Genomic DNA, 144,179 nt, shown 5'->3' with positions numbered 1-144,179 from the left:
GAATCACGGCCGCAGCTGAGATTTAAAGGGCTCAGGGCTCCCCGCAGCTGCGGGCAGTCCAGAGCCCTTTGACTCCCGGCCGCGGCTGGGATTTAAAGGTCTCTGGGCTCCCCACGGCTGTGGATAGCGCAGAGCCCTTTGACTCCCAGCCACAGCTGGGATTTAAAGGGCTCTGGGCTCCCCACCGCTGTGGGCAGCGCAGAGCCCTTTGATTCCCGGCCACAGCTGGGATTTAAAGGGCTCTGGGCTCCCCGCCTCTAGCTATTATCTTTGAAAAATCATAGGAGATGGGAGAGATTCCAGAAGACTGGAAAAGGGAAATATAATGCCCATCTATAAAAAGGGAAATAAAAACAACCTAGGAAACTACAGACCAATTAGTTTAACTTCTGTGCCAGGGAAGATAATGGAGCAAGTAATTAAGGAAATCATCTGCAAACACTTGAAAGGTGGTAAGGTGACAGAGAATAGCCAGCATGGATTTGTAAAGAACAAATTGTGCCAAATCAATCTGATAGCTTTCTTTGATAGGATAATGAGTCTTGTGGATAAGGGAGAAGCGGTGGATGTGGTATACCTAGACTTTAGTAAGGCATTTGATATGGTCTCGCATGATAGTCTTATCGATAAACTAGGCAATTACAATTTAGATGGGGCTACTATAAGGTGGGTGCATAACTGGCTGGATAACTGTACTCAGAAAATAGTTATTAATGGTTCCCAATCCTGCTGGAAAGGTATAACAAGTGGGGTTCCGCAAGGGTCTGTTTTGGGACTGACTCTGTTCAATATTTTCATCAATGACTTAGATATTGGCATAGACAGTATGCTTAATAAGTTTGCAGATGATACCAAACTGGGAGGGACTGCAACTGCTTTGGAGGGCAGGGTCAAAATTCAAAATGATCTGAACAAATTGGAGAAATGGTTTGAGGTAAACAGGATGAAGTTTAACAAAGACAAATGCAAAGTGCTCCACTTAGGAAGGAAAAATCAGTTTCACACATACAAAATGGGAAGAGATGGTCTAGGAAGGAATACAGCAGAAAGGGATCTAGGGGTTATAGTGGACCACAAGCTAAATATAAGTCAACAGTGTGATGGTGTTGCAAAAAAAGCAAACGTGATTCTGGGATGCATTAACAGTTGTGTTGTGAGCAAGACACGAGAAGTCATTCTTCCGCTCTACTCTGCACTGGTTAGGCCTCAACTGGAGTATTGTGTCCAGTTCTGGGCACCACATTTCAAGAAAGATGTGGAGAAATTGGAGGGGTCCAGAGAAGAGCAACAAGAATGATTAAAGGTCTTGAGAACATGACCTATGAAGGAAGGCTGAAAGAATTGGGCTTGTTTAGTTTGGAAAAGAGGAGACTGAGAGAGCACATGGTAGCAGTTTTCAGGTATCTAAACGAGTGTCATAAAGAGGAGGGAGAAAACTTGTTCACCTTAGCCTCTAAGGATAGAACAAAAAGCAATGGGCTTAAACTGCAGCAAGGGAGGTTTAGGTTGGACATTAGGAAAAAGTTCCTAACTGTCAGGGTGGTTAAACACTGGAATAAATTGCCTAGGGAGGTTGTGGAATCTCCATCTCTGGAGATATTTAAGAGTAGGCTAGATAAATGTCTATCAGGGATGTTCTAGACAGTATTTGCCATGAGGGCAGGGGACTGGTCTCAATGACCTCTCAAGGTCCCTTCCAGTCCTAGAATCTATTAATCTAGCCATACCAGTGTTAATGCATCATGATGTTTTCCAGCTGAAAACCTAATTGATTTGGTTTCTAATATTTTTCAAGTGACCCTCCACCCACCACCATGCAGCAGTTCTTGCTACTCTCACCTTGCTTTCTAACACCACGTTCCAACTAATCAAGAATGAAAGGTGATATTAGGAAGAAATGAACTGAATTAAATACCAGCCAATAGCCAGCAGTCTGAATATTCACTTCTGTCATAACATGGCTGATGTTACCGGTAGCTTTCATCAGCAGAGCATAGAGTTAGGAACATATTCTTTAGGGTACTTCTGCCAGCGCCTGGGCTAGTCTCAATACTAGGCAGAGCTAGAAGACAGCTGAGCAATATTTTCCTAGATCTCTGTGTAGTGATTGTGACAGCTATTGGAACCACATGCAATATCCCTGGGGACCATATTCTATTAAGTTTATGTATCACTGTGGGCCAGGGACTGCATTCAACTTCGTGGGGGTGGCTTACCATAGCTCTTCCAGGAACCAAAAACACTGGGAGGTGATTAAACTGACTCTCTTCCCACCCCCTTGCCCCTGCTTGCCTGGAGCAGATAAAAAAAAAAAAGGCAGCTACAAGCCAAAAACTAGCCAATAAGCAACTCCCAAGCCAACTAAGCCAAAAACAAGCCCAATTTCTGTTTTTGTTTGGTTTTTTTCCCCTTGAGTTTGGCATGTCTGCTAGAAACCTGAGACCTGACTTGGGAACTCCTGGAGTTGATCATGGAGAGTGGGAGAGAGGTGCAGTTACTGTAAAACTGTGACAGTGATGTACATAGTTGGTCTATAACAGAGGAAACATGTAAGGTGAAGATCTGAGTTTTGGTGATAGTTACCCTGCTCTGAGTTGAATTTTTAGGGCTTAGATAATTTGTAAAATCTTATGCTATGGCTTCTCATGGAAGTGAGAGAGCTTTCTTCTCCTCGACTGCAGTGCCTGTGAAATCTTGTCCAACACAGCTGTTCTGGATGGTGATAAATCTTGATTCTATCAGCTGGAAATAGCCAAGTGCTTCTCATTGTTACAAATTTTCTTACTCTTTTGGGGAAAAAATCACATGTTTGGATGGGATTAGTTGCTTCTATGGGGGCAGATCCATGTCTGGAAGGAGAACCTAATGTAGGCAAGACCTCTGCCCCTCACAAAATCAAGTTGAAGAGGTATCGGGTCTTGTGTGATGGTGTTGCAAAAAAAGCAAACGTGATTCTGGGATGCATTAACAGTTGTGTTGTGAGCAAGACACGAGAAGTCATTCTTCCGTGTTGGTGGACGTGGTTAGTGCTGCTCTGATGGATAGCAAGAGGCCAGATTCCATCTAAATAAGCAGGTATTCTTCTCTTTCTCAAACTATTTCTTGGTATCATATCTGCCCTCTGTGATCTACTATAACTCTCAGATCCTTTTCAGCAGTGCTACCACCAAGCCAGTTATTCCCCATTTCATATTTATGCATTTGATTTTTTTCCCTTCCTAAATGTAGTACTTTGTACTTGTCTTCATTGAATTTCATCTTGTTGATTTCAGACCAATTGTCCAATTTGTGAAGGTCCTTTTGAATTCTAATCCTGTCCTCCAAAGTGCTTGCAATGTTCCCAGTTTGGTGTTGGTCACAAATTTTATATGCATATTCTTCACTCTATTATCTAAGTTATAAATGAAAATATTAAATAGTACTGGATCCGGGACTGATGCTCTGCGGAAACCTGTTTGTTACGTACTCACAGTTCGACGCTGTTTTAAACCAGTTGTGCACTCACATAATAGTAATTTCATCTAGACCACATTTCCCTAGTTTGCTTATGAGAATGTCACATAGGACAGTATCAAAAGCCTTAGTAAAATCTAGATCTATCACATCTACTACTTCCATCCTATCCAGTAGGCCAGGATGGGCAAGATATTCATGCTGATTTTGTTAGATCTGTTGGCAGCCTTTAATACTGCTGTTCTTGAGGTTTTAGTGACCTGACTCAGGACCCTGGCAGGTGTGGCTGTACTCATTCTTAAGTGGTTTAGTTTTACATTTCAGAGGCCTCTGAATGGTTTGGGTGGGTGCTCTTCAGGCCCAAAGCACACTCAAGGGTAGGATTCCACAGGATTATTTGCTGTCATCCCTCCTGTCCAACGTCCATGTGTAGCCACAGAATGAGATGCCAGGTGCTTTGGGCTGCAGCGTTATCTGTATGTGGATGACACAGATTTCTGTATAGCTTTTTACTTACACCTAGACCATGTGATGTCTATACTTTCCCAGAGCCTGGCCAATGTAGAGGGCTGGAAGAGGATGAGCTGATGGAGATTCAATCCAGATAAGACTGAAGTGTTGCTGGTTGCTGAGAGGACCCAGCTGGAGAACATGACTCAGTTGGAATCTGCCTCCTCTGTATTGAAAGAGTCATATCCATTCTTTGCTAACCTGTGGGTACTTTTGAACTAATTCTTCCTTGATTTTGAGATGGCATCAGTGGCCAGGGTGGTTGCAACACGCAACCATTTCTCTCAAACATGGAACTTGCCATGGTCTGCAGCGCTGTTATTGTTCCTCATTTGGTTCACTGCAGTATGCTGTGGTACAATACATGCGCTTATGGCTAAGGACTGCTCACAAGTTGCAGCAGGTGCAGAATATGGAGGCTACTTGCTTAGCATTTTACTACATCAGTGCTCCAGAGAACACATTGACTCCCTCTTCGTTTCCAGGCAATTCAAGCTCTAAAATTGAAGTTCAGGCATTGAAATTGAGCAACAAAGCCCTGTATGCTTTAGGTACTAGGTATCTGAGAAGATACTTCATCCCTAAATGCTCAGCCATAGCAACTGAAGTCAGCTGAGGCACTTGAGCTGCTGTCATAGACTGAAATGTTTATTATAGGAGTAGGTGGGCACTTTCAGTAGAGGCCCTTGACTCTGGAATTTGCTCCTCCCATTGTCCAATAGAACCTAAGTCTGTTGACCTTGAGGTCACTACAGCAAACCTTAACGTTGACAAGGGCTTTTTTCTGAGAGGGCTAAAGGGGTGGAATCATCTTTTAAACTGATAGCTTGGTCCTATTGTTTCCAGTCTGCTTTAGTATTTACATTAAATGTTTGCACTTGCAACTTGAGATACAATTAGGGCGTATTTTTTAAAAAAATCAGTTTTATATATGTATATGAAATATACAGTATCTCAATATATAAACCCAAGTCATATGCATCAATGATACACACATATGGATAGAGAAATGATTTTCAGCAGATCATAACCTTTCCCCGATACCTAACAAGGCATGCTTTATATGTGAGATCATGATTATATGAAAATGAAGAATATGGGGGTTACAGTACACTCCCCCAAGATATAGAGTGTTACAGTTATCAAAGAATAAGTATGCATTACTAGCATCCACACTAACCAATGAGTGACCATAAGACTCAGTAGGTTGGGCTTGCATGCATACAAGTGAGAGCAGAATTTATTCATTCATTGCATGCAGTTATCTGTGACACAAACTTATTTTGAGCATTTTGTGTTTAAAAAAAAAAAAAGGCCTCTCATAGACATACTGTCATTCAGAGGTAATTGAAGCAGTATCTTTTCCTTGGCCATATAGTATAAGAGCACATTCAAAGATGCAACAAATTAAAATGACAAGCAAACAAGTCAATAAAACCACACAGCAAATTCATTTTGTAAATGCCCCAGTGGTTATGATACAGATGCCACAACACAGCTAGCCAAGAAGCCATGCAGCATCAACCAAAACTATATGCTAGGGTCTGGCACTTGAGCTTTGAAGTTGCCTAACTGTTTCTCTGTGTGAAGCTGCAGCTGTTGGCTTCACCATTGGAAGTGACAGAGGATCTCACCAAGTTAAAAATCCTCAAGACAATCTACAGTAAGATGCATTTCCCAGTTAAGTTTTGAAGTTACATGAAATTTACCAATATGCTTCGGATTTGCACTGCTATTTTTAAAGATATAAAGTATGCCCAAGCCTCCTCTCTCCTCCCCTCCCTGCTATATTTGTGTATTTATTGTGGTTGTCCTCTGTCTGAGGCAGAAGATCAATCAGGAAGTTAACCAGGGGACCAGATGTTGCTGTTGGAAAAATACATTCCAGAGCTTGGCTTCTGTGACTTACAGCTGCCAACTTCCCCCCACAAATGGCCACGGTCTGGCTCTCTTACTGGGTAGGTAGAGGAAAAGTCTGAAGAAGTACATGTTCTACTCCACAATTAACAGGAAGGGACCATGCCAAGTGAGTAGTACGGCTGCCATGAGCTTGCATGCTTTTCAATTGTGTTGTTTCTTTTAGCCATTAGGTCTAGAGAAAGTTCATCTGTACATGCATATGCTGAGATTTGCACTCTCAGTAGGTTAGGAATTGCATCTGATTGGCTAGGCATTCAGGAACAGAATGATCTTCTGCTTTGCAGGTAGCACTGATATGTTTTAGAGAAACATTGCACCAACCCAGAGCAAAAACCCAAAGATATTAATCTTACCAGAACCATTTATGACCCACATGATAGTAGTTGATACCAGCCTCAGCTAATTTTTTCTTCAGGTTCTTGCATCTTGGGAAATTTACTACTGAATCTCAGGTTCTGTATGACATGGTATCTCACACTGCCATAGGTGCTGGAGTTAGGGGTGCTGGGGATGCAGAAGCAGCACCCCTTGGTTTGAAGTGGTTTCCATCATATACAGGGTTTACAGTTTTGTTTAATGGCTTTCAGCAACCCCACTATAAGATTTCAGTTCAATGGAATAACCATCATTTTTTGTCCATTTTGATTGTATTGTTGCTAGAATCCCTGATTCTTTTGGGTAATATCAGCAAGCTTCAGGTTCTGAGAATGATTATTCAGAAGAGGTCCATTCCAACACACCCTCTGCGTGTGAAACTCCTACTGGGCCTAGCTAAAATCTCTCTAGTCTGGTGCATTTCTTTCTTTTTGATCTCATCATTCTTCTGCAGGTGCCAGAGGGAATTTAATTCAGCCACAGTGCTTGAACCTCAGGGGCACCAGTGTTCAGCAAACTCTACTTCAGGGGTTCTCAAACTGGGGGTTGGGACCCCTCAAGGGGTCACGAGGTTATTGCATGGGGGGTGTGAGCTGTCAGCCCCCACCCCAGACCCTGCTTTGCCTCCAGCATTTATAATGGTGTTAAATATATTAACAAGTGTTTTTAATTTATGGGGTGGGGGGTTGCACTCAGAGGCTTGCTATGTGAGAGGGGTAACCAGTACAATTATTCTGTACCAGTACAAAAGTTTGAGAATCGCTGCTCTACTTTATCCTTGATTTGCTGACGTGCCATTGTACATTAGACATTTTAGATGCTAATTTTAGAGGTTGAGTAGTTTTAACTTTTCTGAACTGGTTTTCTTCAGATTTAGTTTGGTCCATGAGATCAACAATACAAATGCGGGCCCTGGTCCTACCGTAAGATTCTATGTGACCAAGTGACCTCCTCAGGTTCAGCTGTGAGTCTGAAGTCTATGTTTGTTTTGGAGATCTCACTTAGCTAAATGTGGCATTTCTAACTTGTCATTTCTGAATTGTGTGAGTGCTAAATTTCTGATTACAGCTCATGGAGAAGGGTATTTTTTTGTTAATGTCTGAATAGCTCAAATATGGGTGTCATAAACGGATAGTTAAGAGTTAATAGAACAGAAGTACTTCATGTCTCTTTTGCCTGTAAAGGGTTAACAAGATCAGTAAGCCTGGCTATCACCTGACCAGAGGACCAATCAGGGGACAGGATACTTTCAAATCCTGAGGGAGGGAAGTTTGTGTGTGCTGTTAGTTTTTGGTGGTTGTTCTCTCTGGGTTCTCAGAGGGACCAGATGTGCGACCAGGTTTCTCTCCAATCTCCCCAATACAGGCTCTTATAAGTTCAGACTAGTGAGTACTAGGTAGATAAAGCGAGTTAGATTTATGTTTGTTTTCTTTATTTGCAAATGTGTATTTGGCTGGAAGGAGTTCAAATTTGTATTTTGCTGAAAGGATTTTAATTTATACTTAGGCTGGGAGGGTATTCCCAGTGTCTATAGCTGAAAGACCCTGTAATATATTCCATCTTAAATTTACAAAGATAATTTTTACTGTTTTTTCTTTCTTTAATTAAAAGCTTTTCTTGTTTAAGAATCTGATTGTTTTTTTTATTCTGGTGAGACCCCAGGGGACTGGGTCTGGATCCAGCAGGGAATTGGTGGGAAGAAAGGAGGGAAAGGGGAGAGAGAGGTTAATTTTCTCTCTGTGTTAGGATTGCTTTCTCTCTCAAGGAGAGTCTGGGAGGGGGAGAGAGAAGGAGGGGGGAAGGTGGATTTTTCTCTCTGTTTGTGATTCAAACTCTTTGAATCTTAAGTGATCTTCCAGGGTAACCCAGGGAGGGGAAGTCTGGGAGAGGCTACGGTGAGGGAAAGGGTTTACTTTCCTTGTGTTAAGATCCAGAGGGACTGGGTCTTGGGGGTCCCCGGGCAAGGTTTTGGGGGGACAGGAGTGTACCAGGCACTGGAATTCCTGGTTGGTGGCAGCGCTACAAGTACTAAGCTGGTAATTGAGCTTAGAGGAATTCATGCTGGTACCCCATCTTTTGGACACTAAGGTTCAGAGTGGGGAATTATACCATGACAATGGGCTTACTCAGATTTGCTCAAAAATAACCCCAAATCACTTTTGTGATGAGACCAAACATGCAAATTTTCAGCCCCCAAAGGATTTGTTTGAGAAGGTTTATGAGACTTTGAAAAGGGTGGTAATGGGGACAGTGGTGGGGGTTACCAAAGAAGTTGGAATTTAACCTTAAATATAGCAGTTGCTATCTGCAGTCACTGTAATAAAGTTTTTTCCCCCATTAGGTATGTATTCATAAGTGATGCAAAATTAGAGTATGCAGGAAATACTATCATGCCCCTCGCTGTGACATTTTTCACACTTAGGACGTGCTCTTCAGTCACTTGGTGTGAAAACCATGAGGGCAGGGGACTGGACTCGATGACCTCTCGAGGTCTCTTCCAGTCCTAGAGTCTATGAGTCTATGAATCTATAAGACAGTGAATGAAATCAGGGGCAGTTCCAGATATAAGGAAGGGACAAGCAGGAACAAGATCATTTCCTACTTTTCTGTTACTATTTCCATGTTTAGTTTTGAGGCTCTCCGCAAAGTGCCCACAGACATAAGCATTTAATCCAACCTAATTATTATTTTTTTTTTGGTTTTGCTATTGTATGCAAGTGAGGAATCATAGGGATTTCAAGTGTTTTTCTTGCTTTTAAAACAGCTCCTTATTCGTTAAGATTTGTATTTATAGTACTCCAAAAAGTAAATGCCCGAGTTTCCAAATGTGAAAATCATCTATAGATATTTTGAGCAAAGAGCTTTGCAGGCTAAACACCGAGGGCTGTAAAAATGCTATTTTTTATGATAGCAGGACTATTTTTATTGCCAATAATAAACATTCATTCCTCTTGCTGAGAGCAAAATGAAAAGAATCAGACTTGGTCTAGTAAAATGATGAATTTGTTATTAAAACAAATGTAAAAAATCATTTTCAAGTCCTAAGTTTATGTAAGATCTGCTCTTGAAGAATTTGTGCAATTTATTGTATAAAATGTATTAATGCTTGAGTGATGTTAGGTGTTTTACTGCTGTTTCAAAAATGCCAAGTGATATAGCCAGTGCTGGGAAGTGAATGAATGTTATCTGAATTTGGCCTACCGAGCTAATTAAAATAAAGAAGTGATATAGTCAGTGTTACAAATTCTCAAGATTTTATTTAGTCTCAAGATATTTGGTGTTTTTCTTAACGCCCAGCTCCTGGAGTCAAGTGAATATGTGAGAACATCAGTTTTCATTCAAAAAGTAAGATTCGAGCGCTCAAAGTACAAAGAAGGGCTTGAAATGTGGATCTGAAAGGCTCAAAACCAGAAGGCAAATGAAAAGAACCCCAAATTTATTATTTTTTAAAATGCCCCATGGTTATTAAGCCAATCCACATTTTTAGTGGGCCTGACCCATGAGTTTTGGACTCTTGCAGCTGGCAGTACTATAATTCACCCTCCTTCATGTTCACTTAGGCCTTATCTACATCCAGGAACAGCCCTGATTCAGCAGTCGCTGGCCAGCAATCAGTGTAGCTGGACTGGCGCTGACCTATAAGTGTAGACAAGGGCAAGCAGGGTTTTCATTAGCAAAAAACAGCTTGTTTTTGCCAACAGTTGGGGTCAGCACAGGGGCCGCTACACTTATTATTAAGGCTATGATTTTTATCACAGATATTTTTAGTAAAAGTCACGGACAGGTCACGGGCAATAAACAAAAATTCATGGAAGCCTGTGACCTGCCTGTAACTTTTAGTAAAAATATCCATGATAAAAGGAGTAGGGAGAAGGGTCCCACATGCATTGCAGCTGGGGCTCTGGGCTCCCCTGCTGCCTGCAGCTGCGTAGGCCCGAGCTTGGAGCTCTGGGGGCTCCCACCACCCATGGTGGCTCAGAGCTCTAGGGTTCCCCCGCCCACTGGGAGCTCTGCAGCTTGGAGTTCCAAAGACCCTCTGCTGTCTGTGGTGGCCAGGAGCTGCGGTTAGGTCAGAGCATCCCCCTGCTGCCTGTGGTGGCTGGGAGCTGCTGGAGTCCCACCACCCTGGGGCTGAAGTCACAGAGGTCTCTGGAAGTCACACATCCCATGACTTCTGCAACCTCTGTGACAAAATCGTAGCCTTACTTATTAGTGGCCACTAATTGCTGAATCAGGACTGTTTCTGAGTGTGGACAAAGCCTCACTTTCACTTGGTTAGACTCCCATAGACCTACTTATGCCCAGAGTTTAAAGGTCAGAGGGAATAGGGAACCTATACAAAGAGAGAAAAGCAGAGGGTTAGCTCCCCCTCCCTTCCCTGGCTTGGGTGAACCATGCTCTATCACAGCTCCCCTTCCTCCTGGATTAGGGGAGTGAGACCTCTCCCTGTTTCAGTCTTCTTTAGCTCCTTCAAATACGGATTCTGTTGCTGTATAAGGAATCAAAGATTGCGTCAGCCTCATGACGAGGAACTGGTCACCAGAGAGTACTTTAACCTACACTGTCTTTTGATTCTTTTTCATGCAAGTTAAACCAGCTGAGACTCCCTTACACCTGCTTTGTCACAGGGTAAGTACATCTAAGGGAGACTAAGTTAGTGTGTGTGGGACTCTAACTGTTGACTACATTAAGATTGCTATGGCACAGTAGTTATACTGCTGTAAACCTGTAACATAGATACAGTCTACAGCATTGGGAGGGGCTTTTCCATTGCTGTAGGAACTTCACCACCCTAACTAGGACAGCAGAAGGATTCTTCCATCGACCTAATTGCATCTGCACCAGAGGGTTTGGTTGGCAGAGCTACAAAACTCATGAGGTGTGGCTTCTTCATGCCCCTGAGTGCTGTAGCTATGTCAGCCTACATTTTAAGAGTAGATTAGCTCTGATACTAACTTACATGGAGCTGAATTTGACCCAGTGTGTCATTTCACAGAATTGAATGCACTAATTTGTCTTCATGTCTCTTAGGCTTGGTCTACATTTAAAATGCCAATCAACATATCTGTGTTGGTCAAGGGTGTGAAAAATCCACACCCTACAGCACCAGCGCTATGCTGACCTCCAGTGTAATTGCAGCTCAGTTGAATGCTTCTGTTGTCCTATCTACCATTGATTGAGGAGAGGGTGTTCCTGCACTGATGGAAAAACCCCTTCCATTGCTGTAGGGGGCGTCTTCACTACAGAGTTGTGCCAACATTACTACAGAGCCGTAGCTATGTGTGTACTCTCTGGAATGTAGAGACGCCCTTGCTGTGTGTATCTCCTACTGATGGGATGGCATTGTTAGATGAGGGCAAGTTCATGGAATGCTTAAATTACATGGGGTGCTTGTGTATTTTGAGATCCAAGCCATTGTTTATGAGTTGCACTATAACTGTGCTGCCACTAGTATAAGCATATTTTACATCCTTTTCAAGCAAACAAAATAGGTCGATAGGCACTAGCTTATTTCCTGGTTTGCCACCAGTGACTCCTTTTCCCACTGTGTGTCATGGTCAGCAAAAGTTCTCTGCTCCCAAATACAGAAAGGGAACATGCATCCTATAGAAAGTCTGGCTTTACTTTATATGCAGTTTTAGCTTATCAAGAGACTAGAAACTTAGCTCCCACATGACCAAGAATGAAGATAGTATCAGAGGGGTAGCCGTGTTAGTCTGGATCTGTAAAAGCAGCAAAGAATCCTGTGGCACCTTATAGACTAACAGACGTTTTGGAGCATGAGCTTTCGTGGGTGAATACCCACTTCTTCAGATGCATGTGGTGGAAATTTCCAGGGGCAGGTATATATATGCTAGCAAGCAAGCTAGAGATAATGAGGTCAGTTCAATCAGGGAGGATGAGGCCCTGTTCTAGCAGTTGAGGTGTGAAAACCAAGAGAGGAGAAACTGGTTTTGTAGTTGGCAAGCCATTCACAGTCTTTGTTCAATCCTGAGCTGATGGTGTCAAATTTGCAGATGAACTGAAGCTCAGCAGTTTCTCTTTGAAGTCTGGTCCTGAAGTTTTTTTGCTGCAGGATGGCCACCTTAAGGTCTGCAATAGTGTGGCCAGGGAGGTTGAAGTGTTCTCCTACAGGTTTTTGTATATTGCCATTCCTAATGTCTGATTTGTGTCCATTTATCCTTTTCCGTAGAGACTGTCCAGTCTGGCCGATGTACATAGCAGAGGGGCATTGCTGGCATATGATGGCGTATATTACATTGGTGGATGTGCAGGTGAATGAACCAGTGATGGTGTGGCTGATCTGGTTAGGTCCTGTGATGGTGTCGCTGGTGTAGATATGTGGGCAGAGTTGGCATCGAGGTTTGTTGCATGGATTGGTTCCTGAGCTAGAGTTATTATGGTGCGGTGTGCAGTTACTGGTGAGAATATGTTTCAGGTTGGCAGGTAGTCTGTGGGCAAGGACTGGCCTGCCACCTAAGGCCTGTGAAAGTGTGGGATCATTGTCCAGGATGGGTTGTAGATCCTTGATGATGCGTTGGAGGGGTTTTAGCTGGGGGCTGTATGTGATGGCCAGTGGAGTCCTGTTCGTTTCTTTCTTGGGTTTGTCTTGCAGTAGGAGGCTTCTGGGTACACGTCTGGCTCTGTTGATCTGTTTCCTTATTTCCTCGTGCTGGTATTGTAGTTTTGAGAATGCTTGGTGGAGATTTTGTAGGTGTTGGTCTCTGTCTGAGGGGTTAGAGCAGATGCGGTTGTACCTCAGTGCTTGGCTGTAGACAATGGATCGTGTGATGTGTCCAGGATGGAAGCTGGAGGCATGAAAGTAGGCATAGCGGTCGGTAGATTTTCGATATAGGGTGGTGTTAATGTGAATGAAGATGGCGGTGATGAATGGATTTTATTCATCTGTACAAAATATAAACAGCCCTCCACCTCTGCTTTGGGTGCCTTAATTTAAAGGTATTTTTTCACAGTACATATCTTCAGAAACTGCTCGTTCTGATCTAACAATAAATATACAAATATGCCTCAGCAGATGTAATCTTATTGAAAGTCCTCCTCCACAGGCATAACAAAATAAAATCATTCCCTCAGCCTACCCCCTTGTGAGGTGCTGGGGAGAAAAGGAAAGCCTTGCAGCATGCCTGCAATAGGTTAAGAGATCAGGACTGTGGTTGACCAAGAAGGCAGTGAATTGCAAAGTTGAGGGCTCCACACAGAGGACACCCTGCCAGCAGATCCCTCTCTCATCTATCAGAAAGGCTCCAGCTCGAGTGTCTCTGCTGATCTCCATTGTTGCAGAATGGCATGTGGGGTGAGCCAGTAATTCAAATAACCAGATCCTAAACCAGTGAGGGTGTTATGGATTTGCTAAAACAAACATTTTAAATGTACTCTGAAATGTACCAGCAGCCAATAAAGAACTTACTCAAAACTGCCATGATCTGTCTGAGATAATTTTTTTCCAAAAAAAAAAAAAAAAAAAATGTGTATAATGATTAAATAATCCATCTTCCCTCTAGAGAGTGGTATAGTGTATTAATATATAAACAGCATAATTGAAACAAACATGAATGTATCGTTCTGTCATGTGAATGTCAAGCAAGTCATTGAGCCAAATTCTCTGCTGGTGTAAATAGGCACAGTTCTACCGCCATCAGTGGAGCTGTGCCAGTTCACACCAGTAGAGAATTTGGCCCACCATTCCCTTGCCCCCCCTCCCCCGCCCACTGCAGTAACTCTCTGTTAATTCGTCAATTACAATACTTTTTTTTCTATGCTGTGGGGTTTGCCAATTTATTGCCGTAACAAGTGCTGGGATATAGCATGAAAAGCATTTCTCCTGTACTTCTGGTGCATTTTCTAATTTTATTTTATTTTTTTTTTTTACAAATGTACATCAAATTATCTTCCTTTGTAAATACTTCTATTGAGCTCTCTCTCACCCTGGGTCTCCCTTGTCTGTCCTATTTCTTGTTCTTTAGCGGTGTGTAATCTGAGCTTTTTATATCTACAGTCTTCACTCAGACACAAGCAGCTCACTGGAAAAGTCACAGTTAAACCAAACTTTAGAACTGCCCAAGAACTGACTTCCTCGACAGCTCTGATTCAGGCTCCCAAAAATGCTCTGCATAGTGATTCATGCTTCCTTCTGGAAATGACAGAACTTCCTCATCATGCTGTTCTCCCTTGTCCTCTCCTCATCTCCTGTCCAATCAGGAAAGGATTGAATTTCATGTTACATTTTTTCCTGTGCTCGGCAGGGAGATGCACCCTTTTTGCAGGGGAAGAGTTTCTATGAGTCAAGGGTTGACAAACTGAGAATTAGTACCAGACTTAGAAATAAATTACAAACAACGACAACATAAAACCCGGAGCGGTGGACAGTGGGTGTATATTGGATTGATGCCCCTCTCGCAACTTGAGTTGCAGAACTGTCCTAAGAAGAACTTGCTTTCCAGGGCTGAAATTAGTGGCAAAGTTAAAGCTGTTGTCCCTTTCTTTTGTATGTTTGGTTTTCTAAGGCTTGTATGTTTTCTATCAGGTAAGCTAATGCTATGTGTACAAGACAAGGAACCATAGCAGCCAATCCTATTCGGAAAGAAGATTGTGTTTACCAGAGAACTATCCATGAGGGGGAAAAAGGACAGTGCCAAAAATATTTTGTTCCAGTGAAATCTATGCTGGCGACTGTTCCATAACAGTTACAATGACAGCAATGCACAGAGACATTTTGCTACATAGAACTTAAAAAAAAAAAATTCCTCTGATTTACTGAACAACATGTATTTGGGATAAATATCTTACCATATGGGGAGTGATGACTTGCACTGGAAGGAGAATTTTAAACAGCCCTTTTCATTTTGTTGTATACAGATCTTTAACTCCTTCATAGCCAGGGCAAGCAAAAGCTCCAGGTGCACAGATTATTTAATAATCAGTATTTAACAGGATTTGGGAGTGTTCTAGGCATGAGATCCTGGCCCTATAGAAGTCAATGACAAAATAACCTGTGTGTGTGTGTACGCATGCATCAGTAATAATAAAATTGATTTCATTTGTTCAGCACCTTACAGAGTTGAGTTCATAGCAGGCTAGATGCTTTGCAGGTGAGGATGAAGACAAGGAGGTGGCTGATCAGCCCTGATAAGGCTGCTTTAGGTTTTTCTAGCAGCACAAAAGAGCCTGCAAGCTCTGGTGTAGGAGAATTCCCAGGGGGTGTAGAACTGGCATCGCTGGCTCTGTACCATACCCCAGTGGGTTTGTAAGGGGAGGAAGGCATGGTCAGAGGGCAGTATGCTCCAGCAGTCCCCGGCTGCCACAGCTACCTCTTGGAAGTCATTGCACATGGAGGCAAGTTGGAGAGGTTGCCTAGCCCCAGGAACTGCAGGGGTTGTGAGAGTGTAGAGGACGTATTCAGCCTCCTTTGCCCTTCTCCAACGTCTCTTGGGACCCTCAGCAGGAGAGATCAGAATCTGCTGAGAAAAAGTGCCACTCTACCATACCTTGACTTTAAACAAAGAAGCTGAATTACTCAGCTTGGATGTTCAGCAGAACTGATCTGGAGTGGCAAGGCAGGGATAGGTATTGATTCCTAATGACTGATAATGCTCAATAATTACAGTAGGAAAGGATCTTGCCAAATTGCTGACTTATTCCCATTGTTCTCTACTGGCTCTAGAAAGCCTATATAAATGTTAGAAAGCTAATTCCCACCATTACACATTTGTTACCCATGTCCAGCTTCAGCACAGGCAAAAACCTAATTGCACAGTAATCTGAATCTCATGGGAAAACCCACACATTAAAAGCATGCGCACACGTGAAAATGTAACCAAAACTATTTATCCATGGAAACACGCAGTTGCAGGTGTTCTGAAATATATAAGCCTAATGGTCAAATGACTATTTAAAATCCCAAATAGATATCTGTGCCTATTGAAAGTGATTTACTTTTGACCATCCGTGACTGACATATTTGATTCAGGTGTCTTGTATGAACAACTGATCTTCATTTAGGGCCAAATCCAAACTCTTCGGAAGTTAGCGGCAAAGTGCTCATTGACTTAATTGAGATGAGAATATGGCAGCTAGTTCATTCATAATTTTGGTTTATTTCTGGCAAACACTCAGAACATGTGTATATAAGATAGTGCCTGTCTGGGTCCCAGGCCACTGGCTTCTATTCTGCAGGTAGAAGAATTGGTCCCCAGGACACACGTGTTGGCCATATCAGAAGTGTCCTTTGTGTCTTATGGAACCCAAGAGGCAGTGTGTTGCCTATATTGTAATTATGAAATAGGACACATGTTAATGCAGTCACATACAATGATTGCATGTATCGAATCTGTTCTCTCCCATGCCCGTGCCTCCCTGTGAACCCCACAGCTAGTCAAAAAATACAGAAAACACCAAAAAAAAAAATTAACTTTTCAGAGCCTGCCAATCACTCTGTCAACTGGTTGAGAAACAGCAAAATAGTTTCATCAAAAATCTTTGATATTTACAAATTTTCCACCAGCTCTAGTGAACACTTGGGTTCCTGCAGCCTCTCCCCTCTCTCACCTGCACAAAAGATAGGCAGATGTAATGGAAGTCAAATTGGAGGGCCAAACTGGACCCACAGTGTCCTCCTGACTGCTGCCCCTGCTGCTTCCTAAGGGGCAGTTGAGCGGGACTGCTGCTACTTAGAGGGCTCTATTGGCTGTCATTGGGTTTCTGTTCAGTAGGAGGACCTGCTGAGCTGAGGCTCCTCTTAGCTACCACAAATGTGCTGCTGTGGAATTTTTTGTTGTGATCCCATGAGATCCCACAAGTTAACTAGGAATGGGTTGGGTCAACACATGGATAGGATGCTTTCCGGGGGTTGCAGAAAGTGCTTGTGGTGAGTCAGTAGGTGTTGGTCTTTTTCTTTGTCAGTACTGACCCAATTTCTCAGCATAATGTATCCAATAATTACATTACACAGTGCATTAGGGAAGGAAAGTGAAAGGACATAGCACATAAACATAAGACAATTAAAAATAAAAGCAAATATGTTGACTACTGGTAGTCTGAAGTGAAAGCAAACTGCTGGGCCTCCAAGAAGAGGAAGAGAAGAGAGATATGATCATTAGAGGTAAAGGACTCTAGAGATGGGATTTAAAATGATGAAGCCAGTCAGGGAGCTAGAGATAGAAGGGACAAAGTGTGATATTGAGAAGGGTGAACTGTGGGAAGAAGACAGTGAGAAGATCAGTGAAGGGTGTGAACAGGAAGGTAGGAGTGATAGCAAGAAAGGTAGGAAGGAATGGCAGGGGTGATAGTATGAAATGTAAGAAGCAAGAATTTTAATAGCAATAGAGGTCTAGGAAACCAGTGAGGTGAAGAAAGAGAAGGGAGACATGTGAATAGTGAAGCAAAGTAAAAATGACAGGTGCTTTTGGAATGGCTAAAGCAGCTGGAGATAGAGTCTTGGCAGACCAGTGTCTACAGCTGTCATGGTATAATTCCCCACTCTGAACTTTAGCATCCAAAAGATGGGGTACTAGCATGAATTCCTCTAAGCTCAATTACCAGCTTAGTACTTGTAGCGCTGCCACCAACCAGGAATTCCAGTGCCTGGTACACTCCGGTCCCCCCAAAACCTGGCCCGGGGACCCCCAAGACCCAGTCCCGCTGGATCTTAACACAAGGAAAGTAAACCCTTTCCCTCACCGTTGCCTCTCCCAGGCTTCCCCTCCCTGGGTTACCCTGGAACATCACTGTGATTCAAACTCCTTGAATCTTAAAACAGAGAGGAAAATTCACCTTCCCCCCTCCTTCTCTCTCCCCCTCCCAGACTCTCCCTAAGAGAGAAAGTAATCCTAACACAGAGAGAAAATTAACCTCTCTCTCCCCCTTCCCTCCTTTCTCCCCACCAGTTCCCTGGTGGATCCAGACCCAGTCCCCTGGGGTCTCACCAGAATAAAAAAAACAATCAGGTTCTTAAACAAGAAAAACTTTTAATTAAAGAAAGAAAAAACAGTAAAAATTATCTTTGTAAATTTAAGATGGAATATGTTACAGGGTCTTTCAGCTATAGACACAGGGAACACCCTCCCAGCCTAAGTATACAAGTACAAATTAAAATCCTTTCAGCAAAATACAAATTTGAACTCCTTCCAGCCAAATACACATTTGCAAATAAAGAAAACAAACATAAGCCTAACTCGCTTTATCTACCTAGTACTTACTATTCTGGACATATAAGAGACTGTATCAGAGAGACTGGGGAGAAACCTGGTTGCACGTCTGGTCACTCTCAGAACCCAGAGAGAACAACCACCAAATTCTAACAGAACACACAAAGCCTTCTCTCCCTCAAGATTTGAAAGTATCCTGTCCCCTGATTGGTTCTCTGGTCAGGTGACAGCCAGGCTCACTGATCTTGTTAACCCTTTACAGGCAAAAGAGATATGAAGTATTTCTGTTCTATTAACTCTTAACTATCCGTTTATGACAACAGCATTGCAGAAACCCGGGTGTGAGATCGTATGTGCATGGACCAGGATTTTTACTGCAGCTAAAACCAAGAAATTTGTGGAAGTATGAGGGGGGAAATCCTGACCTCAGTGATGTCCATTGGAGGTTAGCTATTGATTTCAATGGGGCCAGAGTTTCACCCAATAAGTTTCAAAGGTCGTACTCACAAGTATAAAAACACGAGAATACTGAAATATTCAACTTTAAAGTGGGTGGTAATTTGTGTAATATAAAGGCAGGGCTCAGATCCTGCACTCAATTTTTAAATCAGAATTGATCGTTTTTCTAAAAGAGATTCTCTAGGAATTATTTTCGGAAGTTCTATGGCCTGTGTTATACAGGAGGGCAGACTAGATGATCAAAATGGTCCCTTCTGGCCTTGGAATCTAGAAACACTGATTTCTGACCAGTAATGAGGAAATTGGTCAAAGAATCATTTAAAATAATAATTTGCATAGCATTTTAAAACATTTAATTGGAACTATCCTCTTGGAGCCAGACTAAGCTTATTTCTAGATAGTCCCAGCCTTTAGGAGCAGAACAATATTTTCTGCCAACTTGAAAACCTCCACCCCGAACTGGGCATTGTAGCATTTTCTGCAGAGGTTTTCCAAATAGCAGTTGTGACGGGTTCAGTCACAGGGACCCCCTTGGGATTGTCACCTGATGTGCTGAAACTACCTTGGAGCCTATTTTCCTTGATGGCTTGGGACTCCAGAACCCTGCCTTGTTGAGCCAAACAACGCTAGTCTGCTGCAACACACATTCAGGTCTGAACCACACCCACAAAGCTGCAGGCTTTAACTGAAAACCACTCAGCAGGTTTCCAATCTCCGGCACACAGATACCCAGTTCACAATGGGATCCAAACCCCAAATAAATCTGTTTTACCCTGTATAAAGCTTATACAGGGTAAACTCATGAATTGTCTGCCCTCTGTAACACTGATAGAGAGAGATGCACAGTTGTTTGCTCTCCCAGGTATTAATCACTTACTCTGGGTTTGTTAATAAATAATAGTGATTTTATTAAGTGTAAAAAATAGGAGATTTCAAGTGGTTTCAAGTGATAACAGACAGAACAAAGTAAGTTACCAAGCAAAATAAAACAAAACACACAAGTCTAAGCCTAATACATTAAGAAACTGAATACAGGTAAATCTCACCCTCAGAGATGTTCCAATAAGCTTCTTTCACAGACTAGACTCCTTCCTAGTCTGGGTCCAATCCTTGCCCCTGATACAGTCCTTGTCAGTTCCAGCTCAGGTGGTAAGTAGGGGATTTCTTATGATTGGTTGTCCCTTTTGTCTTGCTTCACACCCTTTTATAGCTTTGGCCCAAAGTGGGAACCCTTTGTCTCTCTGGATCCCCACCCCTCCTTCTAAATGGAAAAGCATCAGGTTTAAAATGGGTTCCAGTATCATGTGACATGGTCACATGTTCTATGAGACTCCAGCCTACATTCTTTAGGGCTTGCCTGAAGGTCCCCAAGAAGGTTTTCAAGTACACAAAGCTATTCACAACCAATTGTCCTAGTCAATGATAGCCATCAAGATTCCAAGCCACCATTAATGGCCCACCTTTTGCGTAATTACAATAGGACCTCAGAGTTATATTTCATATTTCTAGTTTCAGATACAAGAATTATACATGCATACAAATAGGATGAACAAACTCAGTAGATTATAAGCTTTGTAATGATACCTTACAAGAGACCTTTTGCATAAAGCATATTCCAGTTACCTTATATTCACACTCATAAGCATATTTCCATAAAACATTATGGAGTGCGATGTCACACCCTTCTCCTGAACTTACTGCCAGAGTCTTGGACACTGTCCATGGCAAAGCTCTCCCAGTCAATTTTGCAACAAAGTGGTCATCTTTTGATCTTCAGGAATTGCATGGAGAGTGCACAGTCTCTCAAAGGTGGTGAAATATTCAGCAATATCACTGGATTAAACATACTGTGGGAACAACTGCTCCCGTTTGTGGATTTTTGGGTAAATGGAGCCAGCTGCTGAAGGGTTTTGTCTCTTCCACTCCATTACAGCCAGTTCATGCCCTCAAGTTCCTGCTGGGGAGTGGGGTCCAGGGCTTGCCTTGCTCCATGCAGCTCCTAGAAGCAGCAGCATGTCCCACCTCTGGCTCCAATGCGTAGTGGCAGCCAGGGGGCTCCACACACTGCCCCCATCCCAAGTGCTGCCCCAGCAACTCCCATCAGCCAGGAACTGTGGCTGATGGGAGCTGCAGGGACGGTGCCTGCGGATGGGGCAGCACACAAAGCCACCTGGCTGCACTTCTGCGTAGAAGCTGGATGAGGGACATGCCACTGCTTCCTGGAGCTGCTTGAGGTAAGCGCCACCTGGAGCCTGCATCCCTGACCCCCTCCAGCACCCCAACCCCCTGCTCCAGCCCTGATCCCACTCCTGCCCTCCAAACTCCTTGGTCCCACCCTCCTGCACCCCAGATCCTGCACCCCCAGCCAGAACCCTCACCCCAACCCCCAATGTCATGAGCATTCATGGCCTGCCATACAATTTCCATACCCAGATGTGGCCCTCAGGCCAAAAAGTTTGCCCACCCCTGGTTTAAGGAGAAGAGAATCTTTGTCTTCCAGAATTTTGTCACTCGAGGGTTCCCTTGTGCTAACATCAATGGCCCATCTATTTACCCCACACCAGGATTGGCTAAGATTGATAGCTATTTGTAATATTGTGGGTACTTTCATTAATATTTGAAGTTAATTCTGTGTGGGCCAGATCCCCAGGTTTGGCCAAGCTGCACTTGGCTCAGAACTCAGGGGTAAGGTTGGGGTTGGGGGAAGGTAAACTGTTTTAAGTCATCTGGGACTGACTGAAGGCTGAACTGGCCCCTTAGTGCAGCTTAGAACAGCCCAGGTAATGCTCTAAACTGTGCCAGCAGGAGCCTGGTCAGAGATTGCCAAACCATGCTGCAATCTGGCCCTCTCCTGCCTGTTCCACACAATAATGCCCCTGCTTGGAAGGGGTTCGGGGAAAAGGGGGTGACATAGGGCATGCTGCCGCAGCTTTCCACCACCCGGAGTTTCCTGTAAATCAGGGAAATCCCCAGCTGCCTCTTTAGGCCTCTGGCCACTGCTTTGCATTCCCTAAACAGTGCAAAGCAGGCTGCACAGGGGTCCAAAGATCTGATTCAGTGTGTTCCCTGCTTTCTGTGGCATACGTATGTCTGTGAGTGCAGTTTAATGATTGTTCGGTGTAGGCACAATTGCATTCCAGGTCAGCCATGTCCTGGAAGTGAGGCTGAGGCTTTGCATTCTGGGTCGTTATCTATTGCCTCTGTTGCACTAGTAGCTCAGCAGGGAAGAGAGTTCTTCAGGATGTATTTTAAGTGTTTAAAAGTAGAAAGGTACTAAAGACCAGATCCTCAGCTGGTGCAAATTGGTGCAGCTGCATTGATTTGACTGAAGCTATGCCAACTTACACCAGCTGAGGATCTGGCCCTTGATTTCCTATGGTTTCATTCTCAAGACTTTACTTTCTAGACTAAATTCATTTAGCTGGTTGAAGAGGCCCTATAGTTTGTCAGCTCCACCTTAATGGAAAGCTGTGAGCAGGGGTGCCAGAACAGGGGAAGGCCATGGGGCCATGGCCCCATCACTTTTAAAAGTGAGAGGGCAGCTGTAAGGGCGAGTGACAGCAGGGAGGGGGTGGAGAGGAATGAGCGGGGGTGGGGTCTTGGAGGGAAGCGGCAGCGTGATGGTGGGGTCTCGGGATAAGGGGCGGCATGAGGCGGGGGCCTCGGGGGAGGGGCAGTGTTGGGGCAGGGCTGTGGTTTGGATGCCGGTGGCCCCTCCACTTTTATGGAGCTTCTGATGCTCCTGGCTGTAAGGATAAATGGAAGAAGCCCAAGCACTCCCTCTGATTCTCTTACATTAACATATTTTAGAGAGACAATGAGAGCATTGGTATGCATGTTAGTTAAACACTGGAACAGGTTACCTCAGGAGGTTGTGGTTATTAGGGAGATGGAGGTTGGAGACTTTTAAGAACAGGTTAGACAAACATATCTCAGGAATGGCAAGATTTACTTGGTCCTGCCTCAGTGCAGGGACGGAGTAGATCACCCCTTGAGGGCACTTACATATCTACGATTCTATAAATAGTGCTGAGCATGGTAAAAATGTTTATTTTAATGCAACGGGGCTGGCTACATATTGCCATTAAGTTATTTTCATGCTTCTGACCAGCATCTGTTGAGGAGAGACAGCCCTTGCCTGATGCTATAAATAATCTGTGAACATTAATTTCCATGCATTTTTTATATCCACTAATATAGCACAACCTATATTATATTTTCAGTCTGACACATGTTGCTCAAAGGGAAGAAAACAGGGAGTTGCTATTAAAACAACAACTGTCTAGTTTTCTTACTCACAGAAGGCTTCAGTTTAACATTAGTTATTTAGAGGTTACTAATGAGTGTCTGGGTCTGGGGATTATGACTGCTTTGATTTATACTTCCGTGCAATGTACTGTTAATTACTCAGCTTATATATTTTTTACAGTTGTTTCACTGATCAGTATAAGAATGTAAGTTGATAAATCTATCCTAATATCACAGAGTAGGAAATTTTGGTGACTGATTGTCCAATCCATATGTGCTAGAACATGAGCCTGAAATTAAACCTCATCATGAAATGTATCCTTGCTAAGAATATCTTTGTATGTATGTATATATTATGACAGCCCTACTCATGATTCCACAGGCTGAGATGGATTTTGTACCTAAAGTAGGCATTACTTTGTTAGATCTGAGGAAGATCTCCCCAAAACTACAGCATGTTCTCTTTGGGCAGAGAATGAATTTTCAGAGTATTTATCAGCAAATAAAATAATTAGTTTGAATTAAAATTTATTAATAAATGGGTCCTTTAATAAATTTAGCACCCTGTGTCAGACCATTTTAATATCCAATGTGACCTTAATAATTGAATGATGCAGACCCTTCAGGCTTCTCACATAGTTACAAGTCACTGAAATCTCATGCACTGGCTTAATTTAAGATAGTTTTTTAATTATTATTATTTTTAGAATTAATGGTCATTTTTTGGCCAACATTCTTCATAACTGAAAGTTTCTCTGTCGGGTGAGTAACATTCTACTACAGAGAATTCCACGAAGAACTGCTCTTTCAAAATACCTGCTACTCCTATTGTTACCAAGGAGAGCAAGGCTACAGAGCTGCCATTAGAAAAATGCCCATTCAAAATGGCCATCATTTCTCACTATTCCTAATCAAAGTGAGGCCATTCTTCCTGCAGGGAAGATGGTGGCACTATATTCTGTCAGGGGCCACCATCTTCCTCAAATATGAATGAGAAAGTTTTTCCAGAACTGTGCAGAATGGATAATAGCAGAGTATTGGGGTGCGAGGAAGAGGATGATGTCTAGGCTGTTTATGGTAGTAGGGAGTTTGGAAAACAGGGTGCTGGAAAGCTAGCCCTCTTACTAGAGTAGAGTTAAGGTTATAGTGTATTATGGTGTATGGTGGTTGTCCTAATGATGAGGTGTGTGTCTGGGTGCAGGAACTGTACATATGTACTGTTAGATGCCTCAACTTTTCATTTACTTGTTTTTGTAATTTTGTGTCAGATATGGTCTGTGTGGAATGTGTTTAACTTTTACGCAATGTGGAGTGTATGTGTTCATGTAAAATATATATACCATAAATGAATGAGCTTTGAATGTATTTTTTTCAAGGAGAACTTTTATTATTTATATAGCAGTAATGCCTAGGGTCGGGGCCCTGTTGTGCTAGCCATTACATGTACATGTAGTAAACACTCTGCCCTGAGAAATGTCTAGCCTAAATAGATGAGACAGACAAAAGTCAGGAGGGGAAACAGAGGTGGAGAGAGCTGAAGCAATTTGTCCAAAGTCAGTAACAGAGCTGAGTACAGAACCCAGGTTTCCTGAGTCCTAGGCCAGGGCCCAATCCATTGAAACATGTTAATTAGTTAATATTTGTAAAGCTCTTTGAAATCAAGTGCTGTATTATGTGTGCTAAGTATAATTAATGGAAAATGGATATCACATTCACACCAAGCCTTATGACCAGAATAGTCCATATGTTTGTGGACTATCCACAAACACTTCTATTTGTTTTCCATTCATTTCAAGATCCAGCTAAAATGTGCTCTTGGTCATTAGAAGTCCCATGGGATTTGCTCCAGCTCTGTCTTTTCCCTGCCCAGCCTGCAGCCCCATTTTATCTAGCCCTTTGGGTATGTCTGCACCGGAGCTGATTGAACTACTCTGGGTACGTCTCCTCGAGCTGGAAATTACACATCGAGCTCCAGTGTAGACAAACTACAGGACATTTCATCCAGTAACAACCGACTCTCTTCTGTCTCCTGACCTGGTGTCCCTAGCACTGTGAGCTCCTTTGATCCACTCTCAGGAGCTGTAGGGCAGCCCTGGGAGCAGAGATCCCTGAGAAAGTAGGCAAGGTGCTCATGCCTTGGCTACACTTGGAGGTCTGCAGCGCTGGGAGTTACAGCTATCTTCATACAGCTGTGTAGGGAAAGCGCTGGAGTGCGGCCTCACTGACAGCTACCAGTGCTGCAGTGTGACCACATTTGCAGCATTTGCAGCGCTGTTGGGAGTGGTGCATTATGGGCAGCTATCCCACAGAGCACCTCGTCCCATTTTGGCGCCGTGGGTTGTGGGAAGGGGACGGAAGGGTGCTGGTCATTCTGCTTCCTGTCCCAACGCCCCGTGATGCATCGCTTTGCATCCCAGCAGTCCCTGTTTTTCCGTCCATGTTTGGCGCCATTGTGACTCTCCCAACTTCTGTGCAGCGTGATTTCTGTGGGAAATGGAGCCCAAACTGCTGAGAACTTTGCTGACGAGTGTTGCCAGCACATCACGTTTGGCAGCTGAGCTATTCCTTAAGCTCCAAAGCGATGAGGAGTCCAACGATGATTGTGAGTCGCCTGATGCGTACGACATGACACTGCTTGTGGCTTTCACGGAACTGCTCGGCACCATGGAATGCTGCTTTTGGGCTTGGGAAACAAGCACTGAGTGATGGGATCACATCGTCATGGAAGTCTGGGATGACGAGCAGTGGCTGCAGAACTTTCGGATGAGAAAAGCCACTTTCATGGCACTGTGTGCTGAGCTCGCCCCCACCCTGCGGCGCAAGGACATGAGATTGAGAGCTGCCCTGCCAGTGGAGAAGCGGGTGGCTATTGCAATCTGGAAGCTGGCAACTCCAGACAGCTACCGATCGGTCGGGAACCAGTTTGGAGTGGGAAAGTCGACCGTTGGAGTCGTTTTGATGCAAGTTTGCAGGGCCATTAATCGCATCCTGCTAAGAAGAACCATGACTCTGGGGAACGTGCAGGACATTGTGGATGGCTTTGCACAAATGGGTTTCCCTAACTGTGGAGTGGCAACAGATGGGACGCATATTCCTATTCTAGCACCACCCCACCTAGCATCTGAGTACGTTAATCGGAAGGGGTATTTCTCTATGGTTCTCCAGGTGCTTGTGGATCACGTGGGCATTTCATTGACATTAACACGGGCTGGCCTGGAAACGTGCATGATGCACACATCTTTCGGAACACTGGCCTGCTCAGGAAGCTGCAGGCAGGGCCTTTTTCCCAGACCGGAAGATCACAGTAGGGGACGTTGAAATGCCCATTGTGATCCTTGGAGACCCCGCTTACCCATTAATGCCTTGGTTTATGAAACCGTATACAGGGAAGTTGATAGGAGCAAGGACCGGTTCAACTACAGGCTGAGCCAGTGCCGAATGACTGTGGAGTGTGCTTTTGGCTGTTTAAAAGGGCGCTGGCGATCTCTGTATGGGAAGCTAGACTTGGGGGAAAGCAGCATCCCTGCGGTTATATCTGCGTGCTGTACCCTCCATAATATTTGTGAAGGGAAGGGTGAAACATTCAGTGAGAAATGGACCTCCGAGGTTCAACTCCTGGAGGCTGAATTTGCACAGCCAGAGAGCAGGGCTACTAGAGAGGCCCAGCACAGGGCTTCAAGAATCAGGGATGCCTTGAGGGAGGAATCTAAGGCTGAAAACCAACAGTAATGTTTGGTGCCTTGCACGGGAGTGAAGTGCAGTGGTTACAATGTTAGTAGGAATCTGTTTTTCCTAAGCTGATTTGCAGTGCCTGTTTCTTTCCTGGGCTAAGGCATGTTTGAATTTCTGCAATAATAAGGACTGTTTTCAAAGCCAAGAATTCATTTATTGAAAAGAAAATAACTTTCTTGACAGACACACAACATTTTGGAAACCTAAAAGGGCAGGGGGGTGTAGTGGGGAACTGTACAGTCACAGATTTGAATATGTCCTATCTGGAGTGCTGTGCAATGACTGCTGCACTTCAAGATGCCTATACTGCATGGTGATGGGGGTTGAGTGCAGAGGGTAAGGGTCGTAGTTCTCAGGGCTGGTTGGTGAACATACAGATGTTGGAGGCAGCTGGTGGAGGTAAGAACCTGGATGCTGGGGAAGGGGGTTTGGAGCTGACATTGGGGCACAAGGGAAAGAGCTTTGGGATGGGGGTGGGAGGGCGGGGAGGTAGTGCTCTGCCTGCATGGCTATGAGCGCCTGGTTAGAGTCCGCTTGGTGCGCCAGGATGCTTATCAGCTGCTTTGTGCTTTTCTTCCTGGCTGCTGCATTTCTCTGGCAGATCCTGCTTTCCCTTTCCCTCCAGTCCTGCAGTTTTTTATTCTTTCTGCAGAGTGATCCATAACTGTTTGCAGTAGGTTGTCTGGAAGCAGGCAGTGCTCCACCCCTGCTGCGAACCCTCCTGCTGTGGTAATAGATAACCGTTATGCTCTTCTTGATACAGGAGAGAAGGAATCACCCCCAACAGTTAAGGAGGGGAAGCCTCGTACCCCTAAGGCTGGGAGGTCTGCTGCCACCACTGATAATAAGAAATGTAGGGTAGTGGTGGTTGGAGACTCTCTGCTGAGGGGGACGGAGACACCCATCTGTCGCCCTGACCGTTCATCCCGGGAGGTATGCTGCCTGCCAGGGGCCCATATCCGAGATGTTATAGAGGCATTGTCGAGGATTATCCAGCCTTCTGACTACTACCCCATGCTACTCATCCATGTGGGCACAGATGATACTGTGAGGTGTGACACTGAGCAGATCAAGAGTGACTATAGGGCTCTGGGAGTACGGGTTAAGGAGTTTGGAGCGCAGGTGGTATTCTCTTCGATTCTTCCTGTCAAAGGTAGGGGCCAGGGCAGAGACAGATGCATCGTGGAGGTGAATACCTGGCTGCAAAGATGGTGTCGCCAGGAGGGCTTTGGCTTCCTCGACCACGGGATGCTATTCGAGGAAGAACTGCTAGGCAGAGATGGCCTTCACCTTTCGAGGAGGGGAAAGGCCTTATTTGCGCACAGACTGGCTAACCTAGTAAGGAGGGCTTTAAACTAGGTTCGACGGGGACAGGTGAGCAAACCCCACAGGTAAGTGGGGAACAAGACCTGGGAGATGGGTCGGAAACAGGAGGGAGCATGGGCTATAATGGCAGAGAGAAAGGAGGGTCAGGGCAAAGCTGGGAGGCAAGATCAAACCAGTATCTTAGATGCCTATATACAAATGCAAGAAGTATGGGTAATAAGCAAGAAGAACTGGAAGTGCTAATAAATAAATACAACTATGACATTGTTGGCATTACTGAAACTTGGTGGAATAATACACACAACTGGAATGTTGGTGTGGATGGGTATGGTTTGCTCAGGAAGGATAGACAGAGGAAAAAGAGAGGAGGTGTTGCCTTATATATTAAAAATGTACACACTTGGACTGAGGTGGAGATGGACATAGGAGATGGAAGTGTTGAGAGTCTCTGGGTTAGGCTAAAAGGGGTAAAAAAACATGGGTGATGTCGTGCTGGGAGTCTACTACAGGCCACCTAATCAGGTGGAAGAGGTGGACGAGGCTTTTTTCAAACAACTAACAAAATCATCCAAAGCCCAAGATTTGGTGGTGATGGGGGACTTTAACTATCCAGATATATGTTGGGAAATTAACACCGTGGGGCACAGACTATCCAATAAGTTCCTGGACTGCATTGCAGACAACTTTTTATTTCAGAAAGTTGGAAAAGCTACTAGGGGGGAAGCTGTTCTAGACTTGATTTTAACAAATAGGGAGGAACTTGTTGAGAATTTGAAAGTAGAAGGAAGCTTGGGTGAAAGTGATCATGAAATCATAGCGTTTGCAATTCTAAGGAAGGGTAGAAGGGAGTACAGCAAAATAGAGACAATGGATTTCAGGAAGGCGGATTTTGGTAAGCTCAGAGAGCTGATAGGTAAGGTTCCATGGGAATCAAGACTGAGGGGAAAAACAACTGAGGAGAGTTGGCAGTTTTTCAAAGGGACGCTATTAAGGGCCCAAAAGCAAGCTATTCCGATGGTTAGGAAAGATAGAAAATGTGGCAAAAGACCACCTTGGCTTAACCACGAGATCCTGCGTGACCTACGAAATAAAAAGGCATCATATAAAAAATGGAAACTAGGTCAGATTACGAAGGATGAATATAGGCAAATAACACAGGAATGCAGAAGCAAGATTAGAAAGGCAAAGGCACAAAATGAGCTCAAACTAGTTACGGGAATAAAGGGAAACAAGAAGACTTTTTATCAATACATTAGAAGCAAGAGGAAGACCAAGGACAGGGTAGGCCCACTGCTCAGTGAGGAGGGGGAAACAGTAATGGGAGACTTGGAAATGGCAGAGATGCTTAATGACTTCTTTGTTTCGGTCTTCACTGAGAAGTCTGAAGGAATGTCCAATATAGTGAATTCTTACGGGAAGAGGGTAGGTTTAGAAGATAAAATAAAAAAAGAGCAAGTAAGAAATCACTTAGAAAAGTTAGATGCCTGCAAGTCACCAGGGCCTGATGAAATGCATCCTAGAATACTCAAGGAGTTAATAGAGGAGGTATCTGAGCCTCTAGCTATTATTTTTGGGAAATCATGGGAGACGGGGGAGATTCCAGAAGACTGGAAAAGGGCAAATATAGTGCCCATCTATAAAAAGGGAAATAAAAACAACCCAGGAAACTACAGACCAGTTAGTTTAACTTCTGTGCCAGGGAAGATAATGGAGCAAGTAATTAAAGAAATCATCTGCAAACACTTGGAAGGTGGTAAGGTGATAGGGAATAGCCAGCATGGATTTGTAAAGAACAAATCATGTCAAACTAATCTGATAGCATTCTTTGATAGGATAACGAGCCTTGTGGATAAGGGAGAAGCAGTGGATGTGATATACCTAGACTTTAGTAAGGCATTTGATATGGTCTTGCATGATATTCTTATAGATAAACTAGGAGAGTACAATTTAGATGGGGCTACTATAAGGTGGGTGCATAACTGGCTGGATAACCGTACTCAGAGAGTAGTTATTAATGGCTCCCAATCCTGCTGGCAAGGTATAACAAGTGGGGTTCCGCAGGGGTTTGTTTTGGGACCGGCTCTGTTCAATATCTTCATCAACGATTTAGATGTTGGCATAGAAAGTATGCTTATTAAGTTTGCGGACGATACCAAACTGGGAGGGATTGCAACTGCTTTGGAGGACAGGGTCAAAATTCAAAATGATCTGAACAAATTGGAGAAATGGTTTGAGGTAAACAGGATGAAGTTTAACAAAGACAAATGCAAAGTGCTCCACTTAGGAAGGAACAATCAGTTTCACACATACAGAATGGGAAGAAACTGTCTAGGAAGGAGTATGGCAGAAAGAGATCTAGGGGTCATAGTGGACCACAAGCTTAATATGAGTCAACAGTGTGATACTGTTGCAAAAAAAGCAAACGTGATTCTGGGATGCATTAACAGGTGTGTTGTAAACAATACACGAGAAGTCATTCTTCCGCTTTACTCTGCGCTGGTTAGGCCTCAACTGGAGTATTGTGTCCAGTTCTGGGCACGGCATTTCAAGAAAGAGGTGGAGAAATTGGAGAGGGTCCAGAGAAGAGCAACAAGAATGATTAAAGGTCTTGAGAACATGACCTATGAAGGAAGGCTGAAGGAATTGGGTTTGTTTAGTTTGGAAAAGAGAAGACTGAGAGGGGACATGATAGCAGTTTTCAGGTATCTAAAAGGATGTCATCAGGAGGAGGGAGAAACCTTGTTCACCTTAGCCTCCAATGATAGAACAAGAAGCAATGGGCTTAAACTGCAGCAAGGGAGATTTAGGTTGGACATTAAGAAAAAGTTCCTAACTGTCAGGGTAGTTAAACACTGGAATAGATTGCCTAGGGAAGTTGTGGAATCTCCATCTCTGGAGATATTTAAGAGTAGGTTAGATAAATGTCTATTAGGGATGGTCTAGACGGTATTTGGTCCTGCCATGAGGGCAGGGGACTGGACTCGATGACCTCTCAAGGTCCCTTCGAGTCCTAGAGTCTATGAGTCTATGAGTCTTTGCTTTCTCGCGGCTTCTTCCGCAGGTTTTGGAGTCTTTGAGCTGCTGTTAACACGGGCAGCTGAGAACTCAAGGTCACTTGTGGAGGGAAAAAAAGGCAACAGTTAACAGAGGCAGCATTGTTTATATCTCAGACAGTTATTCCCACACAGTGAAGGAGTTTACAGCATAATTTTCCCATACCAAATAAAGCGCACATAACCCACAGGAGCCCTGAAATGGTGAGTAAGGGGGACTGATTGCTTCAGGACTGTGCTGGGGTTTCTGTGCATTGGGGAAAGCAAACAGCTGCGGGGGGCACCTACACTGAACACTCTCCCGATATTTCCCACAGGAGTTAATCCTGGAAGATATCTCGCTGCTGTGGATCACCTGGAAAGAACGGGAGGGTCTTCTACAGCAATGTGGATTCCGCCCTGGCCCCTATGCAGGTTGCCTGTGTGCAGCAATGGTCCCCCCACCCCTCGCGGCACAGTGGCGTGGACGCGTTAGCCTGACTGGGACAAGGACCACAGTGGATCTCCCTATAAACTTGTGGAAGCGCATTGCCCACGGTCTGGCTGAAACTTTTGAAGAGATTACCGAGGCCGATTACCACGACGTGATAAGACCACATCAAAGAGCTATTCCACATCTAGGCATGCATGCATGCAGCCCTAACGCTCCCTCCTCTCCCAAAACATTTCCATCTTGAAAATAAAAGCCGCTTACCGGGAACCCACTCCTCTGCTTGTCCTTCACCAAGTACCGGCTCCTGCGACTGGCTGCCTTCCTCTTGGCTTGAGAAGAGCTCCTGGCTGCATGCCTCCTGGGACTCCGGGGTGTCTCCCCCCACCACAGTACCCTCACTCTCGGTTTCCTCCTCCCCCCCTCGTCCTCCGCCTTCACCTCCCCCCCCCCGCTCTGAAGTGTCCATCGTGGTCGTTGGATTGGCAGTGGGGTCACCCTCAAGTATTGCATCCAGCTCCTTGTAAAAACGGCAGGTCGTGGGGGCAGCACCAGAGCGGCGGTTTCCCTTATGGGCTTTGCAATAAGCACTCCGCAGCTCCTTCGCTTTAATCCTGCACTGCACCACGTCCCGGTCATGGCCCCTTTCCAGCATGGCCTTTGATATCTGCCCATAGGTATCGTAATTCCTACGGCTGGAGCGCAGCTGTGATTGCACAGCTTCCTCCCCCCAAACACTGATGAGGTCCAGCAACTCGCCATTGCTCCATGCTGGGGCTCGTTTGGTGCATGGAGGTTTGGTCACCTGGAAAGATTCACTGATTGCACTCTACACCTGGCTGAGCAAACAGGAAGGAGATTTTTTAAATTCCCAGGGCATTTGAAGGGCGGGTCACCTGAGGCCAGGGCAGTAGAGTTTGAACTGATGAGCAGAGTGGCTGAGCAGGCGTTCTGGGATACCTCCGAATACCTCTGGAGGCCAATAACAGCTCTTTTGGTGGCCACACTGGCGGAGCAGCGCTGCATCACCAGCGCTGCAGTCCTTATTCCCCAGTCAGAGGAGGAGTACAGCCAGCGCTGTATCCAGGGAGATACAGCGCTGTATGTGCCTTGCAAGTGTGGACGGTGAGTAAGTTGAAGTGCTGTAAAGCCACCACCAGCGCTGCAACTCTCCAGTGTAGCCAATGCCTCAAGTCTGCCTATTCAGCCTGTGTTACAGCAGCCCTTGGCAGTCAGACGGAGGAGCTGTAGGGAGAATCCTGGCTGTCCTGCCCCCGGTGGTGGTGACAGTGCAGCAGGACTAGTGGTGGGCACGATAGGACTGCCAAACATGCTAGTGTACAGCACCTAGTATAACGGCGCCCTGGCCCATGACTGGGGCTTCTAAGCACTACAGTAACACAAAACAATAGTGTCTCCTACCATGCTGGGCACTGGCCAGCCTTGGCAGGGGCTGGATGTAGTGGAGGAGGGTTTGCCAGCAGCTCCGGCCCTGGAGACCAGCACTTTGAAAGAAGAAATGGAGGGTGGGGATCCAAACTTTCTATAGAGGATGACAGAGACCTAGAGCCATTGGGAGGAAGAGAGACACAAATAGGCCAGGAATTGGAGAGTGGGAAGGAGGAGGAGGATTTTCTAGAACAGGCTTTTTTCTGAGTGGAGACTAAGTTTGGTTCAGGGGCAAAAGTTCAAGACCATCCCCGTCCCCCCCTGTTTCTTAGTCACTTCTCTTTAGAACTGTGGCTAGACCCAGCAATGGGGCCTAGTGTTCTCGGCATTACACAAGCTATATTTTTAGACTGATTCCCTCTTCCCTGCCCATTTCTTTAGCTCTGTTTCATAAACCATTTTTTTTTTAAATTTCTTTTATTTGTGGTAAGAAGGTAAGTCTTACAGCACTGGGTCAACTTGCTGCTGTGAGCCCCATTCCTTCTCCTCTAATTAGACTGACAATTGGCATCTACTAAGGCAACAGAGGAGCTTTAGGATATTAAAGGAGCATTTAGGGACAATTTACGTGCAGGCCAGTTAGGGAAAAATAGAACCTAGGCACCATATGGATTTCACTGTGATCCTAAACCATAGCTGGCTAACATAGGTACTTTGGTATCTTAGCTTTCCCTTTCTCTTTCTTTTTTCTTCCTTTTTTGGGGGGAGGGATGCCTCAATTATTGCAAATACTTTTAAATATAAAATGTCTGTTTCCCATTGAAACTAAGGCCCTTTTCACCTATGAGGCAGTGTAAAGAGACCATAATTGTATTTTATACACACTTTAAGGTCCGTTTATACTGCCAGAGTGGGATAAAGGGGATAAATTAGAGTGAGGCACAAAGTAGCCTTTATTTTATTCTCTATAATGTTAAACATTATAACATTTAACCCTCCCCCAACATCTACACGCACAGTTAAGTTCAAGCCAGCTGGAATGCAAGCAATGGAATTTTCAGACTCCGTGCACTCATCATAATCACAGTGGCACTGTTTGCTAAGTTTCTCTTTCTTCTAAAATAAAAACTAGCACTGAGAAACAGAAACTTAGTGTTGCTGCGACCTGAAAATAATTATGTCATTTCATGGGGGAGGGGGAGAAGTTTCGCGTCAATATACTTTTCTTGTCATCTGTATTTATCCCCCTTCAACACACAAGCCACTGAGCAGGAACATGTAAAAGTGCAGCAGGTATCGTACCTTCTCCACTCAGTATATTTATAACTTGCCTTTGTCATAACATATTCCCAGATTTGGACCTTAGCGTCCAAAATATGGGGGTTAGCATGAAAACCTCCAAGCTTAGTTACCAGCTTGGACCTGGTAAAGCTGCCACCACTCAAAAAATTAGTGTGTTTTGGGACACTCTGGTCCCCCCAAAAACCTTCCCTGGGGACCCCAAGACCCAAATTCCTTGAGTCTCACAACAAAGGGGAATAAACCATTTCCCTTCCCTTCTCCCTTCCAGGTGTTCCCTCCCTGGGTTCCTGGAGAGATACACAGAAGCAAGCTCCGTGAATCTAAACAGAGGGATTCCACCCTCTCTATTTCCAGTCCTGGAAAACACAAGCACCGAGAGAGAGCCAAGCTCCCCCTCCACCCCCTTCCTTCACCCAGAGGGAATGTAAAGTCAGGCTAGTAAATCTAACACACACAGATTTCCCCCTGACTTCTTCCTCCCACCAATTCCCTGGTGAGCTACAGACTCAATTCCCTGGAGTTCCCCACCAAAGAAAAACTCCAACAGCTCTTAAAAAGAAAGCTTTATATAAAAAGAAAGAAAAAATACATAAAATTGTCTCTCTGTATTAAGGTGACAAATACAGGGTCAATTGCTTAAAAGAAATATGAATAAACAGCCTTATTCAAAAAGAATACAATTCAAAACACTCCAGCAACTACACACATGTAAATACAAAAAAAACCATATAAACCACTGTCCTTTCTGTACTTACAACTGGGAAACAGAAGATTAGAAAGCAGGAGACAGAAATCCTCTCATAGCCAAGAGAGAGTACAGGCACAAGACAAAGAACAAAGAACTCAGACACAAACTTCCCTCCACTCAGATTTGAAAAGGTCTTGTTTCCTGATTGGTCCTCTGGTCAGGTGTTTCAGGTTACTCCTTTCCAGGTAAAAGAACATTAACCCTTAGCTATCTGTTTATGACAGCCTTAGAGACTTATTCTCCATCAGCACATAGCTTACAGTTGCAATTTGATCAGATTATTTGGGGGTCTACCAGCTGACAGGGCAGCACACCAGCAGCGTGCCACCAGACTGATTTATTAGTGACTATCTTAGACCAGTCCCATGGAGGGGTGTTTCAGGAGTAATAAATCATGTAAGCAGTCAGTAATTCCTAAATGCCTGCTTTGGAGTCTTCCATTCAAAGCTTCTCTAAATCCCTTTCTTTGTCACTCATCAGGGCTTTGTACAAATTCTGAGCTGGAAAAGATGCTTTTGAATCTGGCGTTCCAACTTTACAAAGAGCAACAAGAGAAAAGTGCCTGGAACTCTCTTGAGGAGCAAACAGGATAGATCATGCTTTTAAGGAGTCCTTTCATCCACTTGAGAGCTCTGCTCTCTCATCTCATGGACTATTTTATTTATATATTAATATTGTTTGAGAACTTAACATCTGTTTCGGGGTTTGCCATTCTTTGGGCTTGAGTGTTTGCAATGTCCTCTAAAAGGATCCTGGTTTATACGTTAATTGTTGTGTATCTAGGATGTTGTTTTTCAAGAGAAAGCTATACAAAGTTGAGAGAAGGAATAACAATTACTAATTTATTTAAGATGAGGCATTTTGTTTATGTGAGTAAAGACTTAGTCATATACCTGGATTGGAGTTTTGCATTTGACTGAAAATTGATGGGGAGGAAACATCCCTAATTCTGGCAGGGGTGGAAGTTTTCAGTGCATTTTTTAGGGATGAAGCTCAAAAGAACAGAGAAGGTCAATTTAACCTTGTGGTTGTGGTTATGAATGAGCAAGGAAGTTTAAATTACACTGGAGGACAGCTCTTTTAGTCATAGAAGGCTGTAGTGTATTTCAGATCTTTATATAAATAAATAAATAAAAGCATGTTTTTATAGCAATATGCATGCCATAAAATGCAAACATTTGGTTTTTATTGTTTTGGTTTTGTGAAGATAATGTTTTGTATGATCATTTAAGGTCACATACATGGTCTCTAAAAACACAATGAGCATTTTTCACATGTTGAATACGGTAGCTTTTCATTAAAAAGCTCACTTGATGTTTGTCATTTAAATAACGAGAACACAGGGAACAAAGAGCTAATTACTTTGTGTATTTAACCAATCTGACAGCTCATTCCAAGTTGGAGTATTTTGCACCATCGTTTGGATGCAGCAAAAGGCTTAGTCTGTGAAAAACTGGTGCATCTTGCACAGGATCGTTTGAGCTTTTTATTTCTTGAATTCTTTGATTTTATTTCTTTAAGCACTTCTTCATTTCAGACATTTGAGCTTCGAGGCAGTGGCTGAGATAGCTTGGTACAAACACAGCTTCCAGTTGACTCATTGGTCCCTCCCCTGCATTTTTTTTCTCTCGCTTCCTTATTAGAATAATATTCTTTTGGGAAGTAACCCTTTGGCACTATGATCTGTTTAGCATACAGCCATCATGGAAACAGCTTTACTCAGTAATCCCCAAACATGTTTTACAGCTCTTCCTCTCGCTCCATTTGCTCACATAACAATACGGTAGCATATTTACTAAACTATGCCAATTGGCCAGGAGGATAGTATAGATTCCAGTTATGGATTGCAGTGTCTCCTGAGTATCCTGAGAAGCGACCTTTTCTGGGTCACTCCTTGTTCCATCTCCTTAGGGTAGACTATTGCAGAGACACTAAAATATTTACTGAATACTTCCAAACTGCTTTACCAGTTACTGTCCCTGGTGCATGAACTATTTTCTTTAGGCAATATCATTGGAAGAAAACAAGGGCTTGAAGCCAATGGGGGTAACTACTGATTAATACCAGTGTAAGTGAGATCCGAATCCTTAATCTTTATTAGTTATGTGATTAAAAAGCAAGAGATTACCTTGAGGGAGTGTGAAAGTAGGCTGAAGATTTACTTATTAAAGTCCTAGTAGAAAATATATTTGCAGGGCCAACGATACCTCATATGAAATATCATTTATAAATAGCTAAATGTACACTACTTAAGTGGTCTATGACATATTTGAAAGCTGTAGTAAATTGCATAATTGTTAAAAGGCTTTTCTGTAAAAAGGGACTGTAGCTTACACAGTCTTCTACTTATTCCCTGAACCTGGGACTATTCCCTGAATCCATCAGCAAGGAAAGCTCCCATTGGCCTGCCTATGAAGTGCAGCATTTACTCCTAAATGTGGGTTATTATTTTGTGTGTGTGTGTGTGTGTGTGTGTGTGTGTGTGTGTGTGTGTGTGAGGGGAGGGGGGTATTGGTATAGACACAAGTGCAGCATTTACTCCTAAATGTGGGTTATTATTTTGTGTGTGTGTGTGTGTGAGGGGAGGGGGGTATTGGTATAGACACAAGCCAGCAAAAGTGCACTTCCTTTTCCCATCTTCCCTACATGTCTCCTCACTGCACAAAGTTTAACATTGTAGCACTTTAGCTCTCTTTGTATGGCACATTATTATACATTTGCCGTGTTGTTGAAATCATATTGGTTCCAGGATATGAGAGAGACAAGGTGGGTGAGCTAATACCTTTGATTGGACCAACTTCTGTTGGTGGACGGAACAAGCTTTCAAGGCCCTGAGGAAGAGCTCTCTGAAGCCTGAAAGCTTGTCCCTTCCAATAAAAGACATTGCTCCACCTACCTTGTTTCTCACTTTATTTTATGAAATTCAGTTCCCAGTACTGCTTTCAAATAATCGTCATTCATTTCCAATAACATCCTATTTGAAGAGCTTTCAGAACATTATAGCAGTTAGTTTTCACAGGGATCCTTAATAAGCCCGCAGAGCAGAACTTTGGAAAGGACAGTATTTCTGAACTACAGAGGGACAAATGTGTTGATTAAAATAAGGTTTAGATTCTTATGACTGTACTGTAGCTGTCTGCATCTGACTTCAAGGCACCTTGGGTTTCTTTGTATGTCCGTTGAAGTCAATGGGAGCTTTGCAACTGAGGCCTGGTCTACACTAGAGAGTTAGCTTGACAAAAGGCAGCTTACATTGACCTGACGATGTAAGTGACTATACTAAAATTTCACTCCTGTCAATGTAACTTCCTTGCTATGCCGAATTAATAACTGCACCTCCACAAGAGGCGGAGAGTCAGTGTTGATGCAGTTAGGTCGATGCAGTGTCAGTGTAGACATTGCATTGCTTATATTGACTGTTACTGGCTTTCAGAAGCCATCTCATAATGCCCCACACTGACAGTACAATTGGTACAAGTGCTGTGGTGAGGATGCATGCCGTCGACACAAAGAGCACAGTATGGATACTCAGAGCAATTTAATTACTGTAGTGGCTCTATGCTGATGTAATTTAAGTCGACATAATTTTGTAATGTAGATGTGCCCTGAGTTCAGGAGGACCTGAAATTGGCCCTGTATCTTTAACTGCTTCACCAATTCCTCTCCTTTGTAAAGACTGACAATGTTTTGCTGTCAAGAAAATCCATTTAGGAAAGAAGTAAACATAAAATATGTAGCAGCAGTGTTTAAAATAGTCAATAAAGAAATGATTTAAATTATGCTTTTAAAGGCAAATGTAAGATCATGTGTGATTGGTCTGAGTTGAAGTTATCGGTACTCAGAGCTCACAGATTTGTTAATCCGATATCACTGTAGTAGGATAGAGAAGCTGAAACATTTGTTTTAACCTCTCCAGTGGGAAGGGCAAACTGCCAAGTTTTAATTGTCAGACAGCCTTATATAGTCCCAAATGTTCCTTATCTTCTCCAAACAAGAGGATGTATTCTCCCCTGTCAGAGACATATTAACTTCCCATTAAAGAACAGTTCAAAAAAATCCCACCCCAAACTGCACAGCAATAGACTGCACTGGATTATATGGAAATGAAATGGTAATAAAATAACAAATGTGTATTAGAAATTGGACTTGCTGTTGTTATTAATATCACAAAGGAAAGTTCTTATTGAGGGGTTCTTCAGAGGCAGTCTTCCAAAATCCCAAATACCCTCCCCTTCTTCTGCCCTTGCATAAACAATAAATGCAGCCTCCTCAAAAAGGTTTTCACTTGCACATGCTCATGAAACTGTAGGTGCCTGCTGCTTGTTCAGGCAAGCTATGGGTGTAGCCTGACTCATCGTTTCCCTACTTTGTTTTGCCTGTTAGCCTGCATTACCATTTACATCACAATTGATCTTAAAAGAGCTAATAATCTGCAGTGGTGCCAGCCTCAGCCCTTGTGTGTTACTACAGGCACCTTGTGTTACTACAGGCACCTTGCAGTTTTACAACTATCTAAGGGCTAGTCTACACTGGCAGCAGCGTGGCTTGTGTAGTCACGGCAGAGCGGCTGGCTCCCAGCACTGGTGCACTGTCTACACTGGCACTTTACAGTACTGAAACTTGCTGCACTCGGGGGCGTGGGGTGTGTGTGTGTGTTACTAAAGAAAGTTGCAGCACTGTAAAGTGCCAGTGTAGACAATGCACTCTTCCACCTTGTTGCTTCAGCTCTGCATATGTAACAGAGAAAATCATTGGCAGGATCATATTTTTACACACAGTGTCTTAACTCTGGTACAATTAATTCCTCCTCCTCCCCTGAGATTTTCCTGCAGCGCATGCCTTCCACACCTTGCACCTCACTCTAGTGAAAATGGATATCTATTTTATTGTAACTCAAATACCTCATGGTAGGAGATAATAGGGACTCAGGGCAACAGCTAGCCACTCAGAGAAGGCAGAAGCCATGCTGCAACCAGACATTCAGACAGTAATATGCCTTCCATCACCTAAGCACCTATGCAGAGAAATGGATGGTGTAGGAAGATTGGGGTTGAAAGAAAAGTAAGGGAAAAGCCCAAGGGCCTGCTTCAAAGCCCATTTAAGTAAGTGGAAAAACTCCTGTGAACCCAATGGGCTCTGGATCAGGCACTACATAATTCCCTCCCATTTTTAAGCCTCTTCATTTCCCTCCCACAGTAGTTTTCTGCACTATTTTTAAAGACTTACAAAACCTGTGACAGTTTTGGCCCAGTACTTTCTCTGACAGCTTTTGTGGGAACACTGAACATGGTACTAAAACCCCATACGACGGGCAGGTTAGCAGCAGCAGCATGAGCAGTAGGAAGGGCCTTTATCTAATAACTACAAAAGCATCTGGGCATCCACAAGGGACAATAGTATTGGTATGGAACCAGCCACCGCTCTGGGACAAAGTTCCTATAGCCGGTGCTGCCAAAAGTAGCCTTTAAGCTGCAGCAGGATTTCCCCAGGTTAGCTGGGTAATCATGAATGCATTTCACCTTGTTTGGACTCAGCATAGGCAAGCAATCTGGTTCCATGCAGGTGAAGTTGCAGATACAGAACACCACAAACACATTAGCTATTAAGGCTGAAATCAGGGCAGGCCTTTCACAATCCTGGCTTGCATAACAAAGGTGAAAGCTGAAAGTTTTGGCTCTGCCGGTGAGTACAGACTCTCTGAACAAGAACTGGGAGGAGGTGGTATTGCCAGTCTATGAGTCAAGTTTCCCCCAGTCGCCCTCTGCCCCCAAATCATGAGATTATCTTTAAAAAATCATGTGATTTTTTTAACATACATTTTGGGTTCTTTTGATATACCTTCTGTATTTTGAAACTTTGGGGTGAATTGGGGGTCATGTTTTCATTCTTTCCTTCACAACCATGATGGCTAGAAACTTACTTTTTAAAAAATGAAAGCTGAAATGTTCACCTAGTCACATGACTCTCGAAGTTGGGGCTTTAATACAGCGGGTCTCTTGAGATTTGTGATAGAAACAGGAGAGCTGGCACTACTGGGAAGGTATTCCTTAGTGTCAGCTTGTATCACTTAGAATACATGCAATAAAATAGAGAGAGATTTGGACTTGATTCTTCTCCTAAAAGAACCCAGGAAGCTCTAATTTGTTAAGATGGTTGTGGGGAGGCAGCAATGTCCTTCCGTGAACATCAGTGGGAGAGGGGAGGGGAAGAGAAACTATAATTGCTAATGAGACGTCCCAGCAGTATCTTAGCTATCCCACCTATGTCAAGCTGTCCCTCACAGTTGTCTACACTGCAACAACCATAAGCCTATGCTTGCCTGGACTGAAGCCTAACCCCCCTTGTATCTGCATGTGTGTTAACCAGGGCTTAGACACAGGGTCCAAGGATCCTACAGGGAAAGGCTTCAGGACCAGACTGTATTTACATGAACACACCTACTCTGCCTAGGTATCCAGCAGACAGAGCTTTGCTGCCTGACTGATCAATTGTGGCTGGTGTTGGGTTACAAATCGCTGAAGTATTAAATGTGGGGGTCATGAAATGTTGTTATCCTTATTGTATCAGTAAAAGGGCAGCAGAACTGTACTTAGCCTGACTGAGGGGGGTCTCCCTAAGTGCTTAATTTGTGCTAGGGCTTGCAGGGCTGAGCCTTGGCACCTCTAGGCTTGGCAGTTCATAGCCCTGGACATGTGGGCTTACCAAATCAGTTATGAAAGTAACAAACTTGCACCTCTTTTATTACAACTTAAGCAGTGGTCACCCTCAACTGAACTGCACTCCCTAAGCAAGAGGTTTGGATGCCATATCCTAGTGAAGAGAGAGAGGGTGGGGCACATGTTTTGCTTGGTGGTGTGGGCTCTGCCTAAGAGTCAGAGGCACTATTTGACCTGCCACACTCTCCCGCTTACAGAGAGAGCTGATTAGGCTTCATAGAGAGTCTTTTGGTTTGTTAAGTGACCACTAAAGCTGAAATCACTGATAATCGGATCTAAGTGCTTAGACAGCATTTCTGTGGAAGAGATGACTCAACCTGCACTAGCAGCGAGGTTTCCCCACTGAGAGCTGAAATCACTGACAGCTGGTGGAACCGACCTCACAGAGGTCACAGTGGCAGGTGGCAGCAGAAGGTGACAGTGAAGGGCCATTGGGGTGGAGCAATAGAGTGAAAGGTGACATGACATTATCATCAAAGAGGCTGATAAAGGAGATGCTGTTGTCATCATGAATAGGTCTGACTACCAAAAGGAGGCCGCCAGACAACTCTCCAATACCAAATTCTACAGGCCACTTCCCTCAGATCCCACTGATGAATACACTAAGAAACTGCACCATCTACTCAGGACACTCCCTACACTAACACCGGAACAAATCAACCTACCCTTAGAGCTCCGACCAGGGTTATTCTATCTACTACCCAAGATCCACAAACCCGGAAATCCTGGACGCCCCATCATCTCAGGCATTGGCACTCTCACTGAAGGACTGTCTGGATATGTGGACTCTCTACTCAGACCCTATGCCACCAGCACTCCCAGCTATCTCTGTGACACCATTGATTTCCTGAGGAAACTACAGAGCATTGGTGACCTTCCAGAAAACACCATCCTAGCCACCATGGATGTAGAGGCTCTCTACACAAACATCCCACACACAGATGGAATACAAGCTGTCAGGAACAGTATCCCTGATGATGCCACAGCACAACTGGCTGCTGAGCTCTGTATCTTTATCCTCACACACAACTATTTCAAATTTGATGACAATATATATCTCCAGATCAGTGGCACCACTATGGGCACCCGCATGGTCCCACAATATGCCAATATTTTTATGGCCGATCTGGAACAACGCTTCCTCAGCTCTCATCCACTCATGCCCTTTCTCTACCTACGCTACATTGATGACATCTTCATCATCTGGACCCATGGGAAGGAGACTCTGGAAAAATTCCACCACAATTTCAACAGCTTCCACCCCACCATCAACTTCAGCCTGGACCAATCTACACGGGAGGTCCACTTCCTAGACACCACAGTGCAAATAAGTGACGGTCACATTAACACCACCTTATACTGAAAACCTACCAACCGCTATGCCTGCCTCCAGCTTCCATCCTGGGCACATCACACGATCCATTGTCTACAGCCAAGCACTGAGGTATAACCGCATCTGCTCTAACCCCTCAGACAGAGACCAACACCTACAAAATCTGCACCAAGCATTCTCAAAACTACAATACCCGCATGGGGAAATAAGGAAACAGATCAACAGAGCCAGACGTGTACCCAGAAGCCTCCTACTGCAAGACAAACCCAAGAAAGAAACGAACAGGACTCCACTGGCCATCAAATACAGTCCCCAGCTAAAACCCCTCCAATGCATCATCAGAGATCTACAACCCATCCTGGACAATGATCCCTCACTTTCACAGGCCTTGGGTTGCAGGCCAGTCCTCGCCCACAGACAACCTGCCAGCCTGAAACATTATTCTCACCAGTAACTGTACACCACACTATAGTAACTGTAGCTCAGGAACCAATCCATGCAACAAACCTCGATGCCAACGCTGCCCACATATCTACACCAGTGACACCATCACAGGACCTAACCAGATCAGCCACACCATCACTGGTTCATTCACCTGCACATCCACCAATGTAATATACGCCATCATATGCCAGCAATGCCCCTCTGCTATGTACATCAGCCAAACTGGACAGTCTCTACAGAAAAGGATACATGGACACAAATCAGATATTAGGAGAGGCAATATACAAAAACCTGAAGGAGAACACTTCAACCTCCCTGGCCACACTATTGCAGACCTTAAGGTGGCCATCCTGCAGCAAAAAAACTTCAGGACCAGACTTCAAAGAGAAACTGCTGAGCTTCAGTTCATCTGCAAATTTGACACTATCAGCTCAGGATTAAACAAAGACTGTGAATGGCTTGCCAACTACAAAAGCAGTTTCTCCTCCCTTGGTTTTCACACCTCAACTGCTAGAACAGGGCCTCATCCTCCCTGAATGAACTAACCTCGTTATCTCTAGCTTGCTTGCACATATATACCTGCCCCTGGAAATTTCCACTACATGCATCTGACGAAGTGGGTATTCACCCATGAAAGCTCATGCTCCAAAACATCTGTTAGTCTATAAGGTGCCACAGGATTCTTTGCTGCTTTTACAGATCCAGACTAACACGGCTACCCCTCTGATAGGTGACATGACAAACAACAGTGGCCAAAGCATTGGACTATGTTTTAGTGACTTTGCTCCAGAATGTTAGATTTGTGACTGGGAAACTTTATATAAACATACATTTCCTAGTAGGCCAAGATTTTTAAAAAGGATTATTTGCCAAGGTCATTATCTCACATAGTCGCTATCTCAAGAGGTCGTTATCTTGGGGAGTTTGTGTACTAAACTTTTTGATTATTATAATTATTTTTATGTAAGAATGGCATATTGGGTCAGATCAATGGTCCATCTATCCCAGTATCCCATCTTCCAGCAGTGACTATTCCAGGTGCTTCAGAGGAAATGAACAGAACAGTGAATCATTGAGTGATCCATCCTCTGCATTGATGGACCTGTCCTTCATGAACTTATCTAGTTCTTTTCTGAACCCTCCTATAATTTTGGCCTTCACAACATCCCTGTCAAAAAGTTCCATGGGTGACTGTGCATGTGAAGAAATACTTCCTTTTGTTTGTTTTAAATTTGCTGCCTATTAATTTCATTGGGTGATCTCCGGTTCTTGTGTTAAGTGAAGGGGTAAATAACACTTCCTTATTCATTTTCTCCACACCAGTCAAGATTTTACAAGCCTCTATCATATCCCCCCTTAGTCATCTCTTTTCAAAGCTGAAAAGTCCCAATCTTTTTAATCTCTACTCATATGGAATCTGTTCCATACCCCTAATCATTTTTGTTGCCCTTCTCTGAACCTTTTCCAATTCCAATATATCTTTTTTGAAACAGGATGACCAGAACTGCATGCAGTATTCAAGATGTGGGCATATCATGGATTTATATAGCAAAAGTGGAGGAGCTTGATTTGCCAGACTGATCAGCTAAGCCAATACTGACAAGTTATATGAAAAGGCTTCAAAACACCATGCCTCTGGACTGCATCAACATGCAGAAAGCCTTATAAGCCAGTCACTGTCAATGCCAATTTTAGAAGAACTTAATGAGGCTGTTAAGAACGCTGGAGACAAAACTCAGTTTACGTGAAGCAACATGACTGTTGCATCATACTTTCTATTTAAGCAAGAGATACCACACACTACAAACTGGACTCCAATGTTAAGTGCATTGTCACTTGTTAATCCTGAAGTTGGACACTGATTTCGAACAAGACTGGCAAATGCTTACTATCTTTCTGAAAAAACTCAGCTGACTCTCTAGAAGCATGAGCTGTAACAGTGAAAGACTCAGCAGTTGAAAAAGTGAAGAACTCTCTCACCATATTCAAAATATGTGCATACATGGCTGATGAATGCACCAATGCAAATAGGCATCAAGTATTAAGTCATTATTAAGTCATAGCATATGTTATCTTGATGTCCATGGCAGGCCAGTAGATGCATTTTAGATGTTCAGGTTATAGAAGACACATCAGCTGCATCTGTGACATCTTAAAAGAGTTAAATGCTTGTAAATTGAACCCCAAACAGATGGCTGCTTGTGCGTTTGATGGAGTTACAAACTTCTCTGGAAGTCACAGTGGAGTACAAGCTTTTCTCAGAGAAAAGTGTAACTGTAATACACACTACAGAGGCTATGTACTCCAGCTAGCGCTAATACAACTTGAAGAATCTTCAAAAGACATTAAAACATCATAAATTTAATGGCTTTTTAATACACTTTTTTTCAGCAAGAATCCAAAAGGACTGAACATCTTGGAAACAAATAGATGATACACTGGGATTGAAGTTCAAATTAGTCCAACCTGGGAAAACCTGCTGGCTTTCTCATGAGGGATTCTTGACTGTTGTCTTAAAATTACTGCAGCCATTATTACTGGCTTTGTAAAGTATCCACCAAGATAGGACAGATCTAAGTAGTGAGGCTGGTGGACTACTTTTGTTACTAAGTTCAAAGAAGATTATTGCCATTCTCTCTCTTGTAACTCTATTATTGAAACCACTTGGGTCATTAAGCAATGTCATCCAGGCATCTGCTACAATAGTAGTAAATTTTTGTCCAGCAATAGAAGCTACCCTTGGATCTATCAGAGATATCCATTGAAAATGTATTGGAAGAAGCAAAGACTTCATTCCAGAAGCTGACTAATGAAGGAACTTATATTGACTCCTTAAGTGAAGAGGACAAGGAGTGTTTGTTAAGCCAGCTGAAAAAATACACAGACTTGATTCTTAGAAATCTACAATAGCGATTTCTGGATTCTACTCAACCTCCACGTAGCTTTTACAGATGCCTGTCTTATAAACACCTATAGTTGAGTGGAGTGAGGCACTACCAGCAATAGGGCTGCTATATGATCAGGACATAATAGAGAATTTTGAACGCAAAGTGGAATAGCACATGATGAACGAATGAAGATTTAACTTCAACTTCTTTATCATCACTAGTGGTTTGACTCAATCTTTGTGCTATGTTTCCTGGGATGAAAGAAGGAGGAATTAATCCCTTGCTACTCTCCCCAGTCACAACAGCTACAGCTGAGTGTTCTTTTTCCTCATTGAATAGAATTTTGTGTTCTGAAAGAAGTCACCTTCTGCCTGATCATGAGTATATCAAGAAGGACTGGAAGTATCGGGCACACAAGGAGACACCAAAGAGTGCAAAATTACAACAAGAAACCAAGAAGGATGTAGATATTGTGCCTCATAGTAGGCTTAAGTAGCCAACTTTAATTTGTGTGATGATTTTAAAACATGAGTTAAATCTGATAAAGCGGTTGATAAATAAAATGAAACATTTTTCAGTTTTTACTCTGTTGCCATACAGCCCACCTTTCCCCTAACAGTCTCAACCCTTGTCGGCCCTCACCCCTCCCGAATATTCCAATACCCCTCCAATTTAAATTCCTGGGAAAAACACTACAGAGTCCTAGGACTGGGCATGGGTTAAAGAAGTCTTAACATAGGGTTAAAACACAATATAGATGCTCAAGCCCAGGATTCCCTAACACAGGTCAGCTGACTCGAGTCCCACTAACCCTGGGCTTACACTGCAGTGTAGACATACCCCAAAAGCATTTCTCCATAGTAAAGGAGGTTGGAAATGGCACAGATCAATATATTTTAAGCCTGGAGAAATAGGTGTATTTAAACAGCCTCAAATGATGATGTAATGGAAGGGAAGAACAAAATTAAATACCAACAGCCTGCATTGACTTCAGTGGGAATTTTGGAGTATGCCAGCACTGCACTAGCAAGCAACAAAAGTATGGGTTAAGTATAGTTAATATTTGTAGCTTGACGAATCCTTGTCCCAATGGATGAAAATAATGAGGAGTCATTCATGTAAGTGGAAATAATGTAACTCCAGGCACTAAAACCATTATAACATTATTGGTGGGATAAATTTCTATTCATGTGCTGTAGTAAGTTGGGTTTTTTAATTAAACAAGTAATTTATTTTTATATATATTCAAAGGAAGAAACATACTAACTCCAAATTATAGACTAATTAGCACACTCTTCTTTTATTCAAACATATCCTTTGAATGAAGGCAGAGAAAAGGAGTTTTAATGTGTAACTTGTGTTTGGTTTTTGCATTTTTTTAACTGCAGAGATTTGTCATTTTTAAAAAACCTTTCTCACCGTTGTGATGACTCTCTCTTATGGCCAATTTTTTCTTAGAGAGAATATTCACTGCAATTATAAACACCCACTTCAGAGGATTTATAATAGAAACATCAACAAACTGTAGTGAACTATAGTTTGAGCAACATGAGGCAAACACACTAAATCTAAAGCTGTTGTACTAGCCTCTGGTTTAAATCCCTATGAGCTGGTGGTGATACCACCATTCTTTTGTTTTTTGCTCCACAAACTCCTTTCTTTGAAAAACCTCCTCTTTCTTGTAACTTCCTTGAAAGTAGAACTCACATAAATATTTTACAGCCCAATTGTGAGTTCCTTGCATGTCCAAAACTCCGTGCAAAGATAATTGGAACTGTGAGTGTGCAGATTGTGCAGGAAACAGGCCTTCTTAATCTGTATTTTTGAGTTTTGATGTGCACAGTGATACCATGGTGAAATTCTGGCCTTGCTATTGTCAAAATCAAAACTTCCATTTCTGTGGGGCCAGAATTTCACCCCTTGTACTAGCTTCCTTCTAACAGTTCTTTAATCTGATACTTTGGAAACAGATCTGGCATTATGGATTAAGTCAATTAAATTTTAGAATCATGCAGCAGAATTTTTTTTTTAAATAAAGACTTAAACTGAAATCTCCAGACAGATTATCATTATCTTACAAGAGCTCTGGTACTACCATGCCATGAGCACTGTGCTAGCAAAAGAAAGAATATTAGTGACAGATCTTTATCAGACTAGCTAGTGACTTCAAATGCTTGAGCCTTTCCAATTACAAAATTTGGAATTGCCATGTTGCACCTAAATAGTTGCCATCTCTCACTACTATTGGACCTTGGTCTACTATTCCCCTTGAATGACATGCCTAACTCTCCCATGTTAAAAGAACAACAGATCCTACAGGCCTGATTCTGGTCCGTCTTATCTGGGTGCAAGTGAAGAGTAATGCCACTGAAGTTAATGGTGTACAAACATGTGAAACTTCTCAGTATCGAAGTATTACATCTAAGCAGCTGGTGGGGAGAATGAAAACAAAATCAGAAATAATGCATGGTTACATGTAGTGTTGGAGGGGAAGGTGTAGCAAAAAAATCCTCTTTGTAAAGAAGACAGTCCTCAGCCAAAGGAGTTGTCATGGCTTGCATTCTCACAAATTTGAACAGAATTGTCTTTATTGTGAAATCTTGTTTGTAAGCTTTCTTGCTCCTGGGAAAAGTCATATGTCAGAATGGAACAGTATTTCCAAATATGACTAGTCTAAACAGATAAACACAACAGTAAGTGTCAACATGGCTGCTCAAGGAAATCTATATCCGTGATGGATCCAAGGTAGCATTGTCTAAAACGTGATTTTTATTGTAGTTGTTCATTTGTCTTAGCCTTTCTCCTCCTTATATCAGTGTGGATCTCCCATACATGTACCCAGGTCAGAGTAAAGCCTGAGAGCACATGACTGGGGCAATGGCTCAAATGGCACCTTTGAATGCCTCATAGCGTTAGTAACATGATCAGTTTGGAACTGTCTCCATATTATGGACACATACCTATAACTACTTAATCCATGCAGCCTATTGTAACTGGCAACTGTGCCCATGGGGACTAGTGACACCTTTAACATTTCTTTTTCATTCATATCTATTGCCTTCAGCCTCCCTCACTCCTTCCACTATTTTTTGTTACTCCCACTTGCTGAATTCTCATCTTGCATTAGAAGTGTAAGTACTCTGGGGCAGTGGTTGTCTCTTCCTATGAGTTTCATAGAATCATAGAAGATTAGGGTTGGAAGAGACCTCAGAAGGTCACCTAGTCCAACCTGCTGCTCAAAGCAGGACCAACACCAACTAAATCATCCCAGCCAGGGCTTTGTCAAGCCGGGCCTTAAAAACCTCCAAGGATGGAAATTCCACCACATCCCTAGGTAACCCATTCCAGTGCTTCACCACCCTCCTAGTGAAATAGTTTTTCCTAATATCCAACCTAGAGCAGCTTGAGACAATTGCTCCTTTGTGTCTTGTTTGTAGAGTTCCTAACATAATGGGGGGCCTAATCCTGACTGGGGACTCCGGATGCTACCCTGTTGTTACTACTACTGAAATCAAGACTCTTCCCAGACTTCTACAGGCCCATGCTATCATCACTGCATACAGTCTGCATGTTGAACTTCGCAGGGGAAACAACATTGTAACATGAAGTGCTCAGTGGATGACATTTTCTTTGAGAATATCAGCATCATTCTGCGCTCATGTGTGTAGTAGTGCAAGTCTTATTGAGAGACTCTGCTTTGGGCACCTAGAGAATACCAAAAGGGCAATCTTCTTGTTTCTGAGGGCAGAAGTGCCCTCTAGAACCTTTAGATAAAAAACTTGTTTTCATGTGTAATCTGACTAGGCGCTAGTATACTCACAGAGGTAACATCCAGGTTTCCTCTTAAACTGGCTCGTTAATTAGATTAAAAATGAAAACCACCATGGTACTAGTATGAACAGTGTATTCCACTCTGTAGGGTGACCAGATGTCCTGATTTTTATAGGGACAGTCCTGGTTTTTGGGTCTTTTTCTTATATATGCGCCTATTACCCCCCACCTCCTGTCCCAATTTTTCACATTTGCTGTCTGATCACTCTACCACTCTGCTACTACAAATCATTGGAGTTCAGTCTTGTTTCTTCAACAGTGGGATCCCTTGTATGGAAAGTTACACCTCCTCCACACTCCAGTGTAGAAAACAAATGTTTTTTTTTCTATTAAGATGAAAGTTTTGTGGTTAGGGCACTGAACAGGGCCACAGGAGTTCACATCCCAGCTCTGCCAAAGACTGCCAGTGTGACGTTAGAGAAGGCACTTAATCGCTCTGTGCCTCAGTTCCCCATCTGTAAAATGGAGATTAACATACTCTCTTTGTCTGTCTACTTAGAATGCAAGATCTTCAGGTCAGAGCCTGTCTCTCAACACAATGGCGGTGCGGGGGGAGACTTGGGTGGTACTGTAATACAAATAAATAGTGTAGTTATTCTTAGAAGCGATAGGTTACATACCACAATTAGTAGTTCTGCAATTTCATATTTGAGTTCCTTCAGAACTCTTGGGAGAATACCATCTGGTCCTGGTGACTTACTACTGTTAAATCAATTTGTTCCAAAACCACCTATATTGATAACTAAATCTGGGACAGTTCCTCAGATTTGCAGTGAAGACTGATGCTAAGAATTCATTTAGTTGCTCCGCAACTACCTTGTCTTCCTGGTTCCTTTAGAACCTTGATCATCCAGTGGCCCCACTGATTGTTGGACAGGCTTCCTGCTTCTGATGGATTTAAAAAAAAATGCTGTTAGTTTTTGTGTCTTTTGCTAGTTGTTCTTCAAATTAATTCTTGGCCTGTCTTCTTATAGTTTTACACTTGATCTGCCAGAATTTATGCTCCTTTCTGTTTTCCTCAGTAGGATTTGACTTCCAATTTTTAAAGGATATCTTTTTTGCTTCTACCTATCTCTTTTACTCTACTGCTTAGCCATGGTAACATTTTTTGGTCCTCTTGTTTTTTTGTTTTTAATTTGGGGGTATACATTGAGTTTGAAAATCTATTATGGGCTTTTAAAATAGTCTCCCATGCAGTATGCAGAGATTTCACCCTTGTGACTATACCTTTTAATTTCTACTTAACTGGCTGCTTCCTTTTCATGTCATTCCCCTTTTTGAAGAGAATGCTACTGTAGTGAGTTTCTTTGGCATTTTCTCCTCTGAAAATATGTTAAATATAATTACATTATGGTTGCTATTACAGAGAGGTTCAGCTATATTCAGCTCTTAGACCAGATCTTGTGCTCCTCTTAGGACTAAATCAAAAATTGCCTCTTGCCTTGTAGGTTCCAAGACAAGCTGCTCCAAGAAGTAGTCATTTATGGTGTCTAGAAATTTTATCTCGGCATCCCTTCCTGAGATGGCATATTTCTGATCAGTGTGAGGATACTTGGAATCCCCTATTATTATTGCATTTTTTGCTTTTGTAGCCTCTCTAATCTCCCTGAGCATTTCACAATCTCTGTCTCCAACTAGGTGAGGTCATTGGTACTATATTCCTGCTGCTATACTCACATTGTTCAAGCAGGGCCCATTTCGAAAGAGCTGCCGCTGAAAACAGCAGTGAGACTTCGGCGGCAGCTCAATTGACTGCCGGTGCCTTTGGCGGCGCATCGGTGGAGGATCCTTAGGGACGTTGTGGGGGTCCTTTTAGGGGCACGGGGCCTAATTCGGGGGAATCAGGTGAATTGCCCTAAAGTCAGCCCTGATGGCATTTCTATCCATAGAGTTTCAATGGCACAGTTTGATTCATTTAATATTTTTACTTTATTTTACTCTATGCTTTCTTTCACCTATAGTGCCACTTCCCCACCTGTGGGACCTACTTGGTCATTCCTATGTATTTTGTACCCTGGTATTATCATGTTCCTTGTGATTATCCTCATTCCGCCAAGTTTCCATGACGCTTTATTATATCAATATCCTCATTTATTGCCAGGCACTCTAGTTTAGCTATCTAAGTATGTAGACATCTAGCATTTGTATATAAGCACTTGTACATTTTGTCAATATTTACTTGTTTGCCTTCTTGTGTTCTATTTTAAATGGGAATCTCTTATATTTGACTGTTCCTCACTAGCTCCTACTTGTACTTTACCAACTTATTTCCTATCCTCTTTTTTAGGATATAGTTTCCCCTACAATAAATTCATCCTTAAGGGATGTCTCCACCCAAAGAACATGCTCCTCCATCTCCCTTAGCTCCTCCATTTCAGCTACTCCGCCTTCAAGAGCCTGTACTGTCTCTGTGATGGCCAGGAGTTGCTTGCACCACATGCCCACGAGGCAGGTAATTGTACATGCTGCATTCATTGCAACAGAGGTGCAAGAGAAAGCCAGAGCTTTTGACATTTTAAAACACAGGACTGTAGCTGTTCAGCAGACAAGAATATAAACATGATGCAGTATGCTTGACACCTGCAGTTCAGTATGTACTTCTTCCTTTCATGGTATTTCTTATGACAACTCTTCAGAAATGATCTCTTTTTATGTCTCCTAGTCCAGTGCTTAATGACTTAATTCTCTAGTGTAACCCATGCCCATCAAATGCCACTCTATTGCAGCTGGCATCCTAGGATCACAGAGGTGGAAATGTTCAAAAAACAACCTGCTCTTGTTTACAAGAAAGGCTACAAAGTAGAGGCACTATTTGGCAAAACCTTCATGGTTTTGATGGCTTTTTTGTGGCTCTTTTGGCAAAAGCTCAACCAATCTGAGCTGCCTCAGTACTTCATATAAGCTGAAGAAAAAGTGAACGAGTTATGAACTCCTCTGTGCATGAGTAGATTGTCTAAGTGAATTTCATGGAATAGACACAGTACACTTAAGGGAGCAGCAGCTCATATTTCCTGGTCTCAGCAGAGCTATCCTTTTTAGCTGCTGTTGCTGCTTTCATAACGGTCACAAATGATCTTCCTGGCCTGTATGAACCACTCGGAGAAACATATACACAGTGGAGGGCTTTCTTTTTCTTAAAGAAAAACTGCCATAGCCAAGTGTTTTTAGTGAGATGCTTATTAAATTCTTACAGGAGCTGGTGGGGAGGGGAGGAGGGGGAGAACCAATGCTTGTTTTGAGACAAAGTAGATTTAAGGACAGACAGGACCGGCGCTAGGGGTTTTAGCACCCTAGGTGCACGGCAATTTCGCCACCCCGCGTGCTGGTCCTGCGGCTCTGGTGGAGCTGTTGCAGTCGTGCCTGCGGGAGGTCCATCGGAGCCGCGCGAGCAGCCAACCGTCTGCAGCCACGACTGCGACAGCTCCACCGGAGCCGCCTGCCGCCCCCTCCAGCAAAACACCACCCACCAATAATCCTGGCGCCCTAGGCGACTGCCTAGGCCGCCTAAATGCAAGCACCAGCCCTGAGAACAGAGGTTTTGGTCATACATTTAACTGAACATGCTATAGTGCATATTTGATCCTGTTTCTAAGAAGTGGAAGCCTGTAAAACAAAAAATCTCAGATCCAAACTCATTCATTTCTATAGTGTTTACAGTGTGGTTGGTTTTGGTACATGGGAAAAACTACTGTCTCAGGACTCAGTCCAGTTTACTGTTTGGAATTCTCCACTGTCACATAAATAACTGCTAATAAAGTCAATGAGAATATTACTTTATGATGTGCAAATTAGTGAGGTAGATGGATAGCACCGCAATTTTCTTCCTTTTCCACACACTGTGCTTTCAAAATTTTTCTTAAAGGAAATTGTGTTCTTGTAGCTAAAAGGAATTAAGAAATTCATCATAGTAAAGCACCTGAAAATGTTTTCTATGGGGGGAAACAGCAGCAACTGTAGGCAACATGACTGAATTGAATTACAGCAACACTACCTTTCACTAGTTTGACAGACACTAATTTTGGAAAGGTTTTTGCATTGACGACTGGTGTTCAAAGTCAAATTGCTTTTTTGCTGTGATTGGGAAGGCTTAGCATCTGTGTGTTACTAGGCAACTTAAAGAACAAACTTTGAGTAGCTAAAAAAAATTACTAACTTATATAAAAAAGTTATTTGTTAATGTGCAGAAGCAGCAATTATTCAAAGCCACCTGAAATGATACTCGCTATTGTATAGCAGAGAGATGGGTTTTGTTGAATTGTATTAGTCATGCAAGTGTGCTGCTTTTGTTATATTAAGAACAATCATTCTTTATCTGGCCTCTCTTTTTAAGTGACAGACATTAAGTCAACTTCTTCATGTTATCACTAGAAAGCTCAGGCCAGTGAGGAGGAGCAGTAGCCAAATGGATCTTGCTTGAACTGTGGTTTAATAAGGATTTTTAAGCAATAATTAAACTATCTTTTATAATAATGCCTGCCAATTAAGCCAAGTGTAACTCACCTCATTGTCAAGGACATACACAAGGTCCTGTCTACCACTTGAGCCCCATGTCAAAGTCTTAAGTCGTGCATAGGTCATTCACTCATACCAAATAGCTTGTCCAAAAGAATGAAGCCTCTTTCCCCTAATTTATTATTAGTAGTAAGATGGAGCAAACTGTACAACCCTGAATCACACTGGTGAGCACTCAGGCCTTTTGAGTTCAATGGCGCTGCGTGTATAAATGCAATCAGTGTAAGGGCCCTATCTGAGCAGCATCTGTAGAGGCACACTGTACAGACTCTCAAAGGACTTTCCACGTAGTCTGAAAATAATTTCAAAAAGGAATTTTCACTTCTAGTTCTGCAGTATATTTGCAGACTACAGTGGAGCTCTATAAATACATCAGAAGGACAAATACCAGGGAGGGAGAGGAGTTATTTAAATTCAGGGCCAATGGTGGCACAAGAACAAATAGATACAAATTGGCAATCAACAAGTTTAGGCTTGAAATTAGATGAAGGTTTTTAATCACAGAGAAGTTAAGCTCTGGAGTAGGGGGGTAAAAACCCTAACATGTTTCAAGACTGAGCTTGATAAGTTTATGGCTAGCATGGTACAATGACAGGGTACCTACAATGGCATGTGGCTCATCGGCGACTGGTAGTAGCAAATACCTCCAATGGCTGGAGATGGGACGGTAGCTGGGGAGGACTCTGAGTTACTCTGGTAAATTCTGTCCCCAGTGTCTGGCTGTTGGGTCTTGCTGACATGCTCCAGGTCTAACTGATTGCCATATTTGAGGCTGGGAAGGGATTTTCATTTAGGTCAGATTGGCAGAGACCGTAGAGGTTTTTCACATTCATCTGCAGCATGGGTCACAGGTCACTTGCTGGTTTGAACCAGAGAAAATGGTGGAGTTTCTGTAACCTGTGGTCTTTCAATCAAGATCAGTAATTCAGCCAGAGGTTAGGGGTCTATTACAGGAGTGGGTGGGGTGAGATTCTGTGGCCTGCAATGTGCCAGAGGTCAGATTAGGTCAGGGGTCTCAAACACACTGCCCGGGGAGTTATTTGCTGCGGCCCGCCAAGCTCCCCGGAGTTATTTCCTGCGGCCACCAAGGTCCCGCCACACCCCCTCACACCCAGTATGCCGCGTCCTAGCTCCTTTGCCTACCTCCAGGTGCTTCCCGCAGCCAAACAGCTGTTTGGTGGTGCTTAGTGCTTTCCAGGGGGGAAGAGGTGGGGATTTAGGGAAGAGGTTGGAATAGGGGCAGGGAGGGAGTGGAGTTGAGGTGTGGACTTTAGAGAAGGGGTGGGGAAGCAGTGGGAAGAGGTATGGCAGGGCCAGGGTCTCATGGAAGGGGTGGAGTGGGGGCAGGGGATTTTTGTACCTTTACATGAAAAGGTGTCAGTGATGTGGCCTTGAGGCAATGTACTAGTCCACATGTGGCCCTGGTGGTGATTTGAGTTTGAGATCCCTGGACTAGATGATCACGATGGTCCTTTCTGACCTTAAAGTCTCTGAGTCTGAGTGACATCAACATAGGGAATACATGAAACAGGTCAAAACATACAATTGTCATGGTACTTTGTAAAAAGATGGTAGAGTTCTTTGGCTGACCCATCCTGTGAGCAGGTTTGGAGAGATGCTGTTCATTGTAGCAGGAGCGATTCACTGGCTCCACTCTGGAGCTAAGGGGGTTGGACTGGCTCTTTGCGAAGGTGGGACTGGGGTCTGCAATAGAGATGCTGCTGCTGCAGGGAAACCCTAGGCACAGCCAGGCTTGTGTTTATGTTGAGTTAACAATAATTCCAACAGCCAGGAAGAGGGCAAGGTTGTACTAAATACAGAACATCATGTCCATACTGGGTGAGACCAAAGGTCCATCTAGCACAGTATCCTGTCTTCCAACTGTGGCCAGTGTCAGATGCTTCGGAGGGAATGAACAGAACAGGCAATTGTCTAGTGACCCAGATCTAAAATGTCTGTACAGATTCTGTTCAAACAGGATGGCCGCGAGAGGCCTTTACAGTACCAATATCTTTTAAAATTATACAAGATTTTTCTTAAAATTAATCCGTTTGCTTACATACTGAATGTAGGCCTCCAGTTAAATGCAGGTAAGACCATGTTATATATATTTGAGAGTGAAGTCAACTGGTTCAGCTACTGATTCAGCTGTTGCCATATGGATTTTTGTGTGTGTAAAAAATGTTCATCCCTATAATGAATTGGCCTCTACACCATGGAATTTTTCTTGAGTGATGAAGCTGTTAACACTGCAATAAAGACTCTCTAGGAAAATTATATAATACTGTTTTATTACTAATGCCAAAATTATAAATTATACCCAATATGTCCTGCAAATGCATCAAGGTAGATATGGCAAGGGAAAATAGTGCCCAGAACTCAGAATACAGCCAGTAAACTACTGAATATTTGGGAAAATATAGCTCATTGAATACAGAAACACATTGTTCATAGTGCACAGAAGTAGCAAATTGTAAGCATCAAGAAATTCCGGTTGGCTGTCTGGAGCCAGAAAACAAAAGCAGGATAACTAAACTATGAAGGAAGATTGCCTATTTAATGCACAGGGTAACAAGTTAATACTGCGGGGGGAGTGAGTGTGTGAAGGGTACAGAAAGGTGCTACTTGGGCACGAGGATGCTAGAAAAACTGAGCATGAGGGAAAGAGGGCGGGATTTACACAGTGCATGGAGTAGCAGGATGTGCAGTCATAACTGACTTAATTCCGGTCTGATGTATTGTTTATTGGTGTGGATTGAGAACAAAATGGGGAACTAGTAACTTTTGTTTAATTCTCGTTCAGCCCAACTCACTTAGGGTACGTCTACAATACAGGATTATTCTGATTTTACATAAACCGGTTTTGTAAAACAGATTGTATAAAGTCGAGTGCACGCGGCCACACAAAGCACAATAATTTGGTGGTGTGCGTCCATGTACCGAGGCTAGCATCGATTTCTGGAGTGTTGTACTGTGGGTGGCTATCCCATAGTTCCCGCAGTTGCACCCGCCCATTGGAATTCTGGGTTGAGATCCCAATGCCTGATGGTGCAAAAACAGTGTCGTGGGTGATTCTGGGTAAATGTCATCACTCATTCCTTCCTCCGTGAAAGCAACGGCAGACAATCATTTCGCGCCCTTTTTCCCTGGCAGATGCCATAGCATGGCAACCATGGAGCCCGTTGTGCCTTTTGTCACTGTCACAGTATGTGTACTGGATGCCGCTGACAGAGGCGGTACTGCAGCGCTACACAGCAGCATTCATTTGCCTTTGCAAGGTAGCAGAGATGGTTACCAGTCGTTCTGTACCGTCTGCTGTGCCATTGTAAATTGGTGATGAGATGATGGTTATCAGTCGTTCTGTAGCGTCTGCTGCTGTCATGGGTGCTCCTGGCTGACCTTCATTGAGGTTGGCTGGGGGCACAAAGACAAAAATGGGAATGACCCCAGGGTCATTCCCTCCTTTATGTTGTATCTAAAAATAGAGTCAGTCCTGCCTAGAATATGGGGCAAGTGTATCAGAGAGCACAGCCGCTCTGTGTCAGATCCCACAGAAATGATGAGCTGCACCACCCGTTGCTTCCCTCCTCCCCCAACCCTTCTAGACTACCGTTGCAGGCTCCCCCCATTTGTGTGATGAAGTAATAAAGAATGCAGGAATAAGAAACACTGACTTTTTAGTGAGATAAAATGAGGGGGAGGCAGCCTCCAGCTGCTATGATTGTCCAGGCAGTATAGAATCTTTTCTTTAGACATGAAGGGGGGGGGGGGCTGATGGAGTTCAGCCCTCAGTTGCTATGATGAGGACAGTTCCCAGCCGTTCTGTACCATCTGTTGGGAATAACCGGGAGTCATTCCTATTTTTACCCAGGCGCCCCCGGCCGACCTCACCTGAGGCCAGCCAGGAGCACTCATGGGATGATGACGAGGATGGCTACCAGTCCTACTGCACTGTACCGTCTGCCACCGGGATAGGGAGGGGAGAGGATGCTGCTGTTCGGTGCCCCAGCACCGTGTCTACCAGTAGCATGCAGTAGACATACAGTGACATTGAAAAAAGTCAAGAAACGATTTTTTTCCCTTTTCTTTCATGGGGGGAAGGAGGGGGAGTAAATTGACGAGATATACCATGAACCACCCCGGACAATGTGTTTGACGCTACAGGCATTGGGAGCTCAGCCAAGAATGCAAATGCTTTTTGGAGACTGCGGGGACTGTGGGATAGCTGGAGTCCTCAGTCCCCCCTCTCTTCCTCCATGAGCGTCCATTTGATTCTTTGGCTTTCCATTATGCTTGTCACACAGCACTGTGCTGTGGACTCTGTATCATAGCCTGGAGATTTTTTTCAAATGCTTTGGCATTTCATCTTCTGTAACAGAGCTCTGATAGAACAGATTTGTCTCCCCATACAGCTATCAGATCCAGTATCTCCCGTACGGTCCATGCTGGAGCTCTTTTTGGATTTGGGACTGCATCGCCACCCGTGCTGATCAGAGCTCCACGCTGGGCAAACAGGAAATGCAATTCAAAAGTTCACGGGGATTTTCCTGTCTACATGGCTAGTGCATCCGAGTTCAGATTGCTTTCCAGAGCGGTCACAGTGGTGCACTGTGGGATACCGCCCAGAGGCCAATATCGTCGATTTGCAGCCACACTAACCCTAATCCGATATGGTAATACCGATTTCAGCGCTACTCCTCTCGTCGGGGAGGAGTACAGAAACCGGTTTAAAGAGCCCTTTATCGATATGAAGGGCCTCGTGTGGACGGGTGCAGCGTTAAATCGGTTTAATGCTGCTAAAAATCGGTATAAACGCGTAGTGTAGACCAGGCCTTAGTGGTCCTTAGCAACTCAGTCAGTGGATACTTTTGGAAAACATGGGCTGAATTGTGGGTTTAAGCAATTTTCTTTAACATCACTGGTGGAATCCCATTTCCACTGAAGTCAATGACAAAACTCCTATTAGCTTCAATGGAGTCAGGCTTGCACCCTATCATTTTGATAGTTTTAAGCAGAAATAATAATAGTTCATCATGGGGGGATAAGGCACAGGCACTCCTGATAGTCCATACGGATGTTGTCAATGAATGAACAGTGGAAGGAACATAGAACTAAAATAAGTAGATAGGTGGGTAAATGTTATGAAGGGCTAACATACATGCCTAAGGCATCTGACGAAGCTTAAGACAAACACTGAAAATAAAGCAAGCAACTTACAAGGTAACTAAGGGGGAGTTTTTAAGGTATCTGTACACAAATGTAAGTAGCATGACAAAGAAAAATAGGGGAACCAGAAGTACCTGCCCACAAAGGGGATTTCAACACCATGAGTTTAACTGAAACATGGTGGGGAAGTGAAACTGAATAGAGGAGAGGGCTCAGTGTTGAATCCTGCATTGATGTGAATTTATCTGGTGCTTACTGTACAACATGTTTAGACTTACTTTACCCTGATCATTTTCTTATTCCAATTGTATGAACAGTGGAGAAACTCACAATTAAAGGGATAATGTTTCTATGTTGGTAAGACTTGGCAACAGTGTGTTTTTAAAAAAGCTGATAGTCTGGGTTCAACAGAAGTGTCAGAATGTCAGTAGTCTGGGTTCAACAGAAGTGTCAGAATGTCAGAGTAAACTGACAAAACATTGTTTAAAGAAACAATATTGCCATTACTAGAGTACGATGCATAAGTCAAGTCAATTTTTCATAAAGATGATTTCAAGAAGGGGAAAAGGTAGGGTAACCACAATTATACAAGGATGTTCAATTAGTTAAATAAAGAGAAACAACTGCTGGTGTTTAACAACATCCAAAAGTCAGATGAATAAACACTATTTCTAAAGATATGAATTGGGGACAATAATTTTCCAAGGGACATAAACAAGTCCATAGGAGGAAAAATAATGCTGTACAGGTGCTAACTCAAGAAAGAGGGGAATGACTTTCATTATGACTATTGGGTACATGCATTTTCTAGAGTCTTTTCATCTATTCATCTGGTGCTTAGAATGTAAAGAATTGTAAGTCATCTATGTCGTACGTGGTGTTATACATTTTCTGTAGAAAGTCCATATTTACTTAGCTTAATGAGCAGGTGCTTTAATTTAGCTATGAAATCTAGAATTACTCAGTTTCAAAACAGCAAATATGAAGTCTCACACAGCATTTTCAATTAGCAGCTTTATTTGAACTTTAAGAAAGAGCAGATTTGCATGGTAAGATCATACTTGTCTCTTAGAGTACGGCATTCAAATAGCTCTGTATTCCTGCATTATTAATTTAGACCTGTCTCATCACACAAATAAGATTCTTGACCAAAGGGTGTACCTCACAAATAAAATGTCATCTTCCTATAATTTTTTAGAGTGATCTTTATTCATCATTCACCAAGATGCAAGTGAACTTGAAGTCTGACAGTAAGCAGTTAACAGCAGAGACGGGAAACAGGTATAGACTACTGAGCACATGCTGTGCAAGCTTCCCCACACAGCTTTGCCTTTGCCCTTTCAAGCCTGATCTACAATAGCCCTCTGCTATTCCAATCTTGGGTCTCTCATTCTGAAACTGCCAGATCTGTTGCGCGGTGTGGCTCTATGATATGCACAAATGCAGCAGGTCAAGTTCATTTTCACTTATGACACAATTTTGAACAGCAGTTGAGTCTCTTGCAGCAAAAGGCTAGCGCACCAACCCATTATGATAACTAACCCTTTCCCTCCCCACCAGTACAAACATCTTCAGTGGGTTGCTTACACAGTATGTAATAATGGTTTAATGTGAATCCAGAGGTAGATTTTTCATATGTTTATTGATCTTTTCTTACTCTATCTTAAAAAAAGGGACAGCATTAATATCAGGAACTATCATGTTTTAAACTGGAAAGCATAACTCATCTCCAATCTCCTTGAAAATAAACTCACAAAACAAACAAGATATCAACATTTAAACACATACGATGCATCAGTGCCTTGAAACTTAGATTTTCAGTTTGAGTCAAGTGCTGATGGCCTCATTCCAAGCGAGCAGAGTGCTGCTGACTCCAGGATGATCACTTGTTTGATGATGATCAGCTTATTTTCCTTGTTAAGCACCTAGGACAGGCTCACACAGAAAACATGGGCACTAAGACTGGAATTCGTTTTGTATTTCCAGGCAGCTTGAAACCCAGCAGACAATGTAGCTGTTGCTTAACAAACACAGAATTCTACATTGTATGCCAGGTTCATGCCCCAACCCTGGGTAATCTTCCAGTATTTTGATCATTACACCTCTTCCAATGGCTGGACACACTACCATCTATGGTGCTTATTCTCCCCATCACATGCTACAGTGAAATGAATGGTAGGATCACAAAGACTGGGTTTGGCTTAAGATCTGAACGTTGGGTTTTAGCAAGCATAAGCAATAATCAAAAACTAAAACTCTAGATTACATTTTTCATCATAGGGAACTATATTTACATTACTAAAAAAATTTAGATACAAGCTATGTGTGTAGATGAGAAAATATACTGAAGCATTCTAACAGAAAAACAAAGAGATGCACTTAATCCACTCCATTCTATAAAGTAAATCAGACAAATATTTCATTCCTTATTAGACATTTATGATTTCCAAACCCCGAATGATATCAAATAACTTAGTAGCAATGTTTTGCATCTAGGAGCCATGACGAAGTTTGCATTATCATAAAGAATGCCAAATAATCCGTTACAAAATGCATGGAAAGAAGCTACAAGATGTCATCAGAGACCCAGTAGCCAGATGTAGCTGCTGATTGTAAAGACAGAATCTACACTGACTACTGAGCGACTGATAGGCAACTACAAGTTCCAGACTGATTGATGCCCAGCATTATTCTGACATGACCTGTAGAAATAAAATAAAAAAAGAACAGTATAAATAATTCTGTAGCTAAAGTTTCAACCACAAGTAATATTACAAATAGGTGTCCCACTTTGCACAGTAAACAGATTGAGTGTGTCTTGCCAAGTTATTTGCTAGTCCCAAGAGACTCATTTAAAAAACACAATTGTTTAAGTTTTTATGACTGATAGATAACACTTTTTTGTCTTAATTGGCTTTCTGAAACAGCCTGCAGCATTTTAAGTAAAATCCTCTAGAAAAAAGCTTAATATCAGAACAAAAAGGTCTTGCAAAACGAAGTACAAGCATAGTGTAACTGAAGGCAAATTAAGTTTAGCCAACTGGATGCCTTAAAACCCCATATACAATAATACATTTCCTCACTTTGTCTGAAAAGTGCATATGGCAAATAAACACAACTGCTGTGTAATACTGAAAAAAAAAGGAGTTAGAGAAGCACATGTGGCCTGCAGTGTTTGGCTCACAATAAAAGATTGCAAATAAAGATCCTGCAGTTCACTCTGTAGAGCAGGGATGGGCAAACTTTTTGGCCTGCGAGCCACATCTGGGTATGGAAATTGCATGGTGGGCCATGAATGCTCATGAAATTGGGGTCGGGGTGTGGGAGGGGGTGCAGATTCTGGGGTAGGACCAGAAATGAGGGGTTCAGGGTGTGGGAGGCCACAGCATGCACAGAACGGGGCAAGCCCCCGACCCCACTCCCCGGTGGGAGCTTGAAGGCCGGATTAGAACATCTGAAGGACCAGATGCGTCCCCTGGGCCGTAGTTTGCCCACCACTGCTGTAGAGGTTTATAGAACCCAGCCCAAAGTGGCATTTGTACAGTTGCTAGTACCAGTGCAGCTACACCAGTGCTGGAAAATGGCTATACAGCTTTTCTAGTGTTAGACTGCCTTCGAATTCAATGAACGTGGATTGCCAAGAGGAATACCCCACTCCCTTTTACTTCGTCAGCCAGGCTAGCCCACCCTTTGCTACATCAGCTACCCCTTCCCTCTTCACGCAGAGTCTGTGGGGATTCCTTCATGCTCCATCCTCAGGCAGGTTGATTCATTCCCCAGAGAGGGGAAGTGGTGCTGTTGGCTCTCCATTCAATTAACTGGCATGGAGGTTGGGTGGAGGACGCAAGATAAAACCCATCCCATAGTGTAGAGCAGGGTTGGCAACCTTTCAGAAGTGGTGTGCCGAGTCTTCATTTATTCACTTTAGGGTTTCGCGTGCCAGTCATACATTTTAATGTTTTTAAGTCTCTTTCTATAAATCTAAAATATATAACTAAACTATTGTTGTATGTCAAGTAAATAAGGTTTTTAAATTCTTAAAATTAAATTAAAATGCAGAGTCCCCTGGATCGGTGGCAAGGACCCGGGCAGTGTGCCACTGAAAATCAGCTTGCGTGCCACCTTTGGCACGCGTGCCATAGGTTTTCTACCCCTGGTGTAGAGGAAGAGGGGGTTGTTTAACTACAGGCACCTCTCTGGGTCACTGCTTGTTGCCAGTAAGAGTGTGTCTCTCCTTCTGCTCTGTGAAGTAGGAGCTGGCATGGCTGGATGGTGGAATTCAATCTTGTTCTACATTTGCCTCGCAGGAGACTTTTGTAAATATAGCTGGGCATGAAGCTTAGAGAAAAATGGAGCGTTTTTTTAATTTTTATGCTGCCAGTTTAATTATTATTATGTGTTATGGGGTTCCTGCTTCTGTCTTTGATTTACTTTATTTTTTAAGCAATTCTTAGTGTTTCCAAGAATGTTCAGATAGGTACTTCATGATTATTTTTATATAAAGACTACAGAGTGTGAAACAAGCTGATAACTGGGCATCTCCCCTGCCCAAAAATGAGCTTGTAGAGGGGTAGTCACACAGCAGCAGCTTCTGAACACAAAGGTGGTGATCACCTGTTCCCACGATACAACAGGAGAGGCGTGGAGAAAAGATGGATCATCAGGGTTACCATGAAGACATCAAAAGGTAAGGAGTGAAATCGCAAGGCTTGTGGGAAAAGAGAAGTGTTACCTATAGGAGAGGGAGGTTTGTGAACATGGGAGAACTTGATAATGTTAATTTTATAAGGCTTGCCTTCTCTCCTACATGCAAAGCGAGTCTCAAACTTTGCGACCACAGGCCAAGGGTCAGGAGCACAAACATCAAACCTAGGGTCAACTAAGGTTTAAGCCAAATGTTTCGCTTAGCTCTAGAGTCAGGCTTCCTACTACTGCTTAAAAATAAAAAAATAGTCAAATGAAAGAAACTACCAATCTGTTATTAAAAGGGTGAAACAATCTTTGTACTGATTAACTACACTAATGGGAAGACAAATTGTTAACCAACACAAAAGGAGACTGTTTGTAAGACAAGGTCAAATAAAAAATTAAGGAAAATATTGCATCTTTATTGTGCAACAAATATGAAAGAAGCTGAGGAGAGGGCTTGTGAGTCACAGCCTAACATATTTCATGCCTGTGCCTGCCTGAATCAAGACACATGCTTAGTTAATATCATTTAATGTTCTTAGAGTAGATCAATCAGGGTAAAAGATACTGATGCATACGCAAGTACATTTTTCAGTTTGAACAAGGCCAACAATTCAGTTTTTTTTAAATCAAAAGCCTGACACCTGCTGTTGAATTGACTGTTTGGAAACAGAATAAACAGACAGGTTTGTCCTTTTTTTTTTTTTAGTTTTAGAATGGAAGTGATTCATACGGTAAGCTAGCACTCTATGAAAATGATCTTATTTGAATGGCTCTGATCAGCCCTGGGTCAAAGCCCTCGGTACATTGGGGAGAAATCAATCCACTGTAAAGTCTTAGGAAAAAAGAAAATGATCTTTGTTTGTTGCATAAAAAGGATGGTATTCTATACTTATTTAACTGGGACAACTTTGCCTTTCCAGGTGTCAGTTAATTTGGGAATGCTGGTGAAAGAGAGATGTCAGTATGGTTATTTTATTTGCTCCTTTGATGCTCAAATTTTGTGGCTGAAGTGGTAATTTCTGAATAGAAAGCTTTAAATATTGAGACATTCCACAATGTTAACTATGCTTCCTGCATGACAAAGTCTGATCTTTGTAAGTTCAAAGTTGGTGACAATGTCACATCTGAATGGGTTTTTCAAACAAACCAACCAACCAACCAACCAACCAACCACCAAATGTAGTTGAAAATTTGCAGTAGTGCATTGGCATTGTAAATTAAGGGATATGCCTCTGTGCTTAGAGCCATAATGCCATCTGCACTGTAGTTCAGTGCACACGTCAACATCTTTTCATTACTTATTCATCTAACAGTCATACTAATGATTATGTCTTAAGTTGTAACTTCACCTAACCAGTTTAGTAGATTGTTTGAATTAGCTATGTACTTACTATGTAGAATTATAGTGGTTTAGCTACATATTGCAATATGCTGGCTTGATATGGGGAGGGGGGAGACTCCAGAAAGGCTAATTGTATAGACAGTTTAACACACACACCCCTCCAATACACACATTGTGCAACAAGGTGTAATTTTACAGAGGTAAAACCAACATTTGAAATAGGGGCATCTAATTAAAGTGAGTTCTTGTGAACTTGAATTCCTGCTGAGTTACATAATTAATTACATTAGAGCCCGGCTATCTCCAGAGCAGGCCATATGTTTGTAGTGATTCCAGCTCTTGCATACCTGACACCCTGTGACTGTGTTGATCAAACACATTCACACCAGCTGATGGTCACTTGCCTCATCTCACTATTTAATAAATTGCTCTATTAAGTGAAGTTTCAGATTGGGCTGAACACTTTCAGGGAAATTCCTGTCTAAGGCATTTTTAATTGCTCTGCCAGACTATACTAGTATGAGCAGGCCTAGGGAGGCGTATGGTTAGCACAACCTTCTAAAACAAGTTCCCTAAAGGCAAAACCACTGGCATTCCCATACAGACTCAAACTAGTTTTAATTGCTGATTAATGTAATGTTTTTGGTAGTTACCTTTGAACCTTGCTCATTTTTAAAATAATTCTTGAAGGTTTGGAAATTATATTTTTGAGTCACAATTCCTCAGAGACAGTATCTATGAAGCATTTAATACAAATAGCATGGATACTACTATATAGTCCATTCTTCAGAAGGGATTATCATAAGTGGATATTTTATTTAATTTCTTTCCAGCATTTAAATTCCAGTAAAATATCGTGCCAAACTTTAAGGACCTAAATAAAAGTGGCCTCATCCTCAGAGGTACTGAGCACGAAATCCCCCTCACTTAAGAAAATGGGAACTGTGTGTGAAAAAGTTTACATCACTTCCATGAAGTTGTTTAAACATGGACTAGTTTAGGGTGCTTGAAGTTAGTTTGAAAAATCTTGATTTATATGATTTTTTCTTATTGACACAACAAACATTTAACACTGATAAATCCAAAGGAATCCACTTAGTATTTGTAAGAACATTCTCAGAATGGAATATATAAGGTGAGTAATAAAACAAGAAGTACTGGGCTGATTTTCCAGAGGTGCTGAAGACAATCAGAGCTGCAGGTACTCAACACCCCTGAAACACAGGTTTTCTGTTTTCAGAATAATTTTATTGGAGTTAACGACCTCAACTGGCAGATCTGTTTTGTAAACATTTTTGGTACCAACTGTAACCCACAACTGACTGGTTAAGTTGTAAAGAGGACCTAACTGAACCCAGTGTTTATAGCGCCCTGGATCTATGTGAATGAGGACTATCTGCAAGTTAGCGAAATGGTTATCAATTCATGTGTTTTTAATTGCACTGTGTGATATAACTGACCTGTCAGACGACTGTACTTTCTTTCATTTTCTTTTTGATCTTAGGAATAGAAGGTTATCTACACATCTTTTAAGGTACTAACAGATATATTATTGCGAATAGGGGAATAGCAACAGTTTTTTATCTGCTCATGGGACCTAGAACTGACATTTGAGAATGCAGTCACAATTACAGTGAAAGGAAAGAGAAAAATATTTTTGCATACTTAGACAGTTTCTGGTCTAAAGTACAGTACCATCGCTTGTAAGATAGATATACATTATCCTTTCCCCAAACATGCACAATAAACACTTGATAAAAAGAAACTGGATGAAACTATTTTTAGCAGGCCTTAAGAAAGTTAGTATTTTCACATATTGTAGAATATAGCCTGGTGCAAACACACTAGATCACCATGTTATTCAAATACCCAGATTCAGTTATTAAGTGGGTTACTTGAATGACTAGTATATTTGTAGTGTCCACTGAGAATTTTGTTTTTCAGCCAAAATTTTCACAAGTGACTAGTGATTTTGGATGCCTCAATTTTTTGTTGTCCAACTTGAGATGCTTCCAACTCCCTCTATAACCTTGAACAAATCACTTAACTACCAAGCCAAGGTTTATTTTTGAAGCAGAATTAATACCTCACAAGAGTGTGAGGAATATTGGTACAGAACTAAATCCTTTGAGTCAAAGTTCAACTATGGAGAGATGTTAGGAGGCTCCTTTGTTTTTATCTCACCCCTCATTTTAGTTGCTTTCTTGATATATCATCTCTATCAGCTCAGTGTGAAATTTATGCCAATTTACCAATATGTAATCTAAACCACTACTTAAGAGATAATTTAGTCCCTTGTCAGCTTCCCCAGTGGCAAAATGGGGTAATGATACTTACTTTTGCATTGCTATAGACATCTAAATCCGATATAATTTTTGAGTTTGCCTTTAGTATCATTTCCTTCATTTCATAGTTGGGAAAAAGCAGGTTAAATTACTTGTGGGGCTCCTGTGATCTAGAAAATTGGATATGGAGCTAGTAGTTTGGAGATCTGCATTCTAATCATGATTTTGGCAATGACTTGCCATGACTCTGAGCAAGTGACTTCTGGTCTGTAATGCATATACTGTAATAGTATTACAACGGTATCTCCATAGATAAGGCTGAAACAGTCCTATTGTAATACCAGTTTTGACCACAATCCTAACTTCACCAGAAGGAAACTAATCCACCTGAAATTTTATTTGTGATCTTGAGTAAAATTGTGTGTGAAATTTGCCACACATCTTCCAAAAATGTATTTGGGTTAAAACTGGGTGGTTTTTTTAAAGTAAATCTAAGAAAATTCACATGCACCAAGATTTGTTAACATGGAGTTAAGGATGAATACACACATTTAAAATATAACTTCAAGGAAGACAAATTTTATAAAAGATACCCTTAACTTTGTAAACCTTCAAAATTAAAAGTTAAAATGTTCCAAATCCTCCAAAATATTTATGGATATGGATACGCCCAGGTATGCTCACTTGAAAACTTGAACTTTGAGTGGGTTAATGTCCTAATATACTGATCTTCAGCTGCCACACAGGTACACTTTAATCCTTCTAGGGAGATATACCTATCTCATAGAACTGGAAGGGACCCTGAAAGGTCATTGAGTCCAGCCCCCTGCCTTCACTAGCAGGACCAAGTACTGATTTTGCCCCTAACTGGTCCCCTCAAGGATTGAACTCACAACTCTGGGTTTAGCAGGCCAATGCTCAAATCACTGAGCTATCCCTCTCCCCCAAAAAGAGATTCCCTTGGAACACTTAGAATCATAGAATATCAGGGTTGGAAGGGACCTCAGGAGGTCATCTAGTTCAACCCCCTGCTCAGAGCAGGACCAATTCCCAGACAGACTTTTGCCCCAGATCCCTAAATGGCACCTCTCCAGGATTAAACTCACAACCCTGGGATTAGCAGGCCAATGCCCAAACCACTGAGCTATCCCTCTCCCCACCTACTTCTTCTCTCTCTGTTTCCTGATGGCTTAGAGGTCTTTTTTGTATATGGAAATGGGGGTACTAGTGGGGGAAAACCTGTGTGAAGAGGTGGAATCTACCTGTGTCTCTAAGCGTGGTACGGTTTGTGGTCATTCTTATCTCTTCTGGCAGTCGGTCTCATATTCTTGGTCCGTCTCCTGTCATCATGACCCTAACCCTACTGATCAACTTGATCACTCTCCCAATGGAATGCAGCTTTTGTGGGAGGTCACAGTTGCTGAGACACAATCTCACGTAAATAGGATTAATTTCTGCACAGGGTTGTGAAAGTCTTTATGGATGACTTTGAAAATCAGCAACATCTTAACTTGCCAGAAGACTACCTTATTTATGGTGACAACACACTGCTACACCATCCAAATCAAACTGCATCTATATTTACATCACAAACTTTACATGACTAAATTTTTTTTGGACCATGTGCAGTCTAGAGCAGTGGTAGGTCTCAAGCTTCAGGTTCAGTTCTGGGAGGCAGGCTCAGGTTATAGGTCCCCTTTGGGCTTTGGCCCTGCCCCACCCCCAAGGGGGGGCAGAGCTTGGGGGGAGCTCAGGCTTCAGTCCCCCCTCCTGAGGTCATGCAGTAATTTTTGTTGTCAGAAGGGGGTCATGGTACACTGAAGACTGAGAACCCCCGGTCTAGAGGAATATACTTTGTGAATCAAAAAGGATGCTAGGGATATGTGTTGCAAGCCATTTCCAAAAGGTAAAATGTGTCTCCAAATGGAAGAGTATTGTTAGAAGAATGAAGTCTGTATAATGTTGGAGAATATAAAGCCAGATTGTAGTACATGCTTACTACATTACCTGCCATATTATTGTAGCTGTGTTGGTCCCAAGATATTAGTGAGAAAAGGTGGGTGAGGTAATATCTTTTATTGGACCAACTTTTGTTGGTGAAAGAGACAAACTTTGTGTAAGCTCGAAAGCTTGTGTCTTTCAGCAATAGAAGCTGATCCAATAAACGATATTACCTCATCCACCGTGTCTCTCTAACACACTATGTTGCAGAGCTTGTAAATTCAGACTATATTTTGCAAGCTAGCTATGAAAAATACTGTTGGGTGGAAAAAGGGAGGCTTTAAGTGCTATGGGAGTCATCGTTATGGTGGGTCTGAGTAAATTTGAGATTCCCTGACTTTCCAGAACATTTTGCTTTCTGTTTAACAGCAATGTTAATTAAAAGGAATCCTGTCCCCTGAAAACTTGATGTCAATCAATTCCAGCTTAACAAAGATTGCTATGTGCGGTATGTTTTAAGATGAGAATTGATGATGTGAAAGAATACAGACAGAGTATTCTAGAGAAGATAAGCTACAGAGAAAAAAGCTTACTTATATGAGACTGTAAAATTTCAGCAGAGACCAATGCTGGGGCAGAGTGCACTAGACCAAATCACAGGAGGTTTCAAAAATCCAAGCACTGTTTGGACTGGATTCCAGGTAATTCAGTGAGTCAGTGGAGTTGTTTGATTGATAGAGTTATTACTGACATTTTTTATAGGTGCACCACCTGAAAGCCAAAATCAGGTTGGATCCCTGCTGTGTCAGGCATTGTACAAACGTAAGAAAGGAATGCGGTCAAACTCATTTGGATACATCCCGACAGCTGCATTCTGCTCATGCTAAAATGTGACATGTTCTGATCTGGGAAGATGTCAGAAGGAACTGCAATATAAGTGAGAAGAGATGAAGTCATGGCATAGGATTTCAGCTAAGGTAGAATCAAGGAAGTGACATAAATAGACATTGCTATGAGGGGCAGAGGGGTAGTAGTGAGATTAGAAGCCACCTGAAACATGTGAGAAGAACTCAAGGTCAAAGATGATGCCAAGATTTGACAATGAAGGTAAATGGTTTGAGATTGACATGGAGGTTTTAGCTAAAGGAACTTGAAATGAAGCCACAAATTGGCTATGTCAGAACTCAGTTGTGTGAATACTCTGTAATTAAAGGTGTCAAAAACATGTAAACATTGAATAGTATTGTAAGATTGATGACTACAGCTACAGAAAGAGGGTATTTTTTTTTTAAAGGGGGAGGGCACATGAGGAAATGGGACAAAAGAATGAACCTTGCAATACTACTTGTAGAAGTGGAGCAACTATTATAAAAGGAACTGGACAGAGATAATGGACAAACTATAAGATAGTCTCAGATAGACAGCTCATAGTGGCAAAGGCTGCAGGGAGGAAAAACTAGATTGAGACAGAAAACAGTTCTCTAGCCACAGTGAGAATCGCTTTCAGCTCCAGAAAAAGAAAGGAAAAAAAAAACATAAAAATTGGTCTAGGATACGGTTATTTGAGAAGTAGTTGGAAATGTGTGAAAGTAGCCTTCTTTCAAGTGCGTTGCTGAGAAGGGAAGACTAGAACTTTGCCGATAGCATCAATGTCAGTGGCAAATTTATGAAAGGAATGGAGAGGACAGATTTTTAAAAGATTAGAAAATAGAAAAGCCTTTGCTATTACAGAGCTGAAATCTTAGATTGATGAGGGTGTCAACAACATTTAGAGTCTACATTTATATGGTGACCTATGGGTACCTTTATATTATAGGATATCTTAGCCCAGATTACAACTATTCATACTTGCCTACACAGGGAAGGGAACATAAAGGCCATACTGGGTCAGACTAATGGTCCATCTAGCCTAGTATCCCATCTTCTGACAGTGGCTAATGCCAGAAGCTTCAGATGGAATGAGCAGGACAGGCAATCACTGAATGATCCATCATCCACGCTTGACTTTTGGCAGTCAGAGGCTAGGGGCAACCAAAGTTTGGGGTTACATCCCTAACCATCTTGGCTAATAGCCATTGATGGACCTATCTGCCATGAACTTCTCTAATTTTTTGAACTCTGGTACAGTTTTGGCTCTCATAACATCCCCTGGCAATGAGTTCCACAGGTTAACTGTGCATTGTGTGAAGAAATACTTCCTTTTATTTGCTTTAAACCTGCTGTCTATTAATTTCATTAAGTGACCCCTGAGTCTTGTGTTATGTGAAGGAGTAAATAGCACTTTCTTATTCACTTAGCCTCTAGTTAGGGTATGGCTACACTTGAAATTTCAAAACGCTGCCGCGGCAGCGCTTTGAAGTGTCAGTGTGGTCGGAGCGCCAGCACTGGGAGAGAGCTCTCCCAGCGCTGCACGTAAACCACATCCTCTACGGGTGTAGCTTGCAGTGCTGGGAGCCGCGCTCCCAGCGCTGCGGCACTGATTACACTGAGGCTTTACAGCGCTGTATCTTGCAGCGCTCAGGGAGGTGTTTTTTTCACACCCCTGAGCGCGAAAGTTGCAGCGCTGTAAAGTGCCAGTGTAGCCAAGGCCTTAGTGTTTTACCTCACAGCTGATCCAAAGTAATATGTAGTTAGGTGTGCTCACTGCAAGATAACAAAACAAGTGACATACATGAACATATTAAATGTTCTCCAATGTAATTTAAAAAATAGAACATTGCAACAACACTTCAACACTCCTGTGGAAATACAGGATGAATGAGTTCTACAGCATGACGCACCCTCAACACTGAAAAGCTAAAAATGTTCAAAGTAGCAACTGGATTGGCTAAACAGCCATTGGAGCACCCAAAGTTTGCCCAATTGAGGAGGATCACTTTAGAAACTAGCTAGGTACTGAACCATCTTCATTTTTAACAGAAGTGTAGCCTGCAGAGAGATTACAAGCTACTCAGATGGAGAAATAACAACAACATGTTGGGGCTTCTAATTTCCAAAGGCTGCCTCTTCGGATTTAAAGATCAGTATGACTGTGGGCGACTCTTTGGCCAATGCCACTTTATAGCGTAGTGGCATATTCACTACCCACTGACTAGTTAAGCAGTTTATCGTCTCTCCTTATATTAAACCTGAAAACCTCTGAATCATCATCTCTGGTAACACGTGTCCATTTGAGTGAATTTTATCTATTCCTACTTATTGCAAACTCTCATTACAAAACACTAGGTGACTTCAATGAACGTGCACAGAGTTCTAACTCAGGGTCAAAATCTCTGCCTTAAAACCTCAATCAAACAGTTGTAAGCTTTATTCATAGTACATGGTGAGTCAGACTACCGCAAGAACAACTCCCAAAACGTCACCATTTTATGTCACCCTGGGCGGGGGAGGATGGCAATTTTATCAATGAGAAAAATAGGAGAAGCTAAACTTTTGGGAAAAAGTGCTTGAGCTATATATGCAGGATGGCCACACGAGGAAAGAATGTGCTGTTGAACTTTGTCAAAATGGTTTTTAAAAGCACAAAAAAAATCAATGAAAGCCTATGGAAGGGAACAAAATTAAATGGATGGCCTGGGGGTGTCGCTTTCTACTGGGAACCTCCCCCCCAATCACACACACACATTCATTTGCAATTAGGGGCAAGGAAGAAAATTGCACTCCTGAAGATGAAGATTGCCTCCATCATCAGTAATTGAAAAACACCTTCTGTTACTCTCTTTCTTAGAAATGCAATTAATTACAGTACTGAGGGATATATTTAATTGTGTACATAATTAAACATTATCACTAACCTTTGTGTTAAAAATAGATCAAAAATATAACAAAATATTTAACAGACAAAATAACAAATGAAGTAATAAAAAATGAAACCGTATAATGCTCCCCAAAGAATGTAAGTCACATTGGACACAAATATAATGGAAATGGCCGTCAGATCTACTAGCATGCTTAATTAAGACAGAACTCCAAATTATATTTATATATCACAGTCCAGGAAAATGTGAAAAGATTGTTGAATCTGACTGTATACAATTCAACTCTTATATAGTATGCTTTCATTGTTGCTACTAGATATACGAGAAGAGAAAGGTTTTTAACCTTGCTAATAAGTACTTTGAGGATACCTTATTAAATGTACCGTTGGACATTACAAATTCAACATAATCAGTGATTCAACTGCCTTTCTGGAAGCAAGTTCTTTGGTTCATTATCCGTAGACGCGTACTTAAAATGTAGCCGAGTCTAACTTCTTGCTGTATCATCGACAGTTGCTGTAACAACTGAATTGACAACCTCAGAGTTTCAGTCCCATTCAGTCTCTCTTTCCTAAAGATATACCTTGGTGTGCAAACCAGATACATAGTGAGCACAAAGTCTGGGAGCCTGGAAGTCTTGAATCCTAATCCTGGCTCTTCCAGTGACTCACTCTGTAGGCTTGGGCAAGTCACTTAACTTTCTGTCCCCACCCATAAAATGAGAACTCACAGAAGTGTTGTTGAGGATTAATTAATGTTTGTACAATGCTTTGAATGCATAAAGCTCTACTGAAAAAACAAGCCTGTCGTCAGTCTTCAAACTACTGTAGCCTTAATAATGCAAACAAAGAAATTGGACATTCAATCAAAGAAAAAATTGTTCTTCACTAGTGCACTGTTGCACAGTTTTTATATTAAGCCATAAGAAGTCTTTTCTTTAGTTCTCATAAGAAAAAGTTTGTTGTTCAAAGTAGCAGAATATTACAGTTGGATATTACCCCCTCTGAATTTGTCTGGCAAGTTTAATGTATTGCCATTGTTTAATACTGTAAATTGTTACATAGTAAACTTAATACCGGCATGCTGTATTATTCAGCAGCATTGATGGAAAAATGTAAACAAAAAAAACCCATGTTAATATTTCAGACCACATGCAGAAACTATCTCAGCAGGGACTAGGTGACCAGATGTCCCGATTTTATAGGGACAGTCCTGATATTTGGGGCTTAGTCTTATGTAGGTGCCTGTTACCCCCCCCCCTCCTGATTTTTCACACTTGCTTTCTGGTCACCGTAGTAGGGACAGAGTTCCAGAGATAGTCTAGATGATATCAGGAGTCAGTGAGGTTACCTGAAGTCTAGCACTCTGTACAGGTTTTACTAGTTTTTCCGGGGGAAATCTCAATTAATAGCCTTATTTTTGATTTGGAGACATTTATTATTTATACTGCAGTAGAGCCTAGGAGCCCATCATAGACCAGAACCCCACTGTGCTAAAACCCAGACTGCCCTGCCTGGACAGTTTACAAACTTCTGTATAGCTACTCCTGCAATTTCCTTCTGTACAAAAAAGGAGAAAGAAAAAGCCCTACAAAGATGGCAACATTTTTCTAAGCAGCAACCGCTTTTTAAAAATTAGAGTGAGATCAATCTGTGATGTTCAGGTACAGCAGGTTTCACATTTTGTATTTTCTGCAGGAGGCTTTTTTCTTTCCTTTATGCTGCCTTCTGAAAGAGCTGACAAAGTAATGCAGTGCCTCTCAGAATTACATTAATGTTTCAGGCCTAGTCCTGGATGAGATAGCTAGAACTGGACTTTCACTCCAACAGGACAGGACAATTAAAAGTTGTTGGTATCAGTACCAATGACAGATGTTTCATCATTATTTGCTATTAATAACAGAAGCTAAACTAGTCCAATAGATCATTGCAACAATCTTCTACCTGGAGATTCAAGCATTAGCTTTCCAATACAAGTACATGGCTGCCAAAGCAGCTTCCTGCCATCTAATGTAGAGTGACACGTCTTCTGCACAAAATATCTGTCTCCATTTACAAGGCTGAAAAGTTATATATTTGTACAGTTACAGTTTGCTTTACGATTTAATTAAAGCATGTTAATTAGGATCTGTACTGGGACCTGTGCTGTTCATCGTATTCATAAATGATCTGGAAAAAGGAGTAAACAGTGAGGTGGTAAAGTTTGCAGATGATACAAAATTACTCAAGATAGTTAAGTTCAAAGCTGACTGTGAAGTGTTACAAAGGGATCTCACTAAACTGGCTGATGGGGCAACACGATGGCATATGAAATTCAGTGTTGACAAATGCAAAGTAATGCACTTTGGAAAACAAAATACCAACTATATATACAAAATGATGGGTCTAAATTACCTGTTATCACTCAAGAAAGATCTTTATGGATAGTTCTCTGGTAACATCTTAATGTGCAAAGGCAGTCAAAACAGCGAACAATGTTAGGAAAGGGAGAGACAGTAAGACAAAAATATCATAATGCCACTATAAAAATCTATTGTGTTCCCACACCTAGAATACTGCATGCAGTTGTAGTTGCTCAGCTCAAAAAAAAAGTGTCAAGGGATATGGAACAGCTTCCATTTGAAGAGAGATTACAATGACTGGGACTGTTCTTAGAAAAGAGACGACCAAGGGGGATATGAGAGAGGCCTATAAAATCATGAGTGGTGTGGACAAAGTGAATAAGGAAGTGTTATTTACTCCTTCACATAACAAAAGAGCCAAGGGCCACCAAATAAAATTAATAGGCAGTAGGTTTAAAACAAACATCAGAAAGTACTTAACACAACACACAGCCTGCGGAACTTGTTGTCAGGGGCTGTTGTGAAAGCCAAAAGTATAACTGGGCTCAAAAAAAGAATTAGATAAGTTCATGGAGGATAGATCCACCAATGACTATTAGCCAAGATGGTCAGGTGGACAACTCCGTGCTTTGGGTGTTCCTAAACCTCTGACTGTTAAACATATAATGTAGTACTTTTCTGGAGGCGTTTATATCATGCTCATTTCTGTGGGGTTCCTAAACCTTTGACCAGATGACAGGAGATGGATCACTCAATAATAAATTGCCCTGTTCTATTCAATAATAAATAAGGGATCACTCATAATAAATTGCCACAGTTGGAAGACTGGATACTGGTGGCTCAGTATGGCCATTCTTGTATTCTTCTATAAGCTCTTTAGATCAAGGAGCATATTTTTTGTTATGCTTGTACAGTTTCTAGTACTACTGGGCCCTGGTCCATGAGTAGAACTTTTAAATGCTACTGCAATACAAACAACAAGTCAAGATAGTGATGAAATGTTGAACATACAATGCAGTACTTCTCTGTAGGTATTTATATCATGCTCGTTTCTGTGGTCCCTGAGTGCATAAGGCAGAATACTTAGCAACCCACATCTAATACATGTATTTTGTAAGAAAATCAGGGAAAGAATGTTAAAATATATTTTAGATTTTTAAAAATAATCTTTGCTTACTAAATGACTACCCCGATAAAATGCGACCCGATAGAATGCGGGTTTGCATACAACATGGCAAAGCTCTGACACGCTGCTCTGAGCAGCATGTTAAGGGGGCCGGGCCAGGCCAGGCCGGGGCTGAGGGGTTCGATAAGAGGCAGAGGGTCTTGAGGGTGGTCAGGGGCTCCCCCCCCCAGGGTCTGGGGGACAGGAGATGTGAGAGGGCACTTTTGGGGGCCCCGCAGTCTCAGAGTGGCCCAGAGGATTGGGGGAGGGGGCCGGGAGCAGCCCGCTCTGCTTCCCTCGCCCTGAGCCCAGCCAGATTGCTCTGGGGAGGGGGCTTGGGGAAAGGGATTCCACCCGCACTCACCAGCAGCGGCGGAAGCGGAGCAGCCCGACCCCAGCCTGCTTCACTCCGCCAGCTCCCAGCCGCAGAACTCCGCTCCCCGCCGCAGGTGAGTACAGGGGGCATCCTTTTCCCAACCTACCTGCACTCACCTGTGGCGGGAAGCAGAGTGCCATGGCTGGGAGCTGGCAGGGTGGAGCGGACTGGGGCCAGGCTGCTCCGCTTCCCGCTGCTGCTGGTGAGTGCCTGTCAGGGGGTGGGGAGGGGTGGATAGGGATCAGAGCAGTCAGGGGGCAGGGGGGTTAGGTAGGAGGTGGGATCCTGGGAGTGAATAAGGATGGGGGTCTCTGGAGGGGGTGGTCAAGGAACAAGGAACGGGGGAGGGGGGAAGCAAGTTTGATATAACATGGTCTCACCTATAACACAGTGAGATTTTGTCTCCCAAGGACCACGTTATATTGGGGTAGAGGTGTATTTAGAATGACTTCTTTGGAATATGACTATTGCATCTCCTACCAGAAATTCAATCTGTTGCAATTCACAATTAAAAGCTGCTTTGTTGTAAAGATCCTGAGTTTTAGAGTGATTTTTTTGGACAGTGACATTTTAATCTAAAATATTTAGCCAAAACTATACAAATACTAAGTGTGGAACTGATGAGCAGGTTTCAGATTTCTACGTAGTTCAGCAAGTAGTTACAATGAAAACTAAAAATCTGTCAAAAGTAACATCATAGCATTCACTGCTTTTAATATTATTTAAACATATGTTGAACATATAAATATTCCACAAATGCTTTTAAAACAAAAGTTTTTTGCTTGGATATGCAGCTGATGAAAAGCATTGTTCTTCTTATTCATTCCCACCTCAAATTGGTGTTTTTGAAAGAGATAATGCTATGTAGTTGATACCTATCTTGAAAGTTACAATCTAGATCAGGTATTAAGAATTATTTCTATAAAAAATCTGCAGTGTGTGACATAGGGTGAGGGCCACAAGTGAATATTCCCATCAAATGCATCCCCACTTCTGTTACTGGAGGGCTATAAGTTCAAAGTTCACATTCACAGTTGATGTGGGTTTCCTTTGAGATGCCTGGAAAATGACTATGTTGACCACATCCACATTCTAAATTTTTTCTTGAGAACTCCTAGTGAAGCTTCAGCCAAAAGAACAGGAACTGACTCATTTTGCTATGCCCCATTCACTGCATAATCAGTCTGGAGAGTACAGCCCAGGATATGGGGCAGGAATATAAGGCAGCCAAAATGCATTTATACTGATCAACTGTCCAATCAAGTACACAAAGATACTCTATGCACAGACAGGTTACATTCTGCATCAATATAGCAACATTATATGTGCCCATGTGAACATACAACTCCCTCCCCACAGTGAGCAGCTCTTATACAACACATGGCGGGTGGAGGAGAGTATAATCACCTCTTTCTTTTATTATTGTATTTGCACATCAGAGCAGCAACTGAATACATGGACTGAGGATACCACAAACCCAGTGATAAGGAGAAATTAGCTTTTTTGCCTACGTAGCTATGCCTATTATGAAAAAAAAAAAAAAGTACATACAGTGAAGTTCACTTAACTGGCATGCTGTAAATGAAATCTACCATTTCAACAGTTGCTCAGATTATCAGAGAGACTCCTAGGAATATATTATGCTGCTAGGTGCACTTTCATTTCCTGAATTTTTTTAAAACTAAGTATTTAACTAATCACATCCCTGTTAAGGTGACTCATTTAGCAGTTATAATGGAGCAAGGAAATACCATGCAGTGAAAAATCTCCATACAATGGAGAACGTATGCTACCACATATCAATTCACATCTTTTATAGACTTGCAGAAAACAGGCATCCCATTTAAAATTTACTTTCCACAAAATAGGTGTGCCATTAATCCATTGTTTAAGCCACTAAAGAGCACTGAATCATTTCCCTGGAAAGCATCACAATGGAGAGGGTGTGTTGTTCTTAATCATGGTGTCTGTTGCCTACTTTCTAGAAGAAACCATGTAAATTATAGGAATTTGTACTTGAATACTCTAAAAACATAAAATGCATATTCCTGTTTTAAACACCAACAAAACTCCAGAGGATTGAACATATGCCATAGGAAGGATCCAAAAGCAATTGTATGATGCAAATAATACCAGGTTCAAGGAGAGAAACTAATTTTTTAAGAGAACTCATGCCACCCAAATATTCACCAATCCCCCTTTGCTTGAGTCTAATCTGAATTAAGAATATATACATCTTTAAAAATATCTCTGGCATAACAGAAATATAAAATCTTGATGATTTTGGTCCTCCAGCCTTTTTCAAAAGGAACTGTTAAGGTTTTTGACCAGATTTGTTTAAAATATTTATTCACTTTATGAACGTTTATCTGGTTTTCCCACCGGACCTTCTCGCCTGATAGTCTGGTCCGCAATGGGTACTTTTTAGTTGATGTGTATGCTCATGTTGTAGAATCAGATGCTGATCTTGTCCCAAAGGATTGCATATCCTTAATTTGGATGGATCTTTTGCACTTCAGACTAAAATGTTTAACAAGTGACAAAAGACCAAAAAGTAGTTGAAAGTACACAACTCAAAGTGGTCGCAATTAATGCAATAAAATCATATTACAACTGTTAAGGTAGCTTTAACATAGTTCAACTTATTAAAAACCTTCACTTGTATTTACATCAAAAAGGAGCAAAATTGTTTGTTCATCCATTTATGGGTTTCTCATCTAAAATGTCTTTTTCCTTTGCACTTAAGTTTTTCAGTATAATGCTCTGTAAAACACCCAGGCCATTCATTATATGCAAGCTCTTTTTCAAAGGAATCTCTGACATAAGTAGCTCCCCAAATGACTTATTATTAACAAGAAAGTGTCTAGAGAGAACAATGGTCATAAAGAGATTTCTTTTGTGGCAAGAGAAAAACAAAGGGGCCATTTTGGCTCTCTTACCATCAAGGTAACTTCCAGAGTAGTTTTATTGGTATTAGTAATGTAACCAGGGCAAGGAGAAATCTCACCTTTCACATTTAAAAGCTGAACTGCTTTCTTCTCTCTTCACTCCCCTCCAAAAAGAAAAAAAACAAAAAAACAAAAACAAGTTTGAAAGGTCCAGTAAAAGGCCCCCATGCCTTTGGGCTTGATGTTGACATCAGTACACACAATTTCCATTGACTAAAGTTGTGTAGAGATTAAAGGCGGAACCGGGCACAAAGGCTCACTTCTGCCCTGTTATGCACAACAGTCATTTGTGAGAAAACAGTTCAGTTTCAGCATACGAAGGCCAGACTTCCTCTTGCCCAGGTTACAGTAGTAACAGCAACAAAACCACTGCGTTGTACAAGACCTGCAGCATTCTGTGAGTTGCAGTTTCTAAACTGTAAAAAAGACTGGTAACAGTGTAGTTCAACTGGTATGACAATAACTAACTACAGTAACTCCTCACTTAACCTCGTCCAGTGAATGTTGTTTCATTGTTACGTTATTGATCTATTAGAGAACGTGCTCGTTTAAAGTTGCGCAATGCTTCCTTATAACATTGTTTGGCAGCCACCTGCTGTCCACTGCTTGCAGGAGCAGCAGCCCATTGGAGCTAACTGGTCAAGGCTTGGAACCAGAGTGGACCAGCAGCCCCCCTGAGTTTCCTGTGCGGCAATCACTCAGCAGGCTATCAATTGCCAGGCAGTTCAGGTGTCCCTCCCCACACTGCCATGTGGTGTTCCTGCCCTCTGCCTTGGAGCTGCTTCTGGAAGCCTCCTGCTTGTTGTGCAGGGAGTGTGGGGGAAGAAAGGTACTGATGTCAGGGTGTCTCCCTCCCCCCTGCTCCTGTACCTCATCTCCACAGAGCAGGGGCAGGACATAACAGAGCTCAGGATGGAGGGAGCTTGCTGGCAGCAGCTGCTGTCTCAGCTTGCTGATCTACTTAAAAAGGCAGTGTACTTAAGAGTAGAGTCAGTGTACCTAAAGGGGCAATGCGCGTCTCTCTCTTTCACACACACAAGGTGTGTGTCGCTGTTTCTCTCTCATCCCCCCCCCCCCACACTTTGGAAAGTGGAGGGAGTGGTGCGCTCCAGCGGGATAGCATGGGTTCATCATCTCATTCAGTTTCCACAGGGAATGTTTGCAGCCACTGCCATGCTGTGTCTCCTCCCTCCATTTGTGCTGCTTATCCAGCAAAAAACTTTGTTTTAAAAGCATTTGTGTTAAATCTTCAGGGCTCAGCGGAGTGCTAGTTCATCATTTAGCAGTAAGACATTCACTAGGAAATATCCCACCCTCTCAACCAAGCTTCACAATCATCATTGCTGTGCACAGTATTGTTTGTTTAAAACTGTGTGTGTGTGTGGGGGGGGGGGGGGTCTGGAGAAAATATGTCCCTGGAATCTAACCTCCCCCTTTTTACATTTATACTTATGGGGAAATTGGATTTGCTTAACATCAGTTTCCTTAAAGTAGCATTTTTCAGGAACATAACGACAAAGTTACATGAGAAGTTACTGTACATTTGCTGAGCAACTTTCAAAATGCTATCTAGCAGAATTCTCCCCATTCTGAAGATGGGGAAAATGAATCACAGAGATTCTATTTTAAATATTTCTAAGTCAAAATCTAAGTGCTGATAACTAAATACAGTATCTAAATAATAAAATCATCCAGCATAATCTACCTAAAATAAATTAGTGGTCTTGATTTAATCAGTAGAGGGTTCGATATGAGAGGCCATTTTGTTCTCTTTTGAAAATCCTAACCTTAAATAGTGAAGCGAGGTAGACACCCAACAGCCCTTGAAGGTCAATGGGAATTCAGTGCCCCATTCCCTTAAAAATCCCACCCTAGTGTCCAACAAGAGATTTACCCCCAATACTACAACAGGTCAGTGGTGGAGTGGGAACAGAATCCAGATCACCTGACTTCCAGTTCCCTGTTCAAGCCACAAGACACGCTCACCTGTTGAGACTTACCAACAACTAGCTTGATGTGCTAATGGGACTGCACCTCAGGCACTGGAAGTTCTACCAGACACCTACTAACTAAAAGACTAAACCTACTGTTACCTATTCTTAAGCACCCAAAAAGTGTCTTAGGAACTTAACAGAAAACCTCTCTAGACAGAGATAGATTTATAATCAAAGGTAGAAGCCCCACAAGTGAGATTCAGTAACAATGTCTTGATAAGACAGTTCAACATCTCCTCCATAGCACCCCTTTCTTCTAAGAAGTGGAAGGTTGCTAGGATTTTTACCAAAGGACTCCAGCCCTCATATACACTTCCTGTTAGTAGATGTGATTAATTTAAAGCTACATTTCCTATAGCTGTTTGAAGATCTAAGGAGAGTTGCCTTTTTAACTCCCAACAGTCTTTTGTGAGGAAGGTGGATCTCTGCTACACTGTCCTTTTGCCTAGACAAATTATTCTGGTGGACTTTCCCCTCATCAACAATTTCAGCTCAGTTCAGCAGCACGTTATTATTGGTAGTTGAAGTGCTTATTAGTTAATATTGGTAAGCATTCGAAGTGCCAATAGTCTTCAGCAGAATATACTGTTTGGTTTTTCTCAGGTCCACAACATTTTACTGACCAGAACAGAAAATGGTAATGTTTCACTCAAGTAACTCTAGCATGGTTACCTTCAAACATAATTTTAAAATAAATATTGAAAATATATGTACATCTCTACCTCGATATAACGCAACCTGATATAACAGGAATTCAGATATAACACGGTAAAGCAGTGCTCCGGGGGGGGGGGGAAGAGGTGCGGACTCCAGTGGATCAAAGCAAGTTCGATATAATGTGGTTTCACCTATAACATGGTAAAAATGTTTGGCTCCCGAGGACAGCATTATATTGAGGAAGAGGTGTATGTGTACATCCACTTTCTAAAACAATGAATAATGGTCCTGGAAATCTTGCCTTTATTATCAATATTTATGTGGATTAAATCTACAGCCAATTATTTTATCATATGACTTGCAGCATTCAGATAAAACAAACAGGAGCAACAAGTTTCAAGAGCTGAACGACATTATTTGATGATGCATGTGCAGTTCAACCTATGAAAAATCTACTGTTTTTATCGATTCTTCAGCTAACTAAACTTAGTGAGTTTGGGTTTGCAAGAGCTCAGTTCACCGTTCCCTTTAGCTTGTACGTTTTGGACTCACCTGAAACTCTAAAGGAAGCGAAACATATTCCTACAAGGCCAAACTGTCTGCCTTCTATCCTAGTCCCTCAGTTCTTTATGTAGTTACTGAGGGGACTGAGTTGACTAGGTATTCCACTTCTCCTAAGGTCACTCCTGAGGAAATTCTGCACCCAAATAAATAAATTTCTACACACAATATTTTAAAATTCTTCAAAGTTCTGCATATTTTATTTATCAATAAATAAATGTGGAGGCTGCAGCACAGCAGTGGGGAGCACAAGCCACTGGCTACAAGGAGGGAAGAGATCACCCTGCAGCCCCCACACTGGACATGGTGGTGAAGCTGTGCCAGGCCTGCCCCACCCCAGAAACACCCCAAGGCGCTGCACCTCTGCCCCAGACACACCAATATAGGAAGCGACAGGGATGGATTCTTGCACTCATGCCCAGCCATGGCCCCCTGATCCAGGTGTGGGCCAGGCAGGTTCAGCCTGGCAGAATCCAAGTGTGGAGGGATCCAGGTGTGGAGTGAGAGGGTTCTATGTGGGGCAGTCTGGGTGTGGGTGGCTCAGTGTGTGTCCAGGTGTGGGGGGGCGGGGAAGAGGACTCTAGGTGCACATGGGCTTGTTGGGAGGTTCTGGGTGCAGGGGGAATGGGAATTTGCAGAGGGGTACAGGTGACGATGGTTGGGACTCATCAAGTGGGGCGAGATCTGGGTGTGGAGAGATGGGGCTCGGCAGGAGGAGTTTGGGTGTGGGGGGGCTCAATAGAGGGGTTCAGGTGGTGGGAGAATGGGTGTTGAAGGGGTGGAGCTGGTTCAGGCTCAGTGGGGTGGGGATCCAAGTGCAGTGGGTGGTTTGGGTGCAGGGGATGGGGTTTGGATGCAGGGGAAGGGGCTCAGGGCTGGGAGAGGGGCTTGGTGCAGGGGGGCTCCAGGTGCAGGGGACTCAGTGGTGGGGTATGGCTTGGCAGAGTGCGGTGTGGATATGGGGAGGTCCAGAAGAACAGGGGTTGGGTGGATGGCAGAGCAGCTCCCCATACAGTGACCCCCATCCCCCACAGCTGACGAGTAATGGGGACAGAGCTTCCTGCAGCTGGGGAGGTTTCAGGGGATGGGCTGCTCTTTGCAGGGGAAGAGGAAGTTTGTCCTCTCCTGCCCCCAGCCCAACCAGGACAAGCAGCTGAGCTCAGCGCAGGGTAAGAACTACCGGCCAGGGCATCCCCAGCCCTGACCACCTCCTCACCCACTGGCTGGCTGGGCACCTGAAATGACGCACCGTGCTCCTGGGGAGGGGCATGCGACAGGTCTTGCAGCTTCCCTGTCATCTTCTGTGGGGGAAAGAAAAGAAATCTGTGGGGGACAAACTCTGTGTGTATGCAATGGCAGGGAATTCCCCCAACATAATGGGTCATGCCTCATCTCTGCTGTCCAGCAAGCAGGACTGCTTCTTCCCTTGTATTTTCAGAAGGGTGGGGGAGACATTTGCCCTTTATGTAACAGCAAGACTGTCTTGCTGCTGCCATTTATCAAGGCTGTTTATCTCATTCTGGAGCATATATGTCTAAATAAAATAATAAATAATAATGATATATACCTATCTCATAGAACTGGAAGGGACCCTGAAAGGTCATCAAGTCCAGCCCCCTGCCTTCACTAGCAGGACCAAGTACTGATTGTTGCCCCAGATTCCTAAGTGGCCCCCTCAAGGACTGAACTCATAATGCTGGGTTTAGCAGGCCAATGCTCAAATCACTGAGCTATCCCTCCCTCCTGTCCTGGGTGCACAATGTTGAGGAATTTCAGTGTCAGAATATCATGCTGCATCTGTCAGGAAGAAACACTCCTTACCCCAAATACTATTTCCAGTATTGTGAAAATATTGATTATTCTTGGAAGACTATCAGTGGTGTGGTATTTAAACATCCTTAGCTCTATTATAATTTGCTTTTACCTTAAACTTTTTTGCCAATCTGAGCTGAAAAAAAACACAAAACTATTTTCAAGGGGGAAACAAGACACATTTTTGTTGACAGAAACCATTTCATATTCAGTGCCAAATCAAGTGCTTGCTAGATAGGTCAGCAAAAGAAGACTATTAAAATACAAATATTTGATTATTCACAAATTACCCAGACTGCAAAGTTTACCTTAAGTGTGAACAGTTGGCAGCAAAATTTAGACCAGATGCTGCTTTTAAAATAAGCAATAATTTCTACAATGTTTCACCATGACAAAGGTAATTGGAAATGTTTGTGCAGCATTATGCACCTATTTTTAGTAGATATTTCTGATGGAGAAGGAAAATGAATCATCTGATATATGATACTTATGAAACAGGTAAGTCTTAAGGCAAACAGCTACAGACTTTTCAAAAAAGCACACTTCAATGCGCAGAGAGAGACCTAAAAACATGCAAAAAGCCATTGCAATGTGTATTAGATAGAGTATAGGATTTATAAAGATGTAGTTTAAATATAAAGTTACCATAAAGAAGGCCAGTGTGATTTTTACATAATATGAAGCAGATCTGAAATCAACAGTTTGATAGTGAATAACTACCATTTACAGAAATACAAGTGAATAGGTACATCACTTACTATCTGATACAGGAACACAGACAGTAGTTTTCTTACCGCTAGTAATGGAACCCACCATTCACACATTCAGAAACCAAACTGCTTTCTTTCTCCAAAATAGTTTGAGAATGCCAGTCAAAAAAACAATCCTTTGGGCCCAGTCCCATCACTGATCCACACAGAAATCCCATTGACTAAAGCTGTGTCTGGATCGGTTTCAAGACAGGGCCCAAAGGCTCAGTTTCACTCTGTGCACGCGTGGCATTTATGGAAAAGTACAGTTTCTTAATGGGAGTAGTAGTCTCTTGCCAAGATAACTTTAATAGCAACCAAACTTCATTATCATGCTAGACCTGCTTAATTTCTAAAGTGTCAATGACCAGAGTCATTTAAATGGAAATTATAAACACTGAAACAATGATAGCTGTTATAGCAATAAATAGCTTCATGTATATCTAGCATGTTTCAACCAGAAATGTCCAAAGGACTTTACAAAAGTAGGTAAATATTGTCATTTTATGGAGAGAAACTAAATTCCAAATTCACAAATATCTGAATCGTATTGGATCAGCCTAATAGTCCAATATCCTGCGTCACAGTGGATAGTACTGGTTGCTTCATTAAATGGTATAAATACCCCATAATGGACAATTACACTTACTGGAGAAGTTTTCTCCTAATCCCAGGCACTCAGGGGTTGTATTATGTCTTTTGTATTGTGACACAATGAAATAAGCATTCCCCAGTAATCCTTTTACCATTCATTATTCTATATATTTCTATCACTTCATTTGCCTTTCTTGTAAACCAGGGGTCGGCAACCTCTGGCACGCGGCTCGCCAGAGTAAGCAGCCTGGCGGGCCGGGCCAGTTTGTTTATCTGCCGCATCGGCAGGTTTGGCGGACCATGGCTCCCATAATAATAATAGGAGATATAGCAATCTCCTAAAACTGGAAGAGACCTTGAAACGTGATTGAGTCCAGCCCCCTACCTTCACTAGTAGGACTGAGTACTGATTTTTGCCCCAGACCCCTAAGTGGCCCTCTCAAAGACTGAACTCATAACCCTGGGTTTAGCAGGCCAATGCTCAAACCACTGAGCTATCCCTCCCCCACTGGCCACAGTTTGCCATCCTAGGCCAATGGGAGCGGCGAGAAGAAGCGCAGGCACGAGATGTGCAGGCCGTGACTTCCCGCTGCCCCCATTGGCCTGGGACGGAGAACCGTGGCCAGTGGGAGCCATGATCGGCTGAACCTGCCAACGCGGCAGGTAAACAAACTGGCCTGGCCCGCCAGGGTGCTTACTCTGGCGAGCCATGTGCCAGAGGTTGCCGACCCGTTCTAACCTATACAGTACTAATATTTTTACTTTTCAGCCTTTCACTGTCCTTCTGTAAGCTTTATCTGTTTTGTGCACCTCCCTGCTTGTAGTTAATTTAGAACCCAACTATGTGAACAAATAGTTCAATGGTTTTTTCCAAAGTGCATTACCTGACCTTGTTTATACTGAATTTCTTCTGATATGTTGCCCACGCACCTAATTTTGGTTCGGTCCTTCAGAAGTTCCTTACTAGCCTCAATTTATATAACTAATGGTGTGCTCTTCAAATTTTTGTCACCTCATTATTCATCTTTTTTTTTCAGGCTCAATCAAATTATTGACCATCATTTCCTAAGCTACTACAGATACTTGTGGCACCATATTAAACTTCTACAGTTCATTTATTCCTGAACTTTGAGAGAGAGAGAGAGAGAGAGAGAAACAATCAGTCTCCATCCATAAAAGATCTTTATCTCTTGCCTACCTGTGACTACTCAATTTTCTGTAAAAACCTCTTCTGAGGGACTTTTTTTCATACATGCTTCTATCTGTAACAATGAATCAAGCAGCTAGAAATCTATGCCATTGGACAATTTTTGTCAGCATTGGGCAGTGTGTGTGTGACAGCTGTCAACATAAGACCTGACATGTTTTAGCATTATAAACAGAAGTGTCCATATTTACAATTAGAACATCAGCAATTTCATGAAGATTCAGAAGTGTTTAACACAGATTTTCCCCAATACATTGATGTTGTTTTTAACTCAAATTATTAAAACCTAAATATGCAATGCTGAGATGTGTTATGTTTTATTGACAGACAACTATTTTTTATATTCTAAGTTTGAAACGGGTTTCTCTTCCTCTCTCATATCCCCAAGCAAAGAAGTGACACTAAGTCAGCTTTTGAGCTCTTGCTATGATAAGTAACTTTTCAGAACAAATCAAACCAAACACAATGGAATAATCACCCCCAAGGGAGAACCTCTTCAGTTATTTTATAGTGGGTTGCTGACAGTTAAAGGTGCATAACTATAGTCTACAGTATTCAGCTTACAGCTGGGTGAACAAAATATTTCTGTACTGAAATTATATTTATACAGAATTATTTTCACTTAAGAATATACGATTTTCAGATCTAAAACAGAGGGAAAACTGTAAAAAGGGACCTTGCTACTGAGGACAAGAGCACAGATGAACAAGTCTAGGGTTAAGCAGCTTCTCTCTTTTTGAAAAAAAAAATATAATAGAGATCTTTAAGGCTAGAAAGGATGGAACCTCCCTATACAGTTTCCTTGAGTTAGGACTATCTACAAATGCACAGGAACCTCTAATGTCATTTCTGGGAAAATGACTAATGTTCTCCAAAGCGCTGTACCATATTGCTACCAAGAACATTCCTCCACAACCATATGTTAAGGAAAATCTATTGAGATGTTGAAATGACTTACATAGTCTAACCAGTTCAAGTTGTTCCCACTGGAAATATTATATATATAAAATGTATATGTGTGTGTGTGTATATATATACACACACACACACACACACACACACACACACACACACACAAACACACCAGACCTGTGGAAACTTCCAGCTCTTAAAATGACTCCCCGCATCCCCACCTTGCAAACTGAACGTGCAAGGAAAGCAATTTTTGTCCTAGTGAAAAAGGGGCCAAATTCTGAGTTCACTCACATGCTTTATGACACTAAACAAAATAATGAAGTTACATGGGTGGAAGCAGCCCAGAATTTATTTTGACCTGGCACTTCCAGACAACACTATTCAGAAGAGCTGTGCACTATGGCATGCATCCTAGGCAAGCACTGCGTTCCCTCCCCCAAATCTAATGACAAACTACTTTTGGAAGTCTGTAGTTTTTAGTGATATTGCCAAACCGAGTACTTTAGATGCACACTGTTGCCATGGAAACAATATTTTGATTCTTTGGATGCCCCGAATAATCTTTATGCTTGTGATGGAAATGCCCTCTCTTTATTCTCTATATACCCCTTCCTACAGAAAAAATTACTTTTAGTAGTTTATATAATTTGCATATGTCAATGAGAATCTTAAAACTAAAAAACAAATAATTGTATGTATGTAGATACTTCTATCCACTCCCCACAGTACCTAAGCACCTGTGGGAGAATTTAACCTACAAATGTAGTTATTGACATATTTAGCAAAGTTTATTTTCAAGATGGAAGTGCTCTTCTTAGTTTTGCACAATACAACCATCCAGAGGATTTTCTTTTTATAGCATCTGTAAATATTTTCATTAGTTTAGTTACCTTAACGAAAATTAGACAGTAAACATACACTACCAGAAGTAGGGTAAAATGTGGTTGTGTGAGAGATTTCACACTTCAAAATGTAAGCTTTTTATGAATAAACTGGAAAGAGTTAACAGTATGTCACAAAACAAAAGAAAAGTAATAGACATGATCTAAAGGACATGTTTATTTAGTTTCTGATATTTCCCTTTTGTTTGAATCAGCCAGCCAGTCTTCACTCTCACAAGTATTTCAGAACAGGTGATGAAACCAAAAGGGATGCGGGTAGGTCATTAGGTTAAGGACAGACAAATCCATTAAAATAGTATTTTTTATGCTTCAAATATTTTAGTATGAGTTATTTGGGGGGGGGGGGAGTACTAGTGGCAGAATTTTAACTTCCTGCATTTGTTGGATTATTATGAAATATTAATTAGCAGATTAATAAGTGAAATGTTCCTAATTATAGATATTTCATGATTTTCAAAGAGAATATAGAACCTCTAAACACAGATTGCTTATGGCTAACAACTAGCATTTTCCCAGGTGTTGCCTGGCCACACCTTAACTAAGAAAAAGAATCTGATTGCAAAGGTTGGGTCACATTCTTCCTTATTCGCTAGGGAACACTGCCCTTAAAAGACATTCTTATCTTAAAGTCTATTCTTTTTATTGCTCCTCTTATTAGACATTTCCTGCTCATTTTTGCAATAAATTTAGCTACTCAGCAACCTTGAGTTCTATTTTTATGAAAAGTATTGTTCAAAGAGCTTCCGAACATTGTATTAGGAATAAAGAAAAGCGTTTGAACAATTTAGACAATAAAATAGCCATCCTTCTACCATCTAACGCCCTCTGCCCCCCTTTTTTAAGGCAGTATTAAGAAGGCATTGATAGCCACTGAAAGAAGTGAAACCAGTCTCAAAATCCCACTGTAGCTTTTTATTTTTGTCCTCATTTGAGGACATTCTGAAAACACTTAAAAGTACAAGTAACTTTTTTTTTTTTTCAAATACAGGTTGTGATTATTACAAGACTAGGTGGATTCATAGGATTCAATTTGTTCAGGCTAAATTTTAGTTCTCTCTTAGGAAATAAAAGGAGTATGTACTAATTAATCAAGTGACAGGTATGGAATGTCATGTCTTCTTATTTATTAAATTAGACAGTCACACCATATTTTGTGTTATTTTCATACCAAATTAATCAAGTAGTAACTAATGAAATAGAGTTTTAAAAATCTCATTTTATATACATATCAATTCCTGGAAAAATATACAACCAGTAGTTGAGGTAAGTAGCCTCCCCATTTTACCTGAGTCATCAAGCTCTACATTTACTAATCATTATGTTGATGAAAAGTTTTTATTTGCACTCTTTATTAAGAATCAAAGATTTCATTGTTAAAAGTAACTATCTAAAAGGAACATCACAACCATATGCATTAAATTCACTTTATCCATAGTTTCTAGAACAGTTTAGTAAATTTCTCCCTTTAGAAAAAAATAAAAGTGAGTTAAACATTCCCTCCAAGCCCCAAAAAGCCATTTTCAAATCTATATTTAACTTTAGACTGAGTAACCAGGTTTGTGTTTTTTCCAAGTTATCTTAGTTACACTCCTAGGAATCTGCAAGCAATTTTATAATTATAACATGGACCAGATGATATCCATTAGTAGGCAATGTCATTTCACACTTACCCATTCTGAATAAAGCAGTATATTTCCTGGTGACAGACTGCTGCAGCTTCCATTAACTAAAATTCTTCATCACAGCTAGACAAATCAGATTATAAAATGCCTTTGCTGTAAACTGTATGAATGATCTGTTTTCTTTCAGTCACTCTCCAAAGTAAGGAGCTATCAGCATTTCATTCCTGTGACAAAACAGAGAAGAAATAAAAAGGATAATAAGTCCATACACGTTCCTGGCAAAGATTTTAAACAGCATTCTTCTTATACAGTAAACATTCTCAATGTGACAGTTACCAGTTCATAGGTGACGCTCATTAATCCAAGTTGGCTTCAGCAGGCTTTATTGTCTGTCAACAGCTTGGCCAAACCCACAGCACTGATAACTTTGTTATCACATGTTGCTGAATCACTCTAATCTCAGAGTTACAATCTACATGTAATTCAGCAGTGGAAGAGAGGAAAGCTTCAGTTAGCTCTAATGCAGGGAGTTCTTATAGAGAACCGCCAATTAGCTGCTGACCAATCACAGTCTTAGTCATATGACAGGGCAGTCCGAACTGCACCGCAGAGAACTTTATGAATCGACGGGGTTAAATAAAGGACACTCATTGAGTAAAAAAAAAAAAAAAAAAAAAAAAAAAGCAGCAAGCTCAAATCGAAAACGCCCAGGCTGAACACTGCAAGTGCTTTACAGCAGGAAACCCCCTCGCCTCACAGGGACACACAGAACTAGACTAGTCTGTCACATATTCAATTAAATCCTCATATTGAGATTTGGTTTACATATCCACTATCTCAACTCATTCTCTGCCCCCACCAATGTCTAAAATAAAATTAAAACAAGCTTTTCCAGTCAATTGTGAGACAACTTGTAATTAAATATCATTTCTAAAATAAAATTTCTCTCTTACCCCCCCACCCCACAACTCTGAAGTTGAGATTTTCAAAGCAAAGGAAAACATGTAACCCCTCCTCGATTTATGTATTGGTTCACTCATCTCAACTTGAAAAATACAGAGTAATTTAAATACGTAAAATAACCAGTGACAACCAACTCTACTCCTCCTGTCTTCGTTCAGTACGATTTCTATTATTCGTACAACTTAAAGACTAGACACTACCAATTAATTCTTCATTTATTGTGATTTTAAGGTTTTGTTCCACAAAAAAGGAATAGTTTGTAAGAAATCTACAAGTCTAATTGGCAACGCAAAAGATATTGGCGATCATAGCTATCTATAACTCTTTTAAAAATGTACAGGCCATAGGGACAACACATGTTTGAAAAGAATCAGTGTTTGTCTTTTAACACTCAGAATTGTACCCCATTTTATTTTCACTTTTGCCCCCTGCACATGGGTATGAACATTACATGGCTGCAGTAACTGCTGTTAGTCTGGGACAAATGCAAGGCTTCTTGCCACTGTTGATTTTTGCCAATCCCAATTTATGGGTAGGAAATGTATGCCAGGACAAACCATTTAAGATGACTCAAACTGCCTCTTCCCCCCGCCCCCTGTTCCACAGAACAAGAAGCCTCTTTAGCAATGAGGAGTAGGATCCTTTGTAGACATGATTCAGAGCCTTAGACTTACAGTAGTTCTCCGGCATACTCTGGATATCTAAAAGAGCTGTTCCTCCAGGTGAAAAAGAAGGCCCATATTCTATAGCAGAAAACATCAGTATGTCAACAACATCTGTCAGGAACCGCTGCCCAGACCAGAACAACATACTTTTTTGAAGAACGTTTGCCTCAGTGTAAACCTATAATTACAAGGAACTTCTAAGAATACAGGGATTATCATAATTATTTTTTTCAATCTACTAAATCCCTTAGAAAGTTAACCCAAGTTTTTCTGAATGTAACACTCTTCACCAGGGGTAGCCAACCTGAGCCTGCGAAGGAGCCAGACTTTACCAATGAACATTGCCAAAGAGCCACAGTCATACATCAGCAGCCCCCCATCCGCTACCCCACTCCAGCCCCTCCTGCTCAGCAGCAGCCCCACCAATCAGTGCCTCCCCCTCCCTCCCCACTCTCCTGCCCGCTGCAACCAGATGTTTTGCAGTGCGCAGGAGGCTCTGGTGGGGAGGGGGCAGAGGGGAGGACATGGCAGGATCTGGGGAAGGGGCCTTGGGGAAAGGGGTGGAGTCGTGGCAGGACCTGGGGCAGAGCAAGGGGTTGAGCAGAGAGCACCTCCACAGCACATTGGAAAGTTAGCATCTGCAGCTTCAGCCTCAGAGTCGGTGCCTGTACAAGGAGCCACATATTAACCTCTGAAGATCCGCATGCAGCTCCGGAGCCACAGGCTGGCCACCACTGCTCTTCACCAAGTCCTCTACCTAGGAACTACATTTATTATGTAGCCCTCAAGCCACATTTAGCTATTTATTTGGGTAGGCACCACAGTTGAGTACTAAAATGTATTTCAACAGAGAACAATTAATCCAATGTTAAAAGCTGCTTGGTATATTTCCAGCAAAATATTAAATCCCCAAATGCAAAATTCTATCCTAGAAAATCTTTCTATTAACCCCTCACCCTCACCCAAACTAGTGGTGAAGCATTTGGATAACAAAAGACACCTAATGTTTTTAAATAGGAATCAGTCTATCTAATAAGATTTGCAATACACAGCAAATAATACTTTATATTCAAGGTGGGTGAGGTAATATCTTTTATTGGACCAACTTCTGCTCTGTGTAGCTCCGAAAGCTTGTCTCTCTCACCAAGAGAAGTTGGCCCAATAAAAGATATTACTTCATCAACCTTGTTTTTAATATCCTGGGACATACATGGCTATGACACCACCACATACTGTATATTTAGTCATTTTGAAATTTTCCCACAAATACCCGAGATCTTTTACTGACTGCCATTTGTGAAAAATGAAGGAAAACTTATTTTAATTCCATGTATTTTATAACTTGAATTTTTTATATTCATGTTGCAAAATTCTATATTGTGGCCCAAATCCTACAATGAGCTTTATTCGGGCAAATATTAAGTAGAACAAGGCAATACCAAGTTAATTTACTGAAAAACTTAAGACTCCTTCTATATCTGCTAACAGGTACCTCCATCTTCTTTAAAACCAAGTACATAACAACATAAGAAGTAAAAGGGGATAAATTTTTACAGATGTTTTACCTAGTCAATAATCCCAGATTATAATCTCAGTTCATTTTCAGAAGAGATCTAGGGTAATAGATTTACCTGAAGAAGCTCCTTTAAAAAAAATCTGGACTATTTCTCTGCCTTGCCCCATAACATTTATTATGAGATTCTTCACATAAAAATATGTTTCATAGCTGGAATATTTTTATGTAAAGTTCATAAGAAATTAAATAACCAATCTTTAATTTTTAATTTTTTTGAGGATGAAGAATATGTGACTCAGATGACACAAAACCAAAATATTCCATAGTAGTATTTGGTATGTATGGTATTTACATAGAAAATGTAAATATGTTGGTTTGGGAATTATCTGACAAGAAAAGTCAGTCAAAGAACACACACACAAAAAGATGAGAGCTAATTTATACCTCCAACTGCTTATTAACTAATTAATCTTCCCAATATCTCTATGAAATAGATATCTTTAGCCTTCTTTTAAAAATGGAGAAACTGAGACCAAGGGAGAAAGTTAGTGGTAGACCTGGATTAAAACTCAGAAGTCCTTGGCTCTCAGTCTCAGGCTGAATCAACTGGAACACATGTTGTGCCTCTCATGCAAACTAACATTTGGTTGAGGAATCTGTGGCTCTATTATATACATGACATTAAAAAAAAAACCTGACATCTGAAACATCAGGTGGTTGATGCTTGCACTGCAGATCCTGCTGTTACAAAAGAAAGTCCTGGATACCCATACACTCATCCCAGTGACAGTAAGTTTATGGTGGCAGCATTTCAGTCTTCGTTGAAGAGTATGAGGATATCCCAGTATTCCTGGCTAATTTCCTTTCCCTCCAACTTGTGCAAGATGTTGTACACACGATGACTGGTAAATAGCATCAACATGTATGAAGTCTCTAGAGCTTATTGCTATATGTCTGTAGGGCTCAATTTTCAGAGGCCTTGAACTACTGATCTCAACCAGAGTTGTGGGTGCTCAGCACCTGTGAATAGCAGAACCCGGATTCATGTAAAATAGTACTTTTAATAATTTTTTGTATCTCACCTACCACAAACCCATTCATTGCAGCTTTGGCTAAATTCTACTTTCAGCTCATATTGTAACTAATGTGAACTATTGCTGTTGGTTTTAAATGGAAGGCACTCAGATAACTGTGGTGATGGTTGCTAGGATCAGGGCTTAATGTTCACACTCCCAGTCGTGGATAGGGTTCAACAATGTGATGATCATCTAGAGGAAAAGAATATCTGGTGCATGTTGTAGGAAACAGGGCATACGTCTATAAATTCATGCCAGGACAGCTTTCACATTTCAAAAAAAAGTTTTAAAACTTAGATTTTAACAAATAATCTTAACTATTTTTTTCTACTTTTCCCTAGTGAAAGACACATTCTTATTGTTTGTTTTTGTTTAAAATCACTAATCCCCATGAGACAGGATCCCCTTTAAAATAACCATATTTCCTTTTCTGAAATATCAGCTTTATAAATGTGAGAATAGCTGCATATTTATACAGTACTGCAAGCTGCTTTACCTGTGCCTACTTCTAAAACCAGGTAAATCTCCAGACTATAATACAGTACTGCTTTTCATGTTACTTTAACACACAAACAGAATACTGCTACTGCCTCCATATCACTTAGCACAGGGAAAAGCTTGTTAAATGCATGTAGACATAAGTTATACAGCATTTTGGAAAAGAATTTATTTTACCCTGTTTTTAAAGTGCCACTCACGTTTTTAGACTGCAATGACAAATATATTGTGGGTAAGGATGGAGGTGGTTTGGGTGGGAGAAGGGGAGGATAGAGAAGGACAGGATTCCATGTCAAGCTGAATCATAACCATGTGAGTAATTTCAAGTTGTTTTTTTTCTGAGGCTATGAATCAAATTAAGTTTGTTTTGCTGTGGGTAAAGGAGGAGAGAATATAATAGCATGAATCAGAGCTATCATCAAATATGTGGGATAGACTAAAAATTAATTACAATTAATGCCTTTTCATACAAAGTTTCTGCCATAAGATGTAGCAATTATGTTAATCAATATAAAACAAATTCGCAGGAGCTGAATTTTTCAATATCTCCCTCCTTCCTTTTAATTTTGTTCTTTTACAGGTTGACCTGTATGAACAGGAGCATGCTTGACATTCTGGTAGATGCCCTTTTGCCCCACACTTGAAGTAAAAGTACTACTACTGGCAATGAAGGGAAAACACAGGGCTGCATTTCATCTTGCCATTAGCATTTTGATCAGAGCACTCAAGACTAGCTTGCAAGTGAAGCTATGTGGAGTACAGGTTTTACAACTTTAGAGCAGACAGCTTGTCATTCTAATGGAGATAATCTGTTTAATGAAGTACACAAAACAGAAAACGCTCAATAATCCTTTGGCTTGGTCTTTTTCTTTGGGAGTGATGAAATCCTGAAAAGACCATTTTAGAATTTTAGCTCTTATAATACTGGGGTAAAACTGATTACTATTTACTTTTAAATTTGAGATACCAAAAGATATAGCGAGCCTCAAAATGTGAAACCTCTTTTGTTAAAAAAGGACAAGTACTGTTTTTGCAACAGAAAAAACTCAAAAAGCACCATCAACATACAGTAGACAGCCAAGAAATTAAACCAAACTTTAGGCTGCATTTTTTTCTTTGCATTAATGTAGGAAACTATTTTTTAATGACTTATTAAGATTTCAGTATTCTAGAATGTTGAAATATTTGCCTTTTAAGTTTATAATATGGGGAAAGTTTTGTTTAACCTAAATGCAGTGTCCTAAAAATAAACAGGCAAAATGATGGGTAAGAGGAAGTTCTCTTCCCCTCTACTCTTTGTGTGTATTGTATTTTCAATTCAAACAGTTAAGCAGAAGTATTCTGATGTTTTTTGGTTTTGTTTACTAGTGTTTTGTAAAGACAAGTCTATTTGAGCTATAATAGGTTCTTTCCAGATATACTACTTTGAGACCTGAATTATAATGAAAGAAACACTCTAGGCCAGTGATACTCAGACCTCAGTGGTTCAGGAGCCAAACTGGTGATAAACATTATCCAAAAGAGCCACAATAGTGTGAATTCATTGTTTCATCTACTCTCTCTCTCTCTCTCTCTGTGCATGTGCGAGAGATTCTCACAGCAAAATGACTGACCAAGTTTTCTACAATTGGTTAATAACATAGCAAAAGCATTCTGATTGGTTAGTAACTAAAATCACACAGTATTTTAATATAATGTGCTGCAAAGAGCTGCAGAAGATGCACTGAAGAGCCACTTGTGGTTCCTGAGCCTCAGTCTGAGTATTACTGCTCTAGGCAAAACATTAGATAGTGTTTTACACACGTTGTGCACACATTTATGTTCGGTTTATAAAACTGTGCTTATCAAACAAGCTCTAAGTGTATATACTACATTAAAAGAAAGTCAGTCTAAATTGACTCCTCCCTTCAAACAGTTCCATATGCGTTTCTTCAATCATGCTCTCTCATATGCTCAAGCAAAAAATCTGTGTTAAAAAAGTGTACTCTGGAGGTCAGCAGGCTGAAGAACCAAGAGAGGGGGGCAAGTTCCAGAGTCGAGGGCCCTGTAATATAAAGGCCCAATTCCAGAGAGACATTTATATCAGAATTTTTAATGAAGCACCACTGCTGTTTCAATTACCTTGAGGGGATATGATGGGAGGGAGAGAAAAGGAGGGTCTCGCAAGGTCCAAACTACACAAGGATCAAAATCAATACCCTAAATTGCATTTGTAAACAAACAGGCAGCTAGTGCAGCCTAGAGTACAGATGTTATACACACATTTCCTAAGACTGACACCAAACTTAGTGGAAGTGGCCGCTGTGCACTAGTTGAAAAGCCAGATCTCAGTTGGTGTAAACTGGCATTGCTCTGTTGAAGTTTATTTACATCAATATACACCAGCTGAGAAATTGGCCTTCAACAGTAACCAGTAAATTATGATACAACATTACAAAACTAAAATGTCATGAATGCACAGATGACTGTGGCAATTTGAAGGTGTCAAGGATGGTATCTGCCCAGTAAATTGAATGTTTGTGCACCTTTGGTCAAGAAGGTTTATAAGCAACATTACCTGGGGATTCAGGACAATCCACAGCATATAAACTGTCTTGACCAAAGGTGGACTGACATTCAATTTATGGGGCAGACACTGTCCTTGCTAACCGGTCCATATTCTTCCTCCCAGCATCACTTCAGTCTTAGGAGGACTGAGTTTCACCAGTTCACTCCCACCTAAGGCCCAAATGTTGCCAGAGGGAAATTATTATCTAGGTCTGGTGAGAGACATAGGAAGATATGTCATGAAGGTACAGGAAGCATCACAGCCAAAAATGCCTCACAATCTCATCTCACATACACAATACATGGAGGGTTGACAAAAGAACACAGAACGTCACCACTACAATAGAACACCTGAGGCTGATATGCAGTCAACACACGTCACTCTCTGGAATCTCTCAAAAAATAAATAATAGAAGCACTCTCCAGCAGTCTTCCCTGGAAGGGTCTTTAGGAAGTGCACCATCAGTTTGTGGTCAATATCATCAAAGGATGCTTAGAGATCTAAAAGAATCAGCATGCACACCTGACTTCGGTCCATCACCAGAAGATAATCAAGCAATGAGTCTAATGCAATATCATTTCTTTACCAGGACTCAGGGAAGCTTGAGGACTCTAAACAGACCACAAACTTCTTAATCTTCCACAAAAAAGTTTAGAGATTGAGCTCTAGCTGACAATACTTTCATTGTCAAAAGAAGTTTCTTTAAGCCATGGCTTAAAAACTCACTTGAGGGAGGCCACATCCACACCAAAAAATTGGGGGAAATATTGATAATTTCTAACAACTTTCACCAGTGACTCAGGGGACAGTTTTAATTTGTAGACCAGTGTAAACAGCCAAAATGCATCCATAGAAGACACCGTACCTCTCTCATTCAGGAGTAAACCAGCATCTTTATTATCTCCAAAGTTCAACAATGATGGTCGATATTTTTCCTGTTGTGGAATTTGTATCACCACAGCACTGTTTAGGTCTCCAGTTGAATTATTCCACAACTGCTATGCATAAGCCAAACATTTAACTTTCTGATGGCTATTTTTCATTCACAACTGAGACTTCATTAGGAATGGTAGCTCCCAACAAAATATATACTGTTTGGTAAAGTGCATGCAAGCATGTCAACCAGCACCAAAGTCAAATCATAAAGCAGTTCTCATTTTTGCAAATTTTAGACTAATAAAAACAGTGCTTCCTGTACATACAGAATGGTTTCAGTAGCTCCATCAATCTGTGTTAGTATATCTCAGAATAGTAGCATTCTACCCACTGGAGAGAAAGCTTTTAACTTCGAGTCCCATTCCAGGACCCAGAAAAGTATTAAATTGCAATTATCTCGCACAACAGCCTCCGCACTCTTTGAGGTACTGGACTTCAAATTGGCTGTTAAAAAAAAAAAAAAAAAAAAAAAGGAGGCACTGCTGTCTATCTCTGTCAACTGTCTTGGTGCCAAGTACAAACAGTACTTTTAAAAACTGAAGAGCCTGCTACTAAAGCTAACACTCTCCTTTATCAATAAAAACAGGTTTAAAGCATAAGGCTGCATTTGAGTTAAATGAATAACGATGCCTTCGTTTGCTTACCAAATCATCAGTCTAATCCAAAGCTTGTTGAAGTCAACTGAAAGGCTCCTATTGACTTCATAGGCTTTGGATCAGGTCCTATGTTACCAATAGCTACTTACCTCAGCAATTTAAGACATTTTATGTACTCATGTCAGATTCAAAACTCAAATTCTTTTCCAGTTTCTTACAAATCACATATGCTTTACTTTCTGCTATTTCTGAAATATTTCAAGAAAATGCAATGAGAAATTCCACTGTCAAATGCAATAGAAATTGTATTTGAAAGGGTGCACAGATCACATGGGAGCATAATGAAAATCTATAAATGTACATCTATTTTCTCCCATTACATGATGGGAAACTGGGGGGGGGAATCCACAATAGAACTCAAGAACACAATTTATTATTAAACTCAATTCAATGTAAAAAATTCTATTTCAAAATTCAAGAATACAATATTTGCTGTGTAAACACCACCACTTACCCTTTCCATACATTTTAACTGTTAATTTTAAAAGGCATTCTGTTTACTACGATGATTTTGGGGGGTTGTTGGACAGGAGTGCAAATACAAGTACCAAAATACATTTGCAAAACTTATTTTGAACTTTTATTTTAAGCATGTTCCAGGAGAGTTCCTAAGTTGAAAGATACGTTTTGTACTCTGTTATGATATGCCTCCCTTTATTTGAGATGAATGGAGAAAGCATTTGACTCATATTGGTTAGTGAGGTCCATACAGACTAACTCATGTGTCAAATGCCTTCTCTACCTCAACATTAAATGCAAGTAAGTGAAAGAGAGAAAGGGAAAGAGTAATGATAAAGTAAACAACCCAAAATCAAGTCAATGCGTCCTCTTGGTTGCAGTAAGTCTTATCTGCTCCCGTTGGTGCTTCTTGGGGCAGACACGGTCTTTTCCACGCATCTTGTACATTGGCAATCATATTGTGGGGTTCTTATAACTAAGAAGATACATTCAGATCTGTTTATTGATGTGGTACTTTGCCACTTTGGGATATAAAAGTCACAGACACCACTCTCAACTTAAATGATACAGTGATGCTCCTAATTTGAAAAACAAGTCATCATAGAAACAGAAAGACTTTGTTTTTGATTATGCCGCCCAGACCGAGTCTGTGGCTATACATTGAAATATTTGGCAAAAGCTAAACCGCAAGTATGCAGCAGCACTGTGAGTACTAGCAATAATGTTTGCATTTTGTTTATGTGGAATCCTAACCAACACAACATTGTAAACAAGTGTATCAAAACCAAATAATACCCAAATCTCTAAAATGATTTAAGAGGATACAAATTACGCAATTTAGTCAAATTTGTTCTTTAATGATCTAAACAAAAAGTTTAGAATATACAACCGGCAGTAATTCTGTGTACATCTCTGTATACTGAGAAATGACATGGAGATGGCAGAACTCTTCCTCTTCCAACTATTGACAGTTCAAGCAGGTTAGGGCTGAAACTGCATAAAACTTAGTGCTCGGTCTTAAAGTCTTAATTTCTTGAACTGAAAATCTGAGAATGTTATTCCCTGAGGCATGACAAAATGGAATTGTTCCTCAATATCTGCAATCACCTGAATTTCACGTTCAAAGTACCCTGTATGTACAGTAATATACTGTGCCTTACTTCTTTCCTTCGGGTTCCATCGGGGTACTGTACATTATGCATGAGTTCTTGGTTCATTATCTATCTCAACATCTTTTTGTATTTTGTGTGTCTTTCATAAAGTTTAGTAAAGATTTTATTTTAAAAAAGGAAGAAGTCTGAAGTTTACTATAGCTAAAGAACTATATTGCTGAATACAAGAAGAGAAGTTATGAAAAATTCTGTCACAACAATACAACGATACCAATACATTTAAAAGACCCATGGCTAAGCACTGCTCAACCCAACTTTTCTGAAAATATAGTTTTGCTTCCTCTAACAGTATGTGTATGAAAAATGCCTAGTTTGTTGGCTCCATATATAAACACTATTTCCTATCCAATTAACTTGTTTAGAAATATATAACTTAATTTTTTAAACTGACAACCCTACACTGTATTTACACCCAAGAGTACATAGAAAAAGCCACTTGTGTGTGGATCCATGCATATCTGAGTGCTACTTTGTAAAGCACAGATCTACCCTTGAAAGATGTGACTTAGGACATAGCGAGGCATAGAATGTCAAGGGTTAAAAGGCTCTGTAGAATTCGCAACTGTTAAAGAGATACTGTCAAATTATGGTGCTCAAGTTTGCAGTGTCCATATATTTGCATTTTCTTTCTTATTAAAACAAAAAATATATCAGTTCTTTCCCTTGCAAGAAATGAAAAATATAGCCCACTCATCAGCAACAGTACACTAGCATGTGTGCATGAAATGGGAAAATAATTGATAATGGGTTCTCAGCTCCAAACAAGGATCTCACTTGCCCAAAGGTGGTTTCTGCCCGAGGGGTGGGGGAAGATAGGGATGGGTGGGAAGAGGGAACACTTACTGTTTTACAGCCGTACCAAGCATTTCCTGCCCCCAATTCCACTTCTTACAGAGGGAAACTTTGAAGCCAGTGGATTTGATTATCTGGGCATATTTAAAGTCTTCGGAACAGCAATGCTCACTTACATGTACAAGGTTTAGCCTAATGGGGTCAGGAAGACCTGCTTCCCACCTTGAGTGCAATTTGCATGGATTATCAGGTAGCATTAGCTGTTGGCTCAGTGGAGTAAAATGCATCAGTTCATTGATTTTGAATCTTAAAGCAATTGTGTTAAAGGGTGACTGTAGGGGTGGCAATGTGTTTTGTTCAGGGCAACTGGTCATTCCAACCTGGTAGGCATGAGTCCTGTGTGCTACAGTTGGATTCCATTTGCTCTTTCTTCAATACTTCGAAAGTGAGTGGGTCTCTACAAGCCGCACACAAGGGGAAGAGTTTTAGAGACTAAGCCCTTGTCCAGACTAACCCGCGGCATCGGCGGGTTAAAATCGATTGCTCGGGGATCGATATATCGCGTCTAGTCTGGACGCGGTGTATCGATCCCCGAGCGCGCTTACATCGATTCCGGAACTCCATCAATCCGAACGGAGTTCCGGAATTGACGCGGAGAGCCGCGGACATCGATGCCGCGCCGTCCAGACTGGTGAGTACCTCGATTTTAGAAATTCGACTTCAGCTACGTTATTCTCGTAGCTGAAGTTGCGTATCTAAAATCGATTTTAATTCCTAGTCTGGACGTGGCCATAGATCGTCATCATATAGCAAATAAGGAAGAAACACCCTACCACGGATGAGCCCAATCTTACTGGATGAAGGTTTGGCTTAAGGTTACCACTAAAGTACCTTTATCTAGGTACAACATTTGGATCCTCTGGTGACAGTGGGACCTTCACTGAGATTTGAGCATGATTGCAGTGGCTAAAGAAGCTGACTTTGTGTCAAGTTTGATAAAGTGGCAAGCACTGGGCTTTGAAACCAAAGTATTAGTTTGAAAATGTTACTGGCTGTCCCAGAGGTGCTACCTACAATGCTATAAAGATCCATATTTTAAGATGATTGATAAAAAGGGATATCTGCAAAAATATTGGATTGCATTACCTTGAATTGTATTACTGAACAAGATCTTACTTGTTCTTCAAAGTTAACAAAGCCACAACATTTAATATAACTTTCTCATTTCATCCAATAAATATACATGAAATTAAAATCTAAGAGGTTACGGAAAATATACAACTATACAAGAGATGTGAAAAAAGTTGTGTAGCTGTCTAATCGGAAAATAAAACTGTGGAATAATGTATAAATTTGGAGTAAAACAATGACTATATTATTTTCTGTTTTTTCCCCCCACCATGTAGTCACCATTCTCCTTGTCTAGCTTGGTGTCCCTGGTCAAAGTAGTACCACTGATGGTAAAAAGTCAAAACAAAACAGAGGAAAAAATGCCTAATTACATCCCTCTGCAATATTCCTAGTTTACTGTATTTCAGGATAAATGAATAGTCTTAACTAAAATAAATAAATAATTGGAGATATACCTATCACCTAGAACTGGAAGGGACCTTGAAAGGTCATCGAGTCCAGCCCCCTGCCTTCACTAGCAGGACCAAGTACTGATTTTTGCCCCAGATCCCTAAGTGGCCCCCTCAAGGATTGAACTCAACCCTGGGTTTAGCAGACCAATGCTCAAACCACTGAGCTATCCCTCCCCCCCAAGCTCTTTAAACCTTTGGAGACAGCACACCAAAATAATACAAATCCTCTGAAGCGTTCATTTGGTTGGTAGTTTGAACACTGCCACCTTAGAAAACCCCTACGGATGCTAGTTTATTCAACACTGTCCATAGACTCTACCCCCAGGTATAAAAACTTAAGTCAGGCAGTTCCAGGTATAACGGTTGTTAAGCCTTTGAATAGCAGACATACAAGTTAAAGTAAAATGCATCACGGTAATACATAGCATTCACCCATATCAATAATCCTGAAGGCACACAGTTTATAAAACACCACCCCACCCACAACCCATGCCTCTAACTAAAATATATTTCTATTTCCATCCTACTTGTCATTTATTTTCTAACAACGGAGGTGAACTAAAGTCAGTTAGTTATATAGGCAAAATATATCCCAGCACTTCAAGAATCTTTTGCTTTCAGTGCAGATGATACCTCTAGAGATTTCACTGCACTGGGATTTGTTTCCAACATATATTAGACATTCTTGAAAGAATGCTGGACATACAGTCTACCACCATAAAAGTCTTCTCTTTAAATATGTATGTTCACTAAATTATTAAAACAAGCTTATCCTAATGTTTAATTGTAATACTGTTCCCTAGTTAGCTGTAATATATCTGAAATCCCCATGTCCAACAGAATATTATTTCGCTAAAACAATGTCTATAGCCAGTAATGATTGCTTAGCTTCAGTCAGCTCAGATTTTAGGTTTACTGTATGACGTTACTCCTACACAAATACAACAACCCCTATGAGTTTTGCAATCTCACCTAAATGATGAATGTTTATTTTAGTATCTAAAAAGTAATGGTGTATTTTGTGAAATGTCTAGTCATTTCACAGCATTTGTATATTTCCAATACCCATCAATAGCTTTCAAAGTTTTTGCTGCTATATGGAAACTAAGAATATTTAGGAGCCTGATGAAAATTTAGTGACACTCAAATTACATATTGGATATCTCAACTCATATATAAATGGTTGCCACTTTCCTTTTCCAAATGTCAAAGAAATGGCAATTCATTGTCAGAGTACAAAAGACTTAGGTACTTCTGACAATTTTGTCCTTTGTCATAAACTCTTTGGCAACCATGCCCTGCTCAAGTAAGAAAGTCTGACTTGCTCCACCTCAGAAGTAAGTTTACTATTGCTTGTACAAGTTCCTCTCTTAAAAAGTGACTCTTTCACTGCCTTCCCAAAGAAGCAGCATGTGTCACCAGGCTACCTACTGAAAAAACACATACACAAAACAAGATTACTAAAATAAACTAAATACTACAAAAATGCCATGCTATTCTGTAATCTTAGATTTAGATCAGCCATTTTAATACTTCAACAGGACTATTAATATGAAATCACACTTCAGGCATATACTCTTTGTTCACTTTCCCCCTGAATTTCAGGAAAGGTGGGAAACGTACAGGTCTCACAGAAAACAGCAAGGGATCAGAGTGTACAATCAAGAAAAAAATCCATCTCTAAGTTTTTTATTTTGTTTTACATTTTTCATAGAAAAATAAGTGTGGATTCACCAACAGCTTCTAGCATTAACACACTTACTAGTTATAACATACACGTATTTAAAATATGTGCTTCCTAAAAAATACACAGTACAAGTTCAACAGGAGTTGTTAGAATACCCTCCCTCTCCCCTTGTGCATAAACTCTCATCCATTATTACTCAAGAGAGATCATGATATGCATTAACATTTATACGTTGGCAGCTATTCAGGTTGCCTGCCTAGTAGCTGGCTAAATGGACTTTATTCTCCATTTTGATAGACTTGAGTGAACTATTATTAAAAAACAAAATACAGAATCATTTGTATTCCTAGTTTCACTTTTCTCAAATCCATGGTGCATTGCAAACACTTCAGTGATTCAGAAATAATGGATAAAACACTCTGTTATTAGTTTCTAATACAGCTTTCAAATATTTTAGAGATCAAAAATAACGAACAGCAGACAAACAACAATATTGGGTAAACTTATATCTGGAAAGTGTTTTAAATAGAAAGATTATTTCCTCTAGTTAGAAGCAAATTCCTGTTACTCCTTTAAAATGAGAAATGCTATGTGCTTCAGGGGAGAAAAAAAAGAGACATTAGTAAGAACAAGCTGTTTACCATTTTTGAGACAAATACTTTAAAAAATACTGAACACAGAATACATTCTTAACTGCACCAAGACACAGAGAAGAAAACTGAAAAGGAGAAAAAGATCATTTGTGAAGTTTTGAATGAAACTAAAAAGGGATAAATCTTACCCCAACATGTTACTTTTAAAGCTTTTTTTCCCCAGAAAGTACTTATGTATAAAACCAGAATAAGTTAATTTGCAATGGAAAGGATTTGAGAACAGAAGTACTTCATTTCTGCATAGGAGTTAAGATTTAATGTTCCAACAACCTATAGTTTTTGCTTATAAATTACTTCTATTTTTACACTGAGGCAAACTATAAGTTTTTAGATTTAATGCAAGATTACTAGCAGCAATTGGCACAAACCCCTGAACAACATTGTGGGCTGTATCTTTAAAAGGTGTCAGAGGAAAAGCAGATGAAATGTTGTAATCTCCACCCACTGTCGTTTAAGAACAGCTGCCTACGCACTCCACACACCCAGCATCCTGCAATCCGCCCTTCTTTACAAACCTACTGCATTAGGCGATGGAAATTCAGGATATACAACCACAGTGGCCCCCGAGAAGTCTGTAGCCAGTGTACCACGCAGCATTTTTGTGACCTCTACCCACTTGGTCATACTTCCCCGTTATATCCTGTGAGTGGGCTGTCTAATGGAGTCAGTGCTTCCCACAGCTCTACTAGACTGCAGAAACCGCCCTTATCCTGGAAATTACAAACCCCGTTCTTTTAAACATTCCATTCTCCTCTAACACCAGCAGGGTTTCCTGCTCCCCTCCCCTTCCAAACAACAGGTCTTTCAATATAATTCTCCTCCCTAGTAACACCTTTAACTATTTAGCTATTTAGTACAGTGCTTAAACTTTACCTCCCTTAAAGGCACATTCAGTTTCTTTGGTAACCTATATGCTTATAGTATACTTACACACACTTACTTATGAAAGCAATCCATATTTAACACTGAAGTTCTCTATTAAGAAGTTTTGTGCATGACAACTGCTTACATTAACAATTCAGCTAATCTTTAATAAAGAATCCAATTTTACTTGCTGAGCAGAATTCCTGTTGCTAAGAAATAGTTCTTTACTTTGGCTAAGTCTTTTCTGAAAACCTTGGAACAAAATCTATCCATTATCTTTATTAGTAAAAGATCCTTATAAACAATTGTAAAAGGATTACTTTAAGTTAAAGGGGAAAATACTTAGTTTCGGCACCTCATATTGTATCAGATACCCATTGGCATGCTAAAGTAATTGACATTATGCAAAATCTCACATTGTAGCGCTTTAACTCTGAAGTTTACATTATTGTTTAAATGAGAGAGCTTTTTGAGGAGGAAGTTGACGAGGGGCAATAATTGTTAAAGTATAATTGGACATGGCATACATTTCATATTTATAATTTACTACTAGTGAAAATGGTCAATACAAAATTCAAACGAAGTGCCTTTTTAAATTTAGTATCCAAAGTGAATCAATGAATTGAACTGGTTGAATATTGAATAAATTGTCTTATTTTCTTCAATCTCTAACTGGTTTGATATAGCCCTATTCGTATCCAGGAGCACAGTTTGAGCATAAATGCATTAAAAATGCAATTAAATAGAATTGCTCATTTTGGGGAAGATTTTCATAGTCAATTTTGGGATCTGGCCTCTCACCATAAGCCATCTTCCTATGGATTGATGAGACAGCAAGAGCACATACATTAAGCTATACAATAACAATTCCCACCAAGAACCTCCTGAACAGCGAGCAGCAGCCCTGTCTTATTTGCGTAAGAGCAACAATTTTTACTACACAGATGAAGGTACACAAATTTCAGGCTGACATACTCATTAACTTATTAAAACACAGTAGCAGAAGATGAAATGTTTGAACTAATTTTTTATGCTCCTGAACTGTAGCATCAAATGAGCTCCCAGGTATTTAGGAATTGTAAGAATGAGAAGAAAGTGGAATCCCACCTCTTCCCACTCAAAATAAATAAATAATTTTTAAAAAAAATCTTAAATTCTGAATCCCTGCATATTTCAGAATTTGTTACAAAATGTTCTTGCCAATGCAACAAAATGGAAAATTTGCTATAAAACAGGTTCCTTAGGTAAACAAGAGCTTGAAAAGTGGTATGCATATAGAATATTATATTTAAACAAACTATATTAACATGTCAACACTGTATTGTTTCTTCTGTCATTAAGTTTAAATGGAAAAATAAAGAGCATGATTTCCAAAATGTTCAGCTTGATTAAAAACTTGAAACATGATTTAGAAAAGGGTCCTAAGTGTGAGGTTTCTCATCACCTCTATTAAGATGTCATCTCAATCAGCTCCAACATGTAGAATGTGTCCCTATTCTGGGGGTTTCCCCGTTCTCTCCTTCAAAAAGAGATTAAAATAAAAATTATCTGACTCTGACCAACTACCAACATTTAAAGAGAAAGAGTTAGAAGTAAATTCCTTGTCAGAAAGTGAGTCAGAACTTTACCATAACATGAGCAGTGGTCTGAATGCATAGAAGTAAATATTGATATCTAAGGGCTGTACCATTTCAGTTGCAACAATTTTTTCATTTGTGTTTACACACTTCTTCAGCCTTACATTATTAAGCATGGAGCATGTATGCATACACACAAATCTCATTTTGTGGAGGAATTCTGCAATCCCGAGTACTGGGAATTTTCTGAATCTCCCTATTCAAATCAAACATCAGTCTCAGATCAAAATAAATCAGAACTACATTGAAAGCAGAAATCAATGGTATTTCACTGAAGGCCAACTATGTAGTTAGTAGTGATAAAAATTTCAACCAAGCATCCTAAGAAATATATGAAATGAAAGCAAGAGAAAATAATATCTCAATGACTGCAGTAGTTTGTTTAAAAGTTCAGGGGAAAAATAGCGCTTTTCAACTCTTTTTATATAGCATATGAAGTATCATTTTCTTTTTTTGTAGGCCATTTTCATTAATACAATTTTCACTGAAGAAAATTAAGTGTAGGATGATCAATAATGCCCCCATCCTAGGGCATTATTACAAGTTTGTTACAAGGAGGAGGGAAAAAAATTGTTCTCTTTAACCTCTGAAGATAGGACAAGAAGCAATGGACTTAAATTGCAGCCAGGCAGGTTTAAGGTTGGACATTAGGAAAAACTTCCTGTCAGGGTAGTTAAGCACTGGAATAAAATTGCCTAGGGAGGTTGTGGAATCTCCATCAATGGAGAATTTTAAGAGCTGGTTAGACAAACACCTATCAGGGATGGTCTAGAAGATAATACTTAGTCTGCCATGAGTGCAGGGGACAGGACAGAAGACCTCTTAACGTCTCTTCCAGTCCTACAATTCTATTATATGAGTACTTAAAAAAAAAAATAGACACACCAAGATAAGTCTTTTACAGTATTATATTGATCTCCTTTCTTATCAAAATGTCAGTGAGATTATATTAACTTTTGCCAGTTATTTCTATACGTCACACAGTGTTTGAGATCAGGTGTGCCAGAGACTACAAGTAACCCAAACATTTCATAGAGGATAAGCAGTTTGAGGAATGGGTGTATGATTGTTGAAACCCTGAGCATACAGGTCAGAAAATATGTTCATTGTTACTTCTTTTTGTCTTTATCACTGACAATTTATATTGCCCTAGTGTACAGTACTTAGACACTGGGAGGACACCTTATGTGTTTGGTGGAGCTGAGGTTTGTGCAGTCCTCCTTTACCTCAGTTTACATAAACCACAGCAGCCTACACTACGCTGACCTCTTTTCAAAAGTGCTTTGAGATTTCCTGATGAAAAGCACTATGTAAAAGCTAAGTGTTGTTGTTACTACTGTAACTCGTGTCAAGGTGTTGCATACCATGACAGGTGGAAATGATGGAAAGAGAACAAAGAGAAATCCTATACAAGCAATGCAAATGGAGTAGCATTACAGAAAGTTTAAGATTTCCAAGAAAAGATTTCCATCTCCAGGGTGCTGCAGAAGTATGAAGATTTATTAATACTAAATTCAGTTTCATTTTTTCCTTCCCAAACTCAACTGAGTATCCTGACTGCATAACTGATGTGCAAAGAGTACTTTCCATTGAAATATAAGCGTGCTGTGGCAGGAATCAGTCTCTCACTTCTAATTAATGGCTTGTCATAAACAATGATTAAATATCAGAGCTCATCACCATTTCAGAAGCTTTCTCCTACTCCCATAATGTAGATGAGAGGAAGAGAACTTTCTTTTGCTAATTATATTTTGCTAGTTAAGTATTTCCCTTCTCAAATGTTGAAGGAGTAAAACAAAATTAATCCAGAAATTGTTTAACACATGTTCGTGTTAAACATTAACTTAAAACTGTTCAGTTAGAAAGCTTTAGAGGGCTGTACAATACATTACAGTCCTGTACATTCTTGGTAGTTTATAACTGAAAAACTTGTTTGTTCTTCTACCATCTATCTTAAAAGACATTCCTTTGGTATACTTTTGCATCAATCTTAATTTTGGTTCAAAAGTAGTAATGCGGTATAGCAATAGGTATAAACAGATTTCTTTAAAAGACATCTTTTATTGTTTTAGTATGGAAGTGCCAGTTTTCATTGTGAAATATATTTTTAATAAAAGTTTACATGTAACTCAAAACTCCATTTAGGATATTATAGGATCATGCAGGATACACTTTCATACAAAATGTTGATATAATACATACCATTGTGGAAAAAGGAGGTAAAAATTAAATTCAAAGAACATTTAAATTGCTAAAACTGCCACTGATTTAATCCCCAAACTGACTAGAAATCTAGAACATAGATCCTCACTAATTTTAAAAGTTCTTGGCTTAATTTTAAATATTACATTTCAAACCTTACTCTTAATGTAAATTTAGAAGTAAGTTTAATAAAATAAAATGCTTTTACTTTGCAGTAATGCAAATACTTCACTAGATGGCGTTCTACTTTCTTCCACAAAGGCATAAAGAGGGCAAAATACTTATTTGTCAAAAAATTAGATTGACTCCACTTTTACTAGTTATTTTTGAAGCTATACCAAGAAAAAGATAAAATAATTAAGCACATTTAATTAACATTAATACAGCCAACAGGATTAATAGTTAAAGAAAATGGATTTGTGTGTTCAAAGTATTTTTTTATAAGGAATTTAAAAACTAAAAAATAAAAATATTTCGTGGCGATAGGAAAGCCTCCAAAAGGTTTGATGCATTTTGGATAAACACAACAAAGCTTAGAGGTTTATCTAAATTGGACCAAAATATCTGATCCTGACTTTTTGGGTAGTCCAGAAAATTGGAATGGAAATTTCAACCCAGATTTCTTGTATTTCTGTTTGCAGCTCATACTGGAACTAGTAAAGAGGCAGAAGCAGACTTCTCACAAATATCATGGTAAAAAGTTACCCAAACTTTTTTCAACTAAAATAAACATTCAACTGAAACGGACAACGGATTTTAGTTAATTCTTATTTTATCAAAATGAGCTTATCATCCATCCCTACATTATTATAGTTTTCCTTTCAAATACAACTGGTGAAGTTGCCCCCTCAAAAGAGACATGCATAGAGACCAGTTTTGCTCCCACTGTAATCAATGATTACAGGATCTGGCTCTTGAGGAGCATATATTTTATATTAGACATTCTCCAAGATAGATTTAGACAACAATATGAACAGAAGTAGGTACTTGACCTGTTATAATAACCAGAAACCAAAACAAATCATCCAAAGGTAGAGAGAGACTCTATAAAGAGGATTTTTATATTAAAAATGTTATACTGCTTCTACGTATGAAAATTAATCTCTCCATATAAAAAGGTATTAAGAAATTATTTTAACTCAAACTATATGCTTACTCAATACAGCTATTAAACATTGTTTTCTCCATTACTTCTAATCTGAATCTAAACCAAGAGCTTCCTGTATGTGTGTATATATACTTATACAGACTCAGTTTCTCAATTTTAAACAAGTTCTTTTAAAATCAAATAATTTTAAACTAAAGTAACCATGATAATTACACATAGGTTACAGAAAACTGAACTGTCCAAAACCACAAGATAAAGGTAAAATATTTTACAAGCTCTATTCTAGTTTTAATAGAAGATTAAAGAATGTCATTCACCAGAAATACTTCAAGGAGGATAGCTCTCTTCAGACACGCACATTAATATTAAAACATGAATAAAGTTATACGATGTGGTACCTAAATTTTACTCAGTTGCAAGATAGGCTATCATCCCCCAAATCAAACAAATTTGAGATTATGGACAATCAGGACATTAAAAACATAGCATAGTTCAAAATTCAACCTACAACAACAAGCTTTAAGCCAAGTAGACAAGAAAATACAGCAAGGAAAAGAAATTGTTAACCCTTTGAAATATCTTCATGTTTACCCATTTCTAAATTTGCACTTCTGTTCTTATGTTACTAATGCAATTCACATATACAACGATGTGCAGTCTTGCTTATACCTGTGTGCCAAAAGAATTTCTCCAACACATAAAACCTACAGACAAGTCCACCTGCCAGGAATTCCCCCAAGGAGGAGAACATGAAGTCTAACAGAATTTACATCACCTTGGTGAGGACTAAGCAGAGGTAGAATTGGTTATACGAACTTTGACTACTTTCAAACATGGGGCCTGATTCCTTAGGCACCCAAAACCCTCACTGACATCCAGTAGGATTTCTATAGCACTGAGGAGGCAGTACGTAGCTGTACTCCCATATGCTTTGGGTGGGAAGAAGATGACTCACTTTTACATTGATATGAGACACAAAAATTCCATTAAGGATTAATAGTTAATGGACATGGAACCACCACGACACTTCTTATGATTATCCACTACCCCATGCTAAACCATCTTTCTCAGTGATTAGACTTCAGTTTCTCTGAGGCATCCAAACATCATGTGTCATCACAAACAGATTCCATTATCCCAGCCAGGTTCTCACAAATAAAAGCAACTTTTATGGGCAACATCAGGAGAAATTGGGAATATTATCATTTTAACCCTCTTTGTTGTTATACCCCTCCAACCTTACAAGGCACTCAAAACACAGGCAGGACATGGTGCCTGCCTCAGGTAGGTAACTGATCTAATATTACAAAATAAATAGTTAGATAAGAATAAGATCCCCAGTAAAGTATGGAAATATTAACTACAAAACAAAGTCTCTCTTACCCGAAGGACAGTGCAGGGAGATTTTCAAAGGCCCAAGTAGGCATAGGGCACCTAACTGCCATGCCTTTAAACATCTCCCCATATGTCTTTCAATCTTGCAGCCTGTCACAAGTCCCATGGAAGTACCTAAGACTCATTTGGGCATTTCCCTTGCTGGTTTGGACTGGAAAGGTACGTGGCAGTCATAAGTTAGCATAAAAAAGTTATCTGGCATATATCGAGTTCATATTGGCATAAAACAACATAACTCCTGAATATCGTAACACACTGATATCATAACAGCCATCTGTCACATAACTGTAATGTATCACTCCACTCCCTCCCGTCTCTTCAATGGCTTTTGTTAAATCAGTTTTGGAGGTACTACCAATTTTGACTATTCTTAAAATACTAGACTATAAATACTGAAGTAAAAAAAATACATTGAAAAACCCATTGCAGTTTGATTATTTAAGATGTCAAATCCATCTGATTATGTGTTTCGTATCACAACTGACTGATTGGTTGGTCACCTCCATGAGATAAGGAATGAAAAACTAAAGGAAGGGATCAAAGTATTTAGCACAGGTGTTTCTGTAATTTTGATACAGTGTGAAAATTCACTACGCTAAATGGTGCTTGCAGTCAATTTCACACTTGATGCATTCTGGTGCAAGTACACTAAGCAGTCACCAAATATTTGAGAAATCTAGCTGACTGATGGCTTCGTAAAGGGTTTTCCCTTAAACTTAAAAAAAATGTGATCGATGGTGCAGCAGACACTTTTTTAAAAAAAAAAAGTGAGGGAAATAGTAAAGACGATATTGTATACAGTTAACTTTAAAATTTAAGGAATACAATCTAATAACTATGCATAAGGCCAACAGAACTCAGATATAAAGCACAAGAGAAACCTAGCCCACGAGGCATTCATCCCAAGATTGACTTGTTCATCTGTCACATACTTAGCTATTTGTATTCATCACTTTAGAGACACTGAAGTGAATGAGAGGCTTTCCCTTTAAGTCATCATATAAGGGAACTAAGGAACAAGGATGCTTTCCAGTATTCCAAAATGGGTGGAAAGACACTCTCACTACATGCTTGGCTATTTCTAGAGAGGCATTCAACCCCAAATATATATAAAAAGCCCATCTTCCTAACAAGGAATGGAGTTTTCTCCTAAATTGTTGCACTGTTCCTGTAATTTTTTTTTAATGATTCAAATTTCAAGTATTTGGAAATTCCCCTCTAAATACGAGTTTCTGACAAACGTGCAGTACAGCAAGTAATGTTATTAAAAATGTAATAGCATGCAATTTTCATGCAATATCCAGAACTATATCTAGTAACATACAATAGGTCTTTTTCCCAATAAAGTTTTCGTAGGAATTATAATTAAAGACAGATTTTAACAATACTGAACAAGTCTGAACAGCAAAAGTGGTAGCACTGAAAGAGACTGTCTGAATACGTTGTATGCCGAAAATCATTCAGGATTAAAAACAAATACAGCCATTTTCCAGACTTTTTTTGGTGCAAAATCTACATCAGAGTAGATAGGTTCACCCTTACCTGTGTTCTGAAGTACCTTCTCAGTTGGATAAATGATTAGTCATCAGCTGATCACCTGACTAAAGCCTGAAAAAAAATCAGCTGACCATTTTGCTAGCTGGCTTCAGCTTAAATACTAGTCTCCATAGCACTTTGTCATGTGAGTCAGGGCAGAACCAGCTGTCACTGCTTCAGAAAAAAAGGGAAATGGGCCCCTCTGTTCCCACCTCCTTCCTCTCTCTCTCTCTCTCTCTAATCCCCCTCCCCTTTCCATTCTTCAACTTTGCTCACTCACTGCCTGACTGGCCGGGGTCTCCCATGGGAAGCCACATTCCACAACACATAAGCATTTCCCCCTATCTTCAGGTTTCTCCACAAGCTGCCTATACACTTTGGAAAGAAAAAAAAAAAGAAAGAAAGAAAAACAAAAACAAAAAAACACCAGAGAAACAGAGAAAAGGCACCACATTCCACAACCCTCAGTCAGCCCTGGCAGGCTATGAGGCATTTTCAGTCACACAGCACAAAATGCATTAGTCAGAGCTGAAAGACCACACACTTTGTACCACTACCATGCTCAGAGAGAATGGTCTGAGCTAAGCTACAGGAAAAAGGAAAAGAGGGGTTCCCATGAGTGTTTTCATTTTACATAAAGTTTCTCCTTAAATATAAGAATAATATTGAGGGAAGGGGGGAGAAAGAAAGCTGACATCCACAGCAAATGGTCTTGCTTAACGTCAAAAAGCATTAAACACTGCCTGTTCACAAAGCCTATAGTTTATGTAAATAACTCCCCCTTCAACAGAATGTATTATTCCAAAGACTGTAAGACATTATCTAAATCAGAACTTCTATCTCCCTTATGGTTTGTTCATAGGAAATAGAAGCCTAGAAAAAGTGAAAGTAATACTGCATGATTCAGATTCTCCTAAACCACATATACTTTCCAATTCTAACCTTTGTCTTGTTCAGTACTCATAGTTTGCAACTAAATCCAGCTACGACTTTTCTTTTCTCTATTTTAAGCAGCTTCAACTCTCTCCGTCTATAGAGAATCTGATCAGAAAGGAATGAGAAAAGAGTTCAGTGTAAAAAAAACCCCATTCCTAATCCAAATGATCTAATCGTTCATCCATCTGCTCACTGCTTAACTCCCTCCCCTCTCCTTCCCTTATCTATTGCTTCAAGGCATTTCAGCAACACACATACCAGTTTAGGAGGAAATGCCACTTTTTATCACCCTCTTCAGAAAGAACTTGAGCACATGTTGTTGTCCATTCACAACAATACCCTGCAGCCCCCAGCCTTGAATTCCCCACTTTGCACAGGGACCGTCCCTAATGTATCCTGCTAGACTCACAAACTTAAGTCAGAGTCAGAAGGGGGAGTGCCAGGGGAAATCCTTAACCGTTAGCACTGGAATTTCTGCTTAGGAAAGTCCATACTTGAAGTATGAAAGACTGATATTAGATATCACAAAGAATACCATTTCTCTGTGGGCTGGGATGTTATTTTATGTTCATCTTGGGGAAAAAAAACTGTTATAAGAAGAGTCATCTTTAAGAAAAACTTTATACATATTTATTTACAAGCAGCAATATTTTTCAATATTTCCCCAGCACACATTTATATAAACAAAAATACTGAATTTGGCATGGTTACATGTAATTTAAGTTAACCATTAAACATGAGAATTAAAGTATTCAGTGGAAGACCTCCTCACCTGTAATGCCATATTTTTGTAATACAGGTGAGGGGAGCACCAAGAAAGAGGGCAGGAAAACATTTTCTCAAAATGTTTTCAAAATATATTGGTTTCCAAAACAAATGGCAGCTACTGATATGCAGCATTTCAACAAAGGAAAGCTATCTCAGAACAGCCTCACAGATTTAACACTGTCCATTATAACAAAAGCAGTCAAATGAATAATTCATGAGGGGAGGAAGAGCCCTAGTATTAAAAGGAACCAGCTATTTCATGAATTGTCCTAAAGCTATACCTCTTTCACACCCAAATTCCTCTAAATACTTAACTATTCTTCATTTCTCTATAGTAATATTAACTAGTAATTGTCAGAAACAGCATTTGGACCAATTTCACCTCATGATACTGATGTTTTTGAGCAGAAAGAAAGGGAAGTTACAAAGCAAGCTAGAGGAAAACAGCCTATATCAAGCTTTCATTATGATGACAGAAATATCAAAATTTAGGAAATATTGAACTTAAGAGGTTTTACTCAACTGCATTTTCTATCCTGGAACAGGAATAGTAATACTACTAATAATAAAATAAATAATAATAATAATAATAATAAATACTTTGCCCTTATATAGCACTTCCACTTGAGAATCTCAAAGCACTATACAAATGTTAATGAATTAAGTTTCACAACACTCTGTATTAGGGACAAATATAATTATCCCTTTACAAGTGGGGAAATTATCTGTTTACGGGAATATTAAATGATTTGCTAAAGGTCAGACAGTCTCTGCCACAGAGCCAGGAAGTGAATCTCCTGGCTCCCAGTCCTGTGCCTCAATCACAAAATCACCCTTCCTTCTTTTCACTAACAAATTATTAAGTAGCAGCATACTGTTCAATATCACTGCAAACCGAAACTAACTTTAACCCTGTAAGAATTGTAACTGTTAAGTTATTTGGTGGAAGACTAAGAAAAACTGGGAGTGAACCATGTACCCCACATTTCATGCCACAAGAATTGGTAAACTAAAGAAGTCCTGAACAACAAATAAGTTTTCGAGTTTATGCCAGCGCAGCAAGGTACTGTTATTCATGTTTGTCCATTTCCCAAGCAGTGACATGTTAGTAACCAACTCTTTCTAGAGGAGCTTTGATACAGTACAATACTTGGATGCAGGGGCGGCTCCAGGCACCAGTGCTCCAAGCGTGTGCCTGGGGCAGCAAGCCATGGGGGGGCTCTACCAGTCGCCGCGAGGGCAGCAGTCAGGCTGCCTTCGGCGGCTTGCCTGCAGAGGGTCCGCTGGTCCCGCGGCTTCGGCGGACCTCCCGCAGGCACACCTGCAGGAGGTTCGCCAAAGCCACGGGACCAGCAGACCCTCCATGCTTGGGGCGGCAAAATGTCTAGAGCCGCCTCTCCTTGGATGAGCTCAAATTCAATTCTTCCAACTTCAATCCATATGTGTCACAGGCTGAGCATGTGTCTTTGATTAAATGGTAGCAAATTTGTTAAAATTGGTGTGCATAACAAATTGTAGATGTAGAAGCTGTGACAGAAATCACAACACTGAGCATAAGTTAATAAGGTCTTTCCTGGTGTTGATAACAGTAGACACACCAATTAAAACTCATCTAAAGAAGTATAATGAAATAAGACATACGGAGTCTTTTGGGAATATTTTTAACTGGTCAGCTAGATACTTTTCTAGTGACTTTTAGGCAATTGCTACCCAGATGGGCATATTACTTTCTTGTATCCTGTTTTCAAGGCTGGTGCTTCCCGAATACAATTTGGGCTAGAAGACTTCTGTTTTGGCAGATACTTCACCCTTTCCTCCCCTTAAAGCTACTCTTACAACAAGACCGTACAAGAATAAGCAAGTCTTCTTTAGTAGCTAGAATAACCTGTGCAGCAGAACACATTTTTCGTTTCTAGAGTCCTCTAGGGACTGAGAAGGACTGGACTATTTAATTAAAACAAGAAAAAAAGAAAGTAACACATAGCTATTGATATATAACTAATACAGTTCAGTTTTCATTTCATATTGAGCCATTTACTATAACAAAGGTCCTATTATGACATAAATAGTTACTAATGGTTTGGTAAACTAATGGCAGGGGGAGTGAGCGAGGGAGAGAAACAAAATGTGATATGGCTGTTACAACAATTCTGGGAATTGGTGAGGAGGCTTGAACGTTAGAATTTTCAGCTTGAACCACAGGAGTGACAAATGTGGCAGAAATATTCAAATTTTTCAGAACTCACCTTCTTCAAAATATCTATCTAGAATCAGCATTTTGGGATACATTCTCTTCTGAAGCATACTGGTGCAGGTTTACTGAGATAGCTGCACCAAATGTATATCAGTGGAGAATTTGGACCATTAATTCACTACCTAAATGTAGAAGGACCATTAATATTGATATTCAGTGTGTCTTGGAACACCAGGGAAGTTCCAAAAGACTGGAAAAAAGCAAATATTGTACCAATATTTAACAAGAGTAAATAGGATGTCCCAGGTAATTACAGGCCTGTCAACCTGACATTGGTTCCAGGCAAGATAATGGAGCCGATGATATGAGAATTATAGGAGTACAATATAATTAATGCCAATCAACATGGGTTTATGGAAAATAGATCCTGTCAAACTAATGATTTTTTTTAATAAGATTACAAGTTTGTTTGATAAAAGTCTATGGTCCAGTATGACACATTGATTTAAAAAACTAGAAAGATATAAAATTATATTGGCACCCATTAAATTGATTAAAAGCTGGCTAACTGATGGGTCTCAAAAAGTAACTGTGAAGGGGGCATCATCATTGAAATGGTGAGTTTCTAGGGGGTCCTGCAAGGACCGGTTCTTGGCCCTAAATGATTTAACACTTTTATTAATGACCTGGAAGAAAATATAAAATCATCACTGGAAAAGTTTGCAGATGACAGAAAAATCAGGGGTGTGGTTAAATAATACAGAGGATGGGTCACTGATTCAGCATGATCTGGATCCCTTGGTAAGCTGGGTGCAAGCCAACACTGAGTGTTTTAATATGGTTAAATGTAAAAGTGCACAAAGAATGTATACTACACTGACAGGATAGGAAGCAGTTACTCTGAAAAAGATTTGAGGGTGGGGTGAATAATCAGCTGAACATGAGCTCCCAGTGTGATACTATGGCCAAAAGGGATACTGCGATCCTTAGAAGATAAAAAGGTTATTTTAACACCTGATGCAACCACTGCTGGAATACCGTGTCCAGTTCTGGTGTCCACAATTCAATAAAAATATTGATAAATTACTAATATTTGATAATGGGCTCTTCAGTCTAGAAGAGAAAAGTATAACACAGGGGTTCTCAAACTTCATTGCACCATGACCCCCTTCTGACAACAAAACTTACTACGCAACCCCAGAAGGGAAGATCGAAGCCTGAGCCTGCCCAAGTCCCACCGCCCTGAGTGGGGAGGCCAAAGCCAAAGCCCAAGAGATTCAGCCCCAGGCAGGGGGCCTGTAACCTCAGCCCCACCACCCAGGGTGGAAGCCCAAGGGCTTCGGTTTTGGCCTCATGCGGTGGGGCATTAGCCCCAGGTCCCAGCAAATCTAATGCCAGCCCTGGAGACTCCATTAAAATGGAGTCATGACCCACTTTGGGGTCCCAACCCACAGTTTGAGAACTCAGGATAACACAATCCAATGACTAGAAGTTGAAGCTGGACAAATTCAGACTGGAAATAAGGTGTACATTTTTAACATTGAGTAATTAACCATTGAAACAACTTATCAAAGGTCACAGAAGATTCTCCATAGCAGACAATTTTTAAAATAAAGACTGGATGCTCTTCTAAAAGCTACGCTCTAGCATTATTTTGGGGAAGTTCTATGCCTGAGTTACACAGGAGGTCAGACTAGATGATCACAGTAGTCCGTTTTATCTTGGAATCTATGAATATATGTTTTGAAGAGCAATCGTCTTAAATAAATGACTTTAGAGAAATAGTGGCAGATTAAAAAAAAAAAGACCCCTACTTCTATCTGGAGATGGATGGAAATGAAGAATTCAAGGAGCCTTGCACATAAGCAGGGGCTGGGCAAAATGTGTCTCTTCCTCTCATGAAGTACAAGGACTTAATGAGGATTTTGCTACCTCCATAGCAGACAGAGATAGCTGAAAAGAAGGTAGTGTGTGCTGCATCTTCTTAAAGGCTAGTACAGTTCCACTATACTCTTGGGATTGCTGTGGAGTGCAGTGTCTTAAAAGCACACTATAGTTCTAAACAAAAATGACTAGCACTTTTAAGCATATGCAGTCTAACATGTAACAGGGCACAAACGAACACTGTCTCCAAAGAATCTGTTTTTGACCCAGCAAGATAAAAAGTCAAAGAAATGGAAGAAAACCAAATTTTCTCAAAATCCAGGCATTATATCTCTGACCATAATGGTGAAGTTCTGAAGTACACTGATCTATCTTCTGAATTGTATTCTAACTAAAAAGATACTTAAAAGTCTGATTGAATGGTGCTGCAAATCTCAGCTCTTGGATGTACGTTAATGTACACAAGTTATGCACATAGCATGTTTACAGACTTTTAGACAGGGTGTGTCTGACATGTTCTCTCTCAGTAGTTTTCCAACATTTTAAACATGAATACTGTCCTAAATCTTCTATACAAATTTATTTCTAAAACCTCTTTCAGTTCTTGTTTTTTCAGTCCCAAATCAGTATTGCACGGAGCAGGGAATGCAACATTAATAGAGGAATTAGCACAGACTTTATGCTATTACACAGTATCTGTGAAATAATTAATAGTAACTTCAAGTAGTTTATATTTGGAGGAAATAATGAGGTGTAGTTACTGGGGGCTGGCTTAGCAAAATAAAAGTAATTTGCACTATCTTCGTAGCAGGAAAGATCGTATATTAACCCCCTCCTCACTCACAATATAAGCATGTATTTTAAAAAGGTGAGTGAAGTTGGGTGACACTTCAATGGAGGTGAACTTTTACATCATTATCAGCACCTTTTACTTTTTACTTTCATTCCACTAGACTTGATTAACTACGTTTTATTATCCCTCCTTGACTCAGAGATGCTTAGGTTTGTTACTGTCTCTTTGAAATACCAGAATTATTTTTGGAGTAGAATTAGAAAGGTATAGGTAAATTAACTCTTAGTGCACTTCCACTACATGTGCAACGCTGTCATGTTTTTATTCATTATCCTCACAATGTAAGAAGCTCCCAAGCTTTACTTGGCATTTCAAGAAGAGGGTTGGGAAGGGAGAATGTAGAGAAGCTTGACAAAAATGATTTTAAAAATATTGTTCACAGTTATAACTACAAATACTGAAGTTGTTTAAGCATGTGTTTATTGGATGGCCCCATAATAACAACACGCAGAACAGCAGAAGCAGTGACTGCAGCAGCATTCTTCTTAATTTGGGTTTGACTGATGAACCAGTAGCAGCATATTCTTTGATAGCAAGACCCACAGGAAAAGTTGTGGTTAACTCTCTCATGTGATTTTCCCTTTTTCCATCATCATGTCCGACATTTTAGAGACTGAGCTTTGTTATTAACTAGACCTTTTGGCAACAGGGTCAGAAAAATAACTTAACTGATACACAAAATATGCGACCAAGTCATCAGATGTAAGTGTCAATGTTGTGATGGGGCCTGATTGTTCATTTACTCAAATGAGATGTGGGCGGAATGTGCCCAGAGTCCTAGTCATACTTTTATGCTAGGCTGACCAACAAGGGCATTTTGTGACTCCCACAAAGACCAGCAAGAGAAGTTCAGCACACCCAAGCTATAGGCTCAAAATCCCAAATAATTTTTGTAGGGCTGTCAAATGAGTTAAAAAAAAAAATCACAATTAAATGTGAGATTAAAAAAAAATAGTCACAATTAATCACAATTTTAATAGCTCTGATAAACAATAACAGACCTAACCAGATCAGCCACACCATCACTGGTTCATTCACCTGCACATCCACCAATATAATATACGCCATCATATGCCAACAATGCCCCTCTGCTATGTACATCGGCCAAACTGGACAGTCTCTACGGAAAAGGATAAATGGACACAAATCAGACATTAGGAATGGCAATATACAAAAACCTGTAGGAGAGCACTTCAACCTCCCTGGCCACACTATAGCAGACCTTAAGGTGGCCATCCTGCAGCAAAAAAACTTCAGGACCAGACTTCAAAGAGAAACTGCTGAGCTTCAGTTCATCTGCAAATTTGACACCATCAGCTCAGGATTGAACAAAGACTGTGAATGGCTTGCCAATTACAGAACCAGTTTCTCCTCTCTTGGTTTTCACACCTCAACTGCTAGAACAGGGCCTCATCCTCCCTGATTGAACTGACCTCGTTATCTCTAGCTTGCTTGCTAGCACACATATATACAACTGCCCCTGGATATTTCCATTACATGCATCTGAGGAAGTGGGTATTCACCCACGAAAGCTCATGCTCCAAAACGTCTGTTAGTCTATAAGGTGCCACAGGACTCTTTGCTGCTTTTACAGATCCAGACTAACACGGCTACCCTCTGATACTTGACACCATGCAAGGCACTGCATTTAGCCGTATGGAATGGAAATCCATCAACCTCATGAAGAAACTTGCACAAATACAGACAGATATCATCTTCCTTTCCAAATGCAAACGGATGGACATCATACCAAATGGACTAAAGGTAAAAAATCCACTGCTATCTACATACTACACAGACCACAGTGAGAGATTATGTCATACTCTATCAAAAAAACTGAGGAACCACCTGATCAGCATCCTATACAGCAAACAGGAAAACATCAAAAAAGAGCTCTCCATCCTGGAGACTCTCATTAATAACCAAACTTCTATACAAACGGACTTCACTAGAATAAGACAGGAGATCTACATTACTCACTTCACCTCTCTTCAAAGGAAAAAGGACTGTAAGCTGTCTAAACTCCTACCTGCCACATGGGGCCACAACAGTGGTACCCCTAACCCACCCAGCAATATCGTCAATCTATCCAACTACACACTCAGCCCAGAAGAAAAGTCTGTCCTATCTCGGGGACTCTCTTTCTGCCCTGCCACCCCCACCAACATGATACAGTTCTGTGGTGATCTGGAAGCCTACTTTCGCCGCCTCCGACTCAAAGAATACTTCCAGGACAACACTGAACAGTGCACTGATACACGGGTGCCCTCCCACCAACAGCACAAGAAAAAGAACTCCACATGGACTCCTCCTGAGGGTCGAAATGACAGCCTGGACCTATACATTGAATGCTTCCGCCGGCGTGCACAGGCAGAAATCGTGGAACAACAACATCGCTTGCCTCACAACCTAAGTCGTGCAGAACGCAATGCCATCCACAGCCTCAGAAACCACCCTGACATTATCATCAAAGAGGCTGATAAAGGAGGTGCTGTTGTCATCATGAACAGGTCTGACTATCAAAAGGAGGCAACCAGACAACTCTCCAATACCAAATTCTACAGGCCACTTCCCTCAGATCCCACTGAGGAATACACTAAGAAACTACAGCATCTACTCAGGACACTCCCTACACTTACACCAGAAGAAATCAGCATACCCCCAGAGCCCCGACCAGGGTTATTCTATCTACTACCCAAGATCCACAAACCCGGAAATCCTGGACGCCCCATCATCTCGGGCATTGGCACTCTCACTGAAGGACTGTCTGGATATATGGACTCTCTACTCAGACCCTATGCCACCAGCACTCCCAGCTATCTCCGCGACACCACTGATTTCCTGAGGAAACTCCAATGCATTGGTGACCTCCCAGAAAACACCATCCTAGCCACCATGGATGTAGAGGCTCTCTACACAAACATTCCACACACAGATGGAATACAAGCTGTCAGGAACACTATCCCTGATGATGCCACAGCACAACTGGCTGCTGAGCTCTGTGCCTTTATACTTACACACAACTATTTCAAATTTGATGACAATATATATCTCCAGATCAGTGGCACTGCTATGGGCACCCGCATGGCTCCACAATATGCCAACATCTTCATGGCCGACCTGGAACAACGCTTCCTCAGCTCTCGTCCACTCACACCCCTTCTCTATCTACGCTACATTGATGACATCTTCATCATCTGGACCCATGGGAAGGAGACTCTGGAAAAATTCCACCATGATTTCAACAGCTTCCACCCCACCATTAACCTCAGCCTGGACCAATCTACACGGGAGGTCCACTTTCTTGACACCACGGTGCAAATAAGTGATGGTCACATTAACACCACCCTATATCGAAAACCCACCGACCGCTATGCCTACCTTCATGCCTCCAGCTTCCATCCCGGGCACATCACACGATCCATTGTCTACAGCCAAGCACTGAGGTACAACCGCATCTGCTCTGACCCCTCAGACAGAGACCAACACCTACAAAATCTCCACCAAGCATTCTCAAAACTACAATACCCGCACGAGGAAATAAGGAAACAGATCAACAGAGCCAGACGTGTACCCAGAAGCCTCCTACTGCAAGACAAACCCAAGAGAGAAACCAACAGGACTCCACTGGCCATCACATACAGCCCCCAGCTAAAACCCCTCCAACGCATCATCAAGGATCTACAACCCATCCTGGACAATGATCCCACACTTTCACAGGCCTTGGGTGGCAGGCCGATCCTTGCCCACAGACAACCTGCCAACCTGAAACATATTCTCACCGGTAACTGCACACCACACCATAATAACTCTAGCTCAGGAACCAATCCATGCAACAAACCTCGATGCCAACTCTGCCCACATATCTACACCAGCGACACCATCACAGGACCTAACCAGATCAGCCACACCATCACTGGTTCATTCACCTGCACATCCACCAATATAATATACGCCATCATATGCCAACAATGCCCCTCTGCTATGTACATCGGCCAAACTGGACAGTCTCTACGGAAAAGGATAAATGGACACAAATCAGACATTAGGAATGGCAATATACAAAAACCTGTAGGAGAGCACTTCAACCTCCCTGGCCACACTATAGCAGACCTTAAGGTGGCCATCCTGCAGCAAAAAAACTTCAGGACCAGACTTCAAAGAGAAACTGCTGAGCTTCAGTTCATCTGCAAATTTGACACCATCAGCTCAGGATTGAACAAAGACTGTGAATGGCTTGCCAATTACAGAACCAGTTTCTCCTCTCTTGGTTTTCACACCTCAACTGCTAGAACAGGGCCTCATCCTCCCTGATTGAACTGACCTCGTTATCTCTAGCTTGCTTGCTAGCACACATATATACAACTGCCCCTGGATATTTCCATTACATGCATCTGAGGAAGTGGGTATTCACCCACGAAAGCTCATGCTCCAAAACGTCTGTTAGTCTATAAGGTGCCACAGGACTCTTTGCTGCTTTTACAGATCCAGACTAACACGGCTACCCTCTGATACTTGACACCATGCAAGGCACTGCATTTAGCCGTATGGAATGGAAATCCATCAACCTCATGAAGAAACTTGCACAAATACAGACAGATATCATCTTCCTTTCCAAATGCAAACGGATGGACATCATACCAAATGGACTAAAGGTAAAAAATCCACTGCTATCTACATACTACACAGACCACAGTGAGAGATTATGTCATACTCTATCAAAAAAACTGAGGAACCACCTGATCAGCATCCTATACAGCAAACAGGAAAACATCAAAAAAGAGCTCTCCATCCTGGAGACTCTCATTAATAACCAAACTTCTATACAAACGGACTTCACTAGAATAAGACAGGAGATCTACATTACTCACTTCACCTCTCTTCAAAGGAAAAAGGACTGTAAGCTGTCTAAACTCCTACCTGCCACATGGGGCCACAACAGTGGTACCCCTAACCCACCCAGCAATATCGTCAATCTATCCAACTACACACTCAGCCCAGAAGAAAAGTCTGTCCTATCTCGGGGACTCTCTTTCTGCCCTGCCACCCCCACCAACATGATACAGTTCTGTGGTGATCTGGAAGCCTACTTTCGCCGCCTCCGACTCAAAGAATACTTCCAGGACAACACTGAACAGTGCACTGATACACGGGTGCCCTCCCACCAACAGCACAAGAAAAAGAACTCCACATGGACTCCTCCTGAGGGTCGAAATGACAGCCTGGACCTATACATTGAATGCTTCCGCCGGCGTGCACAGGCAGAAATCGTGGAACAACAACATCGCTTGCCTCACAACCTAAGTCGTGCAGAACGCAATGCCATCCACAGCCTCAGAAACCACCCTGACATTATCATCAAAGAGGCTGATAAAGGAGGTGCTGTTGTCATCATGAACAGGTCTGACTATCAAAAGGAGGCAACCAGACAACTCTCCAATACCAAATTCTACAGGCCACTTCCCTCAGATCCCACTGAGGAATACACTAAGAAACTACAGCATCTACTCAGGACACTCCCTACACTTACACCAGAAGAAATCAGCATACCCCCAGAGCCCCGACCAGGGTTATTCTATCTACTACCCAAGATCCACAAACCCGGAAATCCTGGACGCCCCATCATCTCGGGCATTGGCACTCTCACTGAAGGACTGTCTGGATATATGGACTCTCTACTCAGACCCTATGCCACCAGCACTCCCAGCTATCTCCGCGACACCACTGATTTCCTGAGGAAACTCCAATGCATTGGTGACCTCCCAGAAAACACCATCCTAGCCACCATGGATGTAGAGGCTCTCTACACAAACATTCCACACACAGATGGAATACAAGCTGTCAGGAACACTATCCCTGATGATGCCACAGCACAACTGGCTGCTGAGCTCTGTGCCTTTATACTTACACACAACTATTTCAAATTTGATGACAATATATATCTCCAGATCAGTGGCACTGCTATGGGCACCCGCATGGCTCCACAATATGCCAACATCTTCATGGCCGACCTGGAACAACGCTTCCTCAGCTCTCGTCCACTCACACCCCTTCTCTATCTACGCTACATTGATGACATCTTCATCATCTGGACCCATGGGAAGGAGACTCTGGAAAAATTCCACCATGATTTCAACAGCTTCCACCCCACCATTAACCTCAGCCTGGACCAATCTACACGGGAGGTCCACTTTCTTGACACCACGGTGCAAATAAGTGATGGTCACATTAACACCACCCTATATCGAAAACCCACCGACCGCTATGCCTACCTTCATGCCTCCAGCTTCCATCCCGGGCACATCACACGATCCATTGTCTACAGCCAAGCACTGAGGTACAACCGCATCTGCTCTGACCCCTCAGACAGAGACCAACACCTACAAAATCTCCACCAAGCATTCTCAAAACTACAATACCCGCACGAGGAAATAAGGAAACAGATCAACAGAGCCAGACGTGTACCCAGAAGCCTCCTACTGCAAGACAAACCCAAGAGAGAAACCAACAGGACTCCACTGGCCATCACATACAGCCCCCAGCTAAAACCCCTCCAACGCATCATCAAGGATCTACAACCCATCCTGGACAATGATCCCACACTTTCACAGGCCTTGGGTGGCAGGCCGATCCTTGCCCACAGACAACCTGCCAACCTGAAACATATTCTCACCGGTAACTGCACACCACACCATAATAACTCTAGCTCAGGAACCAATCCATGCAACAAACCTCGATGCCAACTCTGCCCACATATCTACACCAGCGACACCATCACAGGACCTAACCAGATCAGCCACACCATCACTGGTTCATTCACCTGCACATCCACCAATATAATATACGCCATCATATGCCAACAATGCCCCTCTGCTATGTACATCGGCCAAACTGGACAGTCTCTACGGAAAAGGATAAATGGACACAAATCAGACATTAGGAATGGCAATATACAAAAACCTGTAGGAGAGCACTTCAACCTCCCTGGCCACACTATAGCAGACCTTAAGGTGGCCATCCTGCAGCAAAAAAACTTCAGGACCAGACTTCAAAGAGAAACTGCTGAGCTTCAGTTCATCTGCAAATTTGACACCATCAGCTCAGGATTGAACAAAGACTGTGAATGGCTTGCCAATTACAGAACCAGTTTCTCCTCTCTTGGTTTTCACACCTCAACTGCTAGAACAGGGCCTCATCCTCCCTGATTGAACTGACCTCGTTATCTCTAGCTTGCTTGCTAGCACACATATATACAACTGCCCCTGGATATTTCCATTACATGCATCTGAGGAAGTGGGTATTCACCCACGAAAGCTCATGCTCCAAAACGTCTGTTAGTCTATAAGGTGCCACAGGACTCTTTGCTGCCAATAACAGAATACCAATTTAAATTTATGATATTTTGGATGTTTTCTACATTTTCAAACATATTAATTTCAATTACAATACAAAATACAAAGTAGTGTACAGTGCTGGCTTTATATTATTTTTATTCTAAATATTTTCACAGTAAAAAGGTAAACAAAAGAAATAGTATTTTTTTCAGTTCCCCTCATACGACTGTAGTACAATCTCTATTATGAAAGCGCATTTTACAAATGTAGAATTATTACTTTTTTATATATAACTGCACGAAAAAACAAAACAATGTAAAATTTTAGAACCTACAAGTCAAAGCATGAAGGGGCATACAAATATTTAAAATATCTGGCACATCAATACCCTGCAACTCTGGCTACAACAGTGCCATGTGAACATCTGTTCTCACTTCCAGGTGACACTGTAAGTAAGAAGCGGGAAGAATTATCTCCTATTAATATAAACAAACATGTTTGTCTTAGCGACTGGCTGAATAAGAGGGAAGAATGAATGGACTTGTAAGCTCTAAATTTTTACATTGTTTTGGTTTTTTTGAGTGAAGTTATGTAAAAAAATAATTCTAAAATTGTAGGTTGCACTTTAAGGATAAAGAAATTGAAGGACAGTCCTTGTATGAGAAGAACTGAAAAATACTATTACTTGTTTTTGGATTTTTTTACAGTGAAAATATTTGTAATAAAAATAATATAAAGTGAGCACTGTACACTTTGTATTCTGTGTTGTAATTGAAACCGATATATCTGAAAATGTAGAAAAACATTCGAAAATATAAATGTAAATTGGTATTTGTTTAATAGCACTATTGAAACTGCAATTACTCGCAACTATTTTTAATCAATTTTTTTGCATTAATTGCATGTATTAACTGCAATTCACAGCACTACATTTTTTCAGTGTGCCCTTCCCTTCATATAGAGAGACAAAGAGGTTGTTTGCACCTGAGAAATATATGAATCTTCCTTCACAAAGTGATGCTACCTATATTAATACAATAAAACTATACGTAATGCACTATTGACATAAATATGATGCTATGCTACTATACTAATCTATGTAAGTGGAAACAAGGTATAAAACCTAATATCTTTTTTGATAGTACCAGCTAAGTGAAAACTTTTCAGTAACTGGTACTGCAAAAATAAGTAAAAGACAGTTACTTTTCCGTAACGGGTGTTCTTCGAGATGCGTTGCTCTCGTCCATTCCATTATGTGTGTGCGCTCGCCACAGGCACTAGTGCTAGAAAATTTTCCTTTAGCAGTATCCATAAGGTCCGTCTCTAGCACCCTCTGGAGTGGTGCCAGCATGGTGTGGTATAAGGGGCACTACCGGCTCCCTCCACCCTCAGTTCCTTCTTGCCCAAAACTCCAACAGTGGGGAAGGAGGGTGGGATGTGGAATAGACATGAGCAACATATCTCGAAGAACATGTTACGGAAAAGGTAACTGTCTTTTCTTCTTCGAGTGCTTGCTCATGTCCATTCCATAGTAGGTGACTCCCAAGCAGTACCCCTGGAGGTGGATAAGAGTTCACAGACATGTAGATTACAATACAACTCTGCTGAACTCAGTGTCGTCTCTGGCCTGATGAGCGATGCCATAGTGAACAGAGGACCACGTTGAGGCTCTACAGATGTCCTGGATAGCGATGTGTGCCAGGAAGGCTGCCAAAGACACCTGCACTCTAGTCAAGTGGGCTCTGACAATCGTTGTCGGCAGAACCCCTGCCAGGTCATAACAGGTCCTTATGCATGAGGTAATCCAATTAGAAATCCTCTGCGGGACACCGCTTCATCCTATCCACTTTAGCGATGAAGAGTTGAGTTGATTTTCAGAAAGGCTTGGCACGTTCTAAGTAAAAAACCACGACTCTCCGGATGTCCAGGGCATGAAGACACCTCTCCTCACTGGTCTTGTGCGGTCTGGGACAGAACACTGGGAGGAAGATGTCCTGGTTAATATGGAAGGTGGAGACCACCTTTGGCAGGAAGGCTGGGCGGAACCACAACTGAACTGTATCTTTGTAGAAGACAGTGCACAGCAGTTATGAGGTCAAAGCTTTAATTTCAGAGACCCATCTCACCAACATCATCGCCACCAGGACTGCAACCTTCCACAACAGGTAGGAAAGGGAGCAGGAACTCAGCGGCTCAAAGGGTGGGCTGGTGAGCCTAGAGAAGACCAAGTTAAGATCCCACTGCAGGACAGGAGTCCGTACCTGCAGGAAGATTCTCTTGAGTCTTCTCAAGAATCTGACAGTCAAATCATGGGAAAACACCATCTGTCCTTAGATCGGTGGGTGAAAAGTGGAGATGGCTGCAAGATGTGCTCTAATGGAAGAGTGTGCCAGGCCCTGGTTCCTCAAATGGAGCACGTAGTCCAGGTCAGCCTGTATGGAAGAAAGCTAGGGAGAGATGCCACGCTCGGACACCCAGCAGGAAAACCTCAACCATTTGGCCAAGTAAATCAGTCTGGTTGAGTGCTTCCTACTCCCCAGGAGGACCTGTTGGACTCCTTCCAAACAGGTCCGTTCCTTCAGGTTCAGCCACGCAACATCCACACCAAGAGGTGGAGGGACTCAAGGTTAGGGTGTAGGAGCAGCCGTGGTCCTGTGACAGCAGGTCCAAGGGAGGGACCGCTGACAAGCTCATGAGCATGCTGAACCAACGTTGTCAAGGCCACACTGGGGCAATCACAACAACCTGCGCTTTGTCTCTCTTGATCTTTGCCAGGACCCTGCTGGTGACTGGAATCAGAGGGAACATGTACAATGGGCTCCCTGATCATGACAGGAGGAAGGCATCGGAGAGGGAAACCTTGCTCAGACCTTGCTGAGGGCAAAACCAGTGGCACTTCCTGTTCTATCTGGTAGCAAACAGGTCCACTTGGGGAGTTCCCCACTTTTGGAAGATCATGCAGGCTTCCTCTGGATGGAGCGACTACTTGCGATGAGAGGAGAAGTCCCTGCTGACCTGGTCTGCCAGTGTATTCCTGACGCTGGGAAGGTGACAAGCTTCCAGATGGATTTCGTGGCTGATGCAGAAGTCCCATAGACAGAGTGCCGCTTGACAGAGAGCCAACGAGCACACTTCCCCTTGTCTGTTGATGTAGAACATCGAGACTGTGTTGTCCATCAGGACTTGTACCACCTTGCCCGACAGGTGTGGCAAGAGGACTCTGTATGCCAGCTGGACTACTCAGAGCTTTTTGACATTTATGTGCAACTTCGCCTCCTCCAGGGACCAAATCCCCTGTGTCTGGAGATCGCTGAGATGTGCACCCCAGCTGAGGTCTGAGGCATCCAATACCAACTTGATGGAGTGAGGGGGACTGTCGAACAGAACCCCCTTCAAGACTGTCCTGCGATCAGTCCACCATCCCGGAGTTCTTACTGGTTGGTGCGTGCCTTAGAGTGTCCGTGCCAATCTACTTGCAAAGTATTCCTCAAGTCCCTTGATCGATGCCTCTGGTGTGGGGACCAAAGACGGGTTCGCTGAGCCTGCCTCTCCCATCCAGAGGCATGATGGCCGTGGCAAACACTGGCAGGACGTCCATCTCAATGGGGAACGATACTGGTGAGGACACATGCATATATCCCAACGCAGGTTTTCCCTGAGACAGGGGTACCACAGGAGCCGGTGAGGGTGGCATTGGGAGTGTCAGGATCTCCTGAGCTACTTGAAGGGCTTTTGGCGTCAACAGTACCAGAAGCTGGCCGGGGCCTGCGCTGCCGTCTGGAGTTGGAGGCAAGGCATGGGATGGGCTGAAGTGCCCGACTTGAGCTGGGTCCCGACTTCCCAAGGGGGATGTTGAGCTTCCCGACAAGGGTCCTGGCTCACCCCCTACCCTCTCCTTTCTCTTGCAGGAGGTAGGAGATCTTCCCCTCCCAGTCTTTTTCATGGATGGCACCAGGGGAGCACTGCGCATAGAGGCACAGTGCTCGGTGCAGAGTCCGACTGCTGCTTTGGTGCCGGAGTGAGTGCTGACTCCATTAGGAGCGCTCTTAGATATCACGCTCATTCTTTGCCCTAGGTTTGAAGGACTTGCAGATACGGCACAAGTCACTTATGTGCCCTTCGCCTAAGCATCTTAGGCAGCTGGTATGGGGATTGGTGACGGACATAGGCCGTCTTAAAGCCTGGGCATGCCCCGAGCCCGGCTGGGTCCCGTTCCAGACTAATGGAGAGTTTGAGAACTACTAGTAAGGGTAACTAAGAAAACTACTAACTAGTATAACTATTTTACAGGATTTCAAAGTCTGCAAGAACAGAGAAGGAATCAACACTAGCAGAAGGAGCATATGTTCCAGCACTGTCACTGGTGGCAAGACGGAACTGACAGGGGGGGAGCCAGCAGCACCCCTAATACTACACCATGCGGGCACCAATCCAGAGGGTGCCAGAGCTGATCCCTTACAGATACTGCTGAGGGAAAAACTTCCGGCACCGGTGCATGTGATGAGCGCACATACCTCATACAGAATGGACATGGGCAAGCACTCGAAGAACAGGGTCTTATAAGACTGCTAGTGTGACACTGGATCTTGCATGATAGACCCAAAATAAAAATCTCAGACTGCGAAAGCTCTAATTCTTTCCTACATACAAGTCTTAACACCACGGCTGAAAAGATCTTAAGAATACTTAGAAAATAAACATTGTTTAAAAAAAAAAAAAAAAGCAACGTCTTTCTCCCATGCGACGATATAAATTTTTTTATAAAGGGCCAAATTCTGCTCTCAGGATTGCATACACAGTTCCCATGAAAGTGAATGGAAGTTCCAAGTGCATGAATCCAGGAACAAATATTGTGCCATAATTGTTTGAAGGAATATTTGTTTTCTTCGATGCTATCATTTTCATACTGACCCTTACACAGTCAGAAAACCTGAAAGTGAAAGTCCTATAGTGATGTCAAGGAGGCGAAATGAAGACAGAGAAGAAAATGGATTTTTAGGGGCCCCATACCTCCTCTTCTCATTCAATGCTACCTACCTCGGTGAGACAGCTCATGACTTAAATTCCACAGATGACTGACATGTACACAGGCCAAATACTGGCAATCAGGCTGTCTAACGTGCAATCTAGGTAAACAGATTTATCTGGCCCCAAATTATTAACTTATTAAGTGCTACAATTTACAAACATCAAAATTCTGGATGAGAATTACATCTTCAATTATACAATGTAATGGAACCGTATCTAAAAAAATAACCTTATTACATAAAATTAATGTGTGTTTTTATAATGTTCAAAGTTAAAGTTTTCTGGTCTTAGAGACATTGTCACTAATTTCTATCTCAAAATTTTGAAAGAATTATTTCAAAAGTTTGTTCCTTGACGAATGGGAAATGTTAATTAAAATTCAATCAAATAGCTCGTTCACAGTTTTCATGGCTAGAAGCCCAATGTTTCTCAACAGCATGTTACTAGTTAAATCAAGTCCTGTTTTATCTGGGAATCTTGGGAATGAGAAAGAAAAGGAGGAACCTTGACAAACTGAATGAAAGCCAGAACATTTTACGTAAGTGGGGGTTGACAGTCCTACAAATGCAGACTGCAAATTTTGCATGTTCTAATCTTTAACTAAATATAATCCATTCACCATATGTAAATACTAGGACTGAAAGCTATGTTTCCTATAGAGTGTATGATAAACTCTACTACTTCCAATCTAGGTCTTGACAAGTTGCTAGTTAAATGAACATAAATATGGAGTAGTCAAAATGTGAATGACATAAATAGTCCAGACAACCAGCTTTTAGTAACCAATTTTAGTCAATTTATTTGAACCATGAGAATTAAATTTTGGTCCCTGCATAAACAGTATAAATCACATGCCAATAATTTAACTTAATATTTCTGAGGACTCTCTTGAGATCATACATTGTGTTTTGTAAGGGAAAAGGCTACATGATTCAAGAAATACTAGGAAGTCTAAATATGTGTTACATACAAAACTACATTAAAAATACATTATCAAGGTTGAAAAGTCAAGCTCTCAAAAATTAGGAAAATGACAAAATTGAGATTACCAGTGAAACCTTAATTTGGCCCTTGTGAGAATGAATTATGATACAGTATTTAATTATACAATCACAAACCATTTTTTCCACAGGACCCCCACCTCAGTCAGTGTGCAAGATGGGTAGTGCTCACTTATTCAGCAGCTGTTCATTTATTTTTTTTTTAAATCCTTGGGTGGCCCCATGCCTCAGTTACTGCTCTGAAGACAAAGAATTATTTCCTCACAGGCTTTCTGTGGTGCTCTTCCCTATTCTATCTGAATGCTTTACCAACATTACTGAATGAGATTGGGAGTGAAGGGTTTATCCCCATTTTACGATGGGGAACTGACACACAGACAGATTAAGGCCAAAAGTATCCACTAATTTTGGGTATTTAATATGAAACACCTAGGATCTGATTTTCAAAATATTTAGCATTCCATTATAGTTTATATGTTTCAAGTACAGATCCCATTGACTTTAGGTGCAACTGTGAATGGTCAGCACTTTTATAAACCAGACTTAGTCACCCAGAAAAAGCAGAACATATAATTAATGACAGCATGTGAAAATCCTGATTTAAGTGACTTGATTAGCACCATATAGGAACACTGTGGGAGAATCTGGGATAAAATCCAGTTCTCCAGGGCATCATATAACCATCTTAACCATGAGGTCATACTTTCTTTCCTGCAATCCCCTTTCTCATTCACTAAACACCTTCCAACTTCTACAATAAACAGGAGTCCTACAGACTGCAGCCTTGCTCGCTATGCATACCTGATTCGTCCCCAGTGTAGGTCCATCCTATTCACTGAATGAGGCAGGCATCCTGTGGAAAAAGTGCTATGTGATCATGTAATTAAATACTAAATCATAATGTATACATGAATTAACATGTTACAGGCAAACTTAATTCTGCTGTTTCTTAACTTCTAAGTGCTTGATTTTACAACCTTAATGTTCTGTTAATGTAGATTTTTTTTTTTAATTTCCTAGGTTTTTAAAAAGCAAGCTGAAAATAACTATTCCATCAGGTGGAACCATACTGACACCTATATAAGTCATCAGCAGAGCTGGGACCTTTAGATCCACTGCATAGATATCTGCTACTTGAGCTAACAGAGTAACTGATAGAAACTTAGGTTATTATCTTCCCAGTGGACCAGCACTAGAGAATGATTTTGTCAGATATGTGCTGACAGCAGAGGAATGGAGAAATTTAGGAATCTTGGGTTCCATTCAAGGTTCTGGAGAGTAGTATGCTCTAGTCATCACAGACCTTTCAGCCCCTATTTCCAATAAGCCAGACCCCCTTTGCCTCATCCCCTCCAGTCTGTCACTGTCACAGTTCTGTGTTCCCCCACTCCAGTTCCTCACAATCCGACAGCTACATGTCCCAGTGCCAGACTCCACCCCCTCAGGACTCCCATCCCAGTCCCAGTCTCCCTGCACAGGCAGTCCTGGGTTCCCTCTTGGGGCTCCATGTCTAAATCTTCCCTACTGCCCAGCTCCCAGTCTCTCTCCCCAGACTTCTTATCCTAGACTCCTTGTCCCAGTCTCAGTGTCCTTGTCCAGTCAATTTCAGTCTTTCCCCCTCCCTCTGTCCCCCTCTGGCAACTCCTAGTCCCAGTCTACTAACACTGTCACCCCTTCAGCCTCCTCCACTCCCCTCCAGGATTCATCTTCTTGTCACCTTTATATTCAGGGGCAGACAGCTTCCTCCTCCATGCTGCCTGGGCGCCACGCTCCCTACTCTCAGTTCCTGTGTTCAGCACCACAATGACCCACAGCAGACAGGAGCACTAATTGTTGTGAAAGTCCTTCTCAGCCCCTGTAGTCCTGGCCTGGAGAATGCTCACTGCAGATGAAAGCCTTGGAGAATTTAGCTGCCAAACTCTAACAAGTCTCTACTGAACAAGTTCAAAGTGCAATTTTTCAAAGGCTTTATACTTAGGCCAAATTTGGGTGATTTTTCACAGAGATGTCAAAAGGCACATCCCTGACACAAGTACAACCTTCCTACCAAGTTTCAAGTCCCTGTTCCAATGCATGAGGTTGCTAGAGTTTCATAAGAAAATGGTTGCAAATTTTTTTTAATCTTGGGAAAACATATATTTTTCCCTAATACTTTTCTCTAAACTATTTTACCTGTTTTTGTTTTTTTCAGGAGGTGGGGCAGGGAAAACACTACTGAGGCAGACACCTGGCAGCCTTATATTTAGGCAGAGCTACCAGCCCCATCCCTAACAAGGCTAATTAACTCAAAACATTGTCTTATGAATGGAATTCCATCAGCTAGAATCTTGTTAGTTCATGGACTACAGTACAGTCAAACTATGCAGCTTAACAGGGCATTGGGACTGAAGAGCTGGCAGACAAATAAACAAACAAGAAAAATAAGACATTTCTCTATTGCATCTGCCTCTCTTTTGGCTCAGGAATACTGCCTTTACATTTCCTCCCTGGCTCTCCTCTCCTACTGCTCAGTAAACAGCCACTGCTCAATCCATATTCCTCCCTTTCCCTGTTGCAGATTCCTCTTGTTGCCTTTCCTCAGTAGCTGGCTGGGATTCAGCTGATTAGAGAAGGTCAGTAGAGTACTGATCAGCCCATTCGGCCTGGAGCCCTAGCTCAGTCTCTGTTTCCATCAAGTGAGGGAGAGGAGGAAGATTTACCCCAACAGCAAAGCAAATTTGAGTGTCAATTGTGAGCTGCAGCTGAACAGAGCTGAGCTTTTATGACTTTGCACCTCTGATTTTGAAAGTCAAATCAGTCACGGGGAGAGCAGAATCAGGTCCTTTGAGGCACCTATTATTATTATTCAGCTATTTGTAAAAAGCTGATTTACAAATTAGACTTACACTTCACATTTACAATATAATTTAAATACACAGATCTGGCATATGGCTTAATATTCACAATTTGCATTTTTGAAAAAGGGAACTCTTCACCTATATCCACAAATTAAAAGGAAAATCTTCCTCCTTCTATAAATAAGAATAGAGTAAAAAAAAAAAAAGGGAGGGAGGGCAAAAATCTGTTCTAGCATTCCTGTTTAAAAAAATAAAAGCAAAATATATTTTATAATATTGCTTCAGCATAAATTGTTCCTACTTTACAGAAATTTCTCTTAGCTGGAGACTAACAAACAAAATGCAGTTACGAGCACAACACAATTGCTGTCTTTTAGTCTTCTACATTTTGTGTTAAATACTTTGTTACCAAAGTCTCACTGATTCTTGTTGTGTTATCCATCTCACCTTTAAAATAAAATACTTGGTTACCATAGCAATACTTTCCCACCCTGATATTATTTCCCGCTGGTTTGTTCTAGGTTTTTGCACATAGCAACCACAGATATCCTTGTTCCAAACTATCAACCTCTTCTTGGCAACTCTTAGCAAAACAAACGTGCCTGTAAACTATCAACTATTCAGCTTCATACAAAACTAATAATATGATATATATTCTGAATAAATACTTTAAGCATTTAAATTATAAAATTAGCCTGTGGTAGCCTGAAATCTGAAATATCAGTATCCAACCTGTATCTCTCATTTGCTACAGAGTAATGCATCCAAGTCTCTCTAAGTAACTAGTAAAATCTGTAGTTAAGTGTTTATATCCTCTCATTATTACTAAACCTACATCTAAAACATTTGGTTCACAGTGCATGGCTATGATTTTACTGAAGTCAACCTACAAGGAGTATCACAGATTCCTGCTATATCTAACAGAACTTCAGCTTTACAAACATAGGTTCTGAGTCTGCAAATATGCACATGCTTTGACTTTAAGCATGCAGGAAGTCCCATTAAGTCAAAATTCAAGTATTTGAAGGACTAGGGCTATTGAGGATGATCCTGCAAAGACTTATGTATATGATTAACTTTACCCATGTAAGTAGCCATATTAAGACTACTCACATGTATAATTCTTTGCAGGATGCGGCCCAGAGGGAGTACAATGAAAGGAAGAGTCCATATCATCTAGTCATGAATTGTATCTAGTCAAGGATTCCTACCTTTTTAAAAGTCTTATAACACCTCAATTTGTAAAACCAACGCTTTGTTGATGGGGCACCATGAAACTTCTGAAATCCCTTCAGTACTATAATGAACTTTTCTGACTTCCACTGCAATGCAATACATAAAATTGTCAAAGCAAACATGGGAAATTTCTGCTTATGAAGAGGAGACATTTCTGGCAAAATTCTCAAAGACTCATCTTTAGAGCCAATGGACATTTTTCATTTTATTCCAACAGTATTTTTACTATTTGCTGAACATTTTCCTAAGCTTGTTTGGATTTTTTTAAGTAGCTTTATATAATCCCACAGCATATATACTAAAACTAGCATTTTCTGTACTAACTCTATACAATTTGGTTATCTCAGATAGGTTTGTTTTTTTCAGTACACTAAAGATCATGAATCAAGAAGTAACTTGGTACTCATATATTTATTGGTATAGTGTGTTATTGAATAAAAATTCTCCCATTCTAACCATATTTTGGAAGTCCCCAGATTTTTCCCATTACATATTGTTATTATGAAATTATTAACATCAGATTTTAATTAACCACACACATAGTCCCACACACTAAACCTGAATCTAGTTCTGTATGGGGGGGCATCAGGGAAACAGTGGATCATAGAATAAAAGAAATGTATGACTGGAAAGGACCATGAGAAGTCATCAAGTCCAGCCCCCCACACTGAGGCACAACCAAGTAAATTTAGACCATCCATGACAGGTGTCTGTCCAAGCTGTTCTTAAAAAACATCCAATGACTGGAAATCCACAATCTCCCTTGGAAGCCTATTCCAGTGCTTAACTGCCCTTATAATTACAAAGATTTTCCTAATATCTAACTTAACTGTCCCTTGCTGAAGATTAAACCCATTACTTATTGTCTTACCTTTAGTGGACATGAAGAATAATTGATTACAGTCCTCTTCCTCACAGCCCTTACATATCTGAAGACCTTACCAGGTTCCCCCTCCATTGACTTTTCTCATGTCTAAACATGCCCAGGTTGTTATTTTTTTTTCCTTTTCCTCCTAGACCAGATTTTCTAAACTTTTTATCATTTTTGTTGCTCCCCTCTGGACTCTCTCAAGATCACTTTAGTTAGTGCCTTAAGTGCCCTAGGATGAATTTCATTAGGCCCTGTCAATTTGAATACACCTAACTTATCTTAATATTCTTTAACCTATTCATTCCCTATTTTGATTTGTGTTCCTTCCCTCTTCTTGTGAATATTAATTGTGTTGATTATCTGGTCAAGTGAAGTCTGAAGCAAAACAGGCATCAAACACCTCAGCCTTCTTGATGTCATCAGCTATTAGCTCTCCTTCCCTGCTAAGTAGAGGACCTACTCTTTTCTTTGTCTTTCTCTTGCTCCTAATGTATTTAAAGAACCTCTTCTTATTGCCTTTTATGCTCTTTGCAAGGCGTAACTCATTTTGTGCCTTAGCATTTCTGATTTTGTCCCTATATACGTGTGCTATTCTTCTGTACACCTCCTTCTAAATTTGCCCGTTTCCAAATTTTTCAGAATTCCTTTTTGATTTTCAGGTCATTACAGTGCTTCCAACGGAGTCATATTGGCCTCCTACTATTCTTCCTATCTTTCCTTCACATCAGGAAAGGTTGCAGTTGTGAATTTAATATTGTCTCCTTGAGAAAAACTCTTTTTCCCTAGATGTTCTTCCCATGGGAATTTACCTACCAGTTCTCTGAATTTTTAAAAGTCTGCTTTTTGGAAGTCTATTGTAATTATTCTGCTGCTCTCATTCCTTCCTTGCCTTAGAATCATGAAATCTATCATCTTAGGATCACTGTCACCCAAATTGCCTTGAACTTTTGGATTCACTACCAATTCCTCCCTATTGGTCAGAAAAAGAGCAGTTCTCCTGGTTGCTTCCTTTGTTTCCTAAAACAAAAAGTTGCTCCCATTACATTCCACTAACTTATTGGAAATTTCATGTTTTGCCATATTACTTTTCCAACAGATGTCTGGGTAGTTAAAGTCCCCCATTGCTAACATGTCTTGTGTTTGGGATATTTCTGTTTGTTCTGAAATGCTTCATCACCTCCTGTTCCTGATCTGGTGATCTACAGCAGATCCTACCATAACATCACCATTATTTTTCACTTCATTTATCTTTACCTAGAGACATTCAACTGATCTGCCTCTCAACTCCCTCTGTACCTCAGAACAAGTGTATATATTCTTGATGTATAATGCAACACCACCTCCCTTTTCCTCCTGCCTGTCCTTCTTGAACAAGCTATATTCCTCCGTACAAATATTCTAGTCATGAGACCTAACCCAACAACTCTTTGTGATTCCAGTTAAGTCATAATTTTCCTTATGTACTAATACTTTGCCTTCTTCCTGTTTATTCCCATACACTTTGCATTTGTGAATAGACATCTAAGATATTGAGCAAATTCGCCCACTGATTTCCCTCTTGTTGGTAGTGCAGCTAGGCTAGGACATCTGGTCACTGGGTTTGGAGAATATGTTAAATACATTTAGATCGAACTAAATAAATTCACCTTTGACATTTTGCTTAAGTTTATACGTTCTTAGTCTATGATTGCTTCTCTGAGTAAAATTCTGGCCCCACTGAAGCAAATGGGATTTTCGCCATTGATATAACAGAGCCAGGGTTTTACCCCAGGTCTATCAATAAGTTTGTGTAGTGCTTAATCTATTAGTATTCTTTGTGCTGTGGCAGTGCCTGAACAAACCAGGCAGGATGGGTCACACTGTGCTATGTGTTGTAGAAACACAAGAGACAGGCAATGCCCTGAAGAAAGTATTCTGTCCTGTTAACTAAAAGCGATATATTCAAAGGAAATGGGGGGAAACGACCCTATGTCAAAAGATTGAAGTGGTCCAATTTTGTATTTGTAGGTACTAGTAAAAACTTGTAGCAAGATGACAAAATTGCGTCTTCAGCTGCTGAAAGGATTTTAAATTATTTTACTTAAATTATAAAATCAATGTCATCTACTTTCCATCTCTCAGAACCTGAAATACCATTTAAAAATCCCTGTTATTATTACAGAGTTTTCTCACAAAGGGATTTCAGGAAATTATTCTTGCATGCCCAGTTTGTTTTTAAAGTGCCTCAGCACATATAGTGTTACAGGCACCTTTTAAATCTATACACCTATCAATTTTAAAATACACTTCATTCTTCCACAACTTTCAACTAACTAGGTTTATATCCTGTAGATTCTGAATTAGGCCTACCATACAGTGGAATCAGCTGGACTCCTAATAGATTTGAAAAATCTCATAGCATAATACCAACTTCTTTGTATGAATATAATCTCATTCTGGTCATCATGTATTTACTTTCTCTGGAGCCATAAACAGCTAACGTTTTTGAAAAAAGACCTAAAGAAATTAGGTACTGTAAATTACTTGGATCAGAAAAAGGAAGCATGACAGTACAGTCACTTTTAACATTACTTCTACCCAAGAAGGATAAGGGAAGTCTCTTAAAGAAAATTTAAATTGTTTTCTATGGCTTTGTCATCACTGTTCAAAGAGGAACAATTATTTTATGTCCATGTTAATTTTGTAATCTTTCAGACTGATAAAAGTTCACATATTATAACAGATGAAGTGGAACAGGACATCACTGGCATACCAAAAAATATTGTGTTGAGCTCCATCAATGAATATACTCAATATTATTGCATGACTTCAATTTAGAATCCTCTGCAGAACAAAAATCATAAATAACAAGAAAGAAAGTGGACAACTGTGCCTGTTCTCTCTACTCAACTGAAACAGGGCAATACATTTGTTAAATTCTAGCCACAAGTTTCTTATATATTGATTGAATCCAATAGAAAAAAATAAGCAACATACACATTTGTGTTTTTGTTTAGTTTTATAAGGAGACTGCATTTCACCCTATCAAAAACCTTCTGAAGGTCAGATGACTCAGTAGTCCAACAGGTCTCATTTATGGTTTATTCTACTATCTAATAAATCCCTCCCTGCCATAACAGCTCTCTCATCTTGAGCATGAACATTTAGTTAATATTTTCTCATGCCTTAAAGGTGAATTTTTGGAAGGCTTTAGAGAGAAGGTGGATTAAGTAATATCTTTTATTGGACCAACTTCTGTTGGTCAGGGAGACAAGTTTTATCATTTTAATTCACCAAAGTAGTACTGATGTTGTTGGTTCTTTATTTGGTTTAAGAAAGCAAAAGAATGTCAGGAGAGCAGCTGAACTGAGCTGTTGAGAAGTGTTTTTATTTTTCAATTATGTATTTTAAGTCTTTCAGGCCAAAAATCTTATACCTATACCTATGAAGGC

Source organism: Gopherus flavomarginatus, chromosome 1 (assembly GCF_025201925.1).
Source record: "Gopherus flavomarginatus isolate rGopFla2 chromosome 1, rGopFla2.mat.asm, whole genome shotgun sequence".
In the NCBI taxonomy this organism is placed as follows: Eukaryota; Metazoa; Chordata; order Testudines; family Testudinidae; genus Gopherus; species Gopherus flavomarginatus.
This window is presented reverse-complemented; position numbering follows the sequence as displayed.